At 45.3% G+C, this 144,179-nt stretch overlaps 3 protein-coding genes across 3 annotated transcripts; all 3 read right to left on the reverse strand.

The window, feature by feature from the left end:
* Window positions 1–33,067: 33,067 nt before the first annotated feature.
* Window positions 33,068–81,685, reverse strand: LOC137324683 (solute carrier family 22 member 3-like). The gene is made up of 11 exons (XM_067989269.1): window positions 81,148–81,685; window positions 73,992–74,095; window positions 73,754–73,908; window positions 61,815–61,983; window positions 61,593–61,710; window positions 51,002–51,108; window positions 44,583–44,797; window positions 41,721–41,829; window positions 40,507–40,619; window positions 34,083–34,182; window positions 33,068–33,985 (listed from the first exon to the last, which is right to left on the reverse strand). Exons 1-11 carry the CDS (start codon window positions 81,556–81,558, stop codon window positions 33,925–33,927), a joined length of 1,662 nt encoding a protein of 553 aa, XP_067845370.1. The 5' UTR covers window positions 81,559–81,685; the 3' UTR covers window positions 33,068–33,924.
* A 13,499-nt stretch (window positions 81,686–95,184) lies between these two features.
* On the reverse strand, window positions 95,185–112,867 carry LOC137324682 (solute carrier family 22 member 2-like). Its single transcript, XM_067989267.1, has 11 exons — window positions 112,383–112,867; window positions 108,471–108,574; window positions 108,211–108,365; window positions 105,032–105,200; window positions 104,828–104,942; window positions 103,977–104,083; window positions 100,733–100,947; window positions 99,233–99,341; window positions 98,524–98,636; window positions 95,585–95,684; window positions 95,185–95,459 (listed from the first exon to the last, which is right to left on the reverse strand). The coding sequence occupies exons 1-11, from the start codon at window positions 112,791–112,793 to the stop codon at window positions 95,354–95,356; spliced, it is 1,704 nt and encodes a 567-aa protein (XP_067845368.1). The 5' UTR covers window positions 112,794–112,867; the 3' UTR covers window positions 95,185–95,353.
* Window positions 112,868–130,231: 17,364 nt separating this feature from the next.
* LOC137324684 (cystatin-like) lies at window positions 130,232–139,258 on the reverse strand. The gene is made up of 4 exons (XM_067989270.1): window positions 139,168–139,258; window positions 136,062–136,522; window positions 132,608–132,724; window positions 130,232–130,482 (listed from the first exon to the last, which is right to left on the reverse strand). The coding sequence occupies exons 2-4, from the start codon at window positions 136,272–136,274 to the stop codon at window positions 130,393–130,395; spliced, it is 420 nt and encodes a 139-aa protein (XP_067845371.1). The 5' UTR covers window positions 136,275–136,522; window positions 139,168–139,258; the 3' UTR covers window positions 130,232–130,392.
* Between the last annotated feature and the right edge of the window lie 4,921 nt (window positions 139,259–144,179).

Genomic DNA, 144,179 nt, shown 5'->3' on the forward strand with positions numbered 1-144,179 from the left:
TACCCAGTCTGGCCTATATGTGACTGCAGACCCACAGCAATGTGGTTGATTCTTAATCGCCCTCTGAAATGAGCAAGCCACTTAATTGTACAATCTCGCGTCAGAAAGTCACAAAAAGAATAAAACCGGGCGGACCACTAGGCACCTGACACGACAAAGGCAAACGAAGCCCAGTTGACCCTGCAAAGCCCTCCTCACTAACATCTGGGGACTTGTGCCAAAATTGGGAGAGCTGTCCCATAGACTAGTCAAGCAACAGCCTGATATAGCCATACTCACAGAATTATACCTTTCAGCCCAACGTCCCAGACTCTTCCATCACTATCCCTGGGTATGTCCTGTCCCAACTGGCAGGACAGACCTACCAGAGGTGGTGGTACAGTGATATACAGTCAGGAGGGAGTGGCCCTGGGAGTACCTCAACATTGACTCTGGACCCCATGAAATCTCATGGCATCAGGTCAAACATGGGCAAGGAAACCTACTGCCCTCCCTCAACTGATGAATCAGTCCTCCTCCATGTTGAGCACCACTTGGGAGGAAGCACTGAGGGTAGCAAGGGCACAGAATGTACTCTGGGTGGGGGACCTCAATGTCCATCACCAAGAGTGGCTCGGTAGCACCACTACTGTACTGAGCTGGTCGAGTCCTGAAGGACAAAGCTGCTAGATGGGCCTGAGGCAGGTGGTGAACAAACCAACACGAGGGAAAAACCTACTTGACCTCATCCTCACCAATCTACCTGTCGCAGATGCATCTGTCCATGACAGTATTGGTAGGAGTGACCACAGCACTGTCCTCGTGGAGACAAAGTCCCTTCTTTGCACTGAGGACACCATCCAATGTGTTGTGTGGCACCATAACAGTGCTAAATGGGATAGATTCAGAGCAGATCTAGCAGCTCAAAACTGGGCATCCATGAGGTGCTGTGGGCCATCAGCAGCAGCAGAATTATATTCCAGCACAATCTGTAACCTCATGGCCTGGCATATTCCTCACTCTACCATTACCAACAAACCAGGGGATCAACCCTGGTTCAATGAGGAGTGTAGAAGAGCATGCCAGGAACAGCACCAGGCGTACCTAAAAATGAGGTACCAACCTCATGAAGCTACAACTCAGGACTACATGCATGCTAAACAGCGGAAGCAACATGCTATAGACAGAGCTACCACAACCAATGGATCAGATCAAAGTTCTGCAGCCCTGCCACATCCAGTCGTGATTGGTGGTGGACAATTAAACAACTAACGGGAGGAGGAGGCTCTGTAAACATCCCCATCCTCAACGATGGTGGAGTCCAGCAAGTGAGTGCAAAAGACAAGGCTGAAGCGTTTGCAACCATATTCAGCCAGAAGTGCCGAATGGATGACCCATCTCGGCCTCCTCCCGATATCCCCACCATCACAGAAGCCAGTCTTCAGCCAATTCGATTCACTCCACGTGATATCAAGAAAGTGCTGAGTGCACTGGATACAGCAAAGACTATGGGCCCCAAAAACATCCCGGCTGTAGTGCTGAAGACTTGTGCTCCAGAACTAGCCACGCCCCTAGCCAAACTGTTCCAGTACAGCTACAACACTGGCATCTACCTGACAATGTGGAAAATTGCCCAGGTATGTCCTGTCCACAAAAAGTAGGACAAATCCAATCAGGCCAATTACCGCCCCATCAGTCTACTCTCAATCATCAGCAAAGTGATGGAAGGTGTCGTCGAAAGTGCTATCAAGCGGCACTTACTCACCAATAACCTGCTCACCGATGCTCAGTTTGGGTTCCGCCAAGACCACTCGGCTCCAGACCTCATTACAGCTTTGCTCCAAACATGGACAAAAGAGCTGAATTCCAGAGGTGAGGTGAGAGTGACTGCCCTTGACATCAAGGCAGCATTTGACCGAGGGTGGCACCAAGGAGCCCTAGTAAAATTGAAGTCATTGGGAATCGGGGGAAATCTCTCCAGTGGCTGGAGTCATACCGAACACAAAGGAAGATGGTAGTGGTTGTTGGAGGCCAATCATCTCAGCCCCAGAACATTGCTGCAGAGTTCCTCAGGGCAGTGTCCTACGCCCAACCATCTTCAGCTGCTGCATCAATGACCTTCCCTCCATCATAAGGTCAGAAATGGGGATGTTCGCTGATGATTGCACAGTGTTCAGATCCATTCGCAACCCCTCAGATAATGAAACAGTCCGTGCCTGCATGCAGCAAGACCTGGACAACATCCAGGATTGGGCTCATAAGTGGCAAGTAACATTCGCGCCAGACAATGACCATCTCCAACAAGAGAGAGTCTAACCACCTCCCCTTGACATTCAACGGCATTACCATCGCCGAATCCCCCACCATCAACATCCTGGGGGTCACCATTGACCAGAAACTTAACTGGACCAGCCACATAAATACTGTGGCTCCAAGAGCAGGTCAGAGGCTGGGTATCCTGCAGCGAGTGACTCACCTCCTGATTCTCCAAAGCCTTTCCACCATCTACGAGGCACAGGTCCAGAGTGTGATGGAATACTTTGCACTTGCCTGGATGAGTGCAGCTCCAACAACACTCAAGAAGCTCGACACCATCCAGGACAAAGCAGCTCGCTTGATTGGCACCCCACCCACCACCCTAAACATTCACTCCCTTCACCACCGGCGCACCGTGGCTGCTGTGTGTACCATCCACAGGATGCACTGCAGGAACTCGCCATGGCTTCTTCAACAGCACCTCCCAAACCCACGACTTCTACCACCTAGAAGGACAAGGGCAGCAGGCACATGAGAACAATACCACCTTGCACATTCCTCTCCAAGTCACACACCATCCCCACTTAGAAATATATCACCGTTCCTTCATCATCGCTGGGTCAAAATCCTGGAACTCCCTATCTAACAGCACTGTGGGAGAACCTTCACCACACGGACTGCAGCGGTTCAAGAAGGCAGCTCACCACTTTCTCAAGGGCGATTAGGGATGGGCAATAAATGCTGGCCTCGCCAGCGACGCCCACATCCCATGAACAAGTAAAAAAAATTTTTATAACTAATAAATGAAAGTGTTCAGTAAAAATGAAGCAGTGTCCTGGAGTTTCCAAGACAATCCTGGAGGGTTGGCAACCCTAGAGGTGACCTTAGTCCCAACCGTATAACGTGCCCAATTCAAATTGATGCCCCCTTTGTTTTTTTTACTTTAAGTCCCTTAAAAAATGGGGGGGGGGGGGAGTGGTCAGGTGAGAACGTGTCCCTCCACCGATGACACTGGGCGATCCCATGTTTCTTGAGTGATCAAATACTAAAACCAATTAAATAATAATTTTATTCTCAGTGTCGAGGATGCACTCCAGTCCCTGCGGTGCCCATTGCCTCCCTTTTGTACATGTTTTTGGTGTGAAGTTAAATATGAAATGACTGCATGGAATGGGTATTTTTTCCCCTAAGGATAAAATGCTGACCTGTGCCAGTTGAGATGGTGTAAAGATCCACTTGCTGTCGGGTTTCGTTCACCGCTCACTCCCAAAAAATCTCCCCTCCTCTTCATGTAAACCACCGGTTTCACAGGCAGTGCCAGCGATACAACGGAACACAGCGCCTTAAGCTGTTGAATGTTTTTCCACCAACGTTCACTATATTAAGATACGACCCAAATCGGGATTAACAGATAACGGGCTGATTTCAAACCGAAACCCTCCACCTCGCACGCCGGTTCAGAGCGCTTCGCCTTGCTCTTGCGCACGCGCAAATTATACTTGCCCAGCCGTGCTCTGGAGGACCGTTGGCGGAGCGTGGGAAATTTAAATCCCGCGCCATTTTCCGCTGAGAAGCGGAACGCGGCGGTAAATGCTGACTATAGACATTGGATTCATTATCAAACGGATATATATAGTTTATCTCAGAGGACAAAGATGATCCCTGTTTGGTGTAGTTGAGGTTCAATTTTCCCGCTGCTGATCTCACTTCAGATACCACAACGTGCATGTATTTATATAGCGCCTTTAACCTGGAAAAACGGCCGAAGGCGCTTCACAGAGGCGCAATCAGGCAGGAAATGGACACCGAGCCAAAGGAGGAGATATTAGAAGGAACGATCAAACGCTTCGTCAAAGAGGTGGGTTTTAAGGAGGAGAGAGTGGGAGTTTGACAGGCAGAGGGGTTTAGGGAGTAAATTCCAGAGGGCGGGACCTAAGCGATTGAAGGTAGGACCACCAATGGTGGGGCTTGGGGATGCTTAAGAGGAATGGAGATGTCACTTGTCCTACATTCACTTCCGTTGAATAATATGAAGGTGAACATCTGCTGGGGTTCTCCCACTTTGGCGGAAGAACCACGGAAATCCTGGAAAAATGGTCTTTACATCATTTACCCGGGGTTTCCACGGCTTTTCCGCCGAAGTCACGGCAGACAAGTGGCAGAACCCCGATGGAAATTCGCCCCCTCCCCTTCCCAGAGTACCTGGTCTGCAACTGTGGATCGAAATCAGCATAGGGAGTCAGTGAATGCAAACTAATTCTGCAATCTGAACCAATTTCCCTTATATGTATGGTATAGTGATTAACTTAAATGTCTGTCACCGCATATATCCCCTGACTTTGAGCTCCGTCGTAACATTGGGGACTTACTTTTGCTGTGAAAAACCATCTCAAGCTGGAACTTGAAATTTTGACCAAAATCAAGCCAACTCCTTGGAACAATCAGTTGTTTATGTATTCAGAGCACTTACAGACAGTGTGACTAAATTGAATAAGAGCTACCAGTAGTAGTACTTGGATCCAAGAGATTCCACTGATACAATTATGTTAGACTAGTGACTGTACAGACAAGTTGATGACATAACGATTGTCTTATCAGCCAGGAAGATCAGTCAATAAGCATACCCATCCTAGAATGGGTGACCATTCCAGATCACTCGTAATTGTCACATGATCTGCAATCGTTGATGAGGCAGCTCAACGGAAAGATTTTGTTGTTTGTTTATTATTGATTGATTTAAGCAAAGACTGCATTTTTTAGTAAGAATAGATAATTGGTAGTTCAAGGGATTTGACCTGGTCATGCTGAACTTTTCAAGGACAACGGTTAAATTAAATGATCTTAAAAAAATACAAAAAAAGTTAAGATGCAACAAGTTGAATTGCTGGGCTGAAAGAATCGTCAACTAGTATCGATACTGATTCCAAATTGTGATCCATCTGCTGCGCAGGTTGAGAAGTTTCCAGTATACGTGTGCAGCACCAGCAGCTGTGGGAGCTGTCAGCAGTGTTCCAAGCTTGGAAGTAAGAAGTTCATTCGCAATAAATCCTGGGATTTCTTTCAAAGATTTGAAGAAGCAGATAGATAAAACACATATAGGAAGGAGGTGGGTTTCACTTCCAACAGTTCTTCACAGATATAACCACAAACTATTTCTACTTAACTAACACAAACAATTGAATTAAATTGCATTAATTTAACTATGTTAGTGTGTCCCCAACAGAAATAGAACTCGTAGATTTTCTCAGGATAGCTTATCTCTCCAAATTGATTCAAATTAGATCTTAACCTTGTAGATGTCCATAGTAAGAATGGGAGTGGAATTATGCATGTATTCAAACCTTGTTTGTTACTGTAAATGGAATTAAATGCTAAAAACCAACCTCTGTAAGAAGTGAGTTCTGGTTGATTCAGATTTTGGGTTCAAATTAGTCAATGAAGGATTCAGAATTGGAAGCTGGAATTTTATTCCTTGGGCAGAAGTCAAATTGGCGATGGTCTGAAGGAGATTGGTGCCAGTTTCTATGTAAAAGGAGATTGGTGTCAGCTTCACTGAAGAACACTGATAGAAGCTGCGTATTTGTTGATAAGATTTACCCAGAGTTCAGGACAACTTAGAAATGCATTTGCTTGGGAAAATGTTTGTTGCACTTTAAACTATAATCAAAATGTCAGTGCCTCATGAGTAACAAACATCACACGAGAGCTGAGCAAGAGCACAATAGGAATTACTGTGAAGCTTTATACTATAACATTGTTAATACGTGTACAGAAGATCAGCAAATGTACTTTAGTTGATAAGGAAATCTGGTGCTCACTTCTTACTATTTGTTGATGTAGCTTGTACGTGCCTTTTGATTAAGCCAACGGTGATAATACACAACAAAGTCACATATCTGAAAGGAAAGGAAAACATTTTCAAAACCTTTTCCGATGTGAAATTTAACACAGCTATACCTCTTAATTTGCATTGTTGGTGATAATACCACTAATATTCTAATTTGGCATTAACAATCCGACAATTAAAGTATGTAATAATATACTTTGTTCTACTTCTCAGTAATCAACTTTCAACTATCACTCCAGAAACACTAATTGTATTATTTTTTTTGGTTATTTATCTTCTTATCAAATAGAGTGATATCAGTGCTGGGCACTGAACTTCTTTCCCACTTTTCTCAACAAACACTCACTGGACAGGTACAGTATGAACATATGAACATACGAATTAAGAGCAGGAGTAGGCCATTCGGCCCCTCGAGCCTGCTCTGCCATTTGATAAGATCATGGTTGATCTGATTATGACCTCAACCCTACTTTCCTGTCGACCTACTATAACCTTTGACTCACTTGTTTATCAGGAATCTATCCAACTCAGCCTCCACCGCTGTCTGGGGAAGGTTCCACAGACTCATGACCCACTGAGAGAAAAAAATTCTCCTCATCTCTGTCTTAAATGGGAGACCCCTTATTTTTAAACTGTGTCCGCTAGTTCTAGGTCTCTCCCACAAGGGGAAACATTCTCTCAGCATCTACCCCTTCAAGTCCCCTCAGGATCTTATACGTTTCAATAGGATCACCTCTCATTCTTCTAAACTCCAATGTATACAGGCCCAACTTGTCCAACCTTTCCTCATAAAATAACCCCCTCATCCCAGGAATCAGTCGAGTGAACCTTCTCTGAAACACCTCCAAAGCAATTATGTCCTTTCTTAAATAAGGAGACCAAAACTGCACACAGTATTCTAGATGTGGTCTCACCAATGCCCTGTACAACTGTAGCAAAACATCTCTACTTTTATATTCCATTCCCCTTGCAATAAATGACAACATTCCATTTACCTTTCTAATCACTTGCTGTACCTGTATATTAACTTTTTGTGATTCATGTACTAGGACACCCAGATCCCTCTGTACCTCAGAGCTCTGCAATCTCTATAGATAATATACTGCTTTTCTATTCCTCCTGCCAAAGTGGACAAGTTCACATTTTCCCACATTATACTCCATCTGCCAAATTTTTGCCCATGCACTTAACCTATCTATATCGATTTGCAGACTCCTTATGTCCTCTTCACAACTTACTTTCCTATCTACCTTTGTGTCATCAGCAAATTTAGCAACTATACACTCGGTCCCTTCATCCAAGTCATTGATATAGATTGTAAATAGTTGAGGCCCCAGCACTGATCCCTGTGGCACTCCATTCATTACATCTTGCCAACCTGAAAATGACCGATTTATGCCTACTCTCTGCTTCCTGTTAGCTAACCAATCCTTTATCCATGCTAATGTGTTACCCTCTATACCATGAGCTCTTATTTTGTGTAGTAGCCTTTGATGTGGCACCTTGTCAAATGCCTTCTGGAAATCCAAGTATACCACATCCACAGGATCCCCTTTATCCACATTGCTTGTTACTTCCTCAAAGAACTCTAATAAATTTGTCAAACACGATTTCCCTTTCACATAGCCGTGTTGACTCTGCCTGATTGCATTCAGATTTTGTAAGTGCCCTGCTATAACCTCCTTAATAATAGATTCTAGCATTTCCGTATGACAGATGTTAAGCTAACTGGCCTGTAGTTTCCTGCTTTCTGTCTCCCTCCTTTCCTGAATAGAAGAGTTACATTCACTATTTTCCAATCTGATGGGACCTTTCCAGAACCTAGGGAATTTTGGAAAATTAATAACAATGCATCTACTATCTCTGCAGCCACTTCTTTTAAGACCCTCAGGACCTGGGGACTTGTCAGATTTTAGTTCTAATAATTTTTTCAGAACCCTTTCCGTGGTGATTGTAAATGTTTTAAGTTCCTCCCTCCCTTTCACCTCTTGATTCACAACTATTTCTGGCATGTTATTTGTATCCTCTACAGTGAAGATGGACGCAAAATATCTGTTCAATTCATCCGCCACTTCCTTGTTCTCCATTATTATTTCCCCAGACTCTCTCTGGAGGACCAATGCTCACTTTACTTACTCTTTTCCTATTTAAATACCTGTAGAAACTCTTACTATCTGTTTTTATATTTCTAGCTAGCTTTCTCTCGTACTCTAATTTCTCCCTCATTATTCTTTCAGTCATTCTTTGCTGTTTTTTTATATTCTGTCCAATCTTCAGGTGTAGAGTAAAAGCTCTCTTCCAAGCCCAACAATGTGCCACTATTAGGAGAGTGAATTATACTGCATCAATGTGAAGTTTTGCTTTTTAATTAGTGTGTGCATCACTGTGCATCAAAATAAGAAGCAGACTTGCTGACAGTGTGTATTATGAAACCTGGGACTACCAAAAATAAACTACTATATTTGGATCAATCAGCATGTTACAATATATAATTCATTTTACAGGCATTATATACATATTAGAAAAAATAAAAGATACATGGGTGTGATTTCTAGACTGCTATCTCAGATAATGATTCTAATCTATGTGAGTCTCACTCTTCTGGTTAGTGCCATCTCAACAAAAACAACTTGCATTTATATAGCGCCTTTAACATAGTAAAACGCCCCAAGATACTTCACAGGAATGTTATCAAACCGTGCCACATTAGGAGATATTAGGACAGGGCTTGGACAAAGAGGTAGGTTTTAAGGAACGTCTTAAAGGAGGAGAGAGAGGTAGAGAGGTGGTGAGGTTTAGGGAGGGAATTCTAGAGCGTAGGGTCTAGGCAGCTGAAGGCACAACTGCCAATGTTGGAGCGATTAAAATTGGGGATGCGCAACAGGCAAGAATTGGAGGAGTGCAGAGATCTCGGAGGGTTGTAGGGCTGGAGGAGGTTACAGAGATAGGGAGGGGTGAGGCCATGGAGGAATTTGGAAACAAGGATGAGAATTTTAAAATCAAGACGTTCCTGGACCAGGAGCTAATGTAGGCCAACGAGCACACGGGTGATGGGTGAACGGGACTTGGTGCGAGTTAGGATACAGGCATCAGAGTTTTGGATGAGCCCAAGTTTATGGAGGATGGAAGATTGGAGGCCGGTCAGGAGAGCATTGGAAAAGTCAAATCCTGAGGTAACAAAGGCATGGATGAGGATTTCAGCAGCAGATGAGCTGAGGCAGGGCCAGAGACATGCGACGTTACAGAGGTGGAAGTAGGCGGGCTTTGTGATGGAGCGGATACGTGGTCGGAAGCTTATCTCAGGGTCATATAGGACGCCAAGGTTGCGAATGATCTGCTTCAGCCTCAGACAGTGGCCAGGGAGAGGGAACGGAGTTTGTGGTGGTCTTCCCAATATTTAGTCGGAGGAAATTTTTGCTCATCCAGTACTGGATATCGGATAAGCAGTGTGACGAATCAAAGACAGTGGAGGGGTCGAGGGAGGTGATTGTGAGGTAGATCTGGGTGCCGTCAGTGTACATGTGGAACCTGATGTTGCATTTTCGGATGATGTCGCTGAGGGGCAGCATATAGATGAGAAATAGGAGGGGACCAAGGATAGATCCTTGGGGGACTCCAGAGGTAATGGTACAGGAGCAGGAAGCCATTGCAGGTGATTCTCTAGCCAAGGCTGGATAGATAAGAATGGAACCTGGTAAGCGCAGACCCACCCAGCTGGACGACGGAGGAGATGCGTTGGAGGAGGATGATGTGGTCAACTGTCAAAGGCTGCAGACAGGTTGAGAAGGATGAGGAGGGATAGTTTACTATGATCACACTCACATAGGATGTCATTTATGACTTTGATAAGGGCTGTTTCAGTACTGTGGCAAGGGCGGAAACCTGATTGGAGGGATTCAAACATGGTGTTGCAGGAAAGATGGGATTAACTCCTCAGCGTGATTATTGGGTTGTAATAGTAGAGTACATCTTACCTCAACATGTATTACAGTACGATGGTCTTCATTGTCAGTCTCTTTCTTGCACTGTGTCTATCTAAACTCCACATTCAAATAATACTTGGTCCCACTAACAACCTGATGGGCGTAACGCATGGGCTATAAATCGGGCCACTTAGCGCCCGTTTTGTAGGTGCTACGCGGCCTCCTAAGGACCCAAAATGGCATTCGGAATGCATGCGCACGCCGTGCACCGGGTGCCATCTTGGTAAAGACGTTTGCGATCGTGCAGATAACGAACGCCGGCAGCATATAAAGTAGGGAGAATATGCGGTAGATCAGTGTGCAATGCTGATTTAAAGGAACAGATATAATTTTGGAACTCAATGCTCCAGCCAACGCACTGTTCTTAACCTCGCACAGCTAAACAAGTCCTAAACAGCATGGAAGACTCCCCACCAGCGCTATTTAAAGGGATCATGCAGGAGTTACAGGTTAGTTGCTGGATTATTACTTCTGGCTGCTGATGCATTTGTACCTGTTTTCAGAGATCTCCTATACTTGAATACTGGGGCTAGGGGACATAGCCTAAAAATTAGAGTCATGACTTGCAGGAGTGAAGTTAGGAAACGCTCCTACAAGCAAAGGGTGGTAGAAGTTTGGAATGCTTTTCTGCAAACAGCTGTTGATGCTAGCTCAATTGTTAATTTTAAATCTGAGATTGATAGATTTTTGTTAACCAAAGATATTAAGGAATATGGAGCTGAGGCGAGTATATGGAGTTAGATCACAGATCAACCATGATCTCATTGAATGGTGGAACAGGCTCGCTGGGCTAAATGGCCTACTGTTCCTATCTTCCTATGTTCCTATAATAATGTTTCAATACTCTACAGGGAGTAGGCTGGCTCGCTGACAGGCAACAACAAGGGCACTGGCAGAGGAGCAGGGGTGGGACAGGAATGCTGTCCTCCTGAGAGAGGACAGTAGGTTCATGTTCCATGGAGCCACTGCCACTTGCTGCCTCCTGTTATACGCCGCCTTCTCCTGCAAGAAAGCGGGAAGTGTGTCAGTGAGTGTCTTGCAAGATGTTTGGTTGATGTGCCTGTCATAGTTGAATAGCTGCTAGTGTGTGTGATCTGTGAGTTGTGGATGTGTGGCTTGCAACAGTGGTAATGTGTGAGGGTGAGAGGAAGCATCTGATTGGAAGAGCAGAGTACTGATTGAAAGAGTTTGTTGGTATGTGTGTGATGGGGGGTGTAGTGCATGGATCAGTGGATGCGGCTGGTGCTGCAGTTGGTAGGAGATGCCACTTGACAGTTGACCTCACTCACCTTGACCACTCATGTCAATGCAATGAACTTCTTCCTGCACTGCATCCGTTTTCGTGGTGCTATGCGCCTGGCATTGACTTCGTCCCCTACTGCCTCTTGAGCATTTGTCTTTTTTTTATTCGTTCATGGGATGTGGATGTCGCTGGGTGAGGCCAGCATTTATTGCCCATCCCCAATTCCCTTGAGAAGGTGGTGTTGAGCTGCCTTCTTGAACTGCTGCAGTCCATGTGGTGAAGGTTCTCCCACAGTGCTGTTAGGAAAGGAGTTCCAGGATTTTCACCCAGTGACGATGAAGGAACGGCGATATATTTCCAAGTCGGGATGGTGTGTGACTTGGAGGGGAACGTGCAGGTGATGTTGTTCCCATGTGCCTGCTGCCCTTGTCCTTCAAGGTGGTGGAGGTCGCAGGTTTGGGAGGTGCTGTCGAAGAAGCCTTGGCGAGTTGCTGCAGTGCATCCTGTGGATGGTACACACTGCAGCCACAGTGCGCCGGTGGTGAAGGGAGTGAATGTTTAGGTGATGGATGGGGTGCCAATCAAGCGGGCTGCTTTATCCTGGATGGTGTTGCGCTTCTTGAGTGTTGTTGGAGCTGCACTCATCCAGGCAAGTGGAGAGTATTCCATCACACTCCTGACTTGGGCCTTGTAGATGGTGGAAAGGCTTTGGGGAGTCAGGAGGTGAGTCATTCGCCACAGAATACCCAGCCTCTGACCTGCTCTTGTAGCCACAGTATTTATAAGGCTGGTCCAGTTAAGTTTCTGGTCAATGGTGACCCCCAGGATGTTGATTGTAGGGGATTCGGCGATGGTAATGCCAAGGGAGGTGGTTAGACTCTCTCTTGTTGGAGATGGTCATTGTCTGGCACTTGTCTGGCGCGAATGTTACTTGCCACTTATGAGCCCAAGCCTGGATGTTGTCCAGGTCTTGCTGCATGCGGGCACGGACTGCTTCATTGTCTGAGGGGTTGCAAATGGAACTGAACACTGTGCAATCATCAGCGAACATCCCCATTTCTGACCTTATGATGGAGGGAAGGTCGTTGATGAAACAGCTGAAGATGGTTGGGCCTAGGATACTGCCCTGAGGAACTCCTGCAGCAATGTCCTGGGGCTGAGATGATTGGCCTCCAACAACCACTACCATCTTCCTTTGCACTAGGTACGACTCCAGCCACTGGAGAGTTTTCCCCCTGATTCCTGGAGGGCCTCTTGCCCCCTGAGGATATAGGATGCCCCTCCTTCTGTCCACCTCTTGCACCATGGCCTCTAGTGCATCATCAGAGAACTTTGGTGCACGGTCTCTTGCAGGCCCGGTTCAAAAACTCAGATCGGCAGATTGTTGAGGTCTGTCGTGCAGATTGGAGGACGTGGGATCTAGTAGTGCGCAACCTTTATTCACTGTTTTAACATAACTCAACAGTTTGTACACATAGGGACTGGACCTGCCTCTTTGTTTTACGTGAGCAATGTCTGATCTGCGTGCGGACCCTTATCTTATATTTTGCAAATAAATGGTGCTGTCTGCCTTTAAGTGATGCTAGCCACTCACGATATCGGAGGCCCCCCTGCTGGTGAGCAGCCACTCAACAGCGCAGGTAGGCCTGGCTGCTCGCAGCTATCAGGTAAATCACCAGGCAACACGAATGTTACGTGCTGCCTGCATCTCAACGACCGGGCACGGGTTAATCGCACACCGCGATCCCAGCGCCCTTTTTCGGGGGTTAAACAATTTAACCCCCATTGTATTTTAGCAAACTCTACTCTTTACAACTCTGTCTGCAACAAACAGAATGTTTGTTAGATTTGAATCACTCAATGTTAATATATTAATAATATCAATGGATAATTAAATCTACTGTTCATTTCCTGTTAGCCCAAAGACCCATAACTGTATGTATTGGTGTATTCCAACTGATAATGCTTTTCAGCCGTTGGAACTGATAGTGATTCACTAAGGCCTGAATCATGTTGATCTGGTTCGGAAGAAAGTTGGAAACTGACTTTTATATTGTTCCAGGGATACGTTGGTTGTTGTGTGGACTACTAAACTGGGCCATGTTAGGACTTCATGGGAGCTGGATGAATATCTGGTTAAAAGCGAAATTGAAGTTTCTTGGGATAAGTACAGTACTGACTGAGTTGGAAAAGGCAATAATGAAACAGGTTATTTTCACTAATTGCATCCACCACACCCACTATCAGCCTGGATTTTTCACTCAATTGCCGTCAGAGAGAAATTTTCAGAGTTACTGGTGGTCATTTATCTCTGTCAGAAGATTTAAAAAATTGAGACCCATCCCTGGTAAAACCAATCCTTAAGGCCATTGATTTACTGTGATTGAATAAGTAGAATTCTGCATTAATGACATGCTATTCTGAAAATCTTTTTATTGGTGTTTTGGGATCAATGTTTGCTATTCTCCCCATTTTTCCATGCAAGCAGAAAACCAGTGGCCCTGCCTTTCATGTATGGTCTGTCGGAGGGAGTGAACTCTAGGTGCTAAATGGTCATCCCATGCTTTCTCATGCTATGCTTACACAGAGTACCTGAATCAGCACAATACTAACTTAATTAACATTTAGCCTCTTCTCTAGCACCAACCAACATTGCTCTGTGTTAAACATGTACTTAGGGACTAAATGGTACACAGAGAGCAATAAACCACAGCACAGTGACTGCTGATGTAACATTAGTTCAACTATTACACATACACATCTACTCATTATCAATTGCAGTTAGGATAAGTCCAACAGTAAGGAATGGCCCTTTCGGTGTATCCCTTGCAATCATATCCATAATCATACACTGTAGACTGCTGTATATATATCCTGTCATGTGACTAGATCTGTCTTTTGTGCAATGTTTCCTTTCACTGTACATATTATTTTTAACTGACTGCTTGGCAGAGACAGAGGCAGATGACTTGCAATAAGTTCCTTGAGACAGAGGAAACAGCCAGGTCTCTGCTGTCGTAAAAATGTGAGGTGTGACAGGACAGTAGACATACATCCTGGGTACCTCGTGGTGCTACTTCTGGTTTTCTAGGACACTTCATTTTATTCATTTTTCAAACAGACACAAGGGTGTTGCACACCATTAAGCTGCTGCCTCGATTGTCTGGTGTCTTTATCCTGGCAGACCAAAGGCTTGGGAGATACTGCATGTGCAGAATGGGCTTTCTGACACAGTGCCAGAAATAAATAATGAATGCTTGCAATTCTGAAGAACTACACTGTCACAGTTAAAGCCCTGGTCAGGGCCTGAAAAGGTAGCAGTGACCAGTGTTGCCCTCATGTGACTTTGTTTCAAGGCATCTCCATAAGTGGCAGGAAATTGCTAGTAAATGGATCAACAGTGGGACTTGAAATTATGCCTCCGAAGGCGGATAAAGAAATTCCCTGGGGTCTGACCATCCCCATATAGCATTGTTCAAAATATGAAGAAAGATATATATAGACGGATAGATAAGATGCAGGCAGGGGCCACTACAGTGTTTCCTATTTTCTTTTAAACTTTGAACATTTCATAGAGTTTTGAACCCCTAGATCATTTATGCTGACATCGACAGGATGGTCAACAAGCCCATCATACGTTGAGGTGAAGAAGGCAGCAGAGAGAAGGGCAGACATACAGAGCCAGGCGCCAGCCATCTCTTATTCTCCACGCAATGAGTGACTGAAGAGATAAGGGGGGAAAGAAAATTGGATAGGGCCTATTATTGGGTAGGGGTAGCGCGATCCGCTATTACCCCCACACCCAATGGCCCCTGAGCAGGCAGGATGAGACTTTCACCAGGCTTGAGGACTGACCTGCAAGCTGCGTTCCAAATCAGCATTGAACAAGGATTCAATGTAATTCGCACTTTCCACCAGCAGGGGGAGACCCAATCTCTTAAAGGCAGGCTGTCTCTTAAAAATCTCTTAAGGATAGATGGTACTTGTTATTTGCTGAAAATAACAGTCTGCTGCCTGCATGGAGTCTGAATGGAGATCAGACATCGCACACGTAAAACACAGATGCAGGTCCCATCCCTATTTTTACAAACTGATGAGTTATGTTAAAACATTGAATAAAGGTTGCGCACTACTAAATCTCACATCCTCCAATCTGCATGCCAGACCTCACCAATCTGCTGATCTGAGTTTGTACCAGGCCTGCGAGAGTGCGTGCACCAAGGTTCTCTGCTGATGCACTAGAGGCCTTGGTGCAAGAGATGGACAGAAGGAGGGTCATCCTATATCCGCAGGGGGGGGCAAGAGGCCCTCCAGACGTATACCAAAGAGGCAGTGGGGGATGAAGTCAATGCCAGGCGCACAGCATCATGAGCATGGATGCAGTGCAGGCAGAAGTTCAATGCTTTGACATGAGTGGTCAACGTGAATGAGGTCAACTGTCAAGTGGCGTCTCCTAACAACTACACCACTAGCCGCATCCACTGCTCCACGCACTACAACCCCCCATCATCCATATACAAACAAACTCTTTCAATCAGTACTCAGCTCTTCCAATCAGATGCTTCCTTTCACCCTTACACATTACCACTATTGCAAGCTGCCCACCCACAACTCACAGGCCGCACATACTGGCTGCTATTCAACCATGACAGGCACATCACCCAGACAAACATCCTGCTTTCTTGCAGGAGAAGATGACACATATCAGGAGGCAGCAAGTGGGTGTGGCATTTAGCCCCTCAAGCCATTCATTGCAATCATGGTGGACCTGTGATCTCAATTTATATACCCGCCTTAGCCCCATATCCCTTAATACCCTTGGTCCTAGTATTCAAGTATAGAAGACCTCCAAAAACAGTTACAAATGTCACGGCAGCCAGAAGCAATAATCCAGCCACTAACCTGTAAATCCTGCATGGTCCCTTTAAATAGCGCTGGTGAGGGTCCTCAAGGCACTCTTAAGACACTTTCAGATGGTCGGGGTTAAGACTGCATTGAGTTAAGCGTTAAGTCCCAAAATGGTCTCTATCACTTTAAATCAGTGTTGCACACTGATTGTATCCATTTTCTCCTTTCTTTACATGTTGCCAGCGTTCAGTCGTTGCGCATGCGCTAACTTCAATGCCAAGATGGTGTCCGGCGCACGTCGCGCTGGAAACATGTGCGCGCAGCCAAGACGCCATCTTGGATGTTGGAGAGGCCGTGCAGCGCCGAAACAACAGACTCTACACAGCCCAATTTAGCGCCCAAGCTGTTCCCTGAGAAGGACATCATTATCTAAATGGTCTCATATGCATGTGCTGTAAAATGTGTCCAGCCTTTCCCAGTAATTAAACTGAGGACACAACTATCAAAAGCATTTTAAACACTATCTAAATAACTGTTTTCATATGTGTAATATTAAGCACAAGGTAAAATTATTGTATTAAACAACCTCTTCACAATTCCTGTAACAACCACAGGTTTTTAAATAGGCCATTTTAGCAAATCCTCAATGAGGAGCCTCCCTTTATCCTTTTCAGGCTGGGGGACAAGTACAATTAGTAACATTAAAGGACACAATAGAGCATTTGTGATGAACTATTAAACACTAAAGCCCCAATTTTCCTGACATTGCAAAATCGAAGCTGTGGTGATGGGTCCAAGTAATGGCATTGTTGCTTGAACACTCCTATGGTGGGCTCAACATTGTTTCAGATGCTGGCATCAGCTTCATTGTATATATGCTCTGCAGCTATATGAGAGTTTCTAATTAGGGATATCAGCCATGCCTGCAATGGGGAGCTGTGGTCTCCCAACATCCATCCATTCACTGTCTTGGCACCTTCAAACAATGCAGGCCAAACCATGTGCTGCAGTTGAATAAAAGAATTCTGGGTGCTTATTGGATAATAGACAATAATGTCAGAAACCACCTAGATGAATGGAAAGGAGTGATACTCCTTTCTATTGATGTACACATCGGGGGTTGATGTTTAGAGTCCTAATGGCCGTATAGGTTCTATCTATAATGCCCACACTCTTGCCTTATAGAGGAGTGAACTACAGAATGGTTTATCTTGCAGATGTCCCCTGCAGTGGCCTGGAAGCATGCTGATGTATAGAAGCTTTGTACTGTGGTGACCTTGGGAGTTTCAGGAAGAGCCAACCCCAGTCCTAGATGTTGCCTTTAAGTCAGTCAGTAACAGATGACATAGCTCAGTCATTGTCTCTGCAGTGAAGCAGAGATGTGAAAGACAGGTCTCCTCTGACAGGCCAGGTAGGAATGGTGTATGTCTGTAAACACAGGTCCTTGGGAATTTGCAAGGAGCAAACATACCATCTTTTGACCTGAAGATGTTGTCCACTTATGAATTGATCCTTCTCATCCAAACCATACAATATTGTGGGAACAAACAGGTCTAAAATTTCTGATTTAGCAGGTTCCACCGGCATGACCATTCTGACCCTGAATTTTACAGGATCTAATTTGTTATAATAGTGAAGGCACGCTCCTATCACCATTAACACTCTCTATTGGAACATTGCATCTGGGAGATCGCATAACACCTCTGGTGATCTCTATTTGCCGACATATGATCCTCCATCCGATCTCTTGACAAGAACATGAGGAAATCAAGAATCCAACCAGCAACCAAGTTCAGGTTATACAACTGCCTTTTTATCCCAGACTTGACATATGGAGCAGACATGTGGGCTCCTACAGTTTGTGACCAATCAAGACTGGATACCTTTGACCAATGGTGTCTCCGCCGAATACTTTGAGTCTACTGGTACAACTACGTCAGGAACGCAGAGATCAGAAGGCGCACAGCACAAGCCGCTGTCTCTGAAACCATCAGATTCTGACGACTGCAACTATTCAGGCATATTGCCCGGTCAGATGTGAAATTTGACATGAAGGGAGCACTGCAGGCATCCCAATCAAGGTTCCTACCAGATTGGTGTAGACCTTGGGGCCGACCAAGAACCCACTTGGACCCATGCAGTCATGCAGGTCCTAAAATAGCCAAGGCTTCTACAATGCATGACATGACTTGCAAGACAGAGAGGGCTGGAAACGCCGCACATGCAACGTCACACTCCCATTGATGGAGTAGGTGATCAATAGAAGTATCAACTAACTGGCTGCAGCAGCTTAAAGGGGTGGAGGAAGGAACAGGAATAGTGGGGTAAAGAACCATGTCTGATGATACTGCAGCAGGACAAGGAGCACCCAATGCACGCACTCATCCGTAGAGGTGTTATTATCCCAAATAAGAGAAAGGAGGGTTTAAATATTTGGGACAGTGGGAAGGAGACAAACAAAAGGAATGGTGCAGGCACAGTAGGCAAAGAGGAGGCCTTGGCAGTCAGTGTCCTGTCTGAGAGTCAGTGCAGAAAGTAGTTCAATGGTTTCGCCACGGCAGCCAAAGAGGAGGCAATCAAAGAGGCATGTTTCACATTTCCAGCCATTTTATCCTCATTGTATTGTGCACCATTTACTACCTTCCAGCAATGTATGCTTCACATCCCCTTTCTTCCCCTAAAAGTGTGTCCCAAGCACAGCCAAAGATGAAGCGAAGCCATAAAAGACTCACCTGATATGTAGTTGCTCTTTTCCTGAACCTGTTATCGCCCCCATTAAGGAATGCTTACTGCTATCAGGATTGGATTGCAGATAATGACAAACAAAGGCCCCTCACACTGTGCTTTCTTCTTGAAGGAAAAAGTTGCACATATCAATGTACAGCCTCATGTAGTGGATCCACCAATCCCCCGGTCTCTCACCCCATTTGAGAAGGAAGCCCTGAAATTCTTGGGCAGGCATATGAGAGAAAGTGGGAGATAGGGAAAGTAGAAAGGGCGAAGGCTGATGCAGATCGGTCATACCATTCATCTTCTCATGTCCTTTCAACTTCCACAGCATACATATAACCTGTCATCACAATATACTTTGAATTCTTCATGTCTTATCTTGGAAATGCAATGCTATTGTGCTGTTCATCTCCGCCTGCTTATCTTTCTTTGTGACATAATTTTTATCTCATTTAAATGTCATTTACATGCTCCCACCTGTGTGGCTCACAGAAATAACGTCTGTGAACTGGCGCAGGTGGGGCATCACAGGCAGGAAAATTGGCCCCATTAGATTTAGCAAGCCACCACAGCTAATTTACTATATAAAAACAGAAAATGCTGGAAATACACAGCAGGCCCGTCAACATCTGTAACAGGTTAATGCTTTGAGTACAACCATTCATCAGGACAGCAAACTAAAAGGGAAGCAGTAATTTTAGTGAGATTTCATTAAACAGAAAAGGGGGAGAGGAGAAGAGAAAAAAATCAATGGATAGATAGATACTTCAGTCACAGAGAGGACGTTACTTTGTTGGATGACCTACAAGATAATTAATAGAAAACTATTAGATGATATAAAATATCGTCAGTGAGATGTTAGAGACATAAAAAGAACAAAAGACGTGGGAGAGGGTCACATGAACAAAAAGGCGAGAAAATGGAGGGAAAAGCAAATGGGGAGAAAAAAGCCGCAAATGTAGCATATCTGAAATTAAAACAAAATGCTGACAAAACACAGTGGGCCTGGAGTGGGTACCAAGAAAAATAAGAAAAACAGGCCAGTACCATGGGTTCAGACCTTCCCTCCCACAACGTGGTGTTTTGACAAGGGGGCAGCTAATGCACGAAAATCCATTCCCAAATAAATACCACCAGATCTTTCTCGGGCCCTACTGGGGTAGACATCTTCGACCGCTGCACTCCTGCCCTGCTGCATGTTAATGAGTGCGGGTTGGAGTGGAATGCTGCAGGGCCTTGTTTCCTTCTCCTACTGCTCTGTGGCTGCCAGAGGTAGAGAATGCCTTATGGGAACAGGCATTGGGGCTACTTGAGGCAGGCCAGAGGCACTCCATATCAGTTACCCATAAGAGAGGTTTTTTTAATTAGTTCAACTGTTTTTAATTTTTAATTTTCTGTGAGTTTTCTGTAAAAGTAGCTAAAGATTCTTTACTTTTTAAAAAGTTTTTTTAAAGTGTATTTAAAATTTTTAAAGTAGACTTAAGAATTAAAAAAATATTTTAAAATATTTTCAAAGGTTGTTAAATTTTTTTTAAAGTTGTAAGATTGCAGACTGGGCTTCGGGAGCCAATGGGGTCTCCCTTAGTCCTCCTCCTGTCCTTCTGCTTTGAGGATGTAGAAGAGGAGGCTTTGGACAGAGATGCCAGATTGAATAGGCACCAGGGGCAGTTACTGGCCCCTGCCCGCTAGTACCCATGGCACTGGCATTCCCCCATCTTGTCCCAAATCATTCTGCACTTATCGGTCAGTGATAAAAACATCTCACTGACAACAATTCTGACAACCTTCCTACTGTTTGAGGAAACTGTGGCTTTCCTTGGTGCTTATTCTTGCATGTCCTTTAAATCTTAGCCTCCTTCTCTTACAGTCATTGGAGGTTTTGAGGTGGTTGACTAATGATTTGCAGCAGGAGCCTTGGATGATTGAGGTAATACTTCTTTATGTTTGGTTGTGGGCATTTCCCCTTTAATTTGGAGTGTGTGAAGGCACACTGTGTGCCGTTATATGGAATGCAACCCAGGTTTCAGAAGGCAATCCTTAAGATGGGTGAGGTGGCACAATGCTATGGCCACCTCCTTCCACAGGCCCGGACCAGGCACTTTATGAGCCATTTTCCCTCCGGGCCTAAAAACTGGATCATCCTTTGCCAGATTGCAAACATTAACACCATCGCTGAAGAGTCTATAAATTTGTGGGCTCAGTAGCCCAAAGAAGCACCAGCCTCAGGCATTGCATCGAGCCACATTGTCACAAACACAAAGGCCTCAATATTAACACTCCCATAACGGGTGAGGGGGGTGGTTAAAGAGATAAATACGCGGAACATGCCACGCACGTGCAAAATGGCGGTGGATATTGGGGCGTCTGAGTGTCCAGCTGTAAAGAACCGGGACACTTCATTAACATATTTAAATCGGGCTCCCACAGTGCAATTGGGACCTCAATTTAAAATTGACTATTGCTGCATGGGTTTCCCAGGGGTCAGAAAGGGAGTGAAAGGGAGGCGGGAGCTGCCAGCTCCACAAGGTAAGTGCCTTTTTCAGCACTCCTTGTGGGCTAGGAGGAGCAGCAGAACTCCCCCTGGCCTTTCAAGGAAGTTTTCGGCCTCTCCAGGCAAAAGATGATCTGGCCTATGTGGAGGCAGGTGGGGTGGCAGGTGAGGACAAGAAGAACCCTGCTGTTGTGAGAGCAGAAGGTGTGCGCAAGAGCAGAGGCCCAGTAAATGGGGTCGACATGGTCAAGGGTCCTGTTAACTTCCATGCAGGGGAAACCTTAGCTGAGAAAAAGGAGAACAATTTTGAAGCTCTGATGTGAAAAGTGGAGTCATCAAAGCAAATGTGATGGAGATGGAAAAGTGATCTATTATGTTCTTTATTGCTCCTAATTGTACTTGTCCCCTAGCATGACAAGGATAATAGGAGGCTTCTCACTGAGGATCTGCTAAATGGCCTATTTCAAATCGTAGGGTTGTTAAAGGAATTACAGAGGTTATGTTTAATACAATAATCTTGGGGCACTTAACCTTAGATGATGTTTAGTATGCTTTTGTCCTCAGCTAGTTTGTAAATTTGTGGGAGATATTTACTGCACATGCGTAGTAGATGATTTACATAATGCTATCCTACTCAGCGAACAGAATAAAAAGATGGCCATCAGTGTATCTCTTCAGTCACTCGTTGTACATACAGTGAAAGATGACAGGTGTCTGGCTCTGCGTGTGTGCCCTTCTCTCTACTGCTTTCTTCACCTCAACCTCAGCCGAAGAGGAGGATCTTATTGGTCAACGTATGGAAGTGGATGTGAACAATTCAGGAGTTCAAAATGCCGCTGAGCTTGCTGTTCGAGAATTCAACAAATTGTCCAGCAGTACCTTTGCAATGGTCGAAATAATGAAAGCTGAAAGACAGGTAACAATGTAGTGGGTCCTGCCTATATCTATTATTCATCTATTGCTCTCTCTATATACCTTAACCAATTCTGTATGGGGATGTTGAATATGAAGGACTTTCCTTGTCTTCCTTAATAGCAGAGTTCCAAGGAATTTCCTGGCCATAATTTCAAGTTCCAGTGTTGATCCATGCTGTGGTGAATGCTCTGCTTAACAATTTACTAGCAATTTTCTGAAGTTTTTGAAAATGCCTTGAAACTTGTGACAATGCTGGTCACTGCAACCTTTGCTCGCTCGGTCCAAGGCTTTCACTGAGACTGCGCAATTCTCCAATGAAAGCATTAATTATTCTTGGGTGCCAGAAAGTCCACTGTACAAGCCTTAAGTCTGCTAGGCTTAAGGTCATAGCGTGCTGACTTGGATACTCTTTATAGGCACATCGTGAAAAAGCATGGAACCACGTTGAATTCATTCCCTCCAACAGACCATGTATGATTAGCAGGGCCACTGGTTTTTCATTTTCACAGAAAAATGAACAGAATAGCAGAAAGCGATCTCCAAAAAACTAGTAAAAATCCTGGAATGTCATCTATTAATACAGAATTTGACTTAATTACTGTAAACCAGTGGCCCTAAGGATTGGAGTTACTAAGAATTAGCCTCAATTTATTTACTTTCTTGAGGATGGCAAATAATTACTGATAACTTGAAATTTCTCCTTCGTGGTAATAGAGTGAAAATCCAGGCTGATACAGGGTGAGGTTAATACAGCTTTAGTGTAAATAACAAATGTCAGCTTGGCTCAGTGGTAGCATCCTCATCTCTGAATTAGACAATTATGGGTTCAAACCCCACTCCAGGCATTGAGCTCATATTCTACACTGACACTTCAGTATATTATTGAGGCAATGCTACACTTTCAGATGAGACATTAAACCAAGACTCTGCCAACCCGTTTAGGTAAATGTAAAAGATCCCATGGCATCATTCAAAGATAATTCTCCAGGTGTCCTGACCAGCAATTATTTCTGATCATTTATCTCATTGCTGTTTGTTGGATCCTGATGTGCACAAAATGGCTACTGCATTTTCCTACATAACAACAGTGACTACACTTTAAAATCATTTTGTTGGCTGTGAAGCATTGTGTGACACCCTGAAGACATGATAGGCACTATATAAATGCAAGTCTTTTGCTTTAACTTGTTTTATTATTGCCACTTCTAACTCTGTCAGTACTTATCCGTAGAAACTTGAGCCTTGATTTTAACCAGATATTCAGTCAGGTTCTGATTCTCTGAAGTCCTAAAGGGACCCAGTTTGGTAGTCTGCATAAATCTGTCTCAATTTTAAAATTCTCATCCTCGTGTTCAAATCTCACCATGGCCTCGCTCCTCCCTATCTCTGCAACATCATCCAGCCCTACGATCCTCCAAGAACTCTGTTCCTCCAATTCTGGCCTCTTGTGCATCCTCTATTTCCTTTGCCCTGCCATAGGTGGATGTGCCTTCAGCCCTCTAGGCCTTAAGCTCTAGAATTCCCTCCCCAAACCTCTTTGCCTCTCCACCTCTCTCTCCCCTCCTTTAAGACGCTGCTTAAAACCTACCACTTTGACCAAGCATTTGGTCACCTGTCCTAATATCTCTTTCTTTGGTTCTGTCAGTTTTTGTCTGATAACGCTCCTGTGAAGTGCCTTGGAACATTTTGCCACGTTAAAGGCGCTATATAAATGCAAGTTGTTGTTGCACGGCACCAAAAATATCCCGGGGACAATACAAAAGTCATCTTCAAACATCCTTAAGAACCTAATCAACACGATTCAGGCCTCAGTTAATCATTATCACCTTCAATGACTGAAGAGCACTACCAGTTGTAATATGACACCATCCTGGACAGTTATAGTTCTTTAGGCTAACAGGAAATTATCAGAAGATTTAATAATACATTAATATTATTGATACATTAATATTGAGTGCTTAAAAATGTAAAGTTTGCTAATATTCAATGTGTTTCTATTATCAGGTTGTTGCTGGATTGAATTATTATTTGATGGTGAAGATTGGACTGAATGGAAATGACATCTTTTCTAATGAAAGTAAAGTGAGAAGCACTTTCTACTATTACAAACCAATGATCACAATGAGCAGTGGCCCAGATTTTCTTCATTGGGGTACATGCGATTCCATCACCATCCCTGGGTATGTCCTGTCCCACCGGCAGGACAGACCCACCAGAGGTGGCGGTACAGTGATATACAGTCAGGAAGGAGTGGCCCTGGGAGTCCTCAACATTGACTCTGGACCCCATGAAATCTCATGGCATCAGGTCAAACATGGGCAAGGAAACCTCCTGCTGATTACCACCTACCGTCCTCCCTCAGCTGATGAATCAGTCCTCCTCCATGTTGAGCACCACTTGGAGGAAGCACTGAGGGTAGCAAGGGCACAAAATATACTCTGGGTGGGGGACTTCAATGTCCATCACCAAGAGTGGCTCGGTAGCACCACTACTGAGCGAGCTGGCCGAGTCCTGAAGGACATAGCTGCCAGACTGGGCCTGCGGCAGGTGGTGAGCGAACCAACACGAGGGAAAAACTTACTTGACCCCGTCCTCACCAATCTACCTGTCGCAAATTCATCTGTCCATGACGGTATTGGTAGGAGTGACCACCGCACAGTCCTCGCGGAGATGAAGTCCCGTCTTCGCACTGAGGACACCATCCAACGTGTTGTGTGGCACTACCACCGTGCTAAATGGGATAGATTCAGAACAGATCTAGCAGCTGAAAACTGGGAATCCATGAGGCATTGTGGGCCATCAGCAGCAGCAAAATTGTATTCCAGCACAATCTGTAACCTCATGGCCCGGCATATTCCTCACTCTACCATTACCAACAAGCCAGGAGATCAACCCTGGTTCAATGAGGAGTGTAGAAGAGCATGCCAGGAGCAGCACCAGGCGTACCTAAAAATGAGGTGCCAACCTGATGAAGCTACAACTCAAAGTGATGGAAGGTGTCATCGACAGTGCTATCAAGCGGCACTTACTCACCAATAACCTGCTCACCGATGCTCAGTTTGGGTTCCGCCAGGACCACTCGGCTCCAGACCTCATTACAGCCTTGGTCCAAACATGGACAAAAGAGCTGAATTCCAGAGGTGAGGTGAAGTGACTGCCCTTGGCATCAAGGCAGCATTTGACCGAGTGTGGCACCAAGGAGCCCCAGTAAAATTAAAGTCAATGGGAATCAGGGGGAAAACTCTCCAGTGGCTGGAGTCATACCTAGCACAAAGGAAGATGGTAGTGGTTGTTGGAGGCCAATCATCTCAGCCCCAGGACATTGCTGCAGGAGTTCCTCAGGGCAGTGTCCTAGGCCCAACCATCTTCAGCTGCTTCATCAATGAGCTTCCCTCCATCATAAGGTCAGAAATGGGGATGTTCGCTGATAACTGCACAGTGTTCAGTTCCATTCGCAACCCCTCAAATAATGAAGCAGTCCGAGCCCGCATGCAGCAAGACCTGGACAACATCCAGGCTTGGGCTCATAAGTGGCAAATAACATTCGCGCCGATAAGTGCCAGGCAATGACCATCTCCAACAAGAGAGAGTCTAACCACCTCCCCTTGACATTCAACGGCATTACCCTCGCCGAATCCCCCACCATCAACATCCTGGGGGTCACCATTGACCAGAAACTTAACTGGACCAGCCATATAAATACTGTGGCTACAAGAGCAGGCCAGAGGCTGGGTATTCTGCGGTGAGTGACTCACCTCCTGACTCCCCAAAGCCTTTCCACCATCTACAAGGCACAAGTCAGGAGTGTGATGGAATACTCTCCACTTGCTTGGATGAGTGCAGCTCCAACAACACTCAAGAAGCTCGACACCATCCAAGATAAAGCAGCCCGCTTGATTGGCACCCCATCCACCACCCTAAACATTCAATCCCTTCACCACCGGCGCACTATGGCTGCAGTGTGTACCATCCACAGGATGCACTGCAGCAACTTGCCAAGGCTTCTTCGACAGCACCTCCCAAAACCGTGACCTCTACCACCTAGAAGGACAAGAGCAGCAGGCACATGGGAACAACACCACCTGCACGTTCCCCTCCAAGTCACACACCATCCCGACTTGGAAATATATCGCCGTTCCTTCATTGTCACTGGGTCAAAATCCTGGAACTCCCTTCCTAACAGCACTGTGGGAGAACCGTCACCACATGGACTGCAGCGGTTCAAGAAGGCGGCTCACCACCAACTTCTCGAGGGCAGTTAGGGATGGGCAATAAATGTTGGCCTCGCCAGCGACGCCCACATCCCGTGAACGAATAAAAAAAAAAGAAGGGGGGGAAGGGTGTCCCCAATGCTGCCCTGATCCTGACGGCCACATTTGTGTGTGGCTGCCTCAGGATGTGTCTTGAGCCCCAGTTTGCAAACACCAAGGGCTCAATTTTCCGCGAAATTGCAGGTGTGTTGGGGGCGGGTGGGGGGGCTCCAAAAATCGGGGAAATCCCGTTAGGGTTCGGAACCTGGCTCCAACCCGCTGACGTCCAAGTTCCCCACGGACGTACCAGTGTGCGCGCGGGTGTCCCAAATCCGTAAGTCCCGCCGGCAATTAAAGCTGGCAGGATGATAGTTAAGGAGCCAAATATACCTCATTGAGGTACTTAAGGCACTTTACTTTTGACAGGTTATGTGGTTGGAACGATTCTTAACTTACCTGGGCGGCTTGCCCACTGCTTCTGATTCACGCCTGGTGAAACCAAGTGTGAAGGGCCGGATCAGGGAAAAAGAAACAAAATAAAGTACATCAAAAACCATTGCACAATGTTAAAACACAAAATCAACCAACTTTCCACCCTGCTCCGATGTCTGATATCTCCCTCTCCGATCTCCCCCTCATCACCCCCCTCGATGTCCCCCCGATCTCCCCCTCTTCACCCCCTGATGTCCCCCCGATATCATCCTCTTCACCCCCCCTATCTTCCCCTCTCTCCCCCGATCTCCCCTTCTTCACTCTGATCTTCCCTTCTCCCCCCGATCTTCCCCTCTCCCCCCCAATCTTCGCCACTCTCCCCCCCGATCTTCCCCTCTCTCCCCGATCTTCCCCACTCTCCCCCCGATCTTCCCCACTCTCCCCCCGATCTTCCTCACTCTCCCCCCCCGATCTTCCCCTCTCCCCCCATTCTTTCCCCTCCCCCCAATCTTCCCCACTCTCCCCCCGATCTTCCCTACTCTCCCCCCGATCTTCCCCTCTCTCTCCCGATCTTCCCCACTCTCCCCCCCCCGATCTTCCACTCTCCCCCCCCGATCTTCCCCACTCTTCCGCCCCCCAATCTTCCACTCTCCCCCCCAATCTTCCACTCTCCCCGCCGACCTTCCCCACTCTCCCTCCCGATCTTCCCCACTCTCCCCCCGATCTTCCCCACTCTCCCCCCGATCTTCTCCACTCTCCCCCCGATCTTCCCCACTCTCCCCCCCGATCTTCCCCACTCTCCCCGCCGATCTTCCCCACTCTCCCCGCCGATCTTCCCCACTCTCCCCGCCGATCTTCCCCACTCTCCCCCCGCCGATCTTCCCCTCTCCCCCCGATCTTCCCCACTCTCCTCCCCGCTCTTCCACTCTCCCCCCCGATCTTCCCCACTCTCCCCCCCCCGATCTTCCCCACTCTCCCCCCCCAATCTTCCACTCTTCCCCACTCTCCCGCCCCCCAATCTTCCACTCTCCCCCCCAATCTTCCACTCTCCCCCCCGATCTTCCCCACTCTCCCCCCCCGATCTTCCCCTCGCCCCCCGATCTTCCCCTCGCCCCCCGATCTTCCCCTCGCCCCCCGATCTTCCCCTCGCCCCCCCCCCCGATCTTCCCCTCTCCCCCCCCCCGATCTTCCCCTCTCCCCCCCCCCGATCTTCCCCTCTCCCCCCCCCCCGATCTTCCCCTCTCCCCCCCGATCTTCCCCTCTCCCTCGATCTACCCCTCCCCCCCCCCCGATCTTCCTCTCTCCCCCCCGATCTTCCGTTCCAGTGCTGGATGATGTCTTGCTCCCTCTCTTTCTCTCCCCCGCCCCTCACGTTGCAGCTCCTGACGACAGCCAGCTTGTCAATCAGGCTAGCTGCCGGGCGCGAAACCCGGAGAGCACGTTATTCATCATCAATTACGATGCTATCACATCGGAAACGGTAAGTTTTGCTTATTCGGGTTTGCCACATGCACCATGACACCCCCCCCCCCCCCACCGCAGCCAACCCGCCACCATTTCAAAATTGAGCCCCAAGTGTCACTACAAGTGCTGAGTTTCTACCTGACCACCACACTGAGAAGATTGGGTCTGGCCACACTGGCCGAGCAGACGCAGGACGTCCCATCCAGCTGGACCGTACCCCACCACCTGTCCCAGGCGGAGAAGTTCTGAAGAGGAACCCTTTCGACCACAAGGCCACCATACAGTGGTCAGCACGGAACGTTCTGGGGGTCCCACAGGGAGAGGAGAGGGTGGATCCGATCGGGCAGTTAACCAACCAGACAGTGAAAACCATTTGGCAGAACGTCTCATCGTCGGAACTGACCAACAGGCACCAGGATGTAGCCTGGATGGTGGTGAGAAGGGTCCTCCCAGTGCGGTCTTCCCTACACGCACGGAATCTCAGCACCATCATGAGCTGCCCTCGAGGCTGCATCAGCAACAAGACTGTCAGCTACCTCCTGATGGGCTGCCCTTTCACGCAGAAGGTGTGGAGAGAGATGCGTTGATATCTGTCCTGGTTCATCCCCAACAGCTCGGTAACACAGGACTCTGTGCTCTACGGGCTGTTCCCCGGGACGCACACCGAGACAGATATCAACTGCTGCTGGAAGACCATCAACTGGGTGAAGGAGGCCCTTTGGCCCACCTGAAACCTGCTGGTCTTCCAACTGGAGGAGCTGTCCAGGACCGAGTCTTTCATTCCAAGGTCCAGGAGTATGTGTTGCAAGACAAACTGAGGCGAGGTGCGGCCTACGCAAAGGCTCTACGGGGAAAGGCCACTGTGTAAGTCCATCCCACCTCGTATTGTACAGCATGAGTCATAAGAAATGTACTGTGTTGGAATTATAATATTGGGATTGTATTGTGTACGATCTGCATTATTTTGTTTTGAATTGTATTGGTTTGGAATTGAGATATTTACAATGTACTATGTGCATCTTTAAATTCTATGAAATAAAGTATATTTAGAAATTTTTAAAAGTTGTTTGTGTTCTTTATGTCAGACTGGAGCTGTCACATTGTGCCATCTCGCCACCTTGTGGAGGTGATCCATTCCAAACCTGAATACGGTACTAAAAATGAAGTGCGACAGTTACTGCAGCCTTGAATCACCTTCTGCAACTGTGTGGGCCTGTAGCTCCCTCTGCTGGCTACTTCACACTGCAAAAACCCCAGATTATTTTATAGCAATGGGTCAGGCGAGCACTTAAACCACAGCACTCCAGTGATAATCCTGAGAAAACTCTCCCATGATCAATAAAGAGGCAGCATTGCAGTCAGAGTGGGCGCAGTACCTGAGAGGTACTGCAGTTTAAAATGTCATTGTCAAGGATGCTTTTCCTCTCCCTTGTCTTGCTAATCTTTGATGTTTTTAAGCCTCTTCTGAGACTGTTGGTTTCCATTTTTATTTTTGGAATCTCTTCAACGGCTTCTAAGGCCTATTTGGAAGAGAGAGAGAGAGAGAGTGCGGGGGTGGGGGGGGCGGAATTTCTGTGTGTGTTAGTGTCCATGTGAATTTTTTGTTTCTGTTAGGGTAGAAATTAGACCTTGTTGCACCTGTTTAATGGGCATAAAACGCACGCAACGAGGCCCAATTTCAGAGACCAATGTCCTGTGCCCCAAAGATGCCTGAGAAATGTCAGACCCAAAATTGGATTTGGCCATTTTCCAGGCTTCTAGGGAGGCCGTCTAAAACAATCGATTGTCCCACTTCAATATGCGAATGAGGGGCTTAACGCCTGTTTTAAGACCCCTCAGCGCATTTGAGCTGCCCTGAGCGTCAGGCCTGCTCCGCTCAGGTTTTCAAGACGTGGATGCAGTGAACCCGGCGGTCACCACCCAAAAGATACGTAAAATTATTATTCTTTTAAATTCACGTGGAGCCAGGAGGAGCAGGCGCGCTCCTCCCAGCTCTCCACAACGCTCCTGATGACCACTGCCAGCTGTGATCGGGCCCCTTCCCACCGTCTTCCCCCCCACCCCACCCCCGCACTTATCTGAGGGCTGCCGGTGAGGCAAGTGGCCTGAAATTCTGTCTCTGAGATGGGGGAGCTGAATGTGGAGGCATGTCTGGCACCGGCAGTTCACCCAAATGATTGAAATGAGGCCTGAGGCCCAATTTCAAACCTTCGATCGCCCGTTTTGCACTTTCACCGAAGCCCAGTTTCACCTCCAGTGGGTTGACTCACCATCCTTTTATCTCTGGCACCTGGTTTTCAATCAAGCTCAGTGTGAGGGAATGAATGGCACTAAATTGGCACAGGAGCTTCACAAATTTTTGAATGTACTATTTTAAAAAATTAAACGCCGGTGAAGTGCACGTGACCCAATTTAAATTTATTGATTTTCAATAATTCTTGAAAAATTAACTATGTGACTGGTGTTCTAAGTGACATAACTTGACTTATGGATCAATCTAGCCAGAAACATTGCAATGGGGGTGGGGTAGGATCTACTGCTGTTTCCTTTTGCAGTAAAATCTGGGTATGATAATATCAGTGGCATGAAGTTTCTGCTAGGGGCACAATCGGCAAAATGAGGCCAGAATGCAATGGACACTGCGCCTGTTTTGCCGAGGTGAAGTTACGCTCAAGTTTCTGAGCAATCTCATTAGCATTAGCTCATATGTAAAATCTCCCATCAATCAGCACATTCCAGTAGCGATTTGTGACTGCAACAGGGCATTATCCAGCATCACAAGGGAGTGGGATTGCCAGGAAATGAGCCATTCTTCAACTGACTGATTAATGCTCAGTCAATAAAGGCCATTCAACTGGGGGGAGTAAAAGGGAAGGTGGTAGTAATAGGCGACAGTATAGTTAGGGGGATAGATACTGTTCTCTGCAGCCAAGAGCATGAGTCCCGAAGGCTGTGTTGCCTACCCGGTGCCAGGGTTAAGGAGATCTCCTCTGGGCTGGTGAGGAACCTGGAGTGGGAGGGGGTGGATCCAGTTGTCGTGGCCCACATAAGTACCAACGATATAGGTAGGACTAAGAAAGAGGTACTGCTGAGATAGTATGAGCAGCTAGGGACTAAATTAGAAAGCAGAACCATGTCAGGACGGGCTTCACCTGAACCATGCTGGGACCAGTGTTCTGGCGAATTGAATAACTAGGGCTGTAGATAGGGCTTTAAACTAAAGGGGGTGGGGGGGGGTGGGGAGGGTTCAGGTGGGGGGAAATTTAGAATGTTGAAGAGAAAGGACAAGGAAGTAGTACAGGGAAGAGATAGGGGTAAGGATAACCAGAGTGTGACAGGAAGGGACAGAACGAACAAACATAAGATTGCACCAGCAAATGGGGTCAGAGTAGGAAAAAATGGTAAAAAGACAAAATTAAAGGTTCTTTATCTGAATGCACGCAGCATTCGTAGTAAGATAGATGAATTGACGGCACAAATAGAAACAAATGGGTATGATCTCATGGCCATTACAGAGACATGGTTGCAAGGTGACCAAGGTTGGGAACTGAATATTCAGGGGTATCTGACATTTCGGAAAAAAGGGAAAGGGAAAGGTGGTGGAGTAGCTCTGTTAATTAAGGATGAAATTAGTACAATAGTGAGAAATGATCTTCGCTCAGAAGAATAAAAAAACAAAATATTATATAAATGGAGAAAGACTAAAGAATGCTGCGGTACAGAGGGATTTGGGTGTCCTCGTACATGAAACGCAAAAAGTTAGCATACAGGTGCAGCAGGTAGTTGGGAAGGCAAATGGAATATTAAACTTTATTTCAAGGGGGATGGAGTATAAAAACAGGGAAGTCTTGCTACAACAGGGTGCTGGTGAGACCACACCAAGAGTACTGTGTACAGTTTTGGTCCCCTTATCTAAGGAAGGATATACTTGCATTGGAGGCGGTTCACAGAAGGTTCACTAGGTTGATTCTGGGTATGGAAGGGTTTTCTTCTGAGGCATGATTGAGCAGGTTGGATCTATACTCATTGGAGTTTAGAAGAATGAGAGGAGATCTTATTGAAACATATAAGATTCTGAGGGGGCTTGACAGGGTAAATGCTGAGAGGGTGTTTCCCCTCATAGGGGAATCTAGAACTAGGGGCCATAGTCTCAGAATAAGGGGCCGTCCCTTTAAGATGGAGATGAGGAGAAATTTCTTCTCTCAGAGGGTTGTGAACCTTTGGAATTCTTTGCCCCAATGAGAGATGGAGGCTGAGTCATTGAATATATTCAAGGCTGAGTTAGACAAATTTTTGATCAGCAAGGGAGTCAAAGGATATTGTGAACAGGCGAGAAAGTGGAGTTGAGGCCAGAATCAGATCAGCCATGATCTCATTGAATGGCGGAACAGGCTCGAAGGGCCAAATGGTCTACTCCTGCTCCTATCTCTTATGTTCTTATGTACTCAGGCGTAAAGTGTTTATGGGTGCAACTTATGCTTAAAATTCTGCGGTCTTTTGCACTATTTCATTTCATTCCACTGTTATCTAGGTGGAAATCATCGGAAGCTCGACCCCAGGGTGCCCTGATTTGTTTTGCTGTGCAAATTTCCACAGACTTCTGGGCCCAAATTAAAACAGATAGCAATATTTTGTTAGTAAAATGAATATATTTAATTTTAACGCGTACAAAAGGTTTACCTTAGTTTTGCTAGGTTTCTCCATTTTGACGTCTTCAAATTTTTCAGTCCTTTCATTTTTGATTCATTTGCCTTCTAATATTGTTTGATTTTAGAACCATTTTCATTGTGTCTTTTTTGCCAGCTATTTTCTTTATGAAAATGTAAAACACTGTCATTTTAAAATGTACTACTGTCACTTTTTCATTGGGCTCTCCTTATATTTGAGAAATTGTTAAACTTCATAATTAAACTTCATGTGCTTATTAATGTGTTATAACTGTGAATTTGTATATTCACTAGCGTTTACCATATCAGTCATAGTGGCCGATCCACTACCACCTGTTTTGCATCCCCGCCAATGTTGAATTTTATCCCTCCCACCCCCCCAACCCACTGTGTATTCTACATTCTATGGACTAGAACCCAGCTTCACTGGAGAATGAATCACAAGGTAAAACAGCACTATATAATACAAAAATCATATAAATCATCACTTCTGTCCAAATCACATGATAACATTTCTGACGCTAAGATCACCATCCACTTCAAACATTATTATAACAAACATGGAAAAAATGGTTTCTTACTTTTCTTAGAATAATACACATTTCCATTTGATACATTTGAAAAAGTCAAAAATTATGACTTGAATTTCTTCAATTTTCTCCGTATGAAACTCTACCACCAGAATGAAGATAATTGGTTGTAATATGATTGATAAGTAAGGCTTTTTTTAGTTCCAAGGCCCTGATTCAGAACTCAACAATGTCAGAGCTGGCACACCGAGGCCACTACTTCTTTTTCCGATACGTTTCTTTTCATTCCCTAAGCCGAAGTATGGAGGTTGACCATCTCTTTACATTCATCCCGGTCGTGTTCATAAAGCCTGCAGATAAAAAGTGGAACAGAGTATGAGCCACTTGTCACAATTCTGAAAACGAGCACAGCTACCTGCTCAGTTCAGGCTCCACATTCATAGTTACTTCGTAATGTTTTCCACTTCGTCTACCGTTTCTGGTAATCTCAGACCTCTTGTTTCAGGCAAAAGCAGCACCAAGCCACCAGCTACCAGAGCAAGTGCACCTAGAGTAAAATAGAGACCAATTACAATGCACTTTATTTGCTACAGTATTCTCCGTTGTTTGACTTATGTAGAGTCTAGAATTGGTCATGTCTAGGCTAGGAAACTTGCATCATTTATTGACAAGTTGAATGTATAGAAGATGCAAATCTAACCTTGGGACATCACAGGTTAAATAAAGTATACATTGCAAGTAACAACAAAAAATGTTAGAAATGGTCAATGTGATTGACTCTTAACTGTCCTCTGAAGTGGCCTAGCTAGCCCGTCAGTTGTTTCAAAATCATTGCAGCAGTTCAAGAAGAAGGCCCACCACCAGGGCAACAAGGGATGAGCAGCACCCAGTTTGTGTGGAGCCCTTCTCTGAACCCAGTTCAATGAAGTGTCCCACCTGAAACATTAACCATCAGCCACAATAGACAGCACCACTGTGGGTTATCCCATGCGTTTCAGCTGCTGGCTGACATGCTGTATGTTTCCACCATTTTCTTCTTTGATTTCAGATTTCCAAAGTTTGTCTTTTTAAAATTTTTATCTCAATACTTTGTAAATCTTTTATGAACATATTTGCCGTATGTTTGTTTGTTTTTGTTTAGAACATGCTGTTGGGACTCTGTGTTGTACTGATGATGCGAGATGAAGCTTTCTCCCGGTATGCTCCATGCACTGTATTCAGGATGTGAACTGGGTTGAGAGAGGGAAGGAAGAGGTGAGTCAGCCCACACTGTTCAGTCCCATAGCGTAGCCAGTTTTTAGTGGAGAACTAGATCTAGACCTCGTACAGACGTTCTCATTTGGGGAACCATGCATGATGCAATGAAAGTTTAAAAAAAAAGGAGGGAGGAAATGAAGGGAAAGAATTCCTTAAATTCATTTTTTAAAATGTAGCAAGTATTCAAATACAGCATACTCCTTAAAATTGTGACATATCAGAAAGACAGAAACTTTGGGGGTAACTCAGTGCTATTGACAGCCGAGCCGAGCGGAGGGAGCGTCCGATAAAAGGCGGGATTTCAGAGCGCTGAGAACAGCTGAGAGGAGCCGAGCCGAGCGGAGGGAGCGTCCGATAAAAGGCGGGATTTCAGAGCGTTGAGAACAGCTGAGAGGAGCCGAGCCGAGCGGAGGGAGCGTCCGATAAAAGGCGGGATTTCAGAGCGCTGAGAACAGCTGAGAGGAGCCGAGCCGAGCGGAGGGAGCGTCCGATAAAAGGCGGGATTTCAGAGCGCTGAGAACAGCTGAGAGGAGCCGAGCCGAGCGGAGGGAGGGTCCGATAAAAGGCGGGATTTCAGAGCGCTGAGAACAGCCGAGCCGAGCAGAGGGAGCGTCCGATAAAAGGCGGGATTTCAGAGCGCTGAGAACAGCCGAGCCGAGCGGAGGGAGCGTCCGATAAAAGGCGGGATTTCAGAGCGCTAAGAACAGCTGAGAGGAGCCGAGCCGAGCGGAGGGAGGGTCCGATAAAAGGCGGGATTTCAGAGCGCTGAGAACAGCTGAGAGGAGCCGAGCCGAGCGGAGGGAGCGTCCGATAAAAGGCGGGATTTCAGAGCGCTGAGAACAGCTGAGAGGAGCCGAGCCGAGCGGAGGGAGGGTCCGATAAAAGGCGGGATTTCAGAGCGCTGAGAACAGCTGAGAGGAGCCGAGCCGAGCGGAGGGAGCGTCCGATAAAAGGCGGGATTTCAGAGCGCTGAGAACAGCTGAGAGGAGCCGAGCCGAGCGGAGGGAGCGTCCGATAAAAGGCGGGATTTCAGAGCGCTGAGAACAGCTGAGAGGAGCCGAGCGGAGGGAGGGTCCGATAAAAGGCGGGATTTCAGAGCGCTGAGAACAGCTGAGAGGAGCCGAGCCGAGCGGAGGGAGCGTCCGATAAAAGGCGGGATTTCAGAGCGTTGAGAACAGCTGAGAGGAGCCGAGCCGAGCTGCGACCGAGTTCGAAGTGACGTCAGGAATCAGATCGGGACGCGACACAGGGGAGGCACCTGATTGGTGAGTAGGTTCAGGTGAGTATTTCTCCTTATCTACAGTAACTGAAGTAAAAGGAAAGGGAAGGTCTGCTGGTCTTATAGGAAGTAGCGTTTATTTTTTAGTGAATCAAGGTCCCTAGTGTAGTTAACATTCTCTAAATTGAGAACAATTTAAAGGAGTAAACTCCTTAAAGGGAGTGGTAAGTAGTTTTTCTTTCCTTTTTTTTTCTCTTGACATTGTAGTTGTTCTTAAGCTAATTTAAGGGTTAAGTCATGGCAGGAGATCCCAGCGCCGTGTCATGTTCCTCTTGTGGGATGTGGGAATTCAGGGCTCCTTCCTGTATCCCTGATTCCTTCACCTGCGGGAAGTGTGTCCAGCTGCAGCTATTGTTTGACCGCTTGACGGCTCTGGAGCTGCGGATGGACTCACTTTGGAGCATCCGCGATGCTGAGAAAGTCGTGGATAGCACGTTCAGTGAGTTGGTCACACCGCAGATAAAAATTACTGAGGGAGATAGTGAATGGGTGACCAACAGACAGAGGAAGAGTAGGAAGGCAGTGCAGGGGTCCCCTGCGGTCATCTCCCTCCAAAACAGGTATACCGTTTTGGATACTGTTGGCGGAGATGGCTCACCAGGGGAAGGTGGCAGTGGCCAGGTTCATGGCACCGTGGCTGGCTCTGCTGCACAGGAGGGCAGGAAAAAGAGTGGCAGAGCTATAGTGATAGGGGACTCGATTGTAAGGGGAATAGACAGGCGTTTCTGCGGACGCAACCGAGACTCCAGGATGGTATGTTGCCTCCCTGGTGCAAGGGTCAAGGATGTCTCGGAGCGGCTGCAGGACATTCTGGAGGGGGAGGGTGAACAGCCAGTTGTCGTGGTGCATATAGGCACCAACGATATAGGTAAAAAACAGGATGAGGTCCTACAAGCTGAATTTAGGGAGTTAGGAGTTAAACTAAAGAGTAGGACCTCAAAGGTAGTAATCTCAGGATTGCTACCAGTGCCACGGGTTAGTCAGAGTAGGAATGACAGGATAGCTAAGATGAATACGTGGCTTGAGAGATGGTGCAAGCTGGAGGGATTCAAATTCCTGGGCCATTGGAACCGGTTCTGGGGGAGGTGGGACCAGTACAAATTGGACGGTCTGCATCTGGGCAGGACTGGAACCAATGTCCTAGGGGGAGTGTTTGCCAGTGCTGTTGGGGAGGGTTTAAACTAATGTGGCAGGGGGATGGGAACCGATGCAGGAAGTCAGTGGGAAATAAAGTGGTGACAGAAACAAAAGGCAGTAAGGGAGAGTGTACAGAACATGACCGGACAGATGGTCTGAGAAAGCAGGGCAAAGACCAAGGGAAGTCTAGATTAAACTGCATTTATTTCAATGCAAGAAGTCTGATGGGCAAGGCAGATGAACTCAGGGCATGGATGGGTACATGGGACTGGGATGTTATAGCTATTACTGAAACATGGCTAAGGGAGGGGCAGGACTGGCAGCTCAATGTTCCAGGGTACAGATGCTATAGGAAAGATAGAGCAGGAGGTAAGAGAGGAGGGGGAGTTGCGTTCTTGATTAGGGAGAACATCACGGCAGTAGTGAGAGGGGATATATCCGAGGGTTCGCCCACTGAGTCCATATGGGTAGAACTGAAAAATAAGAAGGGAGAGATCACTTTGATAGGATTGTACTACAGACCCCCAAATAGTCAACGGGAAATTGAGGAGCAAATATGTAAGGAGATTACAGACAGCTGCAAGAAAAATAGGGTGGTAATAGTAGGGGACTTTAACTTTCCCAACATTGACTGGGACAGCCATAGCATTAGGGGCTTGGATGGAGAGAAATTTGTTGAGTGTATTCAGGAGGAATTTCTCATTCAGTATGTGGATGGCCCGACTAGAGAGGGGGCAAAACTTGACCTCCTCTTGGGAAATAAGGAAGGGCAGGTGACAGAAGTGTTAGTGAGGGATCACTTTGGGACCAGTGATCATAATTCCATTAGTTTTAAGATAGCTATGGAGAAGGATAGGTCTGGCCCAAAAGTTAAAATTCTAAATTGGGGAAAGGCCAATTTTGATGGTATTAGACAGGAACTTTCAGAAGTTGATTGGGAGAGTCTGTTGGCAGGCAAAGGGACGTCTGGTAAGTGGGAGGCTTTCAAAAGTGTGTTAACCAGGGTTCAGGGTAAGCACATTCCTTATAAAGTGAAGGGCAAGGCTGGTAGAAGTAGGGAACCTTGGATGACTCGGGAGATTGAGGCACTAGTCAAAAATAAGAAGGAGGCATATGACATGCATAGGCAGCTGGGATCAAGTGGATCCCTTGAAGAGTATAGAGATTGCCGGAGTAGAGTTAAGAGAGAAATCAGGAGGGCAAAAAGGGGATATGAGATTGCTTTGGCAGATCAGGCAAAGGTGAATCCAAAGAGCTTCTACAAATACATAAAGGGCAAAAGGGTAACTAGGGAGAGAGTAGGGCCTCTTAAGGATCAACAAGGTCATCTATGTGCGGAACCACAAGAGATGGGTGAGATCCTGAATGAATATTTCACATCGGTATTTACGGTTGAGAAAGGCATGGATGTTAGGGAACTTGGGGAAATAAATAGTGATGTCTTGAGGAGTGTACATATTACAGAGAGGGAGGTGCTGGAAGTCTTAACGCGCATCAAGGTAGATAAATCTCCGGGACCTGATGAAATGTATCCCAGGACGTTATGGGAGGTTAGGGAGGAAATTGCGGGTCCCCTAGCAGAGATATTTGAATCATCCACCGCTACAGGTGAGGTGCCTGAAGATTGGAGGGTAGCAAATGTTGTGCCTTTGTTTAAGAAGGGCGGCAGGGAAAAGCCTGGGAACTACAGACCAGTGAGCCTGACATCTGTAGTGGGTAAGTTGTTAGAGGGTATTCTGAGGGACAGAATCTACAGGCATTTGGAGAGGCAGGGACTAATTAGGAACAGTCAGCATGGTTTTGTGAGAGGAAAATCATGTCTCACGAATTTGATTGAGTTTTTTGAAGGGGTAACCAAGAAGATAGATGAGGGCTGTGCAGTAGACGTGGTCTACATGGACTTCAGCAAAGCATTTGACAAGGTACCGCATGGTAGGTTGTTACATAAGGTTAAATCTCATGGGATCCAAGGTGAGGTAGCCAATTGGATACAAAATTGGCTTGACGACAGAAGACAGAGGGTGGTTGTCGAGGGTTGTTTTTCAAACTGGATGCCTGTGTCCAGCGGTGTGCCTCAGGGATCGGTGCTGGGTCCGCTGTTATTTGTTATTTATATTAATGATTTGGATGAGAATTTAGGAGGCATGGTTAGTAAGTTTGCAGATGACACCAAGATTGGTGGCATTGTGGACAGTGAAGAAGGTTATCTAGGATTGCAACGGGATCTTGATCAATTGGGCCAGTGGGCCGATGAATGGCAGATGGAGTTTAATTTAGATAAATGTGAGGTGATGCATTTTGGTAGATCGAATCGGGCCAGGACCTACTCCGTTAATGGTAGGGCGTTGGGGAGAGTTATAGAACAAAGAGATCTAGGAGTACAGATTCATAGCTCCTTGAAAGTGGAGTCACAGGTGGATAGGGTGGTGAAGAAGGCATTCAGCATGCTTGGTTTCATTGGTCAGAACATTGAATGCAGGAGTTGGGATGTCTTGTTGAAGTTGTACAGGGCATTGGTGAGGCCACACTTGGAGTACTGTGTACAGTTCTGGTCACCCTATTATAGAAAGGATATTATTAAACTAGAAAGAGTGCAGAAAAGATTTACTAGGATGCTACCGGGACTTGATGGTTTGACTTACAGGGAGAGGTTAGACAGACTGGGACTTTATTCCCTGGAGAGTAGGAGGTTAAGGGGTGATCTTATAGAAGTCTATAAAATAATGAGGGGCATAGATAAGGTCGATGGTCAAAATCTTTTCCCAAAGGTAGGGGAGTCTATAACGAGGGGGCACAGATTTAAGGTGAGAGGGGAGAGATACAAAAGGATCCAGAGGGGCAATTTTTTCACTCAAAGGGTGGTGAGTGTCTGGAACGAGCTGCCAGAGGCAGTAGTAGAGGCGGGTACAATTTTGTCTTTTAAAAAGCATTTGGACAGTTACATGGGGAAGATGGGTATCGAGGGATATGGGCCAAGTGCAGGCAATTGGGACTAGCTTAGTGGTATAAACTGGGCGACATGGACATGTTGGGCCGAACGGCCTGTTTCCATGTTGTAACTTCTATGATTCTATGATTCTATGATTCTATTGCTTTAAATACAATTAGTCAGGAAAAAAAGGACTCAATAATACTGGATAACAATGAATGGATAACATATTTTTTCATTTATTCATTTAAGAGCTTCTAAAAACTCACCAAAAATGATCAGAGGAAGTTCAGACCAAATGGCTGTTAGTCTGAAGAGCACAAATGGTGCTGCAATCCCACCAATATCACTCAGGGACGAACATACTGAAATGCCAAAATTCCTGTTTTAAAAAAATAAAATGATTGGTTCACTAACTGTCACCCACACCATCTACTGAGAAAAGGAGAGAGAGCAGACAAAAGAACAAAAAGAGAGAGAGAAAAAACAGGACAGGGAGGGAAAGAAATGGGGGTACAAAGGCAAGCAGAAGAGAACAGAGACAGCAAGAACCAGAAGAGGAAAGAGAGTAAGAGAACCAGCAACACAAAGATGACAGAGACAGGTAAAGACAGAGAGCACACAACTCAGATTTACCATGAGCAAAGCAAGTCGTCTTTTTATAAAAAAGTTCATCTATTATATTCATCTTTTAATATTCTAAAAACAGTGCTCCTACCTTACTTCCCTTCCTTCCCCAGCAAAATCTCAAACTCTTCCCTTGCCAAACCCCCCACTCCCACTTCTCCCCCCTCCGACCTTCTAATTTACCCCAGGAATATCTGTCAATAACAAATGATATTATGCATGGTTCTGCCCCCACCACAAATATGCTTTGAACATAATCATTGTGTTGCATTCACTGTTCTCTGTTTACCTAAGTTGTTATGTTCTGTTGGTTCACTTCAGTTATGTGGAGAGATCCAAGAAGCTGGGATTGTTTTCATTTGAGCAGAGAAGGTTAAGGGGAGATTTAATAGAGGTATTCAAAATTATGAGGGATTTTGATAGAGTAGATAGGGAGAAACTGTTTCCACTGGCAGGAGGGTCGGTAACCAGAAGATACATATGTAAAATAATTGGCAAAAGAACCAAAGGAGAGATGAGAAGAATTTTTTTTTGAAAGGGTGGTGGAAGCAGATTCAATAGTAACTTTCAAAAGGAAATTGGATAAATACTTGAAAAGGAAAAAATTGCAAGACTATGGGAAAAGCGCAGGTGGGTGGGACTAATTAGATAGCTCTTACAAAGAGTTGGCACAAGCAAATGGGCTGAATGGCCTCCTTCTGTACTGTATGATTCTATAATTCACGCTAATAATCTGCAGTTGTTTCCAAGGTAATGTCAGGGCTGGGTCCTCGGAGTATTTAACAGCCATCCTTGGTTGGCACATCCTCCCTCTCTTCATATGATTTAATATCATTGAAAAGGTTTTACTAGTTACCTTATTGATGTGGGATGTAGCTCACTGGTTACAAGGAAAAGTATACTGAGCGACATAGTTATTCCAAATCTGCCCAATGTGGCAACAGCAGTTTTGAGCCAGTGCATATCTTTAAGAGGAGAAAACAAAGTAAGGTACAGACATACAGAATACTAATATAGGAGAGCAGTCAATTGCATCTGATACGAGACTTCCACCAAATATTAAACCCACACTTTAAATCAAGTCAGACCTTTACTGGGCAGTCAATAAATTTCTAAAATGTAAACCAACCACCAACAGTAGTCAATTTTTTTCCACTTACTTGCATGCGGGAGAGACATTAATCATTAGGGTTTTTGATGAATTTTCATTAGCAGCAAAGATGACAGGAAGTCAAGTGCCCCAAACCGAACATGCCTTCTGCTTGGTTTTGGACTTAGCAAAAGGTAGCAAGTATAGTCCCTACAATGAACTTACCTTCGTGTTTTTCTACAGGAAATATATCCGCTATTTTCGTCTAATTATTTATTGTACAGGAGACTGAAGTCGCAGGGCCTGAGAAAAGTGAGTCTTGTGCTCAGCAATATGGCACTGGGCCAGCAGTGCACAGTTTCCCAATGTGCGCTCCCAGCATGCACCAGGAGCTGGCGCAGTGGACTCTTTACCCTCTAACAACCAGGATTCACTTTATCTCAGCACCTTCACATAGCAGCCACATTCTACATTGATGCATTTTAGAGAATTCTGCCCAAAAGATTTCCAAAATCCTGATTTAGACTCAGAAGTCAAAATTTCCCATTCACACAAAAAAATTCAGCAGAAAAATAGCAGAGTGAGATTGGCACTTGCTGTGAGAAGTAAGTTGACCCCATCAGAAATCAGGGGGTCAATCAAATCAACTTAATGACAGCAAGCTCCTAGTATCAGGAGCACCACTCATCGGGAACTCATTACTTGGGGTGGAGGGTGGAAAAGTGCCTGCTGCTGTAAAATTTAAAGGCCTGCAGCAGCTTAAAGGAGCTGTCAGAAATCTGGGATTTTAACAGTTCTGAAAGCTTTCCAGGGACATATGGTACACCAGTGAGGCTGTGGATGTGCTTCTCCATACAGTTAAGCAAAGGAGGGGGGCATTGTTTGGAAACCTGCAAGGAAAGCTGCCCAGTATCAGTGGCAGGAAGGTGGCCAGGGCAGGCAGTGCTGACTTGGCAACCTCACACAGTGCCGGCAAAAGTATAATCACCTCACCAGATCTGACAAAGTAAGAGAAGTCAGCCATATTTCCAAGAATGCATGGAACTAAATATGTCTGTCATTGCAACCACCTCTCCCCCTCATTGTGTTAAAGTGCTTGAGTGATTTAACCATCAATGACTTAGAAATACTGCAGGTCCTTTACAGCCCAACCTTCACCTACAAGCATTCCCTTACTAACATCTTTATATGCTTTGACTGCACTGCACTAAAAACTTCACATGGATTGCAGTTGGTTGGTTCCTATCCCCTGTCATCACCCCCTTTATACTTTGCTTGTTGACACCTGGGTTTGGCAACCAGGGGTTATTCTCACTTTCTGCGTTTTTTTTTAAAGGAGAAGAAAACTCATAACAGCAGAGAGAGATGGGCAGCTGGTGGTAGGCCTCTGCCGTCTCACCCCTTAGAGGAATAAGGATTGCAGCTCTTGATGAGGGAAGACATAGAGGCAGTCAAAGACAGAGAAGTAGAAGGGCAGGTGTCAGCTGCAGGTTTATCGTGATATTTTAGTTCTCTTCGTACTGTACACCACATTACTTATCAGCAAATGACATCATGAAACCTTCATGTCAGTCTGAATGTGGCATGTGAACTCTGTTCCTCACCAATCCATTCTAACCCCTCCTTTCCTCCTCGAAATGTGCCCAAGGAAGGAGCAAAGAAAAGAAGACGAACAAGGCCCCTCTGCTCCAGATCTGCTAAAAAACTTTATTGCACAGCCATCAATCACACACTTTCCCAAGCACCTGCCCAAAGTCATCCACCCTGGGGGCATTTGAGATTGAGGGGAGTGCACTGGGTGACATACAGAGCACAAGTGGGCAGGAGGAACTGGGCGTGGACCATGAGGAGGAGGACATTGGTGAGCAGAGCACCAGGATATGGCACCTGTCAACTGAAGAACTCAGTCACCCTGATCTCGCAGGTCGTGCTTTTAAAAGAAGGATGTTTGCAGAGCATCATAGTATGTGGAGCAAGGTTGTTGGCAGAAGCATAAAGAAACCCCCCAAAAAACTTCCAAAATCAATGGCAGGATCAATGTTTGGCTCTTTAAATTTATCTCCACCTAGCAATCCTCGATTTCCACTCTTTTTAGGCATGATTTGCAGCTGAATGCAAACGATGTGTAGTTCTAGAAAATGGGCGGATGATATTGCCATGTTATGGCTGCCTCATTTAAATAAGCATATCCACTTAAAGATGGGTGGGGGGGGGGGTGGGGGTTGGTTCCGTCATTGCCAGAAATTATGGTGGAAAATTGGGCATTCTTCACAGGAAAATCTAGGCAATAGTCGGAACGGTGTTAGTAACCATAATACTGTATGCAGGCCTCTGTACTCTGAGTCCCACTGTTGAGTGTAATGGTGATTTAAGCATAGAAAGTGCAAGGTTCAGCACCAGCAGCGATCCTCGCAATTTCTGCCCTCCATTGTGCTGGGCAACTATATGGGACGATAAACTGTAGACTGTACTCTAAGAATAAGGCAACAATAGATGACAGTTTCTACTCCCCAGAGAGGGCATGATTTCAAAGCAAGAATGAAGCACAAAGTTCAAATTAAACCTGAGTTTTTCCAACATTCCTCCTACATGAATAAGTTCCCCTACATAGAATAGTTCAGCACTTACCTTTTGAAATACATGCTGCTATTAGACAAAATGCTCCTGCCAGTATATTGGAGAGCACAAAGGGACTGCGCCGTCCCACACGATCAACCACCAGAACACCAAGAATTGTTGCTGGCAATTCCACAGCTCCAGCTACGAAAATATCAATGTAACTGTCACTTCCCTGGATTCCTAAACGCAAGATAAGCCCAATGTACACCACACTGCTTGTGAACCTGAAAGAAATGGAACACAATCAAATAAAGCGCTAAATTGTTAAAGCCATTGCTCCTTTGAACCCGTGTCTCTCATTGTGCCCAGGTTACACATAGAACAGCCGACATGTTCTTCAATCACCTTGCATCCTCACTGTATTGAAATCAAAACTCAACTCATGCGGGGTGATTTTCTGCTACAATTGCACTCAAAAACGAACAGTAGCGGACAGAATGGGATTAGAGTAGACAGGGCTGATGGCCGGCGCGGACACGACGGGCCGAAGGGCCTCTATCCGTGCTGTATAACTCTATCTCTAGAAAATAAAGCGGCTGTTTGTCCAGCACTTTACCACTGCTTTTATGGCTGCTCACATTTTCCAGGGTCATTAATACTGACGTCCAGAACCTCTGTGAAACCGGCAGGAGCCTCATGAATAAATGCAAATATGGATCAAGTAATGTCATTTAGACCCCAAAGCCATTTTCCACCCTCAACGCCATTTTCTGTTACTGCCCACCAACCATGGATGGTGCAAGTCCACTGGTGGCCGTTTCCAGCGATATTTAATGGTACCCTCAGCTGCTCTCTGGTAAAGTTGTGCAGGGCTTTTGGAGATTTTGTCCTTGCAGTAGCTTGTGGGATTTTTGACTTTAAAGGATTTGAAAGTGCTTGTAGTTGCTGCTGCAGGTCCTTAAGAATCTGCTGCAGTGTCTGATTTCCTGCCTCTTATTGGTGAGCTGCCTTTGGTGAGTCGGTTTTGCATTAGCAGCTCACCTCAATCATGCGAATGGGGGCAACCCTGAAACTGAGATGCCTCTGGGCGGTCGTCACTCTCATCCAGCTCAGCTCCCGTCCATTTACCTGCTCGGAGACCAAAATAGTCTCCAGGGTCTCCTTCTCGAACTGGAAATTCTTTCCCAGGGCCTCTACATTATGGAACTCTTTACCTCACACAATCTGCCCCTTCCCTTGCAATTTGCGAGCTATTAAGACCCAATCTTAGCATCACCTAATTATTACTTCCTGATTTACCTCATCTTCTTTCCTACTTTTTCCATCTTTGGGGTTATCCTGCACTATGGAGATTGGCCTTGGTTTCTGTATATGAATAAAGAGAAATCACAATACAAGTTCTTTTTAATTGTTGTCCATATAACATTAACATTGGGTCGTTCAGGAGCAAATATTCAAGCACAGCTCTGTCACATTGAGATAATTATGGCCAGACATAATCAGTGATCCCACAGAACATGACGGTTCCTTTGTCACTGGCCAATGAATATTAAATGGAAAGCAACCAGCTAGGATTAAATGAGAGGAGATATGGAGATGAATAAAAATGTAGAAGTTTTGCAATGATAACTTTTGCGGATTGGGAAGAAACTTGGAAGAATGGAACTGTTGAGTGTCATAAATCTCTGGAGATTCTCTCACAATTACTCTGGTGTAGAACTCTTTATACTCAGGGTACTTTTGCCCCAGTTGCTAATGTGAGTAAAAAGGTCAGTGCAGGTATAAAATTAGTTTTTCTAGTTTAGGTCCACAGCGACTTTTTCTACTCACATTAGGGAGGCACGAAAATAGTCATCTTGTGACATGTGTGACTGTCTTGGAGTTTTGGAAAATGGCTGCTGGTTAGAAGCATCACACTTTAAGGGAAGCCAGGCTTAGTGAGATGCTCGACAAGGCCCTCAAATAGGAGATTGGCAATTATATCATGCTTTAACTTCACAAAAGAGCCAGAGAGGGACCTAAGGCAGCTGGATTTACTGATGCGTAAGTGGAAATTCTTCTAGCAGAAATAAATTTCAGAAGAGAAAGAAGACTGAGGCTGGATGCCCCACATGAGAGTGGTTCAGACCTTATGGAGGGAGATGGCAGAGGCAGTTAGTGCAACCTCCATCACCTGAAGAACTGCCACACAACGTAGGAAGTGGTTGAATGACCTCACAAGTTGGCCAAGGTAAGTGAAGCCACTGTTTCCCATGCACTTCCCTCTCATGTCTAGGGATGGACTGGCCATATAGGAAATCAGGAAATTTTCCAAGTGCCCCCGCAAATGGTTCCATAGTGCAGTACTATTGGCACCCCCCATTTACCTTAAGAATCCTGTGCCCTGTCGGGGGAGCCAGTCCGCCCCTGCTCATGCCCTCTTGGTGTCATTACCTAGGTGGCAAAAAAACGGACCTATTCACAGGAACCTCTGGAAATAACAGTGCACCATGTTAACTCAAACCACTGTGAAAACTCATTGCTTGCCTTGAAGTGGCAGTGCTACTGTGGAAGGAGAGGTGTTTAAAGAGATCCAGCACCTGCAAGTATCATAGTAGGTACAGCACAGAAGGAGGCTATTTGGCCCATCGTGCCTGTGCCGGCTCTTTGAAAGAGCTATTCAATTAGTCCCACTCCCCCTGCTCTTTCCCCATAGCCCTCTAATCTTTCTCCCTTCAAGTATTTATCTAATTCCCTTTTGAAAATTACTATTGAATCTGCTTCCACCACCTTTTCAGGCAGTGCATTCCAGATCATAACAACTTGCTGCGTAAAAAAATGTTTCCTCATGTCACCTCTGGCTCTTTTGCCGATCACCTTAAATCTGTGTCCTCTGGTCACCGACCCTTCTGCCACTGGAAACAGTTTTTCCTTATTTACTCTGTCAAAACCGTTCATTCAAAAGCATTACAAATATGGGATGGATGCAGACACCTGGCTGAAATGAAGTGTGATTGGCAATCAGATTCCTCTAACACTGTGTTCTCTCCTCACAAAGGAAAGAGTAACACTTAAGCAGTGCCAGAGAACTGCAACTGGAGGAAGAATTTTGTGTGGAAATAGACAGCATTGTTATGTATGCATAGTTTTATGTGGAAAGCTTTGATAGGAACAAATATTATCTTTAAAACTTTGAGTATGCACAAGGAGGAAGTTTTTCAACTTGTAGACAGACAAACAGGAGAGGCTGTAGAGATAGGAGGCAAGGTGCCAAGTTCGGGTTGGTAAGGACAGGACAAGGGGGAGAACAGGTCGTTTCATCTTCATGTGGATTGTCAAGGTATAGCAACGTCCATGTTCTCAACTGTTATTTCTTCAAGGAGTTATTTAAGTGTTTACACAGATGAGCAAGCTTTTGTATTTTTGCAATGCTGGATGATATCTTGGAGGAACAGGCAAACCACTCAGAGGAACAGCCGAGCTCATCAAGATCCACAACTCTTGCCTTATCCTCACCGACTCTGTCACAGCATCTTAACTCCCTCAGCAGCAGTCCAGATACACCCACCCGGGACCTCAGCAGCAGTCCAGATACACTCACCCGGGACCTCAGGAGCAGTCCAGATACACCCACCCGGGACCTCAGCAGCAGTCCAGATACACCCACCCAGGACCTCAGCAGCAGTCCAGATACACTCACCCGGGACCTCAGCAGCAGTCCAGATACACTCACCCGGGACCTCAGGAGCAGTCCAGATACACCCACCCGGGACCTCAGGAGCAGTCCAGATACACCCACCCGGGACCTCAGCAGCAGTCCAGATACACCCACCCGGGACCTCAGCAGCAGTCCAGATACACCCACCCGGGAGGAAGTAGTTGGTGAGTCAGAAGGGTTTTCATTGGGTGAATCATCAAGCATTAGTGAGCATGAGGGCCTGGGACTGGAGGAGAGGAGAGTGCTGTTCCTTCACGAAGGAGCCTAGAGACCCAGAACTCAACGGCCCACTCTCCAAAAGAACAATGATTTAGGGGCATAGGTCATGCACAGGCAGCGGCGATAGTTTCCCTGATTATGGTTGAGAGGATGAAGAAGTGGGAGGAGTCTACTACATGCATCTGCAATACACAGCAGGGAGTTTCTCATGACACACAGGACAACCTGAAAAGAGTGACAGTCCAGGAGATTTCTGCGGCAACAAGGCAGCAAAAGGAAGTTCAGCACAGAAGGATGCCATTTGGCCCATTGTGCCTGTGCCGGGTCTTTGAAAGAGCTATCCAATTAGTCCCACTCCCCCTGCTCTTTCCCCATAGTCCTGTAAATTGGTGGCTTCCAGGCTGGCAGCTACCAATGATTCAATAGATGCTCTGAGGGTGAACCCAAACAGGTCTTCCAAAACTTGACTGGGACTATTCGGTCTGCAATGACACTGACCAGTAGCATATCTGAGCCTGTGCTCTGCACCAGTGGACTGCAATGAGTGGCAACGGATGTTGTCTTTCTCATGACAATGACAATAAGCCTACATCCTTGAGCACCCCACCTCCAATGCCAACACATTAGGGATCTTCAGACCTGGGCCCAACACCCCTTGACAGAAGCAGATCCCTCAGGAACAGCAACTTAATTGAGATAAGAGTCACCTCAGCCCTCAAAGGCTGTAGAGGAATCTTCCTAGCCAGCCACCTCTTTAATCTCGTATCACTCAAGGAGCACCTCTTAAAAGGAGGGGATAAGGAGCTAGTGCTAATAAGGAGCTGGCACAAAGGGTAGACATGGTGATAAGAAATAGCCGCAGTTAGAGTGTAGGAAATTATTGGAATCCTTTATTGAATCTGGACACATACTTCATAATTCATTTCTGCAGATGTTTGCAACTTAGCAGACTTGGATGATGACGTGTGAGAGTGTGACTTCTGTATTATGGAGGCAAGCTACAGAAGCCTTTGGGAATGCAGATCTTTGTGAGACAGTTGGGAATGGTGGAGGAACAGCGGGCGGGGGTGGGGTGGAGTTTATTTGGTTAGTCAATGTTTATTTACTGATAGCACTGGGCTATAAGTTCCAGGCTCCTTTCTCTGGTTGCAGGTTGAAGACTCTCTTGCTGCACCTCCTCTCCTTCCTGTGCATCTTACTCCTGATGTGGGCATGGACGACATTCTCCATCTTCATCATCAGCATCATCCTTTTGAGCTTCTGGAAGTAGCAACTTTTTCTGCATTGTGATATTATGTAGGAAGCAGCAAGCCAGAATAATCCTGGAGACTCTTACTAGATTGTACTACTTGGCTCCTTCAGATTATCCAGGCATCTAAAACAAGACTTCAAAATGTCACTGATCTGCTCTACCACACTTCCTATAGTCCCATGAGTTTCATTGTTTTATCTGTTGGTCCGTGTTTATCGATGGATGCCTTACTGGAGTCATAAGCCATGAATGCAGGGGATATCCCTGATCATCAATCAACCATTCTAGTGCATGATTCTGAGTCAAGGCTGTATGGTAGATTATAGCATGAAGAAAGTGTCATGACGGCTTCCTAGGCATTAACATGCATGATAAGGTTATTGGCATCACCCTTTAGCTGGATGTTTATTGACTGAAAGCCTTTTTGTTCATGAAATTGAGGGGGTTGTTATATGGGGCTTTCAATGCCACATGTTTTCCATCAATTGCTCCTTGTATCTTTAGAACTGCTGCTCGCTCTCTTTGTTTTGCATGAGGCTTGCTTGGATAGACCATCAGTGACCTTCTTTATGCAATGCTGTGCTGCTGCCTGACTGATGACCAACCCTAATCCTAACCCATTTTGCTACTTTTACCACCACTAAACCATCCAAAATTGGGTGGTAAAAAGAGTCACACTGCAGTAGACCAGATAAGTATTATACAATAATACCTGAGTAGATAAATGGTTTCCAGTAACAAATTGCACTCTTATCTATGATATGCAAATTACCTGATCAGATCTATCCACGCACTTATTGTAATCGAATATCTACACAAATTTTTCTGCATGCATGATTGAGAAACATCTTCACATGTTCAATATTGAATAATAGGATTCCTTCCGCCCCATTTATTTTAATTTCATCCACATTGTTTGGACTCCAATCAAATACACATGGATATGTGCTGCTATTATCATGATTGCTAACTCACCACAGCTTGATCCTGTCCTCCCCCAACATCCACACACATGTATTTCCAACAGGAGTCATTGCTAAGTGATCAAGGGTGGAGACTGGCCGATTTTCCACCACCTAACACAAGGGCTTGTAGCACTCCTGCTACAATGGTGAACTGAGCACAGCCTTGAGTTGAACGTGAGATCTTCCCAGTCTGTATGGGTTTTTTATTCAATGGTATTCAACGTGACCCAGGTCTAAGAGTCATATAAATAGTATACAATGGTAGAGCATCATTGTACTTAAAATGTCAAAAGTGTCTTATACATTCAGTAATACATTCAACTTAACCACATACAATCTTAATTTGTGATCTTACCAGGAGTACATTAAAATAAGTGTGTGCTTTCTCATCTGTGGTGTCCTAAACAAATCCAGTAAGGAAGGATTATTTATCTCTTCAGAACTGTTCTCTCCTATTATCATCTGAAAAACACCAGTAAGTCACGTAATTGAAATAAAAGTTAGTTTTACAAAGGGCGGGTGATTTGTAGTTGTGTGATCATTGAATTATAGAATCATAGAAAGTTACAGCACAGAAGGAGGCCATTTGGCCCATCGTGTCCGTGCCAGCCGAAAAAGAGATATCCAGTTTAATCCCACTTTCCAGCACTTGGTCCATAGCCCTATAGGTTTCGGCACTTCAAGTGCACATCCAAGTACTTTTTAAATAAATTGAAGGTTTTTGCCTCTACCACACTTTCAGGCAGTGAGTTCCAGACCCCCACCACCCTTTGGGTGAAAAAAATTCTCCTCAGCCCCCCTCTAATCCTTCTTCCAATTACTTTAAATCTATGCCCCCTGGTCACTGACCCCTCTGCTAAGGGAAATAGGTCCTTCCTATCCACTCTATCTAGGCCCCTCATAATTTTATGCACCTCAATTAAATCACCCTTCAGACTCCTCTGCTCCAGTGAAAACAACCCCAGCCTATCCAATCTTTCCTCATAGCTAAAATTCTCCAGTCCTGACAACGTCCTCGTAAATCTCCTCTGTATCCTCTCTAGTGCAATCACATCTTTCCTGTAATTTGGTGACCAGAACTGTATGCAGTACTCAAGCTGTGGCCTAATTAGTGTTTTATACGATTCTATCATAACCTCCCTGCTCTTATATTCCAAGCCTCGGCTAATAATGGAAAGTATCCTGTATGCCTTTTTAACCACCTTATCTATCTGTCCTGCTACCTTCAGGGATCTGTGGACATGCACTCCAAGGTCCTCTGTCTCCTCTACACCTCTCAGTATCCTCCCATTTATTGTGTATTCCCTTGCCTTGTTTGCCCTCCCCAAGTGCATTACCTCACACTTCTCCGGATTGAATTCCATTTGCCACTTTACTGCCCACCTGACCAGTCCATTGAAATCTTCCTGCAGTCTACAGCTTTCCTCCTTATTATCAACCACATGGCCAATTTTTGTATCATCTGCAAACTTCTTAATCATGCCCCATTACAATTGCTACCACTGAACCAAACTGAGCCCTGTGGAACCCCACTGGAAATAGCCTTCCAGTCACAAAAACACCCGTCGACCATTACCCTTTGCTTCCTGTCACTGAGCCAATTATGGATCCAACTAGTCACTTTCTCTTGGATCCTGTGGGCTTTTACTTTTCTGACCAGTCTGCCATGTGGGACCTTGTCAAAAGCCTTGCTAAAATCCACATAGACTACATCAAACGTGCTACCCTCATCAACCCTCCTTGTTACCTCCTCAAAAAATTCAATCAAGTTAGTCAGACATTATCTTCCCTTAACAAATCCATGATGACTGTCCTTGATTAATCCGTGCCTTTCTAAATGGCGATTTATACCATCCCTCAGAATTGTTACCAATAATTTACCCACCACCGAGGTTAGGCTGACTGGCCTGTAATTACTCGGTCTATCCTTTTCTCCCTTTTTAAACAATGGTACAACATTAGCAGCCCTCTATCTTCTGGCACCAAGCCTGTAGCCAGAGAAGATTGGAAAATGATGGTGAAGTGAGACAATTCCCACAAAATTCCACACATATCACCTGCAATGCAGTTTTCTGCCTGGCTACCACAGTTTTACATAAGGAGTTTCAGAGGCAGCGTAAATACTAATTCTGAGTTGAATTGAGTGATGATAAATTAGACACTCTGGTTTAAATCATCAAGGTATTTTCTTGCAGCAATTGTAATTATAAAGGCATTTCTCCTTCTAGTTGATGCAGATACTGAACATTTTAGCATGTCTATCTGAATCCTGGTTATCTCAGGGAAAGGCAGCATTGTATTTTTTGCATCTCAACTAAGCAGCTGTTGACTAATTTGCCCTTAAATTCGTCATGGCTTCTCCTGGTCTCCTGCCATATCTCTGGGGCAGAACCCCCCAAAAAATTGTGGAAATCTGGCATAAACGGGTTACGTTGAGTCTTCATTTTTTGCGGGGGGGGGGGGTCCACCAATCTCCCACTGGAGTTATGGTGGGAGACTGGGAGGGCTCCCATGGAATTTCAGGGCCATTGTAACAGTAACTCACCCTAACCTATTGCCTCTTTCCCCTACAAGCGTCAGTTTGGTTCAGTGGTAGCACACTCGCCTCTGAGTTAGAAGCTTTTAGCCTCAAATGCCACTCCAGAGACTTGAGCACATAATCTAGGCTGACACTTCACTGCAATACTGAGGGAATGCTGCATTGTAAGAGATAGAATCATAGAATCATACAGCACAGAAGGAGGCCATTCAGCCCATCTTGTCTGAACCAGCTCCCTGAAACAGCTACCAACTAATCCTGTTCCCCTGCTCTTTACCCATAGCCGTGCAAATTTTTCCTTTTTAAGTATTTATCGAATTCCCTTTTGAAAGTTACTATTGAATCTGCTTCCACCACCCTTTCAGGCAGTGCATTCCAGATCATTACAATTAGTTGAGTAAAAAAATGTCTCCTCATTTCCCCCTTGGCTTTTTTGCCAATTATTTTAAATCTGTGTCCTCTGGTTACTGACCCTCCTGCCAGTGGAAACGGTTTCTTCTTATTTACTCTATGAATACCCCTTGTAATTTTGAACAGCTCTATTAAATCGCCCCTTAACCTTCTCTGCTCTAAGGAGAACAATCCCAGCTTCTCTAGTCTCTTCACCTAATTGAATTCCCTCATTTTGGTAAATCTCCTCTGCATCCTCTCCAAGGCTTTCTAAAGTCTGGTTCCCAGACTTGGACATAATACTCTAGCTGAGATCTAACCAGCGATTTATAAAGGTTTAGCATAACTTCCTTGCTTTTGTACTCTATGCCTCTATTTATAAAGCCAAGGATCCCATCTGCTTTTTTAATAGCTTTATCAACTTGTCCTCCTGAGAATCCCTTCGTGGTCAGTTTTCGGTAAAATATTAAAATGCCTACGTGGCAAAGAAGCAGAATGCAAAATGGTTAGAAAGGGTTAATTAGTTAGTAACTGAGATTGATACAGGTGGCCGAGCCCTCCTGCTGGGCCATATGTTTGCTTAGTCAGCAGGCCTGCATTGTCTTATCAATGATAATTGTAAACAATTTTACAACACCAAGTTATAGTCCAGCAATTTTATTTTAAATTCACAAGCTTTCGGAGGCTACCTTCTTCCTCAGGTGAACGATGTGGAAATGAAATCCTCGAAATGAAGTCGCATTTATAATTCACAGAACAATGCTTGGTGATTACAGACAGTTTTTTCAACTGCCCGTTGCCAAGGCAATCAGTGTGCAGACAGACAGGTGTTACCTGCCAGGTCTCAGAATATACAAATCACTAAAAAAAACAACAAACAAAAAAAAACAGAGATAGAGAGGTAGAAACATAGAAAAGACAGCAACTGACCCGTTATATTAAAAACAGATAACATTTGTTCGCTGGTGGGGTAACGTGTAGCGTGACATGAACCCAAGATCCCGGTTGAGGCCGTCCTCATGGGTGCGGAACTTGGCTATCAATTTCTGCTCGACGATTTTGCGTTGTCGTGTGTCTCGAAGGCCGCCTTGGAGTACGCTTACCCGAAGGTGGGTGGCTGAATGTCCTTGACTGCTGAAGTGTTCCCCGACTGGGAGGGAACCCTCCTGTTTGGCAATTGTTGCGCGGTGTCCGTTCATCCGTTGTCGCAGTGTCTGCATGGTCTCGCCAATGTACCATGCTCTGGGGCATCCTTTCCGCTTCATCCTGGATCACAATGTCTTCACCTTCAATAACCAGTTCTTTACCCAAACACACGGAACAGCCATGGGGACCAAATTCGCACCCCAATACGCCAACATTTTCATGCACAAGTTCGAGCAGGACTTCTTCACTGCACAAGACCTCCAACCAACACTATACACCAGATACATCGACGACATTTTCTTTCTATGGACCCACGGCGAAGAATCACTGAAGAGACTACACGATAACATCAACAAGTTTCATCCCACCATCAAGCTCACCATGGACTACTCCTCAGAATCAGTTTCTTTCTTGGACACACGAATCTCCATCAAAGACGGGCACCTCAGCACCTCACTCTACCGCAAGCCCACGGACAACCTCACGATGCTCCACTTTTCCAGCTTCCACCCTAACCACGTCAAAGAGGCCATCCCCTATGGACAAGCCCTGCGAATACACAGGGTCTGCTCAGACGAGGAGGAACGCGATGGACACCTACAGACGCTGAAAGACGCCCTAGTAAGAACGGGATATGACGCTCGACTCATCGATCGACAGTTCCGACGGGCCACAGCAAAAAATCGCATAGACCTCCTCAGGAGACTAACACGGGTCGCAACCAACAGAGTACCCTTTGTCGTCCAGTACTTCCCCGGAGCGGAGAAACTACGCCATGTTCTCCGCAGCCTTCAACATGTCATCAATGACGACGAACACCTCGCTATGGCCATCCCCACACCTCCACTACTCGCCTTTAAACAGCCACCCAACCTCAAACAGACCATCGTTCGCAGCAAATTACCTAGCTTTCAAGAGAACAGCGTCCACGACACCACACAACCCTGCCGCGGTAACCTCTGCAAGACATGCCAGATCATCGACACAGATACCACCATCACACGAGAGGACACCACCCACCAGGTGCATGGTTCATACTCCTGTGACTCGGCCAACGTTGTCTACCTCATACGTTGCAGGAAAGGATGCCCCAGAGCATGGTACATTGGCGAGACCATGCAGACACTGCGACAACGGATGAACGGACACCGCGCAACAATTGCCAAACAGGAGGGTTCCCTCCCAGTCGGGGAACACTTCAGCAGTCAAGGACATTCAGCCACCCACCTTCGGGTAAGCGTACTCCAAGGCGGCCTTCGAGACACACGACAACGCAAAATCGTCGAGCAGAAATTGATAGCCAAGTTCCGCACCCATGAGGACGGCCTCAACCGGGATCTTGGGTTCATGTCACGCTACACGTTACCCCACCAGCGAACAAATGTTATCTGTTTTTAATATAACGGGTCAGTTGCTGTCTTTTCTATGTTTCTACCTCTCTATCTCTGTTTTTTTTTGTTTGTTGTTTTTTTTGGTGATTTGTATATTCTGAGACCTGGCAGGTAACACCTGTCTGTCTGCACACTGATTGCCTTGGCAACGGGCAGTTGAAAAAACTGTCTGTAATCACCACTGTAAACAATTTTACAACACCAAGTTATAGTCCAGCAATTTTATTTTAAATTCACAAGCTTTCGGAGGCTTCCTCATTCGTCAGGTGAACGATGTGAAAATGAAATCCTCGAGATGAAATCGCATTTATAATTCACAGAACAATGCTTGGTGAGTACAGACAGTTTTTTCAACTGCCCGTTGCCAAGGCAATCAGTGTGCAGACAGACAGGTGTTACCTGCCAGGTCTCACAAAATATACAAATCACCAAAAAAAAACAACAAACAAAAAAAAACAGAGATAGAGAGGTAGAAACATAGAAAAGACAGCAACTGACCCGTTATATTAAAAACAGATAACATTTGTTCGCTGGTGGGGTAACGTGTAGCGTGACATGAACCCAAGATCCCGGTTGAGGCCGTCCTCATGGGTGCGGAACTTGGCTATCAATTTCTGCTCGACGATTTTGCGTTGTCGTGTGTCTCGAAGGCCGCCTTGGAGTACGCTTACCCGAAGGTCGGTGGATGAATGTCCATGACTGCTGAAGTGTTCCCCGACTGGGAGGGAACCCTCCTGTTTGGCGATTGTTGCGCGGTGTCCGTTCATCCGTTGTCGCAGCGTCTGCATGGTCTCGCCAATGTACCATGCTCTGGGGCAGCCTTTCCTGCAACGTATGAGGTAGACAACGTTGGCCGAGTCACAGGAGTATGAACCATGCACCTGGTGGGTGGTGTCCTCTCGTGTGATGGTGGTATCTGTGTCGATGATCTGGCATGTCTTGCAGAGGTTACCGTGGCAGGGTTGTGTGGTGTCGTGGACGCTGTTCTCTTGAAAGCTGGGTAATTTGCTGCGAACGATGGTCTGTTTGAGGTTGGGTGGCTGTTTAAAGGCGAGTAGTGGAGGTGTGGGGATGGCCATAGCGAGGTGTGTGTCCTCATTGATGACATGTTGAAGGCTGCGGAGAACATGGCGTAGTTTCTCCGCTCCGGGGAAGTACTGGACGACAAAGGGTACTCTGTTGGTTGCGTCCCGTGTTAGTCTCCTGAGGAGGTCTATGCGATTTTTTGCTGTGGCCCGTCGGAACTGTCGATCGATGAGTCGAGCGTCATATCCCGTTCTTACTAGGGCGTCTTTCAGCGTCTGTAGGTGTCCATCGCGATGCTCCACTTTTCCAGCTTCCACCCTAACCACGTCAAAGAGGCCATCCCCTATGGACAGGCCCTGCGAATACACAGGGTCTGCTCAGACGAGGAGGAACGCGATGGACACCTACAGACGCTGAAAGACGCCCTCGTAAGAACGGGATATGACGCTCGACTCATCGATCGACAGTTCCGACGGGCCACAGCAAAAAATCGCATAGACCTCCTCAGGAGACTAACACGGGACGCAACCAACAGAGTACCCTTTGTCGTCCAGTACTTCCCCGGAACGGAGAAACTACGCCATGTTCTCCGCAGCCTTCAACATGTCATCAATGAGGACAAACACCTTGCTATGGCCATCCCCACACCTCCACTACTCGCCTTTAAACAGCCACCCAACCTCAAACAGACCATCGTTCGCAGCAAATTACCTAGCTTTCAAGAGAACAGCGTCCACGACACCACACAACCCTGCCACGGTAACCTCTGCAAGACATGCCAGATCATCGACACAGATACCACCATCACACAAGAGGACACCACCCACCAGGTGCATGGTTCATACTCCTGTGACTCGGCCAACGTTGTCTACCTCATACGTTGCAGGAAAGGATGCCCCAGAGCATGGTACATTGGCGAGACCATGCAGACGCTGCGACAACGGATGAACGGACACCGCGCAACAATCGCCAAACAGGAGGGTTCCCTCCCAGTCGGGGAACACTTCAGCAGTCATGGACATTCATCCACCGACCTTCGGGTAAGCGTACTCCAAGGCGGCCTTCGAGACACACGACAACGCAAAATCGTCGAGCAGAAATTGATAGCCAAGTTCCGCACCCATGAGGACGGCCTCAACCGGGATCTTGGGTTCATGTCACGCTACACATTACCCCACCAGCGAACAAATGTTATCTGTTTTTAATATAACGGGTCAGTTGCTGTCTTTTCTATGTTTCTACCTCTCTATCTCTGTTTTTTTTTGTTTGTTGTTTTTTTTAGGTGATTTGTATATTCTGTGAGACCTGGCAGGTAACACCTGTCTGTCTGCACACTGATTGCCTTGGCAACGGGCAGTTGAAAAAACTGTCTGTACTCACCAAGCATTGTTCTGTGAATTATAAATGCGATTTCATCTCGAGGATTTCATTTTCACATCGTTCACCTGACGAAGGAGGAAGCCTCCGAAAGCTTGTGAATTTAAAATAAAATTGCTGGACTATAACTTGGTGTTGTAAAATTGTTTACAATTGTCAACCCCAGTCCATCACCGGCATCTCCACATCATGACTACTATGAATGATAGGTCTTTGATGTGATTCAAGGACTGGTCTGAATGTCTCCATGTTTATGGCAGATCAATATAGGTAACGAGCTTAGCCAAAGTTGAAAGACATTCCAGGTTGGGAGATAAGGAACAGAAGGGACAGGGAAGAACATTCCAAGTTGGAAGGTGAGGAAGTATCCCCTTTGATGTCTAACAGCAACATGGTCAGCACATGATTATTTATGATTGGCCGGAAATAATGTAACCTCGCATGGCAACCTGTGCCCGGCTTATGATTAGTGTTGACCCTCGTTAAGTATGTTCCAACCCTATTGATTTGTATAAAAACGTGTGGATTTCTGTATGTTTTTGTTCTTGCTCTGCCAGCATAGAGGGACTCTATCAGGAGTCCAAATCAATGCTGCAGACTAAGAACCCTGCTATTAAAGTTGTGCTGAACTTTAAAATGTATTCGACTTCAGTTTTTACTGAACCAGACTGAGGGGAAAGAATCCGGATCGTCACTCCCACCTTCAAAGTTGTCGTCCTTCAGATGAGATGTTAAACTGAGGCCCTGTCAGCCTGTTCAGGTGGATGTAAAAGATCCCATTGCACTTTTTCGAAGAAGAGCAGGGAAGTTCTCCTGATGTCCTGGCCAACAGTCTTCGCTCAATCAATAAACCAAAACCGGATTAATTGGTCATTTATGTAATTTGACAATTGTGGGATCTTGTGTGCAAACTGGGTAGAGAGTTTGCCTTCAAAACGGCAATGACTACATTTCGAAAGTAATCCTTTGGCTGTGAAGTGCTTTGGGATGTCCTGAGGATGTGAAGGGTACTGTATAAATGTATGTTCTTCCTTTCTTTTTCTTACTGTTTACTCAGCACACATGAGGGTGAAAGCTAGGTTCAGTACCACAGCATGTATTTTGTTTAACCGAGGTATCGGGGAACAGCTACCTAAAGTGGTTTAGTAACAGGCAATGTTTTATTGCCGTAATATTTTCTGCACAATGACTGATCTCTCCCCTCCTTTCCCCCTCCCTCTAACCATGCCCCGATACCTCCTCCTTTATCAGTTCCCCTCTCAGTGCATACTCTGATTCCCCAAATAGTATCAGTCAGCCACCTGCTTTATACACCCCAGAGTTCTCCTCTTGCTGTTTCAACATATTTCCAAGCCCTGTCTCCTACCCACTTGTGAGTTTAAGTGTTCTCTCTTGCCCATATTGTATGCCCCTGACTTGTTTCCCATTCATTCTATGTGACTTTGAATTTCCCTTCATCTCTGCTCTATGTGGCTTACAGTGTCTCACTCCACCCCTGCTCGATGTGACTTTGAATTTCCCTTCATCTCCGCTCTGTGACTTACAGTGTCTCATTCTTCCTTTCCCCCAACACTCTATGGCCCTCCATAGTATACATTTTTCGCTTTAAGGAGAGAGAAAGATTCTGTTTACAGTGTCTGCTCTGAATCCACACTCAACCTTATTTTTATGAACTGCTGAATGGATATGGAAGACCAGAGTGAAATTGTTCCTTCTTAATTCATATATTCACAAGAATTACCAAAGGTATTAACTAGCGTATGAGAAGGCTTCAAAATCTGCACACAAAGCACAGCCTTGGACAATTTCAATGAACCCTCTGACAACTTATGCTAAAAAGTGCAAAAACACAGCAATTCAAGAAAGTGGAAATTGTGAGAATAGCTGAGCTCAGCTCCACTGGGACACATAGGTGCCCCTGTTAAAAAGAAGAGACCATCTAATGTTCAGGGAGGGTTAATATGAAAGATCCTGTTTTAAGACAGACTGGTGGGAACTGTGGGACCGGCCTTAGCCCAACCCTAGTGAGTCACATAAAGGGGGCAATTTACGGTTTCAGTGTAACTCAGGTGGGCGGTAGGCGGGATGTACCCTGCGCCCACCTGAAGGAGTCGACGTGGGGCCAGAGCCATTTTTGTGTTCGGTCCTCATTTACATTAATTTGGTGAGCTGCCAATGTGTAAAGCGTTCCCTGTAGGCAGCTTGCTGATATGGGGATGGGAAATCTGGCAGTGTGTCTCATTTTGATGGCCCTGCAGCAGCACCTTATGGGGGGCGGGGAATGGAAGCATCAGGAGCAAAAGAGAGCAGCAGTTTTGAGCATCAGACAAAATCTTTGCTGCACCTACAGCAGCAAGGCGATGAACTATTGGAAGCCTTTAATGCTCAAAACCCACAAGCAACTGCGGTAAAAATGAGGGTCAAACCTGTTTTCAGCTTTCCCTGACTGTTAAGGATCTCTTTAATGGATGCTCAAACTGGCCGCCTCTCAACTTCTGCTGCCCATGTTTGGCGGGTGGGAGCAGGAACTGGTGGTAGCTAAACGGACAGAGACAAAAATGACATCGGGGTCATAACTACATTAGTGACCCCGCTGATCAGATATTCATGAGACTCCCGCTCATTTCCAGTGGGAGCTCTGGCTGCCTAGATTGAGGTCCACCCAAAAATTGGAACAGGTGGTCACCAAGTGGTAAGTCACCCTTCAACTCTAATCGCAATTTTGGTCCCGCTACCGCCCATTTTTAGGTGGAAATGGAGCAGTAGCGACATGAAAATCACACCCAAAATGTATTCAAGGCCAGACATGTCCACACTGAAAGGTTAATTTGGTATTGGGTTTGCTTTAATTATAAAAATCGTTAATTGGATACAAGACAAATGAGTCTTTACTCATTCAAAGTCAGGCTTCCTCATTCAAACTACAGCCAAAGGTAAACTTTCTTTTACATACATGTGTCCCAAAACCTTTAACCTTTAATCTTGTATAGTTTATGCTGTATAAAACATCAAAGTTGGGGCATTTGAAATTCAGTGATGGCTTTCCAATATTCCTAGTATCTAACACAATCAATTACCTCTTTGTAAGTTGATGGGAGACACTTTCCATTCTGTTCTGCAATATCCTGTGCAATTTTCAATGCTTCTTTGATTCTCTTGCGAGATAACAACCACCGAGGAGATTCTGGGATTAAGCTAAAAGTGGAATAGGTCAAATTTGTAAAATCAATTCTACCATGCAATAAGTGATTGTTGTACAATATTAATCAATGGGAAAGTTTGCAATAAAATTAAATTACCAGCAGTAAAGCAGCAAGACAAAGTTTGGAACGGTAATGGCCAGTTGGATTCCTTTCCAAGATTTAATCAAGTATGCAAAACCAGGAAGTAACATTATACTTAACGAGAAAACTGCTTGTGTTACAACTATAACAACTCTTCTGTATCTTGGTCCAACCAGTTCTATGGCTGAAAAGAGACAACAATGAGATTTGCTCTGAAAATTATAATGACAGATACACAATAAAACATCAAATTTGTATGGTTATTTGTATTTAAATATAACTGATGAGGGTAGTCCTTAGGGCTGCCAATGACAGAAGTATGGTAGAAAACTCCTGGTCATGTTGGCCCATCTGAAGGATGAGTGAAACTTGGTTACACTATTACATCAGCGGGAAGGGATTTGTGCATGGAAAATGCACCACTTTTGCTACACTTGAGAAAACCCTGTTCAAAGCTGCAGCATGGCTAAAATTCATGGTGTTAATATCATACACTTAGAATTCATGATGTTAATATCATATACTAGAATGCATGGTGTTAATATCATATATTAGAATTCATGGTGTTAAGTCCATTTACTAGAATTCATGGTATTACTATCATATACTAGAATTCATGCTGTTAATATCATACACTAGGATTTCCTGGGTGTTAATATCATACACTAGGAATTCATGGGTGTTAATATCATGCACTAGAATTCATGATGTTAATATCATACACTAGAATTCATGGGTATTAATATCATACACTAGAATTCATGGTGTTAATATCATACACTAGAATTCATGGTGTTAACATCATACACTAGAATTCATGGTGTTAATATCATACACTAGAATTTATGGTGTAAATATCATATACTAGAATTCATGGTGTTAAGACCATATACTAGAATTCATGGTGTTACTATCATATACTAGAATTCATGGTGTTAATATCATACACTAGGATTTCCTGGGTGTTAACATCATACACTAGGAATTCATGGGTGTTAATATCATATACTAGAATTTATGGCATTAATATCATATATTAGAATCAATGGTGTTAATATCATATACTAGAATTCATGGTCCATTATGTTAATATTATATACTTGATCCATTATGTTAATATCATATACTAGAATCCATTATATTTATATCATATACTATAATTCATGGTGTTACTAACATTTAGTAGAATTCATGGTGTTAATATTATACAGTATTGCTTCAGTTGTTTTGGGTATAGAAAACATCTATGTAATTGTATTTTGATTTCACAAAGATTCAAAATGGCTCAGAGTGGCATTCCCGTTGTCATGTTTAAGTTTCCATTAGGCAAGGTAAGGAGTCTTAGGGATGAATTTCCTCGTGCTCCACTGTCATAACTTCGGCGGAAACCCCATGTACATGCAAATAGTAACCTAACCTCTGACTCCACCATAATCAATGAGGAGTTTGCACATATCCCTCACTCACTGAATACCTAAAGATCCCAGCCATCCAGCAAGGAACATGCAGCAACTAGTGAATCTCCTTCTCCCAACTCTCACAGGAGTACAACCAGTCATTGAACTCTCTAATCCAGGTCATGGAGATTGAGACATCAGTGTAGAAGCTACAATTTGGCCAAAGTGCGCTACCAGCTAAATTGTACAAAACCCGACTGCCCATAATCACACCTCAAATACAGAGAAATTCCAAAATTGGATCAGAGCCGTTTACACACGCCTCACATCCAGAGACATCCCAGAATTTGATCAGAGCCCTCTACACACACCTCACATCCAGAGACATTCCAGAATTTGATCAGAGCCGTCTACACACACCTCACATCCAGAGACATTCCAGAATTTGATCAGAGCCCTCTACACACACCTCACATCCAGAGTTATCCCAGAATTTGATCAGAGCCCTCTACACACACCTCACATCCAGAGACATCCCAGAATTTGATCAGAGCCCTCTACACACACCTCACATCCAGAGTTATCCCAGAATTTGATCAGAACCCTCTACACACACCTCACATCCAGAGACATCCCAGAATTTGATCAGAGTCCTTTCCTCATATCCAGAGACGTCCCAGAATTTGATCAGAGCCCTCTACACACACCTCACATCCAGAGACATCCCAGAATTTGATCAGAGCCCTCTACACACACCTCACATCCAGAGACATCCCAGAATTTGATCAGAGCCCTCTACACACACCTCACATCCAGAGACATTCCAGAATTTGATCAGAGACCTTTCCTCATATCCAGAGACATTCCAGAATTTGATCAGAGCCCTCTACACACACCTCACATCCAGAGACATCCCAGAATTTGATCAGAGCCCTCTACACACACCTCACATCCAGAGACATCCCAGAATTTGATCAGAACCCTCCACACACACCTCACATCCAGAGACATCCCAGAATTTGATCAGAGCCGTCCACACACACCTCACATCCAGAAACATCCCAGAATTTGATCAGAACCCTCCACACACCTCACATCCAGAGACATCCCAGAATTTGATCACAACCCTCTACACACACCTCACATCCAGAGACATCCCAGAATTTGATCAGAGCCCTCCACACACACCTCACATCCAGAGACATCCCAGAATTTGATCACAACCCTTTACACACACCTTACATCCAGAGACATCCCAGAATTTGATCACAACCCTCTACACACACCTCACATCCAGAGACATCCCAGAATTTGATCACAACCCTCTACACACACCTTACATCCAGAGACATCCCAGAATTTGATCAGAGCCCTCCACACACACCTCACATCCAGAGACATCCCAGAATTTGATCAGAGCCCTCTACACACACCTCACATCCAGAGACATCCCAGAATTTGATCACAACCCTCTACACACACCTCACATCCAGAGACATCCCAGAATTTGATCAGAGCCCTCTACACACACCTCACATCCAGAGACATTCCAGAATTTGATCAGAGCCCTCCACACACACCTCACATCCAGAGACATCCCAGAATTTGATCAGAGCCCTCTACACACACCTCACATCCAGAGACATCCCAGAATTTGATCAGAGCCCTCTACACACACCTCACATCCAGAGACATTCCAGAATTTTACCACAACCCTCTACACACACCTCACATCCAGAGACATCCCAGAATTTGATCAGAACCCTCTACACACACCTCACATCCAGAGACATCCCAGAATTTGATCAGAGCCCTTTACACACATCCAGAGACATCCCAGAATTTGATCAGAGTCCTTTACACACATCCAGAGACATCCCAGAATTTGATCAGAGTCCTTTACACACATCCAGAGACATCCCAGAATTTGATCAGAGTCCTTTACTCATATCCAGGGACGTCCCAGAATTTGATCAGAGCCCTTGGGGGAATTCTAACCACCAAGAACGGGTGGGTAGTTAAAATAATTGATTTTCTGAGCGCGACCGCAACCCGGCTCCAACCTGCTCACTTCCGGGTTTAACGGAAGCACGTTTGGATGCGTGCGAGTAGCCTACTCATTGCAGGTGGGACCTTAATTAGTGCAGATGGGCGGGTAGTTATCGCAGCAATTAACGTCCTTATGAGATGTTAATTAGGTCTTTTTAAATTGATTTTCTCCGACCTTTAAATTTAATGCCTCTTTTCCCGGGGCTCATGAATCTTGTCACTGAAAAGGAGGCATGAAGGGCTGGATCATGAGATAAGTACCTTTATTGCACTGCTTGTGGGTCAGGAGGAGCAGGAGTGTTTCCTCCAGGCCCAACAAGCTTACCTGCCGTGATCGGACCCCGTCATAGGCCGACGCATTTGTCCCGATGTCTGAGACCCCCCCCACCGATGTCCGAGACCCCCCGAATGTCTGAGACCCCCCCTTGACGATGTCCGAGACCCACACAATGTCCGAGACAACCCCCGGACGATGTCCGAGACACCCCGAATGTCCGAGACCCCCCCCCCACCGATGTCCAAGACCCGTCGAATGTCCGAGACCCCCCCTTGACGATGTCCGAGACCCACACAATCTCCGAGACCCCCCCCCCCGACGATGTCCGAGACCCACACAATGTCCGAGACACCCATGATCTCTAACTTCTCACCTCCCCAATGATCTCCGACTTCCCCCACCCCCCGCCCCGTGATCGGCCCCCTCATCCAACTCCCAACGATCCCAATTTCTTCCTGACCCTACCCCCCATCCAGCCCACAAAGATCCCGATCTCTCCTCGACGCCCCCCCACCCCCCAATCCAAACTCCGACTTGCCTTCCATCCGCTCCCCGGCTGCTTTTCCGCCCGACGGGCCACCAGCCTGTCAATCAAGCTGGCTATCGGGCGGGAAATCATTTGAAAAATTTTAAAGCAGGATTCAGTTAAATTCAGTGGGACCTGCAGGAAACCCTTACTTCCAGGGTTTCCCGCCCCCCACCCCCTCACCACCTCACTCTCTTCCCAGCTCCAAGTTAATATCAGGGCTCTTTACTCACATAGAATCATAGACTCATAGAAAGTTACAGCACAGAAGAAGGCCATTTGGCCCATCATGTCCGTACCGGCTGAAAAGAGATATCCAGCTTAATCCTATTTTCCAGCACTTGGTCCGTAGCCCTGTAGGTTACAGCACTTCAAGTGCACATCCAAGTACTTTTTAAATAAGTTAAGGGTTTCTGTTTCTTCCACCCTTTCAGGCAGTGCGTTCCAGACCCCCACCACCATCTGGGTGAAAACATTTCTCCTCAGCTCCCCTCTAATCCTTCTACCAGTTACTTCAAATCTATGCCCCCTGGACACTGACCCCTCTGCTAAGGGAAATAGATCCTCCCTATCCACTCTATCTAGCCTTGTCATAATTTTATACACCTCAATTAAATCTCCCCTCAGCCTCCTCCAAAGAAAACAATCCCAGCCTATCCAATCTTTTCTCACAGCTAAAATTTTCCAGCCCTGGCAACATCCTTGTGCAGCTCCTCTGTACCCTCTCTGGTGCAATCACATCTTTCCTCTAATGTTCTGACCAGAACTGTACTCAGTCCTCAAGCTGCAGCCTAGCTAATGTTTTATACAGTTTTAGCATAACCTCCCTGTTCTTATATTCTATGCCTCGTCTATTAAAGGAAAGTATCCTGTATGCCTTTTTAACCTCCTGTCCTGCTACCTTCAGGGATCTGTGAACATGCACTCCAAGGTGCCTTTGTTCCTCTACACCTCTCAGTATCCTCCCATTTATTGTGTATTCCATTGCCTTGTTTGCCCTACCCAAATGCATTACCTCACACTTTTCTTTTATTCGTTCATGGGATGTGGGCATGGCTGGCAAGGTCAGCATTTATTGCCCATCCCTAATTGCCCTTGAGAAGGTGGTGGTGAGCCGCCTTCCTGAACCGCTGCAGTCTGTGTGGTGAAGTTTCTCCCACAGTGCTGTTAGGAAGGGAGTTCCAGGATTTTGACCCAGCAACGATGAAGGAACGGCGATATATTTCCAAGTCAGGATGGTGTGTGACTTGGAGGGGAACGTGCAGGTGGTGTTGTTCCCATGTGCCTGCTGCTCTTGTCCTTCTAGGTGGTAGAGGTCGCGGGTTTGGGAGGTGCTGTCGAAGAAGCCTTGGCGAGTTGCTGCAGTGCATTCGGTGGATGGTACACACTGCAGCCACAGTGCGCCGGTGGTGAAGGGAGTGAATGTTTACGGTGGTGGATGGGGTGCCAATCAAGCGGGTTGCTTTGTCCTGGATGGTGTTGAGCTTCTTGAGTTTTGTTGGAGCTGTACTCATCCAGGCAAGTGGAGAGTATTCCATCACACTCCTGACTTGTACCTTGTAGATGGTGGAAAGGCTTTGGGGAGTCAGGAGGTGAGTGACTCACTGCAGAATACCCAGCCTCTGACCTGCTCTTGGAGCCACAGTATTTATGTGGCTGGTCCAGTTAAGTTTCTGGTCAATGGTGACCCCCAGGATGTTGATGGTGGGGGATTTGGCGATGGTAATGCCGTTGAATGTCAAGGGGAGGTGGTTCGACTCTCTCTTGTTGGAGATGGTCATTGTCTGGCACTTGTCTGGCGCAAATGATACTTGCCACTTATCGGCCCAAGCCTGGATGTTGTCCAGATCTTGCTGCATGCGGGCACGGACTGCTTGATTATCTGAGGGGTTGCGAATGCAACTGAACACTGCAATCATCAGCGAACATCCCCATTTCTGACCTTATGATGGTGGGAAGGTCATTGATGAAGCAGCTGAAGATGGTTGGGCCTAGGACACTGCCCTGAGGAACTCCTGCAGCAACATCTGGGGCAGATTGGCCTCCAACAACCACTACCATCTTCCTTTGTGCTAGATATGACTCCAGCCACTGCAGAGTTTTCCCCCTGATTCCCATTGACTTCAATTTTACTAGGGCTCCTTGGTGCCACACTCGGTCAAATGCTGCCTTGATGTCAAGGGCAGTCACTCTCACCTCTGGAATTCAGCTCTTTTGTCCATGTTTGGGGCAAAGCTGCAATGAGGTCTGGAGCCGAGTGGTCCTGGCGGAACCCAAACTGAGCATCGGTGAGCAGGTTATTGGTGAGTAAGTGCCGCTTGATAGCACTGTCGATGACACCTTCCATCACTTTGCTGATGATTGAGAATAGACTGATGGTGCGGTAATTGGCCAGATTGGATTTGTCTTGCTTTTTGTAGACAGGAAATAGCTGGGCAATTTTCCACATTGTTGGGTGGATGCCAGTGTTGTAGCTGTACTGGAACAGTTTGGCTAGAGGTGCAGCTAATTCTGGAGCACAAGTCTTCAGCACTACAGCCGGAATGTTGTCGGGGCCCATAGCCTTTGCTATATCCAGTGCAATCAGCCGTTTCTTGATATCACATGGAGTGAATCGAATTGGCTGAAGACTGGCTTCTGTGATGGTGGGGATATCGGGAGGAGGCCGAGATGAATCATCCACTCGGCACTTCTGGCTGAAGATGGTTGCAAACGCTTCAGCCTTGTCTTTTGCACTCGGGTGCTGGACTCCGCCATCATTGAGGTTGGGGATGTTTACAGAGCCTCCTCCTCCCGTTAGTTGTTTAATTGTCCATCACCATTCACGACTGGATGTGGCAGGACTGCAGAGCTTTGATCTGATCCGTTGGTTGTGGAATCGCTTAGCTCTGTCAATAGCATGTTGCTTCCGCTGTTTAGCATGCATGTAGTCCTGAGTTGTAGCTTCACCAGGTTGGCACCTCATTTTTAGGTACGCCTGGTGCTGCTCCTGGCATGCCCTTCTACACTCCTCATTGAACCAGGGTTGATCCCCTGGCTTGTTGGTGATGGTAGAATGAGGAATATGCCGGGCCATGAGGTTACAGATTGTGCTGGAATACAATTCTGCTGCTGCTGATGGCCCACAGCTCCTCATGGATGTCCAGTTTTGAGCTGCTAGATCTGTTCTGAATCTATCCCATTTAGCACGGTGGTAGTGCCACACAACACGTTGGATGGTATCCTCAGTGCGAAGACGGGACTTCGTCTCCATGAGGACTGTGCGGTGGTCACTCCTACCAATACTGTCATGGACAGATGCATTTGCGACAGGTAGATTGGTGAGGACAAGGTCAAGTAAGTTTTTCCCTCGTGTTGGTTCACTCACCACCTGCCGCAGGCCCAGTCTAGCAGCTATGTCCTTCAGGACTCGGCCAGCTCGGTCAGTAGTGGTGCTACCAAGCCACTCTTGGTGATGGACTTTGAAGTCCCCCATCCAGAGTACATTCTGTGCCCTCAGTGCTTCCTCCAAGTGGTGTTCAACATGGAGGAGGACTGATTCATCAGCTGAGGGAGGGCGGTAACCTCACACTTCTCCGGATTGAATTCCATTTGGCACTTTTCTGCCCACCTGACCAGTCCATTGATATCTTCATGCAGTCTATAGCTTTCCTCTTCACTATCAACCAATTTTTGTATCATCTGCAAACTTCTTGATCAAGCCCCCCACATTCAAGTCTAAATCATTAATATATACCACAAAAAGCAAGGGACCTCGTACTGAGCCTTGCGGGACCCCACAGGAAACAGCCTTCCAGTCGCAAAAATACCCGTTGCTTCCTGCCACTGAGCCAATTTTGGATCAAATTTGACTCTTTCCTTTGGATCCCATGGTCTTTTACTTTTCTGACCAGTCTGCCATGTGTGACCTTGGCAAAAGCCTTGCTAAAATCCATGTAGACTACATCAAACGCGCTAGCCTCATCGACCCTCCTTGTTACCTCCTCAAAAATTCAATCAAGTTAGTCAGACACCACCTTCGTGCTGTATCAAATTTAAGTCTTTCCAGGGCATCAGTTCTTTTCCCTGTTGGCAACTCAGATTGCATATTTACAGCTTCCCACATCTGTGTAATTATTATCAACTACAGTAACTTTGTCTTCAGGTCTCATAAGCTCCACTCTTGGCATTGACTACAGTCCATTGTTGAGTAGTTGACAAGGTGGCTGAGCATTGGCACTTCAGGCTTAGACTGCAACTGAGCTTGGTCAATTTAACGGCAAAGTTGAAAATGTTTTGGATGTTCATATCTTGCAATGACCTAATCTGGGTGTCCTGTTAGGGTAAAATGAGTGAACTTGAGTCCTTCAAGAGCACCATTTTGATTACCAAGGCTTCAAACACTGTAGGCAAGGCAATTGTCATCAGATCCATGTTGACTGTCCTTGATTACTCCGTGTCTTTCTAAATGATGATTTATACTGTCCCTCAGAATCGATTCCAAAAATTTGCCCACCATCGGAGTTAGACTGTCTGGCCTATAATTACTCGATCTATCTCTTTCTCCCTTTTTAAACAACGGTACATTAGCAGTCCTCCAATCCTCCAGCATCACACCTGTCGCCAGGGAGGATTGGAAAATGATGGTCAGAGCCTCCACTATTTCCTCCCTTGCTTCTCTTAGCAGCTTAGGATACATTTCATTTGGGCCTGGCGATTTATCTACTTTCAAAGATGCTAAACCCCTTAATACTTAATATGTTTATCCCATCCAACATTTCACATTCCTCCCCCTTAACTGCAATCTCTGCATCGTCCCCCTCTTTTGTGAAGTCAGTCGCAAAGTATTCATTAAGAACCATGCCCACATCTTCCATCTCCACACATAGGTTACCTTTTTGGCTCTAATAGGCCCCACTCTTTCCTTACATCCTCACACCCAGAGACATCCCAGAATTTGATCAGGCCCCTTTACTCATACTTCACATTCACAGTGCGCACCAATAGCTCTGACTCCCCCCCGCATTCCCTTTCGAAGACAGGACCAGACAGGGGTGCTCTCCCCCAACCCCCCCGCCCCCCCCCCCCCCAACCAACATTATCACCCTGGCCAAAGAATCGGTGAAAACAGCAATAAGAATAAATTAGAAACATTTTCATATTGTTTGAATCAGCACATTTTTTACATTTTATTCTTTTTAACCAATAACCAATGTTACAAAAAGGCTTAAGACAAGCCAATGAACCAAAAGTTCTGTTATATCCTTCTATTGCATTATTTTCCTTTGGGGACCCAATAATAATGTTTACAAAAATTAATAGAAGTGCTTTATTCATTTTTATGTATTTGTCTACATTTGACAAATAAGTTTTCAGCATAATCTGAAATGCCACCTAGATAGCCTTTAATATAACAAGCTTAATATGTGAAACAGTAATGCTAAAGATTAACAAGAGTTTTAACATTATGTTATTGTCAAAGCATTTAACACTGTGAACCTGAAGAGAAATTAAGGACGCTACCCTATTTGTGCTGGAAAAAACAAGATTGGAAGGATCATAATCCTAGCTTTTTAAATAATATGGGGAATCAATAATGGTGAATGACGACAGATATTTCATACAAAGCCAGAATAACAGAACTGTAGTGTGCAACTATAAGCTGAAGAAACAGGGTAAATGTAGGGAATAGCTTCTTTACATTTTAAGCAATTGACTTATGGAATAGACTGGCATTCATGCAGTGAGTACAGTTGAGCTGTTGAAATATTCAAAAGGGAATTGAACAAATTCCTCGCTCAATGGGGAGGGGAGAAGTAGAGGCTTGGAGTTGGAAAAATAATTAAAATGGCCAGTTCAGCTCCTGGAACAAGACCTTGATAATGTTTCAAGCCAGAAAGCTGAACTGCCTTCTCTCAAACTGTTACAAAGTTGGATCACTGGGACACGAGACCAAAAAAAATCCCAGCAGGAATAAAGGTATGGAACATTCAAAATGGCATCTAGCAGATAATGGAAAGTTTCTGGGGATCAACACATGATCCTTCCGTCTTGAGTTTGTTTGCTGCTCCTTGTCTGTTTAAAAGAGGTGACCAAATGCATGGCTAGCTTTTGAGTTAGCATTGTTAGCATCTCTAACCCTGGGTAATGTAAGCCTGACACTACTGCAGAGCACAAGTGCAATGAGGTACACAAAGAAACAGGAGCAAAGGAAGCTTCAATCTCCTGGTAAAGGCCATATGATGCAAGTTATCCTGTCATTTAGGTCCACCTTTAAAACCCACGTTGATCATTTTTATCCCATTCTTGTCCTGGTACCCAAATCATATTCAGAGTGTCCAAACTTTTTTGTCTTCATCGACCATATCGTTGCAAATCATGGAGCCTCAGGTCTACTTATAAAGTTTAAATCCACGTGCCCATTACTTTGTATATATCACAGACTGCTTATACCAACTTATCTTGGTGTTTTGACCTAGAATGTATCCACCCAAGAGGCAACAGCAACAATAGCCACCCTTTCCAAAACTGCAGGCCAACAGGTTAGTTGGGTCAGCATTGCATTACTTATGGGACTGATAATGTGCCATTGCACAGTGCCACCGGCACACAGAGCTGACCCCTTTGGATAGTGTCAGGTTAGCACATTGGCATAATATTCTGGCACTCCAGGTATGTCGCTCATGAAGCCACCACCCAACAGTTGCGCTGCTGTTCCCAGCCTATTTAAATATTTGTGGTGGGCAGAGTGGGGGGGAGGTGGGAAATCCCTGCTGCTGCGGGTATATGGCACCTGCGTCACCTTAAATGGGCAGTCCTTCAGGCCGGGGGAAAGTGTCTGACCTCTGCATGAGGTACAGGCGGGGGAGTGTGAATTGACCCTGTGATTGATTGTGCTCCCTGGGGTGGTTTTTTCCCTCTGGCCCTAACAACACTGGTACCTGACATTCCTTACGTCCAATGTTGTTATGGCAATAATGATGAGAAATATGATATTTGATGCCACTCCATTATTACCAGCTTGTTTGGTTACACCACTCCTTTATAGTAGATGCTTCTGGTTTCCAGCAAATGGAATGCTGGAAGATCACTATTGGGCAGAAATCGGTGGAGAAGGAGAATATCTAGTGTGAAAAGTTAAAAAGGTAACGAGTATCGATATCTTGTATTTAAGTTGCCACTACTGCCATATGGTGTGATGCTGCTTTCAAATATGGTGAATTGTCACAACCAAAACCTTTTATTCATAAATACTCTTGAGCCATGCAGAGCCAAAATACTGCAATAAAGGCATCCATCGCCATATTCCCCTGGTCAATGGGGTCAATCATTATCAAAGATGGTGAGTGGAATACACTGCAGTACTAGACGAGCCAGGCAATAACACAACGGGGTTGACTTTTCTTCAAGGCCAGCAAGTGCCCGAAGACCAAGACACCCAAAAAACAGGCATGCTAATTTCTACCCTATCATCTGATAATTGCAGTGTTCTTATGCTGACTAGGTAGTAACTAGATCAATGCACTTAAACATTTTACAAGGAAAAAATGAATGACATATTGTTGAGTTAATGGAGATATTCTTTTTGAATAACTTAAAAGGTCCAGTAGATAGGCCACCACAGCTTTAAGAATTCTGAATAGCATTGTGAGTGCAGTCACAAACATGAAATTGTTTCTTTAAAAAACATTAGCTACATTCAATCACATTCAGGTTTAAGGCTTACCAATGACAGCATTGATCACGCATATCCCTCTTCCAAACAAGCCTTGCAGGATTCGAAAAATCACAAACACTGGGTAAATTGGTGCAAGTGCGACAACAATCCCAGCAACTCCTGTTCCAACCAGACAGGCCAGTAAACAAAGCTTTCGGCCAAACCTGCAAAAGGAAATAATTTTTTCACTTAGGCCAGGGGGGAGTCAAGTGGACAAGGTAATGGTCAGATTATGGGTATCACCTACCTATCTGCTGCATAGCCTGTGATCAGTGCTCCAAGAAAAAAGCCTATTTCAATACAGGCTTGAGACAAATCCACCTTCCAGGCATTTTCACATATAAGTTCATACTTTGGAAGAAAAAAAAAGCAGGGAGAAAAAGGAGATGGTTTATTGATTGTATGGATTTTCAATGCCTTTACAAGTCTCAGAAGTTATAAATATACATATGTCTAGAAATTACTGTTAGTGCTATTAGCAGATCAACACTTAATGTGATTCCTTTAGCATAGGCTAACTAGGTTAGAGCCTGTAATAAAAGAGCAAACAGAGGAATGTCATGTGAGCATATTAAACATTCATCCACAGCAATTTTAGGCTTTCATGAACAGCAGAGGTTTGATGGCTAATAGCTAAGGACTCAATCAGATATAGTCACCCAATTGGAATTATTAACAGTTTCCCATTATCCATCCAAATAGTTTAGCCAATTGACAGCTTCTTCCTTGATTTAATTTTAGCCAGAAGTCCTTTGTATGGAACCTTATCAAATAACTTTTCAAAATCAAGGCATGAAATAGAATTTTATTCAGATGAGACATTAAACCAAGGTCCCTTCTGCCTTTTCCGGTAGATGAAAAAGATTTCATGGTACTCTTTGACAAACAGCATTGAGTTCTAGTCAGGTTTCCTGGCCAACATTCATCGCTCAACTAATATCATCAGAAAAAAAGATTAACTGGTTATTTATCTTACTTTGATGTGTGCAAATTGGCTGCCACACTTATCTCAAAGCAACCATGACTAGACTTCAAAACTAATTAATTGGCTGTGAAGCATTTTGGGGTGTCCTGGGGATCTGGAAAGTGCTATATAAATGTAAGTTCTTTCTTCTTTCATGTGCTGAGGGATATTGATTTAGGGCCAATTCTTTAAGTCTGCAACCTCAAATCCAAACATTGTAAGCTTAGAAATTATGGAATCATACAGCACAGAAGGAGGCCATTCGGCCTATCGTGCCTGTTCTGGCTCTTTGAAAGAGCTGTCCAATTAGTCCCATTCCCCAGCTCTTTCCCCATAGCCCTGCAAATGTTTGCTTTTCAAGTATGTATCCAAATCCCTTTTGAAATTTACTTTTGAATCTGCTTCCAACACCCTCTCAGGCAGTGCATTCCAGATCATAACAACTCGCTGCGTAAAAAATTCTCCCCTCTGGCTCTTTTGCCAATTATCTTATATTGAGCACATAGCTCAAGACCAGCCTGACTGTCCATCGCTATATCTTGTTGGATCAACTAAAGCTGTATCACTTCTCCCTCTCTGTGCTCAAAACCTCCTACCACTCCAGGGTCACCTTGGAGGGCAAGGACAAACCCAAACTGCTCCACCACAAATAGCCTCCTCTGACCCTCTTTCCCACCTCCTCCATCCTCCCCCCTGACACCCAATGTGAGGAGCTCATGGACTTTGTCTCCCAAAATTGAGATTATCTGCTCAGTAGCTTCTGTCCTACTATTCCCACCCTCCAATCCAAGCATTGTCTTTTCTTCTCCATCCTCTTCCTCCAACCACCCATCAGATTAACTTCCTCTATGACACTTACTACCTGTTCCCTCTCCGAGTTCCAACATAATCAGTACATGACTTTCAACAGTTTTGTCTACTCTTTGTCTGGCCACCTCCAGCATGTCCCAAGTGTCACCTCCATCCTTGACACAATCCTGCTCCTCATCTATTTGCTGCCACTCAGCAACATAATCCACAAACATATGGTCAGTTTCCATGTCTATGACAATGGCATCCAACTCTACCTCTCCACCATTGATTCCAAAACTGTCGGTGTGCTGTGCAATCACCTTTGTGCCATCAAATCTCGGATGTCAAAACTTTCTTCAGCTCAACCAAGCAAGACTGAAGCCATCCTGTTCAGCTCTGGCCAGAAACTTACCTCCTCAGACACTCAGACCAAGGTAAGGGATAAGGGAAAGATAAACGGTCTGGCAACAAATACAGTTATTGAACATAAGTACAAAATGACTGTTAAAAATAAAGTAAAGGGAATAATTATTAAAAACAAATTAAATTGCCTCTTCAGCAATGTGCACAGCATCTGAAACAAAATGGGGGAACTGGAAGCAATAATTCGTAGTGAGGAGCCAGATATGGTAGGGATAACTGAAACATGGCTACATAAAGAACAGGACTGGCAGTTAAATGTTGCAGGATATAATGTATTTAGAAAGGATAGGGAAGGAAGAGGGGGGTGGGGTAGCTGTACTGATTCGAGATAACATAATGGCAATAGGAAAAAGGGACATAAGTAACATTAAGATGGAAACAGAATCCATATGGATTGAGACAAAGGATAAGAAGGGATCGATCATGTTAATAGGGGTATTCTACAGACCACATAATAATGGAAGGGAAGTGGGGGATGAAATATGTAGGCAAATCTATGAGAGATTTCAACTACCCACAAATAAACTGGCAAGAAGACGTAGGGAAGGGGAATAGGGAATGGAGCTTTTACAGTGTGTACAGGACTCCTTTCTTACCCAGTATGTGAGAAGCCCAACAAGAGAGGAATCACTGCTGGATCTAGTAATGCGAAATGAACCGGAGCACATAAGAGAAGTAAGCGCAGGAGAACATCTGGGCAATAGCGATCATAACATAAGGTTTAAAATAATGATTGAGAAAGACATTAGTAAGACAAAGACCAAAGCAAGAGATTTGAAAAAAGCTCATTTTGAGGGGATGAGAGTGGAACTAGGGAAGGTAAACTGGAAAAAAATCTTGACAGGCAAAGAGATAGAACAGCAGTGAGAAATATTTAAAATGGTGATCAATAGAGTTCTGGAGAAATACATTCCTCTAAAAAACAAGGACAAACTGGCCAATAATGAAACACTATGGATGAATAAAGAGATAAGGGTAAAATTGAAACTAAAGAAAAAAGCATACTCTAAGTACACAGACAATAAAGGAGAGGATGACAAAAGGGGATATGGAGAGGTTAGAAAAGAAGTAAATAAAACAATTAGGAAAGCAAAGAGGAACTACAAAATTAAGTAATCAAGGAATATGAAAAGAAATAGTAAAGTCTTCTACAGACACATAAATAACAAAAGAAAAATCAGGATAGGGAGAGGGCCACTAAGGGATGCACAAGATGAACTCACAGGTAATGACAGTGAAATGGCAGAAATATTGAATAGCTTCTTTGCCTCAGTATTTACCAGGGAGACTAACAAGGTGGACATGATATTAGAAGAAGAGATCAAAAATGATATAAAGACATTTAAGATAGGAAGGGGAATTAATTGGTAAATTAATCAAACTTTGAGAGGATAAAACCCCTGGTCCTGATGGATTGCATCCGTGCATATTAAAAGAAGTTAAGGAGGAGATAGCAGAGGCACTATTACATATATATAAAAATTAATTAGAATAGGGAATAGTGCCAGAGGACTGCCGGACAGCTAATGTGATTCCTATATTTTAAAAGGGAGATAGAACAAGTCCAGGGAACTATAGACCAGTTAGCTTAACATCAGTGGTAGGAAACATAATGGCATCTTTACTCAAAGATGTAATAGAAAAACATCTAGAAAATGAAAACATAATAAAGAACAGTCAATGCGGATTTCAAAAGGGAAAGTCATGCTTGACCAACCTTACTGAATTCTTTGAAGAAGTAACAGAAAAAGTAGACAAGGGTAATGCAGTAGATGTAATATATTTGGATTTTCAAAAAGCCTTCAATAAGGTACTGTATTAGGGACTCATGACTATGGCCAGAGCATGTGGAGTCAGGCGACATGCCTCAGAATGGATAACAAGTTGGCTACAAAACAGAAAACAGAGAGGAGAGGCTAAGGGTAGCCATTCAGACTGGCAAAAGGTGGGAAGTGATGTTCCACAAGGATCAGTGCTGGGACCACTGTTGTTCACAATTTATATTAATGATTTGGATTCGGAAATCGGAAGTACAATTTCAAAATTTGCGGATGACACCAAGTTGGGGAGTGTAGTTAATACAAAGGGAGAATGCGTCAAAATACAAGAAGACATTAATAAACTTGCAGAATGGACGTGTAATTCGCAAATGAATTTCAATATAGATAAGTGTGAGGTGGTGCATTTTGGTAGGAAGAATGAGGAGGCCACGTACTGCTTGGATAATGAGAGTCTGAATGGGATAGAGAAGCAAAAGAATCTAGGGGTACAGACACACAAATTACTAAAAGTAGCGACGCAGGTTAATAAGGCCATTAAAAGGGCAAATCAAGCATTGGGGTTCATTTCTAGAGGGATAGAATTGAAAAGCAGGGAAGTTATGTTAAACTGATATAGAACCTTGGTTAGACTACACTTAGAGTACTGTGCACAGTTCTGGACTCCATATTATAAAAATGATATAGAGGCATTGGAGAGGGTGCAAAAAAGATTTACAAGGATGATACCAGAACTGAGAGGATATACTTACCAGGAAAGGCAGAACAGGCTAGGGCTCTATTTTCTAGAAAAGAGACGGCTGAGGGGTGACCTGATAGAGGACTTTAAGATAATGAAAGGGTTTGATAGGATAGGCATAGGGAAAATGTTTCCACTTGCGGGGGAGTCAAAAAGTAGAGGTCATAAGTATAAAATAGTTGCTAATAAATCCAATAGGGAATTCAGGAGAAACTTCTTTACCCAAAGAGTGATAAGAATGTGGAACATGCTACCACAAGGAGTAGTTGAGGCAAATAGCATAGATACATTTAAGGGGAAGCTAGATAAGCACCTGAGGGAGAAAGGAATAGAACAGTATGCTGATAGAGTCAGATGAAGTAGAGAGGGAAGAGGCTCGTGTGCAGCATAAACGCTGGCATAGACCAGTTGGGCTGAATGGCCTGCTTCTGTGCTGTAGTTTCGACGTAACTTGATGTAACCTCAGGCACTGATTCCATCTTCCTTTCTAGCTGCTTACTCAGACTGAACCTGACACTGTGCAACCTTGGTGTCCTGTTCAACCATGAGCTGAGCTTTGAAGTCCGCATCTGGTTCTTTGCCGAGATCACTTACTTGCACCTCCAGAGCTACTCTGGAATTTCACTCGCTATACCCGTACTTTCCCTTATCACTGCCCAAAAACCTCATCCATCAATAATGAAAAGTTTCAATAAAGTAAAAAGATAAAAAAAACTATTTCCATTGGTCAGTGATGGCATAAGTGTAAGATCATCAACAAAGGAACAAAGGGAGAGGTTTGGAGAAATGTTTTTTACTCAGTGGGTTGTTAGGACATCGAATGCCCTACAATGGTGGAAGCAGAATCCTTAATAGCTTTTAAAAGGGGTGTGGATAAATATTTGAAAAAGAAAATTTTAAGAGGCTATAATGAAAGGACAGGGGAACATGACAAAATGGAGAGATCTTTCAGAGAGCCAGTGCAGAAGTGATGGGCTGAATAGCTTCCTTTTGTGCTGTAAAGTTCTTTCATTCTATGTTTTGTCACCTCAAGGCTCAATGTTTGCAATGCCATATTCGTCAATCTCCCCAGCTCTATCCTGCACAAACTCCATCTCATCCAGAACTCAGTGGCCTGTGCCCCAACCTACACAGAGCTCGGCACAGCCATTACCCCTGTGTTACTATTCATGCTCATCTCCCATTACTCTTGCACTCACTGCAAAAGTCAGCTTCAACAAGCAAGTATGCATTTCCTATGAAATGAGATTTGGCCATGTATGTGAAGTGAGTGGAATAGCATGTTGCAGGATGAATAAAGAACACATATACCGTTGGTATATGCATCAGAAATAGTATGTGCTGCCCACTCTTTATCTCTCTGATAAGAGTACCCAGCCCCTGCCCTGCTCTTGGAGCTGCAGTTTTGATGTGGCTGGTCAGTGGTGATCCCCAAGGTGTTCATGGTGCTGAACTCAGGTGGTGCCATTGAAGGTCAGGGATAGGGCTTGGCTTTTTCTTGTTTGAGATGGTGTGAATTTGTCTCTTGTCAGCACAAGCATGGTGTTATTCAGGTCCTGTTGTGGGCTGGAATGGGCTGCTTCATTCTCAAAGGAGTTGTGAATGAAACTGAACACCGTGGAATTGTTCGCGAACAGCCCTACTCCTAATATTATGATGGAGGGAAACCATTGATGAAGTAGCTGAAGATGTTTGGGTTGGAGCAATAGAGAGAGGTTCTTTACCAAGATCATGGAAATAAATTGGAGAGGAAATGTGAGCCAAAAAATGCCAGCTTTCTCTTCAGGAGAGTTAGCAACTGTACCACCAAAATGGAAGATGTAAGGAATCTTACAACACCAGGTTATAGTCCAACAGTTTTATTTGAAAATCACAAGCTTTCGGAGGCTTTCTCCTTCGTCAGGTGATGAACTGAGGCAGGGACGGAGACGGGCAATGTTACGGAGGTGGAAGTAGACGGTCTTGGTGATGGAGCGGATACATGGTCGGAAGCTCATCTCAGGGTCAAATAGGACGCCAATGTAACAAATGGTCTGGTTCAGCCCCAGACAGTGGCCAAGGAGAGGGATGGAGACAGTGGCTCGGGAATGGAGTTTGTGGCTTCGGTCTTCCCAATATTTAATTGGAGGAAATTTTTGCTCGGACAAGCAGCATGACAAATGAGAGACAGTGGAGGGGTCGAGAGAGGTGGTGGTTAGGTAGAGCTGGGTGTCATCAGCGTACACGACTCATTGGTGCTGTGCCAGGGTAATGAAGCTAGGCAAGAATTGTTTATTGTCAGGAGAAAGCTGAAGGATCTGCACTCTGTACTTTTCTTCTAACTAACCAAAGGTGGGGACAAAAGAACATCTACTTTTCGTGGCTGAGGAAACACCACACGTACAGATTGCAGAGTGTATGAATTACGATGGTTTAATTGGGATTTCTATAAATTATTCACAGTTATAAATGAGACTGCAGGTATTATCTCACACCAGAAAGAAAAATGGAAAGTCTTTGTTACTTTTCTTTTTTTCAGGACATTTTGTCAATAAAGTCTCCTATTATACATTGTTATAGTCAGCCTTTGAAAGGTGCACTTTCATGGTTAACCCTATATGGACTGAAAGGAACAAGCGTGAATATTGCACATTACTTTCAGTCCCTACACCAGTATAATAATGCACATCCTACCATACATTCGTAAAACAAATGTAATCTTATTTACCTCGCTTACGATAGTTGTACGTGAACCGTCAAAAAACCAACCATTCTTACAAGTTGTGCGTGGTACATCACCAGAACTATTTGTGATTAATGTCACTGGATATTCACAGCTAAGAAAAGTCGTATTCCAGTCTATATCATATCGCTCGCACCGACTGTATGAGGAGTTGCCAGGTTTTTCCAAGGGTAATGTGTAATTCCTTTCCTCTTCCAGAGACCACCCACACTTCTCTCTTAGCTCCAAAGTGCCCGGAGGGCCCCTGCACCAATGATTTGGAATCATTCCCAGAAAAACAAATACAACAATCAGGAATGCAAATGTTACCCCATTAAAAGACAAAAGCAGAATAATCCATTTTTGACATCTTCCAAACTCTCCGATATCCTTTAAAACGTCATCAAATGTTAACATTTTGCAGGCTGTGTGGCGGAGTATCTTGTGCGAAGAGACAAAGATTTGCAGCCCCTCAGCTTTGCAGGTTCGCGTTCTTTGTCATGGGCTGTCACGGTTCACTGGGACAGAGTGAAACTAGTACAGAGTTCATATACACACCATCTTAGAAAACTGATGAATAACTTCAAAAAAAGCTGACAACTCAAAAAAGCAATCAAAACTCAGAAACAGCCTTGAATATATTCCACTGCACCACGGTAACTGTTTAAAAAATTAATTCTCAGGATGTGGGCATCACTGGCAAGGCTGGCATTTATTGCCCATCCCTAGTTGCCCTTGAGAAGGTGGTGAGCCTTCTTCTTCAACCGCTGCAGTCCATGTGGTGAATGCTCCCCCACAATGCTGTTAGATAGGGAGTTCCAGGATTTTGGCCCAGCGACAATGAAGGAATGGCAATATATGTCCAAGCCAGGATGGTGTGTGACTTGAATGGGAACTTGGAGGTGATAGTGTTCCCATGGACCTGCTGTCCTTGTCCTTCTAGGTAATGGAGGTCGCGGGTTTGGGAGGTGCTGTCGAAGAAGTCTTGGCAAGTTGCTGCAGTATATCCTATAGATAGTACACACTGCAGCCACAGTACACCAATGGTGGAGGGAATGGATGTTTAAGCCAGTGGATAAGTTAAATTCAGTTTTTGTTACATTGAATTTCAAAGTTTTTACCATCATTTTGGGGATCACATTTCACAATTCAGTTCATTTTTCTGTGAAAACTGAAACCCAAAGGCCTTACTAATGATGTGACAACAAGTAGTTACACTGAGAGTACAGTGGGATATAGAAACATACGAATTGCTATATGAATTGCTACCATCCTGGTAGTCGCATGATACAACGATAATGGAGTTGTTGACTAATCATAGCAATCAAACTCTATCAATTAGTCTACAACAGACACAGACACAGACATGACGCAAGGAAAATCCCAATGGTGGAAAGCTTTGGGAACCATGGGTCCAGTCACCTGTTCCTCTCAAGCTTGATACATTTACCATATGTCATGTCTGAAATTACCACGTCATGTCTGAAATTACTTATACTGTATCCCAAAATGTTATTTTCTGAACGAAATCTGTTCAATTTGCATTTGAATGAATGAATACTATCTGCTTCCACCAGCTCCATAGGGAGCCTGTTCCATAGATTGACCACTCACTCACTGAAATATTGTTCCCACAGATTCATTTTGAATTTAATCCCCTCCAAGCACAGGCCGTGTCATCTGGTTCCACTGTTCTGGACAAGATGAAACAGCTTGTCATGCTCTACATTATCTAGTCCCTTTGGAATCCTAAAAACAGCAATCACATTATCTCTCAACCATCTCTTTTGCAGTGGGAACATGCCCAATTTACATAATCGCTCCTCATAATCCAATCCCTCCAACCCCTCAATCATTCTGGTTGCTCTCTTCTGTATCCTTTCAATAGCTGCAATATCCTTTTTGTACTTTGGTGACCAGAACAGTACACAATATTCTAAATGAGGCCACATCAGTGATTTATAAAGTGGCAGAATTACCTCACAATTTCAGCTGATTTGCTTTATTCAAGCATTATTGCGATAGCTTCAATTTATGGTCAGGATCCCCAGATTTCTTTCATTTTCCATGAACATTATTTGTTTCCATTTAAGTAATAGTCCCTGGATTTTTTTGTCCCCATGTAAAGCACTTTGCATTTCTCTTCATTGAATTTTATCTGCCACCCGTCTGCATAATTCCCATGAGTTTGTTGTAACTTAAGTTGCAGGTATACCCAAAATTCCATCAAAGTACACATGTATATTTTTGCAATGGTGGATTTAGAAGTTTCTGAAGAGAATGCGAGCCCTTTAGGTGCAATTTATTTCCTAGAAGGGTCCAGGGTCTGTGTCACCTCAGAAAATTTTAATTTTTGGCACAATTTTAGGGTATTTTGCAGAATTATTGGAATCTATTGTAATTCTTCCTTTGAAACCAAAAATAATTTATTCTGGAAGGGTTACAGTTATTTTAAGTATGAAAATAAAGTATGTATTACAAGTGACAATTCACTCTTGGTTTTGAACCATCAGAAGGTAATACATCGTAGGGCCAATGTTTCTGTGGCCTAGGGTCTGGCTCTGGTCAGGCAACGTGCGCTCTGCATCAATGACTGAGCCCAGTCGTATTTGCAGGTTCAAGCCATTAGACTTGGCCCAATACATCCCAGGCACAGACCTGTTCCTTTTGCTGGGCCTTGCACCTGGGAAAGGATGTGGAAATGCAGTCGCTGCTGCGGGTGGCAATGGCCAATTGATTTGGGGTTTTCTGGCTGGACAGAAGCCAGAAGGCACCCCACCTCGATACTTGCCCTGATGTTGCTGAAATAAAAAGGCACTTCCTTTCCGGGTCCTGTTATCTTTGCTGCCTGCTGCCTGCCTGATCCATTGGACAGGGGCTGACCGAAGGGCCACTTCTTCTGTTCACCCCCCAAATGGGCAACTTTCCAGCAACGCAGGAGAAAAATGAGATGGAAGAGCTGGGAATGCCCCTTCCCACCTCATTTACATGGTGGCATTTAGCCTGGGCACATTGCATGCGCAGGCAGCTTGTCCCTGCCTCAAGGAGCAACCACTGAGTGGGACCTTAACTGGACCAACCAGATTAACACTGTGGCTATAGAGCAAGGCAGAAGTTGAGTACTCTGAGATATTTGGTCATCGTCTGACTCCTCAAAGCTAAGGCTTTAAATCAGGAGTTTGATGGAATACTCACTACTCGTCTGGATGGGTGCAGCTGCAACAATACTCAAGCTCGACACCATCCAGGACTGAGCAGTCCATTGGACTCAATCCCCACCCCTCCATCACCAGCACACTGTGGCTGCAGCATGTATTATCTACAGGATGTACTGCAGCAACTCAGCATGCTTACTTCGATAGCACCTCCGAACCCCAAGACCATTACCAACGAGAAGGACCAGCGCCACAATGTAATGGCAACACCAGCACTTCCAAGTCACATCCTAACAGAAATATATCACTGTACCTTTATAGTCACTAGGTCAAATTCCTGGAACGTGCTACCTAATTCAATGGTGGGAGCACCATCATCACAAGACCTGTAACTATTCAAGGAAGATAGTTCCTTTCGTGTCCTTAGGATATCCCAAATGGCAACACAGTCAATGAATTACCTTTTTGAAATGTAGTCATTGTTGCAATGTAGGCAAATGTGGCAGCCAATTTGCACACAGCAAGGTCCCATAAACAGCAAGGTGATAAATGACTGGGTAATCTGTTTTGGTGTTGTTGATTGAGAGATAAACATTGGCCAGGATACCAGGAGAACTCTTCTTCAAATAGTGCCATGGGATCTTTTAGATGAGAGGACAGGTGCCCCAGTTTAGCATCTCATTTGAAAGATAGCACCTCTGACAGTGCAACACTCCCTCAGTACTGCACTGAAGTGTCAGCCCAGATTTTGTGCTCAAGTCACTGGAGTCAGACTTGAACCCACAACCTTCTGACTCAGAGGAGAGAGTTCTACCCACTGAACCATGGTGAACACTACAGTTGAGGAAGAAACTATGTCAACATTCAAGATTAGTTTGGATAGGTGGATGAAATAAAATGGGAAAAAGGGTTTTGAGAACACAGTGTGAAATGTGACTAGTGGTACTTGCTCTTGTGCAGGGTAAATGCTGGCAATGGACTGGTTAAGCCGAATAGCCTGTTTCCGTGTATTGCTATGTAAATTTATCGAGACTACTATAAATATATATATAATTTTTACATTTTATGTTGTTATTACATTTTGCTTGTTTGTTGTTTAATAAATTTACATTATAGCTTAAAAGTAGAGCAATACCTGGTGTAATGTTGTGTCCCATAGTGAGAACTGTGGAAACACAGGAATAATTCCAACAGTTTAGAAATGATTAGCAGGTCAGGGATTTCTCCTTGTTATCACAGGCATATTACTGAACATTTACCTAGATCGTATTCAGATTGAAAACACTCTCAAAGGAATAGGGAGCTGAGGCTCACCTGGGAGGGTCATCTTCAGATATAAGAGCTGACATTTCCACTGTAAAGAAGGGTAGAGAAGTTCCAAAAATGAAACAGACGATCCTGGCATAAGTCTAGGCCACACATTGTGCACTCCTGGCCACTGATTTTCCATCCATTAAAATGAATGGACAGAAAATCATGAGCTAAGAGTGTGCAATTTCCAGATATGCTCACGCCTGGATGCCAAAGGTAAAGATCTCGTCCATGGTTGCCTGCTCGTCCTAAATTAAACCCTCCATCTGCTTCACTGTCAGTTTTATATGAAAGAAAGAGATTGTGGGGTTCAAAACCCCTTTAACAAAAGACATTTGAAGGAAAGGGTTAACTGTACCCCTTATAAACAAAGACATCTGAAAACCTGCAAACACAGTAATGTGGTAAATTGCGTTCTCACAAATCCTGTTTTTCCCTCACTGACGCTGATTGCATTGGATATATATGAGTTTCGGGATCGAGGACATTGTACTGTGAATAGATATCTAGATTATTAAATAAATAAGATAGATGAGTAATATTGAGCTTAAAGCGCTGTCAGGTTTTCAAAACATATAGGCATTTGGAAACACAAGTTTTTCAATGCAACAGGGGGTAATGTAAGAAAAGGCAACAAGGACATACATCAAAGGCTTCAGATCAGGAAAGCAATGATAGGTGTGAAAAAAAGCATCGGCTTCTCATTCCTATCTGCTAATCTGTTCAAAAGAAGTGGGATTTGTAAAACATCAAATAGTATTGCACCCAGCATATAGTCAAATGGTATAAGGAATGGATTTGACGCCATTGTGGCAATCAAAATTGGAGACGCAAGGACCATTAAAAATGTCTGGGCGTGGAAATGTAATGGGCTATCTCTACATGAAAGGCCATAAACAGAGACAGTAAAGGGGCCTTTTACAATCCATCGTTCGAACACATGGTCTTTTCTACATCAAAGGGTCTCCAGTCACATGATCAAAGCCTAAACTGTCAATCATTGAAGTATGTTAATGATTGAGGCATAGCAACAGAGAGCGATTGGACAAAAAGAATGACCCTCCCCAATCCTACGTCCTATTGATAAAAAAATATATAAAAAGAATTTGAGAGAAGAACAGTCTCTTCTTCACCACCCGGCAGTCATGAGGAACGCACACTGCAGTTGAACATCACACAAGAAGAAGAGGACCTCGAGTTCTGAAGAGCCGATCAACCTTCAGGCCCAATGAGCAAAATCCTTGGTTTAAAGATTGTATATGTATTAATGATTTGCCTGATGTGTGTATGATTTGTTAAATCATTACATAGTAACACTGCAAATTATTAAGTGTATAACAGGATTTTATGGAGAAAAGTCATATGTATGGTTTGATTTTGCTTCATGAATGCTCATACGAATGATAACATAATTAAATAATTACTTTTGATTAACAAAACTACCGTGAGTGAGCGTGACTTTCTTTGCTTGACTCTTCATCCAGGGTCCAAGAATCAAACAAAATAAGGAATTCCCTATAGGATTAACTTGCTTCAACTGACTCAGCTATTTCAAGTAACAGATTAACAAAATGCCTGGGCTGATAAGTGGCAAGTAACATCCGCACCACACAAGGGCCAGGCAATGACCATCTCCAACTAGAGAGAGAATAACCACCTCCCCTTGACAATCAATGGCATTACCATTGCCGAATCTCCCACCAGCAACATCCTGAGGCTCATCATTGACCAGAAACTGAACTGGACCAGCCACACAAATGCTGTGGTTACTGGAGCAGGTCAGAGGCTCGGGAGTGGCTGAATAACCTGGGATAAAGGCCAGGAGCCTAATTTAATGAGATAAATCAGAAACCATACAGACTTTGAGAACAATCCAGATGATAAGTAAACCACCACGAAAGCCAAGAACTTGGAAAAAATATCTGACACAATAAACTAAATTATAGAATCATAGAGCACCAAAGGAGGCCTGTATCTATACCAGCTCTTTGAAAGAGCTATTCAATTAGTCCCACTCCCCTGCTCTTTCCCCATAGCCCTGCAAACTTTTCCCCTTCAAATATTTATCCAATTCCCTTTTGAAAGTTACTATTGAATCTTCTTCCACCACCCTTTCAGGCAGTGCATTCCAGATCATAACAACTCGCTGCGTTAAAAAAAATGATCCTCATCTCCCCTCTGGTTCTTTTGCCAATCACCTTAGATTTATGTTCTCTGGTTACCGACCCTCCTGTTAGTGGAAACAGTTTCTGCCTATTTACTCCATCAAAACCCCTCATAATTTGAACACCTTTATTAAATCTCCCCTTAACCTTCTCTGCTCTAATGAAAACAATCCCAGTTTCTCTAATCTCTCCACATAACTGAAGTCCTTCGTCCCTGGTACCATTCCTTCAAGATGTAGGGTACTCACTGGTGGCTGATGGGATACAACATTTTCATGACTACATGTTGATAGGTTTCACTGTTATGATTTATTTTTCTCTTCACACTGCTTGACAGAAGTAATCTATGCATATATGCAATGAATGTACTTCAAAATGTTAATGCTTGCAGGCTATTTCCCCACAAAAAACAGGAGGCTATGTCTTTCTTAATGGTAAATTACTGGGCGATTGGTGCTCGCACACTGTTGATCTTACTTTAAATATTGCGTAATTGCTGGAATCTTGTATTTTGTGCGGTTAATTGATCCTTGATGTCCGAGGAGTAAAACACTGATTAGATCAGTTAATAAAGGGCAGACCGATCAAAATAAGCCAGCCCTTGTCCTTCTGGGTGGTGGAGGTCACGGGTTTGGGAGGTGCTTTTGGTGAGTTGCTGCAGTGCATCTTGTAGACAGTACACACTGCAGTGGACTGCTTTGTCCTGGATGGTGTCAAGCTTCTTCTGTGTTCTTGGAGCTGCACCCATCCAGGCTAGTGGAGAGTATTCCATCACACTCCTGACTTGTTCCTTGTAGGTGGTAGAGAGGCTTTGGGGAGTCAGGAGGTGAGCCACTCGCCACAGAATACTCAGCCTCTTGCCTGCTCCAGTAACCACAGCATTTATTTGGCTGGTCCAGTTCAGTTTCTGGTCAGTGGTGAACCCAGGATGTTGATGTTTGGGATTCGGCGATGGTAATGCCATTGAATGTCAAGGGGAGGTGATTATTCTCTCTCTTGTTGGAGATGGTCATTGCCTGGCACCTGTGTGGTGCGGATGTTACTGACCACTTATCAGCCCAAGCCTGGATGTCCATTTGGGACGATGCCCAGCAAACGGGAGAGATCAGGGCTTGGTGGGAGGGTTGGCCGATCGCGGGGCAGGCCAGTGATCGGGGGTTGGGGTGGGGGGCAGGCAACTGTGGGGCAGGCTGGTGATCTGGGGTTGGAGGATGAGGGGCGGGCGATTGCAAGGCAAGCTGGAGATTGGGGGTTAGAGGGGGGGGGGCAGGCGATTGTGAGGCAGGCTGGTGATCAGGGGTTAGAGGTGGGGGGCGGGCGATTGCGGGGCAGGCCGTTGATCAGTGTTGGAGGGGGTGCGGGCGATTGAGGGGCAGGCCGTTGATCGGGGTTGGAGGGGGGGGCAGGCGATTGCGGGGCAGGCCGGTGATCAGGGGTTAGAGGTGGGAGGCGGGCGATTGCGGGACAGGCCGTTGATTGGGGTTGGAGGGGGGGCGGGCGATTGCGGGGCAGGCCGTTGATCGGGGTTGGAGGGGGGTGCGGGCGATTGCGGGGCAGGCCGGTGCGGGCGATTGCGAGGTAGGCCGATGACCGGGGGTTGTAGGAGAGGGGGCTGGCGATTGCGAGGTAGGCCGGTGGTCGGGGTTGTAGGAGGGGGGGCGGGCGATTGCGAGGTAGACCGGTGATCAGGGTTGTAGGAGGGGAGGTGGGCGATTGCGAGGCAGGCCGGTGATCGGGGTTGGGGGGGAGGGGGTGCGGGTGATTGCGAGGTAGGCCGGTGACCGGGGGTTATAGGAGGGGGGGCGGGTGATTGCGAGGTAGACCGGTGACCGGGGGTTGTTGGAGGTGGGGCGGGCGATTGCGAGGCAGGCCGGTGATCGGGGTTGTAGGAGGGGGGGTGGGCGATTGCGAGGCAGGCCGGTGATCGGGGTTGGGGGGGAGGGGGTGCGGGTGATTGCGAGGTAGGCCGGTGACCGGGGGTTGTAGGAGGGGGGGCGGGTGATTGCGAGGTAGACCGGTGACCGGGGGTTGTAGGAGATGGGGCGGGCGATTGCGAGGCAGGCCAGTGATCCGGGGTTGGACGTAGGGGTGGGGTTCAGCCGACCATGGGGTAGGAGGCTTGAGATTGGGGGTTGGGGAGGGGGTGTCGCCGATCACCGCAGTGAGGAGAGGCCGAAGGTTTGCTTGAGGGGCTGGGAGGAAGCACTCCTGCTCTTTTAAGCCCACAGGAAGTGCTCTAAAAAGCACTTACCTTCTGGAGCTGGCAGCAAACACCTCCATTTTGCTGCCAGGTTTCCCAAGCCCTGGTGAACCCGGCCGGCAGCTGTTAAATTTAAATCAGCCTTCCAATTTTTTTTAATTTTTTTTATTCGTTCACAGGATGTGGGCGTCGCTGGCGAGGCCAGCATTTATTGCCCATCCCTAATTGCCCTCGAGAAGGTGGTGGTGAGCCGCCTTCTTGAACCGCTGCAGTCCGTGTGGTGACGGTTCTCCCACAGTGCTGTTAGATAGGGAGTTCCAGGATTTTGACCCAGCGACAATGAAGGAACAGCGATATATTTCCAAGTTGGGATGGTGTGTGACTTGGAGGGGAACGTGCAGGTGGTGTTCTTCCCATGCGCCTGCTGCTTTTGTCCTTCTAGGTGGTAGAGGTCGCGGGTTTGGGAGGTGCTGTCGAAGAAGCCTTGGCGAGTTGCTGCAGTGCATCCTGTGGATGGTGCACACTGCAGCCACAGTGCGCCGGTGGTGAAGGGAGTGAATGTTTAGGGTGGTGAATGGGGTGCCAATCAAGCGGGCTGCTTTATCTTGGATGGTGTCGAGCTTCTTGAGTGTTGTTGGAGCTGCACTCATCCAGGCAAGTGGAGAGTATTCCATCACACTCCTGACTTGTGCCTTGTAGATGGTGGAAAGGCTTTGGGGAGTCAGGAGGTGAGTCACTCGCCGCAGAATACCCAGCTTCTGACCTGCTCTCGTAGCCACAGTATTTATATGGCTGGTCCAGTTAAGTTTCTGGTCAATGGTGACCCCCAGGATGTTGATGGTGGGGGATTTGGCGATGATAATGCCGTTGAATGTCAAGGAGAGGTGGTTAGACTCTCTCTTGTTGGAGATGGTCTTTGCCTGGCACTTATCTGGCGCGAATGTTACTTGCCACTTATGAGCCCAAGCCTGGATGTTGTCCAGGTCTTGCTGCATGCGGGCTCGGACTGCTTCATTATCTGAGGGGTTGCGAATGGAACTGAACACTGTGCAGTCCCCATTTCTGACCTTATGATGGAGGGAAGGTCATTGATGAAGCAGCTGAAGATGGTTGGGCCTAGGACACTGCCCTGAGGAACTCCTGCAGCAATGCCCTGGGGCTGAGATGATTGGCCTCCAACAACCACTACCATCTTCCTTTGTGCTAGGTATGACTCCAACCACTGGAGAGTTTTCCCCCTGATTCCCAGTGACTTCAATTTTACTTGGGTTCCTTGGTGCCACACTCGGTCAAATGCTGCCTTGATGTCAAGGGCAGTCACTCTCACCTCACCTCTGGAATTCAGCTCTTTTGTCCATGTTTGGACCGAGGCTGTAATGAGGTCTGGAGCCGAGTGGTCCTGGTGGAACCCAAACTGAGCATCGGTGAGCAGGTTATTGATGAGTAAGTGCCGCTTGATAGCACTGTCGACGACACCTTCCATCACTTTGCTGATGATTGAGAGTAGACTGATGGGGCGGTAATTGGCCGGATTGGATTTGTCCTGCTTTTTGTGGACAGGACATACCTGGGCAATTTTCCACATTGTTGGGTGGATGCCAGTGTTGCAGCTGTACTGGAACAGCTTGGCTAGAGGCGCAGCTAGTTCTGGAGCACAAGTCTTCAGCACTACAGCTGGGATGTTGTCGGGGCCCATAGCCTTTGCTGTATCCAGTGCACTCAGCCGTTTCTTGATATCACGTGGAGTGAATCGAATCGGCCGAAGATTGGCTTCCGTGATGGTGGGGATATCGGGAGGAGGCTGAGATGGATCATCCACTCGGCACTTCTGGCTGAAGATGGTTGCAAACGCTTCAGCCTTGTCTTTTGCACTCACGTGCTGGACTCCGCCATCATTGAGAATGGGGATGTTTGCACAGCCTCCTCCTCCCGTTAGTTGTTTAATTGTCCACCACCATTCACAACTGGATGTGGCAGGACTGCAGAGCTTTGATCTGATCCGTTGGTTGTGGAATCGCTTAGCTCTGTCTATAGCATGTTGCTTCCGCTGTTTAGCATGCATGTAGTCCTGAGTTGTAGCTTCACCAGGTTGGCACCTCATTTTTAGGTACGCCTGGTGCTGCTCCTGGCATGCTCTTCTACACTCCTCATTGAACCAGGGTTGATCCCCTGGCTTGTTGGTAATGGTAGAGTGAGGAATATGCCGGGCCATGAGGTTACAGATTGTGCTGGAATACAATTCTGCTGCTGCTGATGGCCCACAGCGCCTCATGGATGCCCAGTTTTGAGCTGCTAGATCTGTTCTGAATCTATCCCATTTAGCACGGTGGTAGTGCCACACAACACGTTGGATGGTGTCCTCAGTGCAAAGACGGGACTTCATCTCCACGAGGACTGTGCGGTGGTCACTCCCACCAATACTGTCATGGACAGATGCATTTGCGACAGGTAGATTGGTGAGGACGAGGTCAAGTAAGTTTTTCCCTCGTGTTGGTTCGCTCACCACCTGCCACAGACCCAGTCTAGCAGCTATGTCCTTCAGGACTCGTCCAGCTCGGTCAATAGTGGTGTTACCGAGCCACTCTTGGTGATGGACATTGAAGTCCCCCACCCAGAGTACATTTTGTGCCCTTGCTACCCTCAGTGCTTCCTCCAAGTGGTGCTCAACATGGAGGAGGACTGATTCATCAGCTGAGGGAGGACGGTAGGTGGTAATCAGCAGGAGGTTTCCGTGCCCATGTTTGACCTGATGCCATGAGATTTCATGGGGTCCAGAGTCAATGTTGAGGACTCCTAGGGCCACTCCTTCCTGACTGTATATCACTGTACCGCCACCTCTGGTGGGTCTGTCCTGCCGGTGGGACAGGACATACCCAGGGATGGTGATGGAAGAGTCTGGGACGTTGGCTGAAAGATATGATTCTGTAAGTATGGCTATGTCAGGCTGTTGCTTGACTAGTCTGTGGGACAGCTCTCCCAATTTTGGCACAAGTCCCCAGATGTTAGTAAGGAGGACCTTGCAGGGTTGACCGGGCTTGGTGTTTTGCCGTTGTCGTGTCCGGTGCCTAGTGGTCCGATGCCGGGTGGTCCGTCCGGTTTTATTCTTATTAAGACTTTTTGTGGCGACATTTTACAACTGAGTGGCTTGCTAGGCCATTTCAGAGGGCAATTAAGAATCAACCACATTGCTGTGGGTCTGGAGTCACATGTAGGCCAGACCGGGTAAGGATGGCAGGTTTCCTTCCCTAAAGGACATTAGTGAATTGCTCCGTGGGAGCCTGATTGAAATATTATAATGAAGTGTCCAGCCTCGTTAACACGGAAAACATGCACAGTTCGCAACGTGCTGCCGAAAAATTAGCGGCAGGCAAGTATGTCGTGGATTGGGGACGAGTTCCCCGATTTTTAATTTTTAAACCCCCCGACCCTCTCCCGCCCGTCGTGGCGGGGTTAATATCGACCCCATAATGTTCCCTCTTTCGCAACTGGAGTCACTGACACTTTACAGCAAGGTGCCACAGATTGGTATAAAAATCCGCAAACACAATTGCTCGCCCTTTTGCTCCTTGTGCTTGCGATAGAAGCAGAACCTAATACCTCAGCCTGTGAGTGCAAGGTGCAGGCCAGAAGCAGAGCAACACAAAATAATCCACAGGCCAACTGTGGATCCTGGGCTGGCAACTGTCTTTTTGTATTGGATTCTATTTCTCCTAAAAGGAGCTATAGCAGCAGAGATGGAGATAAAAAGGATGTAAGATCGTAGGCAAAGCTATGACCTAGAGTGTTGGGGAAATTCTAAACCAGAAGAGGAAGGAGTGAGATAGAGGTCAGAGTGTGCTTTGCAGGGAAATAGGACAGTCTACATAAGTTTTTGATAGCGCTTGTAGACATTATAGATTACAAAAAGCAGGATGAAGCTGCCTACAAGGTGTAGACGTCAAAGGTAGGAGGGCCAAAATTCTGGGGTCCCTGCTCCATCATCAGAAGGAGTGGGAATACCAACCGGCTACTCTAGGGGCCGTTGATCCCATTCTCAAATCTCAGAAATAGGGTCATTTCAATAATCGGCGTGTCCTCGTGTCACCTTTGAACCAAAGATGACATGAGGAAAAACTTTTTTACACAGCTAGGATCTGGAATGCACTGCCTGAGGGGGTGGTGGAGGCAGATTCAATCATGGCCTTCAAAAAAGAACTGTACAAGGACTTGAAAGTAAAAAAATTGCAGGGCTACAGGGATAAGGCTGGGGAGTGGGACTAGCTGGATTGCTCTTGCAAAGAGCCGGCGCGGACTCGATGGGCCGAATTGCCTCCTTCCGTGCTGTAACCTTTCTATGATTCTATGTAGAGGCACAGGGGGTACCCATCCCAAGGGAGTTCCAATTGAGGGAGCTAGAGATCCTTAGTGGGCCAAAGAGATAATTTTGAAAAGAGAATTCTCCTCTCTTGGATTGATTACTTTGCCTCCCACAGACATTTGGGGTCTTTTTAAAGCCCAGTACAGAACGCACACCTGCTCTCAGCTGGCATGGTTTCTGCTAGGCCTAACCAGAGTGTGCTGGTTAGAATTCTCAGGATAGTCCAGGATCTCCCCCAGACATGGCCCCAAAGCTGACTATGGGGAAGTGGACAGAAGTCTTGCCTGCTCCCCCATCCCGATGTGAATTCAGGCTGCAGTGTAGAAGGGTGGAAGCCCTTCAGATCCGGGTGCAGCCCAAATTCCTGGGGTGGAAGTCACATTTTCCGCCCTCCCGCAATCCAGGCCTTAAGCAATCGGAGGCTGAGGCTGAGGCTGAGGCTGAGGCCAAGGTTATGGTATGGCTTATGGGGTTAAAGGTCAGGGGTTAGAGTCTAAAGATAGGCAGAAGTCCTGAATACCAGGATATATCCAGGCCAAGAGCCAAGCTCGGACAACAGGAGGATTTACAATAAAATGGATTAGGGAGAAACTGCCACTATGGAACTCTGTTTTTATAAATAAACCTTTCTTGCATGGGTAAACCAACTGATGATGTCTGTTCTTGCATCATCCAAATGTAGGCCCAACCCACCAGAATTTCACAGATGATTCCCACTACACAGTACTTGAGGTGTAATGCGATAGGACCCCTCCTTGTCTGCACATGCCTTACAGGAGCATATACAGGTACAAGCAGCAAGGTTCACATATCCGTTCTCATACCCCTTACATGAAGATTCTATATTGAGTGAACCATGATCATAAATCTTTAATCCCTAACTTGCATGATTACAGTAAAACTGAATTTTGAGTGAATTTTTAATAGTGCATGTCACTGCATTCCTTCAAACCTGTGCATGTACTATTAAGTGTTATTGACTATTAAATATAGTCAATATTTGTTTCTAATGATTTAATCTAATTCATATGATAATCTTCTCTGAAGCAGTTTGCTTGCTGTCACTTGTTTCTACTGAAGTATGTAGAGCAACCAGTTGGTAGTTTGTCTTTGGGGCCGTTTTCTTCTCTCTGGAGAAACAAGGAAACATTTTATTACAAAACCTGCAGCGCATTTTACTTTGTATGAGATGCAGCAAAGCTCACCCGGCTCCAAACTTAAGGTGAGCCTCACACACAGTTCCCCGTTTGCATACCGTCCGATGTTTTCTGCATCTTCAATGGTCTCTGGTAAGATGATCCCCTTGGTTTCAGGTAAAAGCAAAACTAGCCCACCAGCAATCAAACCAATCATCCCTGCAAATGAATGAGCACAATGCATTTAAATACTGACACAGGTCTTTAAATTTACTCTTGCAAAGTGCAGGTTGAGATTTGAAAATACATTTTAGAAACACTGAATCATGTACATTGCATTTGGGCGCACAGTTGGTGAAGGCTTTTGAATTCTGTCCAGGTTTATCTGATGCATTAGGCCTCTCAGCAAACCCCTTTGAGGATGCTGGACATGTGCCTGGGTGTATTAGCTTTATTTGGCTCCATAGGGAGCACTGTGTGACAAGGTCCGAATGCTCTGTAAGAGTCTTTGTCGCAAACCTTCAGCAGCCTGAATAACATGGGTAAGGTGGTCATGGGAGGCTGGGCTTCTGCAGTCTGAGCTTAGATGTGCAATAAGTCCCAGCCCCTGCGGCACATGCTGTAGCAGCCTCGGTAAGTAACACCAGAAGAGTGTGTGCCTCCGCTGCAGCTATGGGAGCCATAGGCGACACAATGCAGGAATCGTGGGTACCAGTTTCACTGCTAGGCTGCCCAGCAGGAGGGATTGCAGTGCTCACATGCATCCATACATCTGTACTACAGCAGACCATAGCAACTCATGAGGAAATGCACTTCTGCAGTGCGAGTAGAGAGATCATGCAAGGTTTTCCCCAGCTGGCTCTCACATGGCAGTGGTACTGTGTGTGAACACCAAACCCAGCACAAGTGTTGGTGGAATAAACCTCTGACCTCTTGGATGTGGACGGAGCATTAGGTGTATGAGACCACAGCACTGCACATCCACACGCTGAATTCATCGTGGCCATTTATTTTGGTGGCACCTATTTCCATTATGTCACACATACATCTTGACACATACATACATCTTTTCACACATCACAGTTCTGTACATGCACATGCACACAGATGTACTCTCTGTTGTTTCATGTGCCCCTGACACAAGTGAAGAGTCCAGAGGTCAATCATAGATTAATGTGAAATAAATGGTGCCACTACTTAAAGCATCACACTACCAATGCTTGTTCTGTAAACTCAATCATCACACTCTCATGTTGATGAATAACTGGTAAGATGTAGGGCAACAGTTGGAACATTGATGGGATGGACATCACTGCAATGTCTCAGTGCAGCAGCTCAGGGAAGAAAGCATCAATCAACTGTTACTGCTCTTGCACTGCCAGTGGTCCTGTCCTCATGGCATGTGTTGTCCTTGCCCTTTTCGTACATTGGTATCTGTGGAATCACTGGTGCACTCCTTTGTGCTTGCTGCATAGCATCAATGACAATGCTGTGCAGCATGCAGTACACAGTCACTGTTTGCGCCACCTTCTCAGGAGTGAGCCAGCAAAGCAATCCACGCACCTGAAGTGTTGCCAAAGGCCTGGAAGCTCAGCATGCTGGTCTGGGCATTGGCTTCATTGTACAACACCTCAGACCTGCCTGTGCATTGGAGCAAGGGCATCACGAGTCATTGTGAGAATGCATATCTCCTACTAGTCAAGCGCTGAGTCTTCCATCCCGTTGGTAGAGCTCGATAATATTGAATTGATGCAGGGAGTATGAATTGTTTGTATTCAATGGAAAATTGACATTAAAGTGCGTAATCCCAAGTCAGGGTATCAAGAAGTATGGAGAAAAGGTGGGAGTCAAGATGGAGTTGAGATGTAGATCAGCCCTGATCTAATAGAAGGCTTAAGGGGCTGAATGGCCTACTCCTGTTCCTATGTCAGTGAACATATACCATCTGCACATTAAGCCAGTGAACGCCCTTTTATTCTATGTATACTATGGCATTGTTGGATGTTGCCTTAATAGCAATATGGGTGCAACCAATTTTTTCTTGCACCCTAGGGTTCTGCTTCAGTTGGTAGAAGCCTTTCGGCCTTTAAGATTGCAGACGCTGTTCTGTACTAAAGTTAACGTGCTGGACCTGCATTAACAACCCAACAGTCACCTGTTTTATGGATCCATGGACCAAAAAGCAACCCTTCCCATGGAAAACAGTACCAATCAACTTTAGGAGCCATTAACAAGCTATTAATTGACATTATTAAGTAGTAGAGAATAAAGTAACAACAGAATCATAACACCATAAAGTTTTGTTCCCAGCGACATGGCAGCTTGAAATCCAATGCTGATCTGCCGATGAGCTGCCTCAGGATGCCCAGCACACGACTGCAGCTCACCAGTCCCATTTAAATGAGACCCAAGATCGAGTTTACCTCTGGCCCACCTGTAACTGATGCAGGGATTTCTAGGCCATGGTGTTCTGAGTAGAATACTATGTCCAGATTTAGTCCCTGAGACTCAAGGGAGACATTCAAGCCTTGGAGGTAGTTCAGAGAAGAACCATGAGGCTGATCCCGAGTGTCAGGGGTTTGGGTTATGAGGAAAGATTGAAGGAACTTGGGCTTTTGAGCCTGACTATGAAGCATAGGAGAGGTGATCTTTCACAGATTATCCAAGGGAATGAAAAAGGCAAATCCAGAATAATACTTTAAATTAAATTGTGAGAGTAGAACAAAAGTTCAAACTAGTAAAAGGCAAATTTAGGACGAATATCACAAAGTTTTTCTTTGCACACGCCAATCAATACATGGAATGGACTTCCAGATAGAGTAGTGGGGGTCAAGGATTCTGGAATCATTTTGAGAAACAATTGGATGCTGCAATGGGGTGTATCTGGATTAATGAATTAAGATAGGTCGATGGATCTCATCTGTAATTATCTTGTGATCTTGTTACTCTAATAGCAGAAAACACGCCTCACTGTATTCAACCATTGCTGTGGAAAGGAACGATTCGCTCTGTTGGATACAAAGGGTTAAATCCTTTAACTGCAATGTAACTCACTCACCAAAAACCGTAAGAGGCATTTCTATCCAGATAGCTGCCAACCTGTACAGAATGAATGGTGCTACTATTCCCCCGATGTCACACATTGCCGAACACACCGAAAGAGCAAAGTTTCTGTCGGAGAAAATCAACATTTTGTACCCCGGTGAACCATCATTTAATTTTACTCATTCTTATTTCTAAATCTGAAGCCAACAACATTTATTTTTATATTACAACAGATTCTCCATGGCAATATTATCTAGTTTAGATTTGTCACTTTATATATATATATATCTATGTGTGTGTGCGTCTCAGTGGTGGCCAAGGGTTAAAGGGGCTGGTTCGGGTTTTAAACAGGGGTTCATCAGTACTTCTTACATAGAAAGTGCGTTTAAAGGAATTTTCCGCCTGTCAATAATCTGAGCAAAAAGATTGGTCCAGGTACTAAACAGGATTTCGCACTTTGTACTCACACTTACATTTCGCTAAGAATTTTTATAGGAAGAATATCATTTTATGAAGCTGTGTTGATGCTATAAATACTCTAACTACAACAATTATCTTTCCATCTTACACTTCTAATATCAGTTAAGAGAATGAGATACCAATAATTGAATTCATATCACAGCAAACTGTTCAGAACTGATGCTTTAGTGTCAATTGTAGCTGAATGGATTTGTTAAAAGTCAGCTATTGCAGTATATAAATAATTCCTATTCTGTACCTACCTTAAAAATGTCGGGTATAATTCAGTATTTACAAAACAGACCATTAAAAAGGCGATCGTAATTCCTAGTTTGCCCAAAGATGCGATTACTGCTTTCAGCCAGTAGATATCTGAATAGAAAGAAGTTAGATGTATAAATTGCAAAAGAAAAAGCATTTTCCCAGACAAAAATGAAAGTTTTTATTTGCTTATTACAGTATTTCAAATACCACGCGAAACCAAACTATTATTTTAGCAATTCATATTTCTTGAGTAACACTTTAATTTTTATTCTTTTGAGGAAAAAGTCTCATACTTCTGTGTTATTTGAAACATTTTATGAGGTGCAAAAATTAATAGGTATTTGCATTTATTCGGTTCTGAAAATTAATTTTTCATTTTTACATTTATTAAGAATGAAAGATTTTTATTTGTATAGAGCTGTATCAGGTCTCTCAAAACCTTCCCTGAACATTTCACGCAATTACGTTGAAGTGCAGTGACCGCTATGTAGGGAAATTAGGGGTGAGTCTGTGATGTGGTGCTCGCAGTGAGGAGCTGATAAATGCAGGGTCGACGTCTTGGGAAATCATAGCCGGCCCGTGATTTGCCTTCCATTGCATTTAATGGATGGAACTCATGTTGCTGAACGATATCCAAAGGTGCACTGTAAGTGCTGGATCATGGATTCACCCCAGAAAAGTATCCCCAGTGCGTGATTTTTATGAGTCAGTATTCTTATCTATTAATGTTTCTGGTGACTTTTTTTGTGGGTGGGCAACAAAGGATGTTGCTGGAGCAAAAGCAATCAGAATCCAGTTGTGGCATGTTGGAGCACCACCCAGCTGTGTTATGTTGGAGCCCCAGCCAGCTGTGTCATGATGGAGCACCGCCCAACTGTGTCATGTTGGGGCACCACCCAGTTGCCTCATGTTGGAGCACCATCCAGCTGTGTCATATTGGAACACCATCTAGTTGCATAAGAACTTTTTAAAACACAAAGCAGGTCCAATCATTTTGATGTTCCTGTATGAATGCTTAACACTCTCGTGCTTAATTCCTCTGTTGCGCTTTATTAACAGAGGTGTTGGCGTGTTGTTGAAAAAAAACATAGAGCAGGATTTAACATGAGAGTGTTAAGCATTCGTTTGGGAAAAGCGATCAGAAAATGTCCACATCATTTAAAAAAGCTTATGTCTTTGTATTCTGGTCCAATTATCCTCTGCCCTCTAACTCTTCTTCACCCAAAGACTGTACCTAGCCTTGAGTCCCTCGGGGTAATTTTAACTTTTGGCGATTGTGTAAAGGGAGGTATATAACAGCAGCTGATCTAATTTTACCTGTTTTACACTATCGCCAAAAGTTAAAATTAACCCCCACCGCCTGTGTGAAATGTCCTGGTAGATTGACTAATAACCCCAGATTTTGTGAGCTTTAGCTGTACCAATGAATCATAAACATTTGATTGAAGCCCAGATATTAGGGTCTAGAATAAAATCCCGGACTATGACGTGTAACTTACCATCAGGTATGAAAGCAGTTATTAAGCAGCATGCCCCTGCCAGCAGATTGCCCATTGCAAAGGGAAAGCGCCGTCCAACCCGATCAATAAGTAGAACAACAATGATTGCTGAAGGTATTTCCACGACTCCTGAGATGAAGAAGTTGAGGTAAATGTTTCCTCCTGTAATTCCCAAACGCATGACAAGTCCGAGATATACCAGAGCACTCGTGAACCTGAAATAAAGGATTTGCATATGAGTTGGTTTAGTGCCATGACACCAACTGCTGAGACAATAATTGCTGTCGCAAAGACAATTGTCATAACGTGGTTACTTTTAGTAAGCTAATGATGTCCCCATCTTTGAATTTGTTATTGCAGTTATCTGCTTAACATAATGATAGGTAAATGCATCAGAGTAAGTCCATCGTAAATAATTAGGCTATTACCTTCGGTATGCTCTCCCTCATTCTGTGACTCAAATTCATCCTTCATGTACAGCAGGGGAAAATCACAAGGGGTATGGTCCTTTTAAGTTTGAGACATTATGAACTCACGAGCCTAGATTTTCATCTTCACCATACTGGTGTCGAGCTTCACTCTCCAGGAGGACTGGTTAGAAATTTGGGTGCATGACTCCCTACCATTCTCTGTCCATCAATTTCCAATAGGTGCTCCAAGTAGGTCAAGCATTACACTGGGATGCTGAAAATGAAAATCCAGGTCTGTATGGCCTCCTCCATTCCTGCATTTAATAACTACTGCATCTCACTGACCAATCCTCAATTCTTTTCAAAGGAAGAAGATTGGAGAGTGAACAGAGAAAATTAAATTAGAACAAGCCTGACTCTCAATTGAGACCTTTAAGTAAGTTATCAGAGCGGAATATGTTTTGATTTAAAAATTTAAGAACTTAAAAAAATATGGAATTGGGAAAGGCTTTTTCTCCTTTAGAGAATGTTCTCTCCACACATTATGCATGTATCAATTTGCCTCATCATGGACTCCACCTACTACATTCAATCTCTTCAAGGAGACAACCAACCATTGGGTAAGCTTCCAAAAACATAAAGCTCTCTAAAATTTCTCCCGACCCCTAAGAGTAATTAAGAAAAATTCCATCGTATTAATTCAACCTTACAATCCATACTTCTAACTCTGATCAGCTGCATTCCATGCTAAATAATCCCTGGTCCCAAGAGGGAAATTTCAAGGGAAAGATGGAATTCTGAGCTTAGGTTGGATGAGACCCAAGAACAGATGTGTTGTCCACCTATAGACTCATGGCTTGGGTACAGACCTTTTCATAAAAGAACTGCAATATCAGATACAAAACTAAGATCTCCATTTGGTTTATGTCCCAGCTGAGACTGGGTCCATGCTCTCCAAAATCTGTTCCCAGATCCTTCCAGAAGGAGGTATCCATCACTAGAGGGAGAGATGGTGGTGGACTCTGTAAAGTTGATAGCCCGATAGGTTTCCCTCTTGGACACCAACTGTCAGCTCTCACTCCACCTCCATCCAGTGGAATAACAAGTAATGAACAACGAAGAATAACATTGTGCTAAAAGGTTCAATTATAACAGCTTCACAACTGTGGCTACAGGCATAAGTCACACAATCTGTAAACAGCATTCTACTCGAATTCTACCTCCTCCAGATGCTGTGGTGGAGAACCTCAACTGACCTGACACAATTCAGTGTGCATGAGTGAGTTGTCCTATGGGGAGAGATTGAGTAGAATGGGCCTATATTCTGTGGAGTTTAGAAGAATGAGAGATGATCTCATTGAAACGTATAAAATTCTGAAGAGAGCTTGACAGGGTAGATACTGAAAGGCTTTTTACCCTGGCTGGAGAGTCTAGAACTAGGGGGCATAGTCTCAAGGTAAAGGGCTGGCCATTTAGGACCAAGATGAGGAAGAATTTCTTCACTCAGAGGGTTGTGACTCTTTGGAATTCTCTACCCCAGAGAGCTGTGGATGCTCAGTCGTTGAGTATATTCAAGGTTGAGATTGATAGATTTTTGGACACTCGGGATGGCAGCGGGGGAGGGGGTGATTGGGCGCATGGCAAACCCGCATGAACCAAACTTACCGTTTCTGACATGATCGCATGTTGATCGATAGTGATTAACGTTCTCTCTGGGTTTCGCGCCCGGCAGCTAGCCTGATTGACAGGCTGGCTGCCGTCAGGAGCTGCAACGCGAGGTGGGGGGAAAGAAAGAGAGGGAGTGAGACATCATCAGGCACTGGAACGGAAGTTCGGGGGGGGAGAATGGGAGATCCAGCACTGGACTGGAAGACCGGGGCGGGGGAGAGGGGAAGATCGGGGGGAGAGGGGAAGATCGGGGAGGAGACGGGAAGATCGGGGTGGGGGGGGAAGAATGGGGGTGATGAGAGGAAGATCGGGAGGGAGAGAGGAAGATCCGGGGGGAGAGGGGAAGATCGGGGGAAGATCGGGAGGGTGAACAGGGGGACATTGGGGGGACATCGGGAGGGTGAAAAGGGGGACATTGGGAGGGTGAAGAGGGGGACATTGGGGGGACATCGGGAGGGTGAAGAGCGGGACATCGGGGGGACATCGGGAGGGTGAAGAGGGGGACATTGGGAGGGTGAAGAGGGGGACATTGGGGGGACATCGGGAGGGTGAAGAGGGGGACATCGGGTGGACATCGGGAGGATGAAGAGGGGGACATCGGGAGGGTGAAGAGGGGGACATCGGGGAGACATTGGGAGGGTGAAGAGGGGGACACGGAACGGGAGACATCGGACATAGGAGCAGATTTCAAAGGTAGGTGCATTTAGTGTTTTCACTTCCTTGCGTGGTTTTTTATTTCATTTATTTTGTTTGTTTTTGCCTGATCTGGCCTTTCACATCTGGTTTCACCAGGCGTGAATCAGAAGCGGTGGGCAAGCCGCCCAGGTAAGTTAAAAATCTTTCCAAGTACGTAATCTGTCACAGTTAAAGTGCCTTAAGTACCTCAATGAGGTACATTTGGCTCTTTAACTGTCAACCCCCCGGCTTTAATTTCTGCGATTTTCGGAGCCCCCCCCCTTTCCCCAACGCACCCGCAATTGCCTCCTAAAATCACCCCCTAAGGGATTCAAGGGATATGGGGATAGAGCGGGAAAATGGTGTTGAGGTAGAAGATCAGCCATGATCTTATTGAATGGCAGAGCAGGCTGGAGGGGCCATATGGCCTACTCCTGCTCCTATTTCTTATGTTCTTATGTTAATATATATGAATTATAAAATTATCTCACCAGTTGAACATCAGAATAAGAGTATGCTTTCTTATCTGTGGTGTTTTTACCAGGTGTGTGACTGAGGGGGTCTTCAGCTCTACGTGACAATCTTCAATTTGAACCGTCTGCCAAAAAAAACCCAAATGATAAAATATCCTGGAATGTCAGCTATTGATTAACAAACTGAATATGAAGAAAGGCTCCAATAAAATCATCAGTTTTTACCTAAAGTAATAGTTGCCATCTCCTTGGGATGACCAATGCACATTAGATATTACAATGAATTGTTTCAGCACTTGACACTTAATAATAGCAGATTTCAGCAGTTTACTCACAAACCAAATGCTTTGCCAGGTGTCCAGAAACATGTGGTGCTGCATTATGGACATTGCACCGGGATACAATTGCTTGTCTGTTATATGCTACAGTGGCCACATGTAGTTTGTTGCTTTTCCTTATAATTGTCCACAGACATTTTGATCATATACAAATAGGCACTCTCTGTCAGGGCAGTGGTTGGGACACTATGACTGGCCTCAGTGTCTTTAGTTTAGGTACAGGAAGCCTGGCTACGGCCCTTGCTCCCGGTTGACCATTACCTAGAGACTCCTGCTCAAAAGTGCATGCGCGCGGATGTCAGATGAGGACAGGTTCACTCTTGGCCATGATTCCTCTCCAAGGCCAAACAGCCTGCTGATACTCAGGGCCAAGCTTCACACATGAAGAATGGCCTTTTGGGATAGGGCTTCAGCTACCCGTGGGATTCTACACCAGCACAAGTCACAAACTTCAAGAGAGCAAGGGGGAAATATTGGTAGATTTTTAAAAAAGAAGCATAACTTTTGATGAGTAATTGTCATGTTGGCCACCTCAATATTGGTTGAGAAAGTGTTCTTGTTCTTTTTTGCTATCTTCTGCAGAATTTTTATGGTTTCTGCTTTTTTCTTTTGAGACAGTAACCACCTCGGAGACTCTGGCATCAGCCTGTGAATGTAAGACAGCCAGATTGTTGTTTTGGCACAGCTGGTTTCCATACTCAAGCAAACAATAAGGATTTCATTGATAGACATTACCAATAGTAGCTCAGGAAGCAGAAGTTTGCTATGGTAGCCGTCAGTTGCAGAGTTCTCCAGGCTGGTAGGAAATAAGCAACAGCAGGAAGTATCATCATCCCGAAGCTGAAACACATCTGGTTCATAATCCCCACTGTTCGTCTGTGCTCCAATCCGACAAGTTCTGTAACTAGGGGTTGGGGTGAAAAAGAGCACATCTTTCAGGACCTGCATTGGTCATTTCCATTCCTCCCTGCTTTAGCAACAAGTCCGTACTCTACTGCCTCATGTTGAATGAGCAATCTGTCTGCTTCCTTCTTGAATGTTTCAAATGCCAGCATTCACAGTACTGGATGCCAGCTTATTCCACCTGTCTGCAAATGTTATATGTGCAAAAGTTTTTCTTTAAATCGCAATCACCTTGCAGTTTTCTCTGCTTATAATATTAAATATTACCAATACTGGATGGTCTCCTTTTGTACTGTAAATCTATTGTTCTACTGCACTCATTTTCCAGGTTCTCTTTCTTGGCTCTGCACAAAATTCTTCATCTCCATCTTATCAATTTTCTTTGTGACTTTAAGCACCTGAATTATATTTGAGGACACCTTTCCTTGATGATGGGCCTTAGGCATGAGAAAAGAATGTTCCCAGCAGCCACAGCCATTGTTAAAAAGAACTAACAAATTGGTAGGTACATTCTAACTTGAATCATGTGCCTTGAATTGGATTCTTCTAAACTTAATGCTTAATGCATTCATATGAAATTGTTTTGACCATTACTTGAATAGAAGTATTAACCCATTTAAAATCTCTGTTAAAATAATGGACAAGAGAATTAACGTATTCGGATGTTAACCTTCATACAGCCCAAAACTGTGTCCTGTTCGCTCATAAATTACATGATTGTAAACCAGTTTGTTGTTTTACATTTGGCTTTGTCTCACTAGAAGGTCTATTAGTCCACTTTCCAAAAGATAGCAAAAGGAACGTGGTGACACGTGCAAGATCACAGTATCCAGTACATACAACAAGGGGACTTATTGTTACAGTCCCCAAGTCACATTATCGTTTAACTAGGTATTGGGCAATAAAGGTACTCTCTATATCGTAGGGGGCACAAGATACGCTTAAGCGAGTGACCAGTGACACTGAACCACAGAGAATATCTGGTGCAGATCCCAAATTTGTAACAACTGGCTTGAAGAGAAGAAAATTAAATTGCCTGGTGTGTCACTGAGTCGTTCAATCCCTGTCTGTGCTGAGTTACCTAATCAACTGGGACAATGGTAAGATTCCTATAATTGTCCTCAGTGCCTTGGGTTAAGATGGTGAAGAATCAGCCAGGGTTCCCATTCCATATCATCTACCAAAATAGCCCTGAAATTCCTATGATTTTCCAGCACAAGCAATCATACAATCTGGGTGCGGGTATGAGGAATGTGGGGTCAAAATCAATCCACTGGCTTCTCGTCTCTTACTGCCTGTGATCCGAGATTCTGCCTTGATGCCATTGAAAGAGACAGTACTGGTGGGATAACATCGCCTAGAAATCCTGCCAGTTCTGCCTTTCTGGAAGGCAAGGTACAATATACCTGCATGACGGAGGCATACTCGTTATCTAGTAGTATATGTGGGCCCTGCAATGTGGGTTTCCCATCGGCAGTCAATCTCGGAACAGTTGATTTGCATTAAGAAATGGGCAACAAAGACACTGGGGGTAATTTGAACTTTTGACGATAGTGTAAAACCATGATATCAGATCGGCCATCTATTGTACACCTCTCTCGATTTTCACCTTCATTGACTTCAATCAAGAGAGGTGTAGAATGGGTGGCCGACACGATATCGTCCATTTTACACTATCAACAAGTTAAAATAACTTCCACTACCATTGTTCTAAAAAAAAAGTCATCTCTTTGTACAGAATGGCCAGAATTCCATCATCCCCACTCCACTGATGGAGCAGCAAGGTGCCTGCTCTATCATTCCTGCTGGGTCAGATATCTAAGTACTGCCTAAGTGGGATTTGGGAGGGGTCAACACTGGGTCAGACTTGGGGCCGGAAGTCTTGACCTGCTGTACTTTTAAGAGATGCGAAGACCTGCCAGGAATTTTGGGACCTATAGGCATAAACTTTAGAAAAATATTGGAGCATCCCTGTGATGCTGCACACAGTTAAATAGCCTGCCAACATTCATTTTCCAGGCTCACATATCGTAAATGAACATCTGTGCAGGGTATAGGAGGGCTGGCATGATACGAAATAGCAATTGGAAAGAAGATTAAATCAAGCCATGAAAATACTAAATAATCAACATTTATTTATTAATTTTTGCTCAAATTTTGAATCATCCTCTCTCGAAGGCACTGATTTGCTGGGTAACTGCTCCATGCTTCCATCTTTTGGTACCTCACCCAAATTACCACTCTTCTTGTGTGAGCTCAGGCACTAAGCTGGATTCTTCACCTGATTTTGGGTGGTACTGGGCCAGGCGGTTGTGGCAAATCAGCTGGGGGTCAGTTCCCGTTGGATGCCTGCCAGTCATCATGAAGTATTGGTGGACGTAGTCAAAAGTAGGCAATGATCATGGAATGACATTATATGTCACATTTTCTGACATTGCTACCATAATAATCCAATGTTAAAGAAATAGAAGGGTTTTAACAATTGACATCCTCTCCTCCCTGTTAGTGAAATCAATTGCTGGCGATAAATTCACTCCTTCCACTCACACAATTTAAATTTCATCTTCAAAATGCACCTCTCTTTATGCACCTCTCACAAGCACCCGGCCTCACTCTGATGCTGCAGGCAATCTAAATAGGAGTGTCTACAAGTAACAACTGGGATCTGTCCAATAGCGTATTAAATAGGAGTCTACAGCTAACAATTGAGACCAGTCCAATAATAAATTAAAAACTAAAAGGAAAGAAAGAAAAACATTCTTTTATATAGTGCCTTTCATGTCCTGAGGATATCCCAAAGTGCTTCACAGTCAATGAAATACTTTTGAAAATGTGGGGAAACTAAAAATTATACCAGTCCAATATCTTATTAATTAGGAGTATCTACAACTAAAAATTATACCAGTCCAATAGGTAATTAAACAGGACTATCTTCTGCTCACAAACTACCAGTGTCATTGATCATTGCGGGTACAAATATTTATTACTAATATAAGAAAGGAAAAGCTTACTTAAGACGTAGACACTCAGCCAGCCTCCTTTGCTGAACAATCCTTGCACAGTGCGGAAGATGATGAACCAAATGTAACTCGGTGCAAATGCCACTGCAAGCCCTGACACTGAGGTCACGAATGTGGAAAACAAGAAGCACAGTTTTCTACCATAACTATGAAAAACAGAGGAAAGTTTTCAGATTTAAATATGTAAAAATCATGGAATATCACCAAATGTGTAATTGGCAAATGACAATGTAGATGTGAATTATACATACACGTCTGCTCCAAAACCCAGGAATATTGTTCCAATCATAAATCCCAGATTTAGGCAAGCTTGAGACAGGTCCAGCTTCCAGGCATCAGCACACACTAGTCTGAACTGTACAAGTGATGTAGGTAGACATGTATGATAACATAACATTATTAATCTGAGGTTTCATACTTTTTGAACTGCTTATTTATCGCAGCTAAGCCTGATTCTGTGCTCATCACATGCCCACTTTCCTGCAGGAATCATTGGATAAGTAACCTTCGGTAATGTTCCCTCTCCATGGCTCAGCTGCACTGAGATTAGGAATGATGTCTCCCTTGCTGCTGCTCCAGCTGAGATCAGCTAACTCAGCATGGGCCATGGATCAACCTGGGACTTTCCTGATCTTTCCACTTAAATCCTTTATCAACTGAGCCTTGAGGGAGCCCTTCTGTGGAGCTTGAACTGGACAAGTCTTGTGAAGAGCTGTACTTATGGAAACACAAAGGGGTTGAAATTGAGCTCGTTTAGCGCTACCACCGAGTAACAATTTTACTCCCAAAATTCCCGGAATAGATATCAATTTGCTGGGATCTGGACCCCATGTTCCAGAATATAGGAAAGCTAAAGAGGGAGATTAGAAAGGTTAAGAGAAAGTAAGAGAGGAAAAAACTAGCAAAAAACAAAGGACAAAATAAAAGCACATTAGTAGTAAGACGATAGTCATGAAGGAGGCAAGCTATTGTGGATAATAGGGGAATGGCAGATACTAAGTAAGTTGCCTCAGTTTTCACAGAGGAGGTAAGTATTGGGATTATGGAACCACCAGTGGTATGTATAGAGCAGCTACTGGAGGTTGCTATTCAAAGAGAAATGATACTAAAAAAAAATTACTTCAACTTAAGATAGACAAATCACCAGAACCTTGTCGTTTCCACCCAAGGATCCTGAGGGACGCTAGGGACGAAATAGCAGAGGCTATGACTATAATTTTCCAAAATTCTGTGGAAAGGAAAATTCTGCCTGAGGACTGGAGGGTTCCAAATGTGACTCCATTCAGCAGGAGATGGGGTAAGCCAGGACTTTGTAGGCCATTTAGTCTTATTTCAGTTGTTGGTAAACGACTAGTGTCTGTCATCGGGGATTGAAGTTACTAAGCACTTGACATGAGTTAATTAGGGCCAGTCAGCATGAATTTTTAGAGGGCAAGCTGTGCTTGACCAACCTCATGGAATTCTTTGAAGAGCTAACAGTGAGGATAGATAAAGGAAATGCAGTATTTGATAAAGTATTACACAAGAGACTTATGAGAAGGATAAGAGCACATAGAATTAAGGGAATGTGGCAACATGGATAGAGAGATGGTTGGAGGCAGAAAGCAAAGGATAAGGGTAAAAGAAAATTTACTGATGGAAAAATATGAGGTAATACATTTTGGAAGTAAGATTAGGAAAAAGAAATACAATGGTCAATTTTTAATGAAGTAGAGGAGCAGAGGGGCCTTGGTATGCAGATGCATCACTCAATAAAGAGGTAAGGATATTAAAAAGGTAAACAGAATCCTTGGTTTTAGACATAGAGGCATAGAATGCAAAAGCAAGGAGATGATGTTGAACTTGTACAAGACCTTAATTAGGCCATAGTTGGCGTGTTGCCTAATGATTTTGGCACCTCATAGAAAGAATATAAAAGCAATGGAAAAAAATGCAGGATAGATTCTCTGGGACTTAACTAGGAATGAGGGGATTACAGTTATGAAAAGAGACTTGAGAAGTTTGGGCTTTTTTCACTGGAGCCAAGAAAGTTAGGAGGGGACCTGATTGGGGTCATCAAGGTTATAGAGGTAATTAGTGATAGTTTGTTTCCACTGGTCAACGAGAGGGCACAAATTTAAGATAACCACAAAAAGAATTAAACAGGAATTTAGAAAAAAGCATTCTTTACATAGTGGGTGGTTAGAATGTGACATTCTCTGCCAAAAAACGTTGTTGAGAGCAGAGACCATAATGTCTTCTAAAAGGGAATTAAAATGTTAAATATTGAAGAGTATGAGGAGAGATCAAGAGTGGGATTAGACCAGATGACCGGGTGTGGAGAAGAACATCAGCTTATCTCTATGCTGCAACAGTCCATGAATCTATGGATCTATGGTTCAGTCACATGATCTCCTGTGTAGTGTGCGACGTTGGTTTTAAGCCTGGGACTATAACATTCAGGAAGTCTGAAATTATATTCCAATGAAGTTGAGGTTCTAAATAGGCTCTAATTTAAACTTCTTCCATATAGGAGAAATTGAGTATCCTTCAATGATCGTGTGTTATAGAAGCATAGAAATGACAGCACATAAGGAGGCACTTCAGTCTGTCGCACATGTGCCTGTACTAGCTCTTCAGCTGGAGCTATCTGCCACAATCCCATTTTCCTGTCCTTTCCCCGTGTCCTTGTAACTTGCTGAATGAGAGCTCAGATTAGGCATTTGGCTAAGTATAGATGGATGTGACGATGTCTAAGCAACATTGAGGCTGCAATGACTGACAAGTGCTTGGTGAAGCCTTTCCCTGACTTTGGAGTTTAGGTATGCAAGATAAGCATCTTTGTGAACTGTGCTGGATATGGTGTTTTGCTTCACTGCCTGAATTACATGTGGTGATGTAGCTTCTTGAATTTCTTCAGTACTGAAGACATTTTCAAATTTCATTTCGACAGAATATAATGTCACTCCTCTATATTCATCTGTTACTTACACAACTGTCGACATAGTTGTCAGAACTGTCCACTACTCTATTAAAGCACAGGTTATACACTGTTTTCAGTAAAGGCAGCATTTCCCAAACTGTGGGGTGTCCCCCCGCCCCCCATTCCAAAGGGGGGGCATGAAGAGGTCAGAAAAATAAAATATTTTCAGAAGAAACAATGTTGAGATGTGTCCCAAAGTGAACACTTTTGCCGTGCTCCCTACACATGTAGCGGTTTGGGACACTGCCGTAGATTGAAATATTCCATCCAGGTGACCGGGGAAGTCCCACAAAATGGCAATGACGTTGCTCTGGCAATTGACCAATGGGCTTTGTGTGTGAGAGGCAGAATGCCACATAAAGAGATATTAGGACAGGTGATCAAAAGGTTGGTTAAAGAGGTAGGTTTTAAGGAGCGTCTTAAAGGAGAGAGAGGCAGAGAGGTTTAGGGAGGGAATTCCAGAGTTTAGGGCCTGGGCAGCTGAATGGTGCGGCGATGGAAATCAGGGATGCGCAAGAGGCCAGAATTGGAGGAGCGCAGAGATCTTGGAGGGTTGTAGGGCTGGAGGAGGTTAAAGAGATAGAGAGGGGAGAGGCCATAGAGGGATTTGAAGAGAAGGATAAGAATTTTAATTTCTAGTTGTTGCCGGACCGGGAGCCAATGTAGGTCAGCGAGCACATGGGTGAATGGGACTTGGTGCGAGTTAGGATATGAGCAGCAGATTTTTGGATGAGCTGAAGTTTATGGAGGGTGGAAGGTGGGAGGCTGGCCAGGAGAGCATTGGAATAGTCGAGTTCCATTTCTCTGCCCTTTCCCCATGTCCTTGTGACTTGCTGCATAGGAGCTCAGGTTAGGCATTTGGCTAAGTACAGATAGATGTGAAGATGTCTAAGCTACACTAGGACTGCGATGACTGACAAGTGCTTGGTGAAGCCATTCCCTGACTTTGGAGTTTAGGTGTACAAGATATGCATCTTTGTGGACTGTACTGGATAAGCTGTTTTGTTTCACTGCCTGCATTACATGCGGTTTCTTAAATTTCATCAGCACTGTGTCTGGTTTAGACTGTCCAATACCACACAATTTTAACCACTAGATATTATGCAAGGTTTGCAGCCTTGGTTTCACTGTCAAAATTCTTCCTCGTGGCCACTGCTAATTTGCTGACATACTTGGCATGATTTCCATTCAGGAAACTTACCTCCGTCACAATGCTCGGGAACGAACCATTTTCAAAAACCCACCCATCGCTGCACGTCGTAAGTGGTAGGTCTGCTGAGCCATTTTGGAGAAACGAGAGCGGATTTTCACAGCTGACTGAAGTGGCGTTCCATTCTATGTCATATCTCTCACACCGACTGTACAGGGAGCTGTCAGCACTGTCAGGAGGCAACGTGTAATTCCATTCTTCTTCAAGAGACCAGCCGCACTTATTCCTCAACTCGTCCACTCCAGGGCTCCTGCACCAGTGGTTGGGAGTGATGGCTAAAAAAATAATTCCAACATACAAGTAGGAGAACATTGCTGTTGTTATGCATATTAGAAAGAAAATCCTCTTTTGGTAGATGCCAAACTCTCCAGCTTCCTCTAAAATATCATCAAAGGTGGCCATCGCTCAATATGTTTTCACCAGCACTTCAGCGGAGGGAGTAAATTGTTTCAGTTGAATATGTTACCTACACAACTATATTTATACCTGCAAGGCAGTAACAGAACTGAAATGGTTTTGGATCAAAGGTCTTTAAACCAATTGTGTAAATTGGATTTAAACTGAGTTAATAATTCACATTTGGGCTAACTATTTCCTATTAGACTCGTAAATTAACAACAACAATCTCTTTTGAAAACTACTGCAGCTTGATATGGCTGACCATCGTAAATCCAGACGGTGGTTTGTTTCTGCATATCGCTGTTCCTTCTCCGTCTGCACAGCCTCTCTCCCAATCATGTATGTCAACCTTGCGAACTAGTAAAAGTAGGTACATTCTCAAGAAAAAAGCTGACAAATTGTAGATAATCTAGGCCTATGGGATGTAGGTGCACTGAAGACACTGCAGTTAAGCTGCAGTTAGACTCCCCAAAGCCTTTCCACCATCTTCAACGTGCAAATCAGGAGTGTGATGGAATACTCTCCACTTGCCTGGATGAGTGCAGCTCCAACAACACTCAAGAAGCTCGACACCAACCAGGACAAAGCAGCCCGCTTGATTGGCACCCCATCCACCACCCTAAACATTCACTCCCTTCACCACCGGCGCACTGTGGCTGCAGTGTGTACCATCCACAGGATGCACTGCAGCAACTCGCCAAGGCTTCTCCGACAGCACCTCCCAAACCCGCGATCGCTACCACCTAGAAGGACAAGGGCAGCAGGCACATGGGAACAACACCACCTGCACGTTCCCCTCAAAGTCACACACCATCCCGACTTGGAAATATATCGTCGTTCCTTCATCGTCGCTGGGTCAAAATCCTGGAATTTCCTACCTAACAGCACTATGGGAGAACCTTCACCACACGGACTGCAGCGGTTCAAGAAGGCAGCTCACCACCACCTTCTCAAGGGCAATTAGGGATGGGCAATAAATGCTGGCCTCGCCAACGACACCCACATCCCGTGAATGAATAAAAAATAGACCCACCACTGCATCATTTCAAGAGCCGAAAATTGGGACAAACATTCTGAGCATTTTTCCTCCTTTCTGATAAAGAAATTATGGGCGTTGTGGGTATGTATGGGTATTCTCTGCTGCTATGTCTGATTGTTAAATTGTTTTAAACTTGTTTATATGCTTGTAACAGTGGCACGGAGACCCTCCTCTCCATCTTCCCCACGTACATGCTGGCATTCTTCACCGCCTCCCACCAGTTCACATTCACATTCTCATCCCTTCCCACCAGTTCACCCTGGCACTCCACTCCTCCCTCCCATTCACCCTGGCACTCCACTCCTCCCACCCGTTCACCCTGGCACTCCACTCCTCCCTCCCATTCACCCTGGCACTCCACTCCTCCCATCCGTTCACCCTGGCACTCCACTCCTCCCACCCGTTCACCCTGGCACTCCACTCCTCCCACCCGTTCACCCTGGCACTCCACCCCTCCCACCAGTTCACCCTGGCACTCCACTCCTCCCATCCGTTCACCCTGGCACTCCACTCCTCCCACCAGTTCACCCTGGCACTCCACTCCTCCCATCCGTTCACCCTGGCACTCCACTCCTCCCACCAGTTCACCCTGGCACTCCACTCCTCCCACCCGTTCACACTGGCACTCCACTCCTCCCACCCGTTCACCCTGGCACTCCACTCCTCCCACCAGTTCACCCTGGCACTCCACCCCTCCCATCAGTTCACCCTGGCACTCCACCCCTCCCACCCATTCACCCTGGCACTCCACCCCTCCCACCAGTTCACCCTGGCACTCCACCCCTCCCACCCGTTCACCCTGGCACTCCACTCCTCCCACCAGTTCACCCTGGCACTCCGCCCCTCCCACCAGTTCACCCTGGCACTCCACCCCTCCCACCCATTCACCCTGGCACTCCACCCCTCCCACCAGTTCACCCTGGCACTCCACCCCTCCCACCAGTTCACCCTGGCACTCCACCCCTCCCACCCATTCACCCTGGCACTCCACCCCTCCCACCAGTTCACCCTGGCACTCCACCCCTCCCACCAGTTCACCCTGGCACTCCACTCCTCCCACCAGTTCACCCTGGCACTCCGCCCCTCCCACCAGTTCACCCTGGCACTCCACCCCTCCCACCCATTCACCCTGGCACTCCACTCCTCCCACCAGTTCACCCTGGCACTCCACTCCTCCCACCAGTCCATCCTGGCACTCCACCCCTCCCACCCATTCACCCTGGCACTCCACCCCTCCCACCCATTCACCCTGGCACTCCACTCCTCCCACCAGTTCACCCTGGCACTCCACTCCTCCCACCAGTCCATCCTGGCACTCCACCCCTCCCACCCATTCACCCTGGCACTCCACCCCTCCCACCCGTTCACCCTGGCACTCCACCCCTCCCACCCATTCACCCTGGCACTCCACTCCTCCCACCAGTTCACCCTGGCACTCCACCCCTCCCACCCGTTCACCCTGGCACTCCACTCCTCCCACCAGTTCACCCTGGCACTCCACCCCTCCCATCAGTCCATCCTGGCACTCCACTCCTCCGTCCAGATCACCCTGGCACTCCACCCCTCCCACCAGTTCACCCTGGCACTCCGCTGCTCCCACCAGTCCATCCTGGCACTCCACTCCTTCTGTTCATGAGTTCACCTCAGTGCTCTCACCTCCTCTCACAAGTTCATCCTGGCACTTCACTCCTTTCACCAGTTCACACTGGCACTCTTCCCCCTTTCCCACCCAGTTCACACTGGCACTCTTCACTCTTTCCCACCCAGTGCACACTGGCACTTTTCACCCCCTCCCCTAGTTCAGACTGGCACTCTTCCCCCTTTCCCACCCAGTTCCTACTGGCACTCTTCCCCCTTTCCCACCCAGTTCGCCCTTACACTCTTCCCTCGTTCCCACCCAGTTTTTGCTGGCACACTTCACCCTTTCCCACCCAGTTGATACTGGCACTCTTCAGCCTTTCCCCTGTTCCTACTGGCACTCCTCCCTCTTTCCCACCTGTTCACCTCAGCACACTCACGCCATTCCACCAATTCAGCCTGGCACCCTTCACACCCTTCCACCAATTCAGCCTGGCACCCTTCACCCCCTTCCACCAATTCAGCCTGGCACCCTTCACCCCCTTCCACCAATTCAGCCTGGCACCCTTCACCCCCTTCCACCAATTCAGCCTGGCTCTCTTCACCCCCTTCCACCAATTCAGTCTGGCACCCTTCACCCCCTTCCACCAATTCAGCCTGGCACCCTTCACCCCCTTCCACCAATTCAGCCTGGCTCTCTTCACCCCCTTCCACCAATTCAGTCTGGCACCCTTCACCCCCTTCCACCAATTCAGCCTGGCTCTCTTCACCTCGTCCCATCAGGTCACGCTGGTAATCTTTACTTCCTTCCTTGTTTACGCAGGCACCTTTTGCACTTCCCCAGTTCAAACTGGCACTCTTCACTCTCTCTCTTAGTTCACACTGGTACACCACCCTTTCCCACCAAGTTGATACTGGCACTTCACCCTTTCCCGCACTTCATACTGGCACTCTCCCCTCTTTTCCAACCAGTTGATATTGGCACTCTTCACCCATTCACACCCAGTTCACACTGGAATTCCTCCCTCTTTCCCACCCAGTTCACCCTGGTATTCTTCACCCTTTCCCACCCAGTTCACCCTGGTACTCTTCACCCTTTCCCACCCGGTTCACCCTAGAACTCTTCACCCTTTCCCACCCAGTTCACCCTAGAACCCTTCACCCTTTCCCACCCAGTTCACCCTTGAACTCTTCACCTTTCCCACCCAGCTCATCCTAGAACTCTTCACCCTTTCCCACCCAGTTCACCCTAGAACTCTTCACCCTTTCCCACCCAGTTCACCCTAGAACCCTTCACCCTTTCCCACCCAGTTCACCCTAGTACTCTTCACCCTTTCCCACCCAGTTCACCCTAGAACTCTTCACCCTTTCCCACCCAGTTCACCCTAGTACTCTTCACCCTTTCCCACCCAGCTCACCCTAGAACCCTTCACCCTTTCCCACCCAGTTCACCCTAGTACTCTTCACCCTTTCCCACCCAGCTCACCCTAGAACTCTTCACCCTTTCCCATCCAGTTCACCCTAGCACCCTTCACTCCTCCGACCAGTGCTGCTCATGGTTCCTAACTGCACCTCCTGTTACTCCAGGGGATTGGACGCCACTGCACACCATAGGCAGGAATTCCCGATCTAGTGAGAGTTCCTACCCACAGTATATTACAGTGTTCAGTCCTTTGGAAGAGCAGCGGGAGGTAGAAGCCTGGACCTACACTGAGGGGTAGGAGTCTCTCTCACCTATATTTTCTCTGGTGGGCGTGCCCCGAACAAGGGGGCATAACCTTAAAATTAGAGCTAGACCGTTCATGGGTGATGTCAGGAAGCACTTCTTCACACAAAGGGTAGTGGAAATCTGGAACTCTCTCCCCTAAAGAGTTGTTGAGGCTGGGGGTCAATTGAGAAATTCAAAACTGAGATCGGTAGATTTTTGTTAGGCAAGGGTATTATGGAACCAAGGCGGGTAGATAGAGCTAAGATACAGATCAGCCATGATCTAATTGAATGGTGGAACAGGCTTGAGGGACTGAATGGCCTACTCCTGTTCCTGTATATACCAAAACACATGCTTTCTTTCTATGTCTATCTCTTTTGCACACATCTCTCCACCTCTTAATCTCACACAAGCGCACACGAATATGGATACTCTTAGTATCAAGATTGAGTTTCCAAAAAGAATTTAGACAAACATTACTCAGAAAAACACTGCAAGTCAATAACCTTTGGTTTGTGAATGCTCCAGCTTTTACCTAACATCACTCTTTACAACACTATCAGATTTTGGCAGGTCAGCTGGAAACCTGTTAATACGATATGCTTTGCAACATCAAAGTTCTGTGGTAAACCTGAGATTCACTGCTACCTTTCATTCCAGAGAAACTACTTGTTATTTTGTTTATAAAACTTACTTCATAGTAGGTACAGCGCAGGAGGAGGCCATTCAGCCCATCGTGTCTATGCCGGCTCTTTGAAAGAGCTATCCAATTAGTCCCACTCCCCTGCTCTTTCCCCATAGCTCTGTAAATTTTTTCCCTTCAAGTATTTATCCGATTCCCTTTAGAAAGTTATTATTGAAGCTGCTTCCACTGCCCTTTCAGGCAGCGCATTCCAGATCAAATAATGTTTCCTCATTTCGCCTCAGGCTCTTTTGTCAATCACCTTAAATCTGTGTCCTCTGGCTACCGACCCTTCCGCCACTGGAAACAGTTTCTCTTTATTCACTCTATCAAAATCCTTCATGATTTTGAACACCTCTATCAAATCTCCCATTAACCTTCTCTGTTCTAAGGAGAACAACCAATGCTTCTCTAATCTCTCCACAGAACTGAAGTCCCTGGTACCACTTGAGTGATTCCCTTCTGCACCCTCTACAAGGCCTTGACATCCTTCCGAAAGTGTGGTGCCCAGAATTGAACACAATACCCCAGCTGAGGCCTAACCAGTGTTTTTAGCATAACTTCCTTGCTTTTGTACTCTATGCCTCTATTAATAAAGATGATGTGGAGATGCCGGTGATGGACTGGGGTGGACAAATGTAAGGAAGCCCAGGATTCCTTATGCTTTTTTAACAGCCTTCTCAACTTGTCCTGCCACATTCAAAGATTTCTTTACGTGCACCTCTGTTCCTGCACCCCCTTTAAAATTGTAGCATTTAGTTTATATTGACTCTCCTCATTCCTTCTACCAAAATGTATCACTTCACACTTCTCTGCATTAAATTGCAACTGCCATGTGTCTGCCCATTTCACCAGTCTGTCTATGTCCTCCTGAAGTCTGTTACGATCCTCCACATTGTTTACTACATTTCTGAGTTTCGTGTCATCTGCAAACTTTGAAATTATACCCTCTATACCCAAGTCCAGGTTATTAATAAATATCAAAAAAAGCAGTGGTCCTAATACTGACCCCTGGGGAACACCACTGTATACTTCCCTCCTGTCTGAAAAACAACAGTTCACCACTGCTCTCTGCTTTCTGTCCCTTAGTCAATTTTGTATCCACGCTGCCACTGTCCCTGATTGAATAGCTATATTCCCAATAGGTTTACAATGTACATGCAAATAGCCATATGGTATCTAAGAGAGAAATATACTGGGGTAAATCCACAGCAACTCTGCACTTTGCATACAATCTCATTTGACAAAAGTACAGATTGGCGAATTGTTTGCTCAATTTTTGGCGCTTCCAATTTTCTGGTATTTCATTTTAAATTAATAACAATTTAAAATTAACATAAATAAATTAAATTAATTTGAAATAAAAGCCAAGAAAATCAGCCTTCGCTAAGATGTCACATAAGACATCATGACAAAGGCCAGGGCTAGTGGAGTCAGGAGCCAGGTAGTAGAATGGATTGAAAGATGGCTACCAAACAGAAAACAGAGGGTAGGAGATAAGGGAAATTTCTTGGACTGGCAGAAAATGGGAAGTGGTGTCCCACAGGGAATCCGTGCTGAGACCACTGTTCACCATATACACAAATAATTTGGACTCAGAAATTGGAGGGATTGTGTACGGTAGCATAGTGGTTCTGTTACTTGATTAGTAATCCATCAGGACTGGACTATTAATTCATGAGCTCAAATCCTGCCATGTGCAGCTGGGGAATTTAAATTCAATTCAAAAATCTGGAATTAAAAAAAACTAGTATCAGTAATGGTGGCCATAGGAGTAGGCCATTCAGCCCTTTGAGCCTGCTCTGCCATTCAGTATGATCATGGCTGATCCTCTATCTCAATACCATATTCCTGCACTCTCCCCATATCCCTTGATGCCTTTTGTGTCTAGAAATCTATCCAGCTCCTTCTTAAATATATTCAGTGACTTGGCCTCCACAGCCTTCTGTGGCAGAGAATTCCACAGGTTCACCACCCTCTGAGTGAAGAAATTTCTCCTCATCTCAGTCCTAAATGTCCTACCCCGTATCCTGAGACTGTGACCCCTCGTTCTGGACCCCCCAGCCAGGGGAAACATCCTCCCTGCATCCAGTCTCTCTAGCCCTGTCAGAATTTTATATGTTTCAATGAGATCCCCTCTCATTCTTCTAAACTCAAGTGAATACAGGCCGAGTCGACCTAATCTCTCCTCATATGACAGTCCTGCCATCCCAGGAATCAGTAAAACTACCGGATTGTCGTAAAAACCCATCCGGTTCACTAATGTCCTTTAGGGGAAGGAAACCTGCTGACCTTACCCAGTCTGGCCCATATGTGACTCCAGACCCACAGCAATGTGGTTGATTCTTCATTGCCCTCTGAAATGGCCTCGCAAGCCACTCAGTTGTACACTCTCACTACGAAAAGCCATAATAAGAATAAAACCGGATGGATCACCCAGCATCAGACCACTAGGCACTGGACACGACAAAGGCAAACCAAGCCCAGTTGACCCTGCAAAGTCCTCCTCACTAACATCTGGGGACTTGTGCCAAGATTAGGAGAACTATCCCACAGACTTGTCAAGCAACAGCCTGACATAGCCATACTCACAGAATCATACCTTTCAGCCAACGCCCCAGACTCTTCCATCACCATCCCTGGGTATGTCCTGTCCCACCTGCAGGACAGACCCACCAGAGGTGGTGGTACAGTGATATACAGTCAGGAAGGAGTGGTCCTGGAGTCCTCAACATTGACTCCGGATCTCGTGAAATCTCATGTCATCAGGTCAAACATGGGCAAGGAAACCTTCTGCTGATTACCACCTACCGCCCTCCCTCAGCTGATGAATCAGTCCTCCTCCATGTTGAGCACCACTTGGAGGAAACACTGAGGGTAGCAAGGGAACTGAATGTGTTCAATTTCCTCACCAAGAGTGGCTCGGTAGCACCACTACTGACCGAGCTGGCCGAGTCCTGAAGGACATAGCTGTCAGACTGGGCCTGCGGCAGGTGGTGAGCGAACCAACACGAGGGCAAAACCTACTTGACCTCATCCTCACCGATCTACCTGTTGCACATGCATCTGTCCATGATAATACTGGTAGGAGTGACCACCTTGTGGAGACAAAGTCCCGTCTTCACACTGAGGACACCATCCAACATGTGTGGCACTACTACCGTGCTAAATGGGATAGATTCAGAACAGATCTAGCAGCTCAAAACTGGGCATCCATGAGGCGCTGTGGGCCATCTGCCGCAGCAGATTTGTATTCCAGCACAATCTGTAACCTCATGGCCCGGCATATTCCTCACTCTACCATTACCAACAAGCCAGGGGATCAACCCTGGTTCAATGAGGAGTGTAGAAGGGCATTCCAGGAGCAGCACCAGGCGTACCTATAAATGAGGTGCCAACCTGGTAAAGCTACAACACAGGACTACATGCATGCTAAACAGCGGAAGCAACATGCTATAGACAGAGCTAAGCAATTCCACAACCAACGGATCAGATCAAAGCTCTGCAGTCCTGCCACATCCAGTCGTGAATGGTGGTGGACAATTAAACAACTAACGGGAGGAGGAGGCTCTGTAAACAGCCCCGTCCTCAATTATGGCAGAGTCCAGCACGTGAGTGCAAGAGACAAGGCTGAAGCGTTTGCAACCAGCTTCAGCCAGAAGTACCATGGATGATCCATCTCAGCCTCCTCCCGATATCCACATCATCACAGAAGCCAGTCTTCAGCCAATTCGATTCACTCCACGTGATATCAAGAAATGGCTGAGTGCACTGGATACAACAAAGGCTATGGGCCCCGACAACATTCCAGCTGTAGTGCTGAAGACTTGTGCTCCAGAACTGACTGCGCCTCTAACAAAACTGTTCCAGTAAAGCTACAACACTGGCATCTACCCGACAATGTAGAAAATTGCCCAGGTATGTCCTGTCCACAAAAAGCAGGACAAATCCAATCCGGCCAATTACCGCCCCATCAGCCTACTCTCAATCATTGACAAAGTGATGGAAGGTTTCATTGACAGTGCTATCAAGCGGCACTTACTCACCAATAACCTGCTCATCAACGCTCAGTTTGGGTTCCGCCAGAACCACTCTGCTCCAGACCTCATGACAGAAGAGCTGAATTCCAGAGGTGAGGTGAGAGTGACTGCCCTTGACATCAAGGCAGCATTTGACCAAGTGTGGCACCAAGGAGCCCCAGTAAAATTGAAGTCAATAGGAATCAGGGGGAAAACTCTCCAGTGGCTGGAGTCATATCTAGCACAAAGAAAGATGGTAGTGGTTGTTCGAGGCCAATCACCTCAGCCCCAGGACATTGCTGCAGGAGTTCCTCAGGGCAGTGTCCTAGGCCCAACCATCTTCAGCTGCTTCATCAATGACCTTCCCTCCATCATAAGGTCAGAAATGGGGATGTTCGCTGATGATTGCATAGTGTTCAGTTCCATTCGCAACCCCTCAGATAATCAAGCAGTCCGTGCCCGCATGTAGCAAGACCTGGACAACATCCAGGCTTGGGCTGATAAGTGGCAAGTAATATTTGTGCCAGACAAGTGCCAGGCAATGACAATCTCCAACAAGAAAGAGTCTAACCACATCCCCATGACATTCAACAGCATTACCATCGCCGAATCCCCCACCATCAACATCCTGGGGGTCACCATTGACCAGAAACTTAACTGGACCAGCCACATAAATACTGTGGCTACAAGAGCAGGTCAGAGGCTGGGTATTCTGCAGCGAGTGACTCACCTCCTGACTCCCCAAAGCCTTTCCACCATCTGCAAGGCACAAGTCAGGAGTGTGATGGAATACTCGCCACTTGCCTGGATGAATGCAGCTCCAACAACACTCAAGAAGCTCGACACCATCCGGGACAAAGCAGCCCGCTTGATTGGCACCCCATCCACCACCTTAAACATTCACTCCCTCCACCACTGGCGCACTGTGGTTGCAGTGTGTACCATCCACAGGATGAACTGCAGCAACTCACCAAGGCTACTTCGACAGCACCTCCCAAACCCGCGACCTCTACCACCTAGAAGGACAAGGGCAGCAGGCACATGGGAACAAAACCTGCACGTTCCCCTCCAAGTCAAACACCATCCCGACATGGAAATATATCGCTGTTCCTTCATCGTCATTGGGTCAAAATCCTGGAACTCCCGACCTAACAGCAATGTGGGAGAACCTTCACCACACGGACTGCAGCAGTTCAAGAAGGCGGCTCACCACCACCTTCTGAAGGGCAATTAGCGATGGGCAATAAATGCTGGCCTTGCCAGCGACGCCCAAATCCCATGAACAAATAAAAAAAAATCTGCAGATGCTATCGAATTGGAGGGTACAACTAATAATGTGGAGGATTGCACCAAAATATAGAAAGACATGAACAGGCTTACAGAGTGGACAGATATTTGGCAAATGAAATTCAATATCGCCAAGTGTGAGAAGGCTCATTTTGGTAGGAGGAATAAAACGGCCACTTAGTCCTTGGAAATTAAGAAACTTAATGGGATAGATGAGCAAAGAGATCTGGGAATACAGAGACATAAATTACTGATAGTAGCAAGACAAGTTGATAAGGACATAAAGAGTGCAAAGTACTGGGGTTCATTTCTGAGGAATAGAATACAAAAGCAGGGAAGTAATGTAACATTTATTTTGAACCTTGGTTAGACCACACTTAGAGCACTGTGTGCAGTTCTGGTCTCCATATGACAAAAAGGATATTGAAGCACTAGAGAAAGTGCAGAAAAGATTTACAAGGATGTTTTTTTTTATTCGTTCATGGGATGTGGGCGTCGCTGGCGAGGCCGGCATTTATTGCCCATTCCTAATTGCCCTTGAGAAGGTGGTGGTGAGTAGCCTTCTTGAACCGCTGCAGTCCGTGTGGTGACGGTTCTCCCACTGTGCTGTTAGGAAGGGAGTTCCAGGATTTTGACCCAGCGACGATGAAGAAACGATGTTACCAGAATTGAGAGGATTCAACTAACAGGAAAGATTGAGCAGGCTTTGGTTCTTTGCTCTGGACCTGGTAGAGGTCTTCAGAATTATGAACGGGTTGGATAGGGTGGATGTGGAGAAATTTTTCCACTTGTGGGTGAGTCCAGAACAAGGGAACATAAATATAAGATAGCCACTAACAGATCAAATAAAGAATTTAGAAGGAATTTATTTACGCAGAGAGTGGTGAGAATGTGGAACACGCTGCCACATGGAGTGGCTGAAGCAGATAACATTGATGCATTTAAGGGGAAACTTGACACATACATAAGGGAGAAAGGAATAGAGGAATATGGGGGCAGGGTAGGACAAGGTAATTAGATTGGAAGGAACTTGTGCGTAGTATAAAAATCAACATAGACCAGTTGGACCGAATGGCCTGTCTTTGTGCTGTAGATTCTGTTTGATTGTAAATCAGATACATATTTACCACTATTAACCTGTCTCCAACCTCTAGATTTTTCTCCTACAGAAAACCTCTAAAATAACAATCATGTACCTCCATGCAGACTGTATTAATTTTTTTCTTTTTTTTTGTCCTTTCCTGTCCTGCCACTACAAGGCAGCACAACCTAAGAGCACTGCTCCTGTCCAGCTGCAGAATCGTCAGGATTTCCTGTCCCAGCGAATTGCATAGCCTAGAGGTAATAAAATCCACCCTACAATTGGTTATTAATATGACATGAGAAATAATCAATAGTTATAAACTGAGCCAAATTATAAATATACGATCTGGCAATTCAAGTGGGCTTTAGGTCACTTGAGAAGATCAGAGCTTCCTACTGTAAGGATGGTTAGACTGAACCTCAGTAAGATGTCAAGTCTTTTCTCTCTGAAGTCTGGCTGACCTTCTGATCCCCACACAACATGGTTAATAATTGCCCCTATTATGTACTCTAGTAAGGAGCATTAAAAGATAAGCTTAAGAGTATCCAATGGGTACAGAATCTAACAGCTCAAAATCCAGTTTTAAGTCTAACCATAACTTTTTTTTTAGTTTATCTAAATTTGAAATGTTTCATTACTAATTTACTTATGATATGATGCCTCCTCTGAGGTTGCTAGCTTTGATTGGCGGCTGCATCTAATATATGTCCTAAATGGGTCAATGCGTTTAAAATCCATTAGGTGAAGATGTAACATTGAGACTGGACAGGTAAAAAACAAATACTGATACGTTAATGTTCACCTATTGTTCAGCAGCGGCGCAGTGGTAGCACTCTTGCCTCTGAAGTCAGGTTATGGGTTCAGGTCCCACTTCAGAGACTTGAGCACAAAATCTAGGCAGACACTCCATACAGTGCTGATGGAGTGCTGCACTGTCGGAGGTGCTGTCTTTCAGATAAGGCATTAAACCGAGGCCCCATCTGCCCTCTCAGGTGGATGTAAAAAAATCCCAAGCCACTATTTTGAAGAAGAGCAGTGGAGGTCTCCCTGGCCAATATTTATCTGTCAACCAACATCACTACAATACAGATTATCTGGTCATTATCAGATTGATGTTTGTGGGTCCTTGCTGTACACAAATTAGCTGCCACGTTTCCTACATTACAACAGTGACTACACTGCAAAAGTACTGTAAAGCGCTTTGGGACATTCTGAGGTTGTGAAAGGCTCTATATTAATGCAAGACTTTCTTTCTTTGGTGTTAATCATAAATTAATTTGCTAGAGATTAGAGAAAGTGGCAATTTTGTCACTAGAATAGAGAAGGTTAAGAGGAGATCTGAGGGACATGTTCAAAATTATGAGAGGTTCAGATAAGATAAACAGGGATAAGCTTTCCACTCACAGTTGGTGAGTTGGTAACAACAGGGCAATAAATTTTAAATGTGGGACAGCTAGTGCTAGGGAAGTCCATACATGGGCTCTGGATGGAATGGTGGGATATAGGAGGGAAGTTCATACGTAGGCTCTGAATGGAGTGGTTATGTTACTAGGAGGGAAGTTCATACATGGGCTCTTGATGGAATGGTGAGATATAGGAGGGAAGTTCATACATAGGCTCTGGATGGAATGGTGAGATATAGGAGGGAAGTTCATACATGGGCTCTGGATGGAATGGTGAGATATAGGAGGGAAGTTCATACATAGGCTCTCGAATGGTAAGATATAGGAGGGAAGTTCATACATGGGCTCTGGATGGAATGGTGAGATATAGGAGGGAAGTTCATACATAGGCTCTGGATGGAATGGTGAGATATAGGAGGGAAGTTCATACATAGGCTCTCGAATGGTAAGATATAGGAGGGAAGTTCATACATGGGCTCTGGATGGAATGGTGAGATATAGGAGGGAAGTTCATACATGGGCTCTCGAATGGTGAGATATAGGAGGGAAGTTCATACATGGCCTCTAGATGGAATGGTAAGATATAGGAGGGAAGTTCATACATAGGCTCTGGATGGAATGGTGAGATATAGGAGGGAAGTTCATACATAGGCTCTGGATGGAATGGTGAGATATAGGAGGGAAGTTCATACATAGGCTCTGGATGGAATGGTGAGATATAGGAGGGAAGTTCATACATAGGCCCTCGAATGGTGAGATATAGGAGAGAAGTTCATACATGGGCTCTCGAATGGTGAGATATAGGAGGGAAGTTCATACATGGGCTCTCGAATGGTGAGATATAGGAGGGAAGTTCATACATGGGCTCTCGAATGGTGAGATATAGGAGGGAAGTTCATACATGGGCTTTCGAATGGTGAGATATGGGAGGGAAGTTCATACATGGGCTCTCGAATGGTGAGATATAGGAGGGAAGTTCATACATAGGCTCTTGAATGGTGAGATATAGGAGGGAAGTTCATACATTGGCTCTCGAATGGTGATGGAATGGTGATGTGGGAGGGAAATCCATACATGGGCACTCAATGGAATGGTGTGTTATTAGGAGGGAAGTCCATGCATGGGCTCTGGATGGATGGTTGGATATTATAATATTTAAATAAGAATCCTCCGTTTGTTGTTATACCCTTTTGTGAAATTGGACTGCCTGAGCGCCCGTATTGCCATATGACAAGATAAGCATACAGGTGTTTATCTTGCCTTGGGGCCTGGCTTGCATTCTGGTAGAGACAGAAAAAGCATGAGATTCTGTTGTCCAACCTCTGCTGTTCTTTTTAAAATGCATTTAACCCTTTTCCTGTTCATGTCTCCTAACAAGGGTGCTGTGAGTAGTGTGGCTATTGTGCGGAGAGAGTAATTGAGGTGAGAGGTAAGATTCTTACCTTGACAACTCTGGTGAGGTCATTGACCTTTTTTCTACATTGCAGCCATGTCCTGGGAGCTAAGCTTCTGTCACTGACCTCCTGAGTGACTTCTTCCCACTGACAATGGAGGTGTTGCTTGGAGGGGTTTCTGCCCCCTTGGGGGGAAAACAGGATATCCCTTCCCATATTGACAGCCTGGTCCAGGGCCTCCAGTGCTGCATCCGAGAGCCTGGGTGCCCTCCCTACCACTTCCAGCCACTTTTTTCAATTTCTGAAATTTCCCTGCTGTCTGCAGCCAGTGCACATCATGTTTAAAAGGTGCTGGCTACCTTTAAATGGCGTCAGTTAAGCCCAATTTCCCTCCCCCCGCCCCCAAACAGGCACACAGCCAATAAGTTGCATGGGTAGCGCATTTTACAGGATCGCTTACTCATGCACAGTGGAGCCCCATGGGGCCATGTACGAAGAATGAAAATACGGAACATTCAGTTCAAGGACTACACAAAAAAACCTTCTTCACCTCCCACCCAAGTTAAGTTACAAATGAACTGCTGTATTTGAATTTGCTGCTCCATTTCAGAAGCACACTGTGGATGGGTGAGTCACTAGGCTTTTGGGGGTCAAGGGTGGAGGGCATTTAGCCTACGTGTCGCATTTTGACCTCTGGAGTAACTTTAGTTTTGGATGAGGGTGCAAATTGGATGATATCAAAGTGGGCACCCAATTTACCCCCACCCAAACTTCCTTTCCATTGACTTTAATGGAAAGCAAAATTGGGTGAGGAGTATAGTGTGCGGCTAATTCAATATTATCCATTTTACACCATCACCCAAAGTTAAAATGACCCCCCTCTACTTTAGCTGAATGTTATTGCTGATAATTTTTAGGATTGATATATTACTACAACTTGTCTGAAGGCCATTCATACTATAAGCTATTGGTGTTGATTTTCCTCCCCCTAGCCCTGGGTCTGCACTCTGGGTAACACCCAGAGTGCAGACCTCCTGACCTGACCAGAGCCCACCTGTATTTGCAGATTCAGGCCATTGCCATAGGCCTGGTATTCCCCTCACGCAGGCCTGCCTCTTGACTGGGACCTGAACCCATTAGCAGAAGAGGAAAGACAGCTAATGGTGCAGGCCGGAGTGAACTGCAGCATCAGTAATGGCCTCGGGCTTTGGGGCCTGCTGGCTCCTGTCATAGGAACAAAGGAACAGGAGGAGCCTCTCGAGCCTGTTCTGCCATTCAATTAGAACATGGCTGATCCGTATCTTAGCTCCATCTGCTAGCCTTGGTTCTGTAACCTTTGCCTAACTAAAATCTATCAATCTCAGTTTTGAAATTTTCAATTGGCCCCCAGCCTCAACAGCTTTTTGAGGGAGAGAGTTCCAGATTTCCATTACCCTTTGTGTGAAGAAGTGCTTTCTGACATCACCCCTGAATGGCCAAGCTCCAATTTTAAGATTATGCTCCCTTGTTCTGAATTCCCCCACCAGAGGAAATAGTTTCTCTCTATCTACCCTATCAAATCCTTTAATCATCATAAACACCTCAATTAGATCATCCCTTAATCTTCTCTACTCAAGGGAATACCAGCATAATCTATGCAACCTGTCCTCATAATTTAACCCCTTAGCCCCAGTATCATTCTGGTGAATCTGCACTGCACCCCCTCCAAGGCCAATATATTCTATCTGAGGTGCGGTGTCCAGAATTGTCGAGGAGTAGCAGCTGGAAGGCTTCACCTCTGATAGCCCATCCTGCTGGCTTTGAAAGAAAAGGGAATTACCTTTTTTCACCACCAGGACTTTACTGCCTGTCCTTCTCAGATCCTCCAGTGTGAGGGGACTGGGTACAAGCGGTAAGACACCTCAACGTGTGTGAGTCAAGCGCAGAGCCAGGAACATGAGGCAGGAGGTGTGGTGGCATCACTCACGCTTTATTAGCATAGTCATGGAAGGTTGGCGCCTGCTCTTTCTTTTTTTATTCGTTCGTGGGATGTGGGCGTCGCTGGCGAGGCCAGCATTTATTGCCCATCCCTAATTGCCCTTGAGAAGGTGGTGGTGAGCCGCCTTCTTGAACCGCTGCAGTCCGTGTGGTGAAGGTTCTCCCACGGTGCTGTTAGGAAGGGAGTTCCAGGATTTTGACCCAGCAACGATGAAGGAACGGCGATATATTTCCAAGTTAGGATGGTGTGTGACTTTGAGGGGAACGTGCAGGTGGTGTTGTTCCCATGTGCCTGCTGCTCTTGTCATTCTAGGTGGTAGAAGTCGCGGGTTTGGGAGGTGCTGTCAAAGAAGCCTTGGCGAGTTGCTGCAGTGCATCCTGTGGATGGTACACACAGCAGCCACAGTGCACCGGTGGTGAAGGGAGTGAATGTTTAGGGTGGTAGATGGGGTGCTAATCAAGCGGGCTGCTTTGTCCTGGATGGTGTCGAGCTTCTTGAGTGTTGTTGGAGCTGCACTCATCCAGGCAAGTGGAGAGTATTCCATCACACTCCTGACTTGTGCCTTGTAGATGGTGGAAAGGCTTTGGGGAGTCAGGAGGTGAGTCACTTGCTGCAGAATACCCAGCCTCTGACCTGCTCTTGTAACCACAGTATTTATATGGCTGGTCAAGTTAAGTTTCTGGTCAATGGTGATCCCCAGGATGGTGGGGGATTCGGCGATGGTAATGCTGTTGAATGTCATGAGGAGGTGGTTAGACACTCTCTTGTTGGAGATAGTCATTGCCTGGCACTTGTCTGGCGCGAATGTTACTTGCCACATATCAGCCCAAGCCTGGATGTTGTCCAGGTCTTGCTGCATGCGGGCATGAGGGGTTGCGAATGGAACTGAACACTGCAATCATCAGCGAACATCCCCATTTCTGACCTTCACGCCTGCTCCAAACACAAGCACTCCGCCTGTCCTTGAGGGGAAACCCATGACAGGCGATGCAAATGGGACAGAGGAGACCTGGCATCAGCTTCTTCTTCCTCAGCTTTACACTCGTGGAAATAAAGGCTCAAAAGAGGGGAAAGCTCACCCTATCACATCATCCAGAGGCCTGTTGAAGAAGGTTTTATAGAGAATAAACAAGATAAAAGTGGCTGTTACAAGAAGGTGATGTGAGAACTCTACAGTAAATCTGCAACAGATCTGTGTAATCAACTTCAGTGTAATAACAACCCAAAGATAATTTACATAAGAAACCAATAACTAATAGTCACAGTGTGTAGATTTAGGCATTGTTTAATGGGAAGATACGATTGCAGCAGTCCAACAGAATTGGAGTCCATTTACCACAATTGTCTGCTTTTGGAATTAGTCATATATCTGGAGTTGAGCCAAAATGTCCATTTATAACCAGTGACAAAGGACACACATTGTTCATCTCTTATTGGTTGACTGGGTTGCAGTGGCTTTGCAGGAGATCTTTTTCGTAACGCCAAAAAGCACTCAGCACTTCAAAATGGCAGAGGAGATTCTGAAATTTAAAAAAAAAGTGTTTCATAATATTTTCAATTTTCCTTCGGTTGAAAATTATTTAATTGGAATCAGCAGCACTGCTTGGTGCTACTGGTTAACACATTACCCTTTCACCTCTGACCCCTGAGGGGGTACAAGTTTTTTATCTTCTGGCCAGGAAATTCCTCGGAGCAGTTCCGGCTTCGCCGACGTTACTTCACGGAACTGGGACAGAAGTTTCTGCCGCACATCCTGGGAAGTAACGCCAGCGGAGCAGGAGCAGCCCAGAGGAATTTCCCTGTTCGTTACAAAAGTCCTGTGTGAATTGAGTCTGAGGCACCCTGCCAGTCTCAATCCAGTACAAAATTGGCCACCGTTTGGCACGATTCTGGCAATTTTCCTGAACTTATAAGGATGTCTTGTGTTTGGACTGAAACAATTAAACTAGTGAGCTGGGAGTTAGGTGTATACGCACCTTGGTGGGGCAGAGTAGAGGGAGCTTTGCTCTGTATCTGACCACCAGACTTGATCTGGAAGTGCTGGATGCCGACTCTGGGCGTGCCCCATTAAAGTGTTCTTTCCCCCATTATTGGCATCTGATGGGGGAAGATTTCCTCTGTGCAGTATGTGTAGTGAAGTCCTGACGCTGTTCTTTGTGAAGATGTTGGTCATTTTGTTACATGCAAAATACAGAGAGATCTGCCCCCAGTCAGCACGAACGTTCCTCCCAGTTAAAATTAAGTGCGAACTTTCCGGTAAACTTTTGCAGTTCAGTGCTCCCAGCTGAGAGCTTCACACGATAGGAGCATTTATCAAGAATTCAGGCTTGTAGGACAGTCCATTTGATTAACTATGTAGGATGTGAATCGGGCGCACTGACCTCCAAATCTGTTTTGTGCTCCCATCACACCAAGCTGTGCCTTTGGAGTGTTAAGCTGTAAAATTTACCCCCTAATGTTGACCATGAATTTTCCTTGTATTTTTCTGGCCTCTACCTCTTGCATATTTTTGTGTACAAGCCTGCAACAAGTATGGAACCAAAAAGAGGCTTTTCTTTGCTTAATGTCTCAGCCGAGGCTCAGTTGGTAGCACTCTCACCTCTGAGTCAGAAGGTTGCGGGTTCAAGCCCCGCTCCAGAGACTTAAGCACATAATCTAGGCTGAAACTCCAGTCCAGTACTGAGGGAGTGCTGCACTGTTGGAGGTGCTGTCTTTTGGATGAGATGTTAACCTGAGGCCCTGTCTGCTCTCTCAGGTTGGATGCAAAAGATGCCATGGCTCTATTTCAAAGAAGAGAGGGAGAGTTCTCCCTGGTGTCCCGGCCAATATTTATTCCTCAACCAACATCACTAAAACAGATTATCTGGTCATTATCACGTTGCTGTTTGTGGGACCTTGCTGTGCGCAAATTGGCTGCTGCGTTTTTTACATTACAACAGTGACAAAACTGCAAAAGTACTTCATTGGCTGTAAAGCGCTTTGGGACATCCTGAGGTCATGAAAGACTTTCTTTATTAATGTCTTCTTATGCAAACAAAACAATTGGGACAATATTATATATTGTAATATTATTCACTTAATGTTTTATTTCACTTATCTTTTTAGTCTCTTTGCTTCTTTCTTTTGTGCTATTGTTTCTTCACTTTCCTTTTTCTCCCTTGTTGTGTTCTGTTTATTGCTGTTGTTCATGTGCTTTCTTTGCCTGCTTTCTCTGTTGCCCCACTTGATCCCATTTCTCTTTCAGATTCTTTTAATCTCCTGTCCCCATGATTGTCGGCCACACAGCGTCTCAAGTTAAGGAGCAACAGATACAGCACAACAAGTTGGCCACTGAGATTCTCAGTGATAACACACCCTCTCCCGAGCACCTCTCATGTATTTTATGTGAGAAACCCATAGATTCAGGTAAGTGGGAAAATTCCTTGCTGTTTCTATTTTCCATCCAGGACTGCCTGCCCTCATCACCCACCGCCCCCCCTCCCCCGCCTCCCCACACACTCTCCCCACCCACAAGGGCTGATGGCCGGCGCGGACACGATGGGCTGAAGGGCCTCTATCCGTGCTGTATAACTCTATGACTCTATGACTCTAACAGGAATCCACCAGATAATCTGCAGCCCTCTGCAGATAAAGTGCCTCTCCTACCTCAGTAGTTCCTGCAGTCTTGGCTATGGAACAAGACATCAAATTTTCATCAACTCCTTTCCTGCACTGTGTCCTTCCCAGCTCGACATTCAGAATGTACAATAATCCTCCAATATCCTAGCAAAATAAAAGTATACATGGTATTTATTCAGAGAATCAGTTAACTGCAGTCAATGAACCATATCTACTACCCACAGCCTGTGAATGCTCCTTAACACTAAATTCTAGCTCTAGTTGTCAATCATGTTAAGAATATGTTGATGGTTGGTTAAGCAGTCATTCCCAGTTACCGTAATGGCTAAGTGCATTAATGCAAGTTTCTGGTCCCATTCACCCACATTGAAAACAGGCTACTGAAGTAGGCACTTTCTGGGCTGACGAAAACCTTATCAGGCAGGGGCACATCGAACTTGAAACGTCAGAGGAAAACTACCTTTTCAGGCTCTGCTTCAGTAGGAAGGCAATGACAGTGTCCTGGAATCTGACCTCCAGACAACCTCCATCACAGGGGTGGCCCTGTCATCTTGGTCAGCATTGAGACTGGTTCATTTTAAGCCACTAACTGATGCCTTATTCACCAGAGCAAAGAATTGAATCACATTCCTCTTGAGCAGGCAGCAGCAGAATGATGGTCAGACTTCCAGGGCATCATTCATGGTGCCCATCTGGTCCTACAGATCCCCTGCACATAATCCTATATACATAATCCATATAAACCACCTTCTGACCTGGAGGAACAGTAAGCCAGCAATGCCAGTTGTCCCAAGCAACCCAGCGCCACACAGCATTCTCACCAATTTTCATATGCACAAGCACAGCTACACACATGGCAAAAGGATGCAGTTAGTGAGTTTGAGGAGGTAGTATCAAGTGAATCACACTGCATAAGTGAGGAGGGTCAAGTGGTGATGTTAGAGGGCGAGCAGGAGCTATCAATGACCCTCTGTACTTCGGAAAATCCAGCAGTAAAGAGGAATTGGACCACTGTGTCATGTTACCGTTGGTTTTGAGTGGAAAAGATGAAAGTGTTAACCTGGCTTAACAATACATCAGTCACCTGTTTGACTCATCTGTGGGCTGCTAATTGCCTGGTAATGCCAGTGTTTCCCATACTAACCTAGAGGGAGGTGGAGGCATAAAGGCTGAGGGCAAATGTGATATTGACTGTCACTGGTAGTGCCTTCCCTATGGTGAAAGTTTGCCACTGGTTTCCTTGAAGCAGGAGGCGCAGCTTTGAAACTGAACCTGAGATGGTTCTCAGAAAATGCTGGAAATACTCAGCAAGTCAGGCAGCATCTGTGGAGAAGGGTCATCGACCTGAAGCATGGGGGGGTGATTTTAAACCCCAAGAACGGGTGGGTTGGGGATGGTTGGGAGTTAAAAATAGTTGGTTTTTTTGGGTCGCAACCGCAAAATTTTCGGACTTTGCATTCCCAGAGGGAAGCTTGTACTTTTCCACACCGATGTTAAACCTGGAAATAAAGCCGGGTTGCGGACCCGACCCAAAAAACAACTATTTTCAACTCCCACCCGCCCCCAACCCACCCGTTCTTGGGGTTTAAAATCACCCCCATTAACTCTGTTTCTCTCTCCACAGATGCTGCCTGACTTGCTGAGTATTTCCAGCATTTTCTGTTTTTATTTCAGATTTCCAGCATCTGCATTATTTTATTTCTGAGATGGTTCTCGTCTGTTGTTGCCAGGTAACTGTACCTGTGCCTTTAGCATAATAGTGGGGGCAGGCCATCCACCTGTGGTGTCACCTGACCTCCCTGACGTGCTTTCTTTGGTCTTTTTCGTCTTCCCATGAAATCCTGTAATGGGAAACCTTGAAAGCAATCCCCATATTTTACAATGGAATAACGGGGAGGATCTCTTCCCCACAGAGGATAAACTTGCTGGTCATTAACATTCATTTTGAATGAATGAGTTGGGCGGCAATGAGGTGGGAAAACAGAGATAATGTGAATGTTAATTTGAATAAAATTTGCCTGTGAATAAAGCTCTGGGAGAGACAGAAATAGAAAGAGAGAGAGCGAAAGATAAAGAAAGAGGTAGAGAGAGAGAGAGAAACCACCATCAGCGACCAACCAGGTCATTAATGTCACATAATGACAAGGACAACAGTAACTGGCATTAATATCACAACTTTTTTTAACGCCCCGAAGATTTTTCTTTCGGGTTGGCCCTAGCAGTGAACGAGAGATTAATCTTTAACTCCTGAGGACCCTAGAACAATCTGGGAGAGTTGGTAACCCCTAACAGGAAGGAGTTCCAGAGTGTGGGGCCCAGACAGTTGAAGTTGACGATGATGGAGCAGAGGAAGGGGGGAACGCAAAGGAGGCCAGAGTTGGAAGGGGAGAGGGTGTATGCTGAGACATAAGGCTGGAGAAGACTGCAGAGCTAGCGTGGGGTGAGACAGTGGAGAGATTTGTAAATGATCACGAGGAGTTTGCATTCAATATGTTGGGGGAAAGGGAGTCGAGGACAGTGGCCGTAGGTGAGGGGGACTTTGTGTGGGATGGGATGCAGACCACGGAGTTTTGGAGGAGTTGAAGTAGGGTGGAGCATGGGAGGCTGGTGAAGACAATGTTAGAGAAGTTGAGCTTGGAGGTGACAATGGTGAGAATGAGGGCCTCAGCGGTGGTGGGGGTAAGGTAAGGGAAGAATTGGGAGATGTTCAGCAACAGTGTGGCATGCCCTGCTCGTCCCCTGCAGTCTCCTGTTTCTACTAGACTTATAGTGTTCATTCTATCCACCTCACCAGGTTGAATTACTGAGTGATGCCCACCAGGATTAGGGCCCGAGACTTTCTGGTGCATAGCCTACTGAATTCCCCACCCTTGCAACATCCATGAATTTAAGTCCAATTTTCCTGAAGGATTTCCACCACTGCTTGCCAGAATGCACTGTCACCATGCTGCCATTTAATGCACCACCAGGGCTGTTGAGAAAAGAACCACCTTACGTCATAAAGCCCGCCTTCACTCTCAAGAATATAATTACATCACAGGCCACGATGTGTCGTGGCAACCAGACATCAGAAATTCTGGCTGTTTTTGAACTGCCATTTTCCTGATCAATTTGTTTTGATAACAACACAGGTAAAATACATTGAAGCAAACACTGCAAATATTTTGGATACTTCTTCATTACAACATTCTCCTTGTAAAACAGGAGCAAGCCCAAGTTGCTAGTGGCGTGGGGGAGGGGAAATAAGGGACGTTGCTTTTTTAAGAGGTGATGGTCAGGGGTGCCGCCCATGTGACCTTTTAAGAGGTGATGGTCAGGGGTGCCGCCCATGTGACCTTTTAAGAGGTGATGGTCAGGGGTGCCGCCCATGTGACCTTTTAAGAGGTGATGGTCAGGGGTGCCGCCCATGTGACCTTCCCTTCCCTAATGTATACAAATTTAATTTTACCCTTTGAAAGATTCTGAATCCTGGTTCAGTTACCTGTATTTGTGCTGACACAATCCTAGTGACTTTGAAGAGATGATCATCCTTTGTGAAGAAGTTGAACGATTGCACTGCAAAGTCTAGTGAGCTCTGGACTCCCTCGTTATTAGGATCAATGGGTTCAGGGCCTGACCCCTCCGTCTTCATGGCAGAGACTGAGATGAAAACGATTTTGAAAAGGACACAGAGGCACTGCCAGCCGACACCCATGTTTCACGCAGCAGAATGGAGTGACTCAGCAGCAAGCTGTGAGCCTTTATTTGATTATGTGCTCACTTGGCAGAGTGCGTCAGGCTGTCTGGCATTATAAACGGTCGTGTTTTATTGTGTTGTTGGTTTGCAGAGTGCCAGACTGATTGGCCTAATCTGCACATTATAAGGTGCTGACTGATATCCGAGAGGAGTAGGTAAAATGCAGTCGAGGATCGAGCAGCTTAGCTTCTTGGCACCATTTGTTTCTGAATATAATCATTAACAGAATTACCAATCTCAGACATCAGTTTAATATTTAGAAACTGGATCATTCTCAAATGAAAGAAATGTTTTGAGAAATGATGGTTTCATCATTAAAGCAGGTGGCCAGTTCTTTGAATAAACAAAGATGTTACAAAACGATTGAATTAACAGCAGTCTTTTGTAAATATTACTGGCTGCTTCTGTTTTCTCCAATCATGTGTCATTTCCCTTATGTGACTGTAGCCATTCCAAAAACAAAAAAATTCCATAAAAACTCTTATAAAAGATGTTTTTCAACCAATTTGCAACAGAGACATGTGGATGGATTCTTCACTCTTGTGGGGGAGGCTGCTTAGTGTTGCCAACCCTCTAGGAATGTCCTGGAGTCTCCAGGAATTGAAGATTCATTTCCAGGACACTGCTGGGAGCAAGCCCAGGAGGAAAAGCATCAGGGCATTTAAAAAAATCATTTTCTTTCAACACTTTTGTTTATTAGTTATAAAAATGTGGGAGTTGGGAAAGAAAAGGCTGTTTGACTGACAGTTAAGAATAATCCAATCAGGTAATGTCCCCCCCTGCCCCCCTCCAAATTCCTCTTTGTTGTGCTTGGCAACCAAGTATTCCCCAAAGGCAACAAAAAGGGAGATTGGTCCTACAGCAAGTGGAACTTATTCAAGACAAATTACTGGCAAGGGCCTAGCCAAGGGCCTCAAATCAAAATTTTCTCATGCAGCTTTCAATATCATCGTGTGTGCATTCAAACATGAAACATCAGTCTGTGTATCTTTAAAGGCTTGTGTCCAAAGAAGAAAGAAAGACCTGCATTTATATAGTGCCATTCACGACCTCAGGATGTCCCAAAGTGCTTCACAGCCAATTAAGTAATTTTGAAGTGTAGTCACTGTTGTAATTTAGGAAACACAGCAGCCAATTTGTGCCCAGCAAGGTCCCACAAACATCAGTGAAATAAATGACTAGATCATCAGTTTTAGTGATGTTGGTTGAGGGATAAATAGTGTCCAGGACACCAGGAGAACTCCTCCGCTCTTCTTCAAATAGTCATGGGATCTTTTACATCCACCCGAGGGGGCAGACAGGGCCCCGGTTTAACGTCTCATCTGAAAGATGGCACCTCTGACAGTGCAGCACTCCCTCAGCACTGGACTGGAGTCCTGTGTCTAGTGCATGTCCACATCATGTTACGCCTTTTAAAGGTCTCACACCTGAGAGGGTCACATACCTATAGAGTAAGGATTAGCAATTGTGCAAAGCAAGGGGATCGATTTTAACCCTAACCACCCATCGGAAATCAGGTGGCTGGGCAGTTAAAAACGAGCAGGTTAATTACTTTCCTGCCCATTCCCACCATCTCTGATATTAACCTGCTGACCTCTGCAGGTGGACGAGGTACCCACCTAAAGCAGGCAGGAGCCTTATGATGTTATGCACATCAGGGTCCTATGACATTGGAACCCTTGCGTGAGCAAAGAAGTCACTGTAGCTTTCCAACTAGGTTGAAGAAGGTCGGCAGCCGATGGGATGGACGAAGAGGCCCTCGAGGGAAGTCAAAAAATGTCCTTTATGGGGTCAGCAGAAGCAGGAGTGCTCTTCAAGGCCCCACAAGGAAAGTAGCAGCCTCCCTGCCCCAGACTTCCACCACCCAAAATCCCCTCCCTGCCACTTAACTGGAAGCTGGTTGGTAGCTAAGGGCTGCCCCATCTTCACTAGCTGGCAGTTGCTCTGGGCCCTCTTCCCATCCATTCCAGGTAGGAAGACAACCGGTGACATTTAAATGAGGCCCGGGAGTTAAAATACGCTGGGCCTGAAACCTAGGCCAGCGAGTGTGTTTTACACTGATCCCTACTACCCTGCCCACCTGAAACCTGGTCCAGGTTAAAATCGACACTACGGACTTATCTGTTAAATGACCTATCAAATATCTAATTCATTAAACGTGAATGAACCAAAACCAGTTTGACTCAGTAAGTATCAATGAGGAACAAACAAGCAGCCAAAAACTGAGCAATTAAATTACCCACTTTTTTGTTAAAATAGCTGTCAAGCCCAAACTGATAACCAGGGAAATGTCAACTTAAATTGTGCCAAACATTTTTTGAAGTTGGTTTGAGCTGCTGTCTTGAATTTTTCCCCCAGTTAAAAATTTACTGGTAACAGACGCAGTTATACCATGTGAAAGCCAAAAAAAAGATTATCAACAAAATCCTTAATCATACTCTTGGAGTTGGCTGTGCAGAGGCCCACTCCTGGAGTTCAATTTGGCATATTTGGCTGGAGTTTCGGTTATTGGATTGAGTTTTGTTGACCATTTGTTCCGTGCCTTGCATTATTGCTTCTGATTGGTTGTCCACGTGAGTCAAGACAAGCCATTGCCTCTTTATTTTGGCTCTACCACTGTCTTTGCTAAAATTCAGACAGCCTGTTCTCCAAGCTCCCTTCAACACCCCTTTCCCTTGAGTCCATTTGGCTTCTAGCCCTTCTAACCCGAGTAAATGGTGGCCTGTCTGCTTGCTTGCCCACCTCATGTGCTTCCTGGCCTGTTAATCCTGAGTGCTTCTCAGCCCACCTACCCCAAGTACATCCCAACCTGTCTCGGCCACGTGCCCCATGTATTTATCATCTATCCTACCTGCCTGCGTGCTTCCCAGTCCACCAAGACAAAAAAAGAAAATTGAGAGAAACCAAGAGGCAGAGGAAGAGAATGGAAGAGAGCAGGAGGGAAAGGGAGAAAATGAAAGAGAGTGGGATGTGAAGGAGGAAATCAGTGATACTTAAACATTGAGTATGCAAACAATTAGAAAATAGGGTTAATAAACAAAATGAATAACAAAGGTTACAAAGTCATGTCATGGTAATTCAGCATTAACTGCTTGCTGATTATAAATTTACTGTTAAGATTAGTGTCTGACATTGATATAAATTGGTGAAATTAATTTAAGATTAAACTCTTTAGATATTTGACAAATTAACGGCATTACATAGTAAGTCTATTGAATAGATTAAAGTCTATATCCTGGTATTTAGCATTGCTTGAAGGAATTATACAACCTCGCCCTTTTGAGCTGAAGTGGATGAACTGGTTGCCTCGCCTTCCTCTGGGAGGATGGTGTTAGCTTTCTGAAATGTCAGAGTGATGAACCTTCATCTTTAGGGGTGCTTCCCTGCTCTGAGTTCTAACTTCTTTTGACATAGCCATTGTTTCTGGGTCCAGAACTTGCTGAATCTCAGGGCAGTGTGGACTCAGAGATCAACTCGGACCCCTCACTGTCCTCTCTCCATAGGGTGTTTGACCCTCTCAGAAGCTAGTGAAATGGTTATTTATGGGTTGTTGTGGAAAAGTTGGCCACTCCTGCTAAGATAAATCAATTTCATCATCCCAATCTTGGTCTTCCTCCGATTGGAGATATGACTCTTCATTTTGGGAGGAGTCTTCCTCCGGGTTGGGGAAGCCTGCCAGTGGGAATCTAACTTGCCTCCTGTGAGACTGCAATTGGGAAGCTGTCCTTCTTTCCTCCCTTGAGATGCTTTTACCCTACTCCTGTGTCATTCCTAATTGGCCCTTTTTGATTTACGAACCCTTGCCTTGCTGCTTTCTTACTGGTGCTTCTGCTTCACCATATTGTTGACCTTTTTTTCTATGTTTTTGAGCTTATTTAACTCATCAACCTCAGTTTGGGCTCTCTCAATCTCTTCCTCCATATCACTCAACTTTTGCTTTAGGAACATAGAAACATAAGGAACAGGAGTAGGCCATTCAGTCCCTCGAGCCAGTTTCGCCAATCAATTAGATCATGGCTGATCTGCACCTCATCTCCATTTTCCCATCATTGCTCCATATCCCTTGATGCCCTTATTCAACAAAAATGAAGGCAGTTATTTTCTGTGACCCAAGCCCCCACTTTCTTAACAACTCTCGTACTGTTTTTGAGCTGCCTCCATCTGGAGGTGCCTTTGTTCCAGAACCTGCTGATTTTCTTTTAACATAGCTTGTCTTCTATCTAGCTTCTCGGTTTTCCCCTAATTCTTCCTGCATGATATTGCACACTTCTTCTATCTCCGAATTTTCTTGTTTACAGTGGTCTATCTCCATTTGAGTTCTCATTAATGCCTTTACATTCTCTATCTTTCCCAGCTAGTCTTTACTTGACTCCCTGTAATGGTGTTCCTTGGTGTAGAACTTCCAATTCTTTTTGGGCTAACTGTGATAGTACCTCTTGCGTGACTAGTCCTTACTGACTTTAACTGTTATGTGAGTTTTAGTCCTTTCCGGCTCAACTGATGTGACAATTGTGAGATCTCTTGTTATTTCAGGCTCAGCTGTTGTATGAGCTCCACTTCTTTCTGGCTTAACTATTGCTTAAGTTCTAGTTCCTCTGGGTTAGCTGCTGTTTAAGTTCCTTTGAAGCTCTTTCCTTAGCCTCAGCAAAGTCCCCATTAATCTCACATTTGTATAATACAGCAGTATTGTGCCTAGGGTTGTCATCACAGATTTTGAATTTTGAATTTTTATTTGGTCAAACCAGTTTATTATGTCTTGTGACACTAATAGTTGCTTCACGCCCCCCTGGGTTGCCCTTTTCATTTCTGTTTATGGAAATGAGGCCCGGGGTTTAAAATGGTCTGGGCCTCAAACTTATTACATAGAATTACATGGAATGTACAGCACAGAAACAGGCCATTTGGCCCAACAGGTCCAAGCCGGTGTTTATGCTCCACATGAGCCTCCTCCCTCCCTAATTCATCGAGTTCTATCATCATATCCTTCTATTCCTTTTTCTCTCACATGTTTGTCTAGCTTCCCCTGATGACGTTGGGCAGGCTTAATGCTTGCCCCACCCACCCAAAATCTGGTCCCAGTTAAAATTGTCCCTCTTTTCTTGCCACTCATCAAAGAGGAAGACAGACATCAAGTTATAGGCTATCAATTATTCATTGTCCTCAGAAACACAAGTAGCTGTAAGTAAACTTAAAGTATCACATCTATTCCTGATTGGAGTGAGCTCATATAATATCAAATGGAGCTTTTCATCCCATGTGGTTGAGTGGCGGGTGGGGTGAGGGGTGGTGGGGGTTGTGATTCTATCATGGTGGGACTGTAGTCCTGATTAAACTTCTGGATGGTGCTTTGAGTTTCTAAGCTGCTTGTTGTAACAAGCTCCACACCCTTTTGTCACAGACAACTCTGCACGCTACTAGGAGTAATTAACCCTTTACTTCCATGGGCAGCTTCTTGCTTAGATAATGCATCAATATATCAGCGAACACAACTTAAAATTGTACAGGTACTTTGATCCTTGAAATCCAATAAGAATTCAATTCATTCAGCTGTGCTCAGTTGGTTTAAAAAGGCTTGCATTTATATAGTGCCTTTCATGATGTCAGGACACCCCTAAGTGCTTTACAACCAATGAAGTACTTTTTTTGAAGTGTAGACACAGTTGTAGGAAAAGCAGCAGCCAATTTGCGCACTGCAAGGTCCCACAATCAGCAATGTGATAATAACCAGATAATCTATTTCTTTTAGTGATGATGTGGAGATGCCGGTGATGGACTGGGGTGGACAAACGTAAGGAATCTTACAACACCAGGTTATAGTCCAACAATTTTATTTTAAAATCACAAGCTTTCGGAGATTATCCCCTTCGTCGGGTGAATCTGACGAAGGGGAGTATCTCCGAAAGCTTGTGATTTTAAAATAAAATTGTTGGACTATAACCTGGTGTTGTAAGATTCTTTTAGTGATGTTAGTTAAGGGTAAATATTGGCAAGGACACCAAGGAGAACTCCCCTGCTCTTCTCTAAATAGTGCCATGAGGCCGCCCACTGGCACCAGTGTGAGCCGCGGGGAAGTGGGATCGAGGCTGTTTTGCGAATGGGAGCCCGTGGCAGCAGAAGCCAGGCCTTCCTTGACCTAGAGGAGCACGCTTGCTCCTCCTGGCCACATTAAGAGAAGTTTTTGACTTACCTTAGAGGGCCTCCTCTTCTTCCCCGCCAGGTTTTACTGAGCAGGGTGCCCGTAGTGAGCGCCCGCTCAGTAGGCCGTTAAAATATCATTGGGGTCACAATGACATCGTGGGACCCCGATTTGCACCTATTAATGAGGCTCCTGCCTGAATCAAGCAGGCACCTTGGCCGCCTAAGAATAAGGCCCAGCTAAGATGGTGGTGGGTGTGAATCGATCGGGAATGGGCCATTATGTCTTTGCACGGTTATTTGAACTACGGACTGCCCTGTTCCCGCTGGATGGCGTGGGTTCAAATTTGCCCCATTGTGTGTACAAGTAATTAGTAAACAGCATTAACTGACAAAATAAATAAGAGGTTACAATTCAGTTCAGTTAAGTTACAGTAATTCAGCATTAACTGCTTGCTGATTATAAATTTACAGTTGAGATTAGTATCTGAAATTGATATAAATTGGTGAGGTTAATTTAGAATTAGAAACCTTAGATAGCTGACAAGTTAACAGTATTAGATAGCAAGCCTATTAGATGTTGAGAGGCTGTTTCCCCGTCTGGAGAGTCCAGAACTAGAGGTCATAGACTCAAGATAAGGGGTCTGAGATGAGGAAAAACTTCTTCACTCAGAGGGTAGTGAATCTTTGGAATTCTCTACCCCAGAGAGCTGTGGATACTCAGTCGTTGAATATATTCAATGCTGAGATTGATGGATATTTGGACTCTAGGGGAATCAAGGGATATGGGGATCGGGTTGGAAAGTGGAGTTGAGGTAGAAGATCAGCCATGATCTTTTTGCATGGCAGATCAGGCTCAAGGGGCCATAAGACCTACTCCTGCTCTTATTTCTTATGTCCTTATTAAAGTCTATATCCTGGTAGTTAGCACTGTTTGCAGTATTTATTTGACCTCGCCCTAATGAGCTGACGTGGATGAACTGGTTGCGTCGCCTTCCTCTGGGAGGATGGAGTTAGCTTTCTGAAATATCAGAGTGATGAACCTGTATCTGTAGAGGTGCTATCCATTCCTCTTGGATCCTCTGCTCCTGGGTAAATTCACCTTCCATGCTGGGAGCTGTATCTGCACTCGCTGGCTTAAATCTCATCTCCCTTGATCTCAGGGAAACTGGCACACTTGCATCTATCTGCCTGTATCTGGCTGATATAGCCATCCAATCTTAACTTCTATAATCTGTCAAAGATGCATCTTCCAATCCTAAAGAGACACCATTCTACATATACTAGACAAAGTACTATTAGAAGAATTAGAAGGAAACTAATGGCTAAGAACTAAAGACTGAAGGTTGAGAACTGAGACTGAACTTTAGTGTCAAAAACACTATCTTATATATCCTTAATTTCCAAAAAAAAACTTTCCCTAATTCTATTGACCAATCTGAGTGACCTGTGTGTTGGAGAGTTCAGCCCTTCTGATGTCAATCACCAAATACATTCCTGTTGGTACCCTTGATGACCTCTAAATCAATGAAGCACCGGCAACCGTTTAGAGCCTTCCCGCCATTGTACACCGAGGGGCTGCAATCAGGGAAAAACCCCCTCGGGCAGAATGTAAAATTCAAATTGATGTGATGTAACTGTAATGAATTTGTAATGAACCTGGAAAGAATCTGTAACGTACCTGTAATCAATAATCTGTATTGAGTGTAATGCAATGAGGCACCCTAG

This window comes from Heptranchias perlo, chromosome 8, assembly GCF_035084215.1.
Source record: "Heptranchias perlo isolate sHepPer1 chromosome 8, sHepPer1.hap1, whole genome shotgun sequence".
Classification (NCBI taxonomy): domain Eukaryota; kingdom Metazoa; phylum Chordata; class Chondrichthyes; order Hexanchiformes; family Hexanchidae; genus Heptranchias; species Heptranchias perlo.

What these genes read in the sequence shown, in the direction of transcription:
- LOC137324682 (XM_067989267.1), bottom strand. Translation starts at nt 112,793, where the DNA reads ATGGCCACCTTTGATGATATTTTAGAGGAAGCTGGAGAGTTTGGCATC. An exon ending in CTTATTCTGATGTTCAACTG is followed by an intron (nt 100,948 to 103,976) that starts GTGAGATAATTT and finishes CCTTTATTTCAG; the next exon opens with GTTCACGAGTGCTCTGGTAT. An exon ending in AACTGCTTTCATACCTGATG is followed by an intron (nt 99,342 to 100,732) that starts GTAAGTTACACG and finishes CTTTCTATTCAG; the next exon opens with ATATCTACTGGCTGAAAGCA.
- LOC137324683 (XM_067989269.1), bottom strand. Translation starts at nt 81,558, where the DNA reads ATGTTAACATTTGATGACGTTTTAAAGGATATCGGAGAGTTTGGAAGA. An exon ending in ACAGGCTATGCAGCAGATAG is followed by an intron (nt 73,909 to 73,991) that starts GTAGGTGATACC and finishes TTCCTTTTGCAG; the next exon opens with GTTTGGCCGAAAGCTTTGTT. An exon ending in CTTATTTTAATGTACTCCTG is followed by an intron (nt 44,798 to 51,001) that starts GTAAGATCACAA and finishes CATTTCTTTCAG; the next exon opens with GTTCACAAGCAGTGTGGTGT.
- LOC137324684 (XM_067989270.1), bottom strand. Translation starts at nt 136,274, where the DNA reads ATGGGTGTCGGCTGGCAGTGCCTCTGTGTCCTTTTCAAAATCGTTTTC. An exon ending in TTGTGTCAGCACAAATACAG is followed by an intron (nt 132,725 to 136,061) that starts GTAACTGAACCA and finishes TTATTTTGCTAG; the next exon opens with GATATTGGAGGATTATTGTA. An exon ending in AGACTGCAGGAACTACTGAG is followed by an intron (nt 130,483 to 132,607) that starts GTAGGAGAGGCA and finishes TTTAAATTTCAG; the next exon opens with AATCTCCTCTGCCATTTTGA.